Raw genomic sequence first — 113,643 nt, forward strand, 5'->3', positions numbered from 1 at the left:
GTCGCCATGCTAAAATCTATTCGGATTGTTTTAGCGATTGCTGCCTATTTCGATTTGAGATATGGCAAATGGATGTCAAAACAGCTTTCCTCAATGGAAATCTCGATGAGGATGTGTACATGACACAACCCAAGAGATTTGTTGATCCACAATCAGCTAAAAGGATATGCAAATTGCAGAAATCCATTTATGGGTTGAAGCAAGCATCTCGGAGTTGGAATATTCGTTTTGACGAAGTAGTCAAGGTGTTGGGCTTTGTCAAAAACGAAGAAGAGCCTTGTGTATACAAGAAGATTAGTGGAGCGCACTGGTGTTTATAATCCTATATGTAGATGACATATTATAGATTGGGAATGATATTCCTATGCATGAATCTGTTAAGACATCGTTGAAAAATAGTTTTTCAATGAACGACTTAGGGGAAGCAGCATATATTCTGGGCATAAGGATCTATAGAGATAGATCAAAGAGACTAATTGGATTAAGCCAGAGTACATACATTGACAAGGTGTTGAAGAGGTTCAACATGCAATATTCTAAGAAAGGTTTCTTACCAATGTTACATGGCATTAATCTTGGTAAGAATCAGTGTCCTCAAACGACTGATGAGGGAAACAAGATGAGTGCGATTCCATATGCCTCAGCAATCGGATCCATTATATATGCTATGCTATGTACACGTCCAGATGTTTCATATGCACTTAGTGCAACAAACTGATACCAATCAGATCCAGGTGAGAGTCACTGGATAGCTTTAAAGAATATCCTTAAGTACTTGAGAAGAACTAAGGATATTTTCCTAGTCTATGGAGGACAGGAAGAGCTCGTTGTAAATGGTTACACTTACGCAACCTTCCAAACCGACAAAGATGATTTTAGATCGCAGTCTGGATTTGTGTTCTGCCTGAATGGAGGCGCTGTAAGTTGGAAGAGTTCCAAGCAAGATACAGTGGCTGATTCTACAACAGAAGCCGAATACATTGCCACTTCTGAAGCAGCAAAGGAGGCTGTTTGGATAATGAAATTCGTTTCTCAACTAGGTGTGATGACTAGTGTTTCTAGCCCTATGGACCTCTATTGCGATAATAGTGGTGCCATTGCGCAAGCCAAGGAGCCTAGATCGCATCAAAAATCTAAATACATTTTACGGCGGTATCACCTCATTCGCGAGATAGTGGGTAGAGGAGATGTGAAGATATGCAAAATACATACGGATTTGAATGTTGCAGATCCATTGACAAAGCCACTCCCTCAGCCTAAGCATGAGGCACACACTAGGGCAATGGGTATAAGATACGTTCATGATTGACTCTAGTGCAAGTGGGAGACTGTTAGTGATATGCCCTAGAGGCAATCATAGAGATGATTGTATCACATACTATGTTTACATATTTATTCGACTTTGTTCCTTGAAATAGATAAACTCATTATTGGTTAATGAATATGTGATTCTTTCATGAGACTCTTTATGTTATGTGTTGCTATTTCTAAAGGATCCCTAATCAAATATCATATGTGGAACAAATATGTTTAGATGATCAGCACATGTATTAATTGATGATCATGTCTCATGGATCATGGTATAGAGATACCAAATTAATAATGTGGACACATGTTAGTGAACATGTTGTTGGATAGACCCAACATGAGACACTGCAAGAGCCATATGTGTTGTGTCATCAGTTATCTCATTTAGTGTTGGTGTTGAATCCTTAGACCTGAGATTATCATGGTTCCCAACATGTGTTGTAGCTTACTTAGGGACTGCTAAACGCTACTCCGTAATTGGGTTGTTATAAAAGTAGTTTTCGGGTATGCTATGAAACATGTATTGGATATGAATAATCAAGATGGGATTTGCCCCTCCTATGGAGAGATATCTCTGAGCCCCTCGATGTTGTAGATTATGGAAGTTCATGGCCATGGCAAAGGTGATTGAGGAGTCAATCACAAGTTATATAATCTATCAACAGGTTCGAGTGAATGATTGAGCTATTAGAGGATGACACATATCTAGCCTTGAGCTTAATCGATATCATGAGGCAAAGGGGTTCATACAAGTATACACTAGAGGTTCAGCCGATATGATCTTTATGTATGCCCGGTGTGTCAATACGTTCTACTAGGGGCCGCTATTGACGCGTGGACCGAAAAAGAGTTTTCGGGTTACAGCCAAGTATACATGAACCTACAGGGTCGGACGCTTAATGGGCCGGAATAAGGGGATTGGATGGAGATCCAATATGAGCTTAATTCGGATAGGGATCCGAATAGGAGTCCTACGGGCGTTGGAGGCCCGAGTGATGGATCCTATATATTCGTGAGGGGTGTGGCCGGCGGAGGCATTGCATCATGCGAGAAACCCTAGCCGTCACTTCCCTCCCCCGAGCAAAACCCTAGCCGTGCGCGGGTGCTAGCACATCTGCGCGTGGCGTTCCGTCCCTGTACGTGTGGATACCGGTAGAGGCACTGCTGGTTTGCGGTGCTGATCGGCATGGGAGTACGGCGAGGAGAACGCACGAGGAGGAGAAGGTCGAGCCGGTGTGCTTCTTCGCGAGAGTTCCTTCGACTTCTCAGCGTCTTCTTTCGCTGCGCAGCGCGTCGAGTGGTAACGATCTATAATCTAATACTTGCATGGTTCCTGGTTTACGCGATAGAAAATTTTGATTTATACTATCGTAGCCTACGCGTATGCCAACATCTTCTGCTTACTACCTTTTTGCGTGGGCTACAAATACCTTTTTGCGTGGGCTACAAATCTATAGTATTTTCAACCACTTGTGTTTAGGCTATTTGCTCATGCATGCATACACTTGGTGCAGTATCTTCTCTTCTTATCTTTTCTCTTTTATACTTTATTAGCGATCTTTAAATCACTTTTTATTCTAAATTACTTATCGAATATGCTATCCAAGTGCACCCTTAAATTCGTTATAATTAAATCTTTACAATAAGATCGGACTCGGTTATATTTCGGATAAAAAATATATTGAAACATTTTTATTAGATACATGAATCATCAAGTTGTAACCATTGAAACATCACACAATATTTACTTAAACACTCAAATAATACCATGTGCAATCGTTATAAATGAGCTTGTGAAACATTTCTAAATACTTTAAGCTTATCCAAAAACAACGCATGCATTATTTGCATTTGAAACAAGTGAAACAGCAAAAAGTACTTCTTGAAACATCCAAATAACACCATCACTACTACAAAGGTCATTTTCGCTGATGGCCAAAATGGATTTACATCGACGAATGACAGCAAAAAAAAAAACTATTTTCACTGGCGGCAAGATAAAGACAACCACAAGTGAAAATATTTTTTGGATTAAAAAAATGGAAAACAGTATCCAGATTTTGAAAAAAAAATGAAAATCGAGCTACATGACACCATAGTCAGCGGTAGGGAGGACGGAGGTCGACGACGAGGTGGGTCACCAACTCCAGATCTTCTCTCCTGCTGGTTACGCTAGGCTGTCGCTATCAAGCCCGGCCACCACAGGTCTGAGGAGCCAAGCCGCCACCACCATTTTTACACCCAAATTTGGCATCTAGAGATAAAATAGGGAAAATTGCCAAAATTTAGAAGTCTGCTGGTTTTTCTTTGTGAGGGCCGGTTCTGACCACCGTGTGTTGGCCGGTCAGACCGTCGACAGTGGGCTAGTCAGATCGGCGGTGTGTGGCCGGTCTGACCGGCAGAGCCCGAGCCCGAGTCTGTTTCATCGGGTTTCGAGTTTCCTTGCTAGGGAAGGCTATGTTTCGTGTTTCCTTTGGTTTCTATCCCGAGTTGGACGTGGAGAAGGGCCTGTAGAGGGCAAGACCAACCCCTATTTAAGAGATAAGGACGGTTCATTGTAAAGCCCCGAATATAATCTACTTGAATCGTTCCTTTACCATGTTTTCTACTTTACCCTAGTTTTAGTCTATCTTTGTCGATTTGTGTTGTAAATCGTCCGCTGCCGCTGCGAGAGTGCGACACCTCTTTGTAGGTTTGTCCTTCCGTTTTGCCCACGAGACGCGTAGTTATCCTCATATCGATCTAAATTGGCCTAGAGGCTGATTTTGATCTCTAAATCGGCTCCGCTAGCCGGTTTAGCCGTTTTTCTACAAAACCCATCTTGATTCGGCCATTTGGCTAGATCGAGGTGGTTGGCGACTCCATATCACTGCAAGACGTTTAGATGCTGCGATCGTACTTATCGACTTATCAAAAAAGTTGCCAATACGATTTTTGAGCACTCCCTGGGGAATCGATCAATTCGGTCATATTACAGCCGAATTTGGTTTACTCTAGTCATCTCGTCAAATCAGTTTGTTTCCGCCAAACGGCCGAAATTAATCTACACCTTAATTGTTATAGCCGCTGCACTGTTCTTATCGCTAAATCTATTCGGCGGCAAAGCTATTTGGTAGTCATCAAATTCATATAGCACTTGCCGTGTGTACCGAAGATAATTATCAGGAAGCAGCAGCCGGCTTAGCAACGTTTCCTTTTTGTTTCACACGGCAACAAAGAAAAGATCAGGCTACTAGAGTCGATCTACCGATCAACAGCAGCAGGTATTGCTGTACACGGCAGGAAAATTTGAATCTTACTCAATTCGGTTTGCTGAGTATACGAGTTCTAAAAAAAAAAGAGAGATCAGGCTATCAAAAGCCGATTTTTTTCTGCCCACATACCGAAAACAAAAAAAAAAAAACATAGCAGCCGATCGAATCTAATAGATCGGTTGATTTTTCGGTATATTTGCTACAGTACCGAGTACCCTGTATCAATCAACAAAGGCTAGTTTTTGATAAAATTGGCTAAACACAGTGACATATCAAGAAATCAAATTTATTCGATCAAAGATTTCGGCTATGAGCTATATGGCCGAAATTAATGAAGGAATTTCTTCATCAACTATGACGAGCGGAAACGGGTTCAACAATATTACTACACAATACATTAGGACCGATCAAGGCGTCGTGAAAAAGAACGTCCCGCTACCTCAAGTTGTAGTTTCACCAAAGGTAACCTCCGATTCGCCCAACTCGTCCTTTGCTATTCAAAAGGTTAATAATCGTTGTGTAGATGCATATGCTACTTCTAGTTTTGCTCCTATACAATATGCTTATAATGCTATGGGGGTCAATGGATGTTTATACATCCGATTACGCAGGAATCGGCTATATGCAGAACCTAGCTAACGACATGACCGGTCGTGACACCGGTCTAACCGCATCCTATGCCAGTCAGACCGTACCCACCATGGCCGGTCAGACCGTGTACTACGCCGGTCAGACCGTGCCCTATCCTGACCAGATAGCGCCTCCTGTGGCCGGTCTGACCGCACCACTGACCACCGGTCAGACTGGGCCATGGGCCGGTCAGACCGGGTGCTTGGCCTGTCAGACCGGGCTATCTATAGCCGGTCAGACCGGTTCCCTGGAAATTTCTCCAGGTTTTCATTCCACGACTAGCAGTACTGATTTTAATTATTATAAACCTATTAATACCGTTAGTCATACTACTCCACACATCCCTAATCCCTAATGCTTACAATGATCCTAATGGAGGATATTCTCATGACACTGGGTATGGCCAGTATAATAATATTGTGCCGCAACAACCACCCCTTAGGCCACCAAACCCACCACTAGATTCACCGAGGCCTGAAACTGTGGAGGATTGGCTTAGAAATATTATCAGGGAAAATTTCGCAGTTGAGCCAAGGAATCGTGCTAGAGAGTACCAAAAGCCATATCCTGATTATTATGATATTCTCCCATATCCTCGTGATTATAGAATTTCTGAATTTACCAAGTTTAGTGGTGAGGATAGTAGGACCACATGCGAGCATGTAGGTCAATTTTTAGCGCAATGTGGTAGGGCTAGTAATATGGATACATGTAAATTGCGTTTGTTTTTTTATCTTTGTCCGGTACTGCTTTTACATGGTTAACTTCTTTACCGGCAAATTCTATTCATACTTGGGCTCAATTAGAACAAAAATTTCATGATTATTTTCACACTAGTGAAACTGAGCTTAGGTTATCTGATTTATCATCGATTAGGCATAAATACAATGAATCTGTTGCTGATTATATTGAAAGGTTTAGAGATATTAAAAGCCGATGTGTTAGTTTGAAAATATTTGACAAAGATTTGGCCGACATTGCATATGATGGATTGCTTGATTTTATTAAAGAGAGATTGAATGGCCAGATATTTCTTGATGTTGATCATGTGTTGCATGAAGCTCTGGCTCAGGAAAGCCGAGTGGATGACAATAGCTTAAATGCTAGTTTAGATAATAGTGCAATTTCATGTATTGCCGAACCAAGCGATGGTTCGGATTGTGCTAATAATTTGTGCAATAGTGCCATAATAAGTATAGCCGAAACAAATGTTGGTTCGGATTGTATTACTAACTTGGATAACAATGCAATAACCAATATAGCTGAACCAAGCGATGATTATGATTATGTTACTAGTTTAGACAATGATGGAATAGCCGAACCAAGTGATGGTTCGGATTGTGTTGCTAGTTTAGACAATGACACCATTGAGAGTATAACTAAACTAAATGACGGTTCGAATTGTTTCACAAGCGAAACTGAAATAGCATTGTTACCTAAGACCGAATCACAAATCGGTCATGTGAATGTTGGAAAAGATGATGACAATGTCTTGCGGTATAGCAGTGAAATAGAATCGTAAGTAGCTATGCATACATACCAAAGGCCATATCCTAAACATGTAGATTCGGTCCCATACCCGCAAGGATTTGAGGTGCCCAACTTCACGAAATTAACAGGTCAGAATGCTATGACTACAATGGAGCATATTGGCCAATTTACTGATCAATGTGGTAAGGTTGGTAGTAATGATTTGCTTAAGTTAAAGTTGTTTCCTCTTTCTTTGTCAAACTTTGCATCTACATGGTATAGTTTACTTGCTCCTAGTTCAATCTCTACATGGTCACAAATGGAGTATGAGTTTCATGATTATTTTAAAGATGTAAGCTTGATGGAGCAAAGGTTGATTGATGATTCATCGGTCACTTGTGGAACTATTTCGGTTACACCTATGCCTAAGACCGGAATTATTAGTGATCCTCTCTCTATTAGTCCTATTGATGTTGACAAAAAGAAATGGAAAAGTGTTATTATTAGGGATCCTCGGCCCAAGACAATTAGGATCAATAATTCAAAGGCCGAAGATCATAAAGTTGCAAAGGATGAGTCATCTAGTTCCCAAAAAACTAAAAAGTTGAAGCTCACTTTTGAGATGCTTATGGCTAAGTACAAGAAAGGATTAGCTGGTCAACGATTTCATAACCAAACTAGTGATTCAAAAAGATCAAGATCATCTCGTAGGAAGAGATTTGGACAAACACCAAAGCAATCGCAGCCATCAACTATACCAACTCCATACAAACCTCCGGTTGTGATGCCAAGGTATCCATATCCAATGTCACCGTTTGGTTATCCTTTCATGTATTACATGCCATGGATGCCTCAATTCTCTACGCCGTTTCATCAAGGATGGAAGGAATCACCTAGGTCAGTACCAAGTCATTCATCTAATTCAAGACAAGACCGTTTCTCGTAAAATAATCGGTCCGGTGGATCAAAGGTGAAAAAGGTAAAGAAGGTGTGGGTGAGAAAAGAAGCCAAAGCTCTGGCGGTCGTTATTATCAAGGAGGAGTCTCAAGATGTTCAAGTACTTACTGTAGATGCGGTGGAAATCATACAAGCAAAGGAGATCGAAGCCGACACCGTGATTGTCAAAAGCGGAGGTCTGACTGAGGCGTCTGGCTGGTCTGACCGCCAGACTACGGCCGGTCTGATCGGGCCCAGAGGCCGGTCTGACCGGGCGGCATTAGAGAAGAGTGAGAAAATTGAGAGTAACACAGGAGCTTCTACTTTAACCAAAGATATCAAGAATCATTGCTTGGCTCCTGAAAAACAACCACAGCCGTAGTGGATACCTTCTGGCTTATCTCGCTCTCAAAAGAGGAGGCTACAACGTCTTCGGGCCATAGATAAAAAAGAAAAGGAGGCCGAAGATGTGGAGAACAAAACATGTAATAATTTAGAGCCTCGAACAGCATCTAAGCAAATGTGGAGACCTAAAGAAGTAAAAGTTAAGAGACTAGTGATTTCCCAAAGTAGTGATAGATTTAATTTGGTGAGAGAAGAATCATCGGTCATTAGAGAAAAGTTGCCTTCACATGATGCTATGGTTGTTAGTGCGGTATACATCTTGCCTTCGAAATCGTGCAATCAAGAAAATCGATTTTACTCGGGGGGCAAGACATTAATATGCTCATGAAGAAATCAAGAGAAGATGAACGGTGATGGATATAACATTTCATCTTTGAGCCGCCGTTTGTTGGATGCTAAGGCAAGGTATGGGTTTATTGTGTTCATCATTATATTATATGCCTATGCCATGTTAGAACATTGCTTGCTATCTAGCACATGTGTTTGCTTATCAAATTCACATTACACATACATGTTGCAAATGCCAGTTCTAAGTAGTAGAATCGGTAAGTTGGCATATAATTTGATTGAGGTATGATTTGGCTCATGAGTCTTTGATATTTATTAAAAGCCAAATCATGTTTTTTTTATGGATCACCACAGAGGATATAGATTTCATAATTATTGCACCATGAAAGTTTTGCTTATTAGTAATTTGGCTAATGTCAATGGTCAATGTGATGATTTGCTCTAGAGTGGTTTTCTTTAGGAACGTTGGCATTGTTAATATTTTGCATACATGCTCAAGCCGATTACTTACATTTGTAGTTTATTGGAATCTATGCATGTGACACATATGACTTTGGTGATTCATTATTGATCATACTTCAAGTGGCTAAGTGTTTTTGATGCCTTGATGTTTATTGTTTCAAAAGCCACTTGAGTTAGTATTCATCTAGACATATTAGTTGGATGTTATAATTTTTCGTATGTCTAAAAATAAGAAATTTTGGTCCAATAATTTGATACACCAAGCATCTGGCTATAATATGAAGAAAGGAGTATTTTTTATACTAGAAAAGTCGGTGCTTGATTTTTAATCTTCGGGTGACCAGGGGCAGTCTGACCGGCATTGCACGGCCGGTCTGACCAGTGGTGGACCTACGGTCTGACCGGCTCTGCATGGCCGGTCTAACCGTGCAGACAAGGCAGTCTAACCGGCATTGCGTGGCCGGTCTGACCGATCTTGGGTAGAGAGCTAGGGGGCACGTTACAATTGATTCAAAGGCCGAATTAATTATTAATTCGGATATTTGTGCCCAAGAGTCAAAAGAAAACTAGAGAATCCCTTTGAATAGAATATTTGAAAGATCCTAGTCTTAGGGTTGATCGGAAAATTCGGCGGCAAGTGTTCAAATATACTTTGCTTGATAGAGAGTTATATCGCCGAAAAATAGATGGAGTAATTTTGAAGTTCTTAGATAATGATCAATCTAAGGTTGCTATGGGAGAAGTACATGAAGGGATTTGTGGAACTCATAAATCGGCCCGTAAGATGGATTAGTTGCTTAGGAGAGTTGGATTCTATTGGCCAAAAGTGATTGATGATTGTTTCAAGTACTATAGAGGATGTGAAGTTTGTCAACGGATCGGCAATGTTCAATTAGCGCTTACCGCTGTGTTGAATCCTATCATTAAACCATGGCTGTTCCGAGGTTGGGCTTTGGATTTTATTGGTCAAATTTATCCTTCGTCATCAAAGGGGCACCGGTTCGTGCTAATTGCGATGAATTACTTCACCAAGTGGGCCGAAGCCGTGCCGTTCATGAATTTTATTTACACGGAGGTAATTGACTTTGTTTTGAAGCATATTGTTCATAGATTCGGTACTCCTTAAACTTTGATCAAGGAGCTTCTTTTATGTCCAAGGAGGTGAGAAGTTTTGCCGAATCTTATGATATTAAGTTGTGGAGTTCTTCTTCTTACTATGCTCAGGCCAATGGATAAGCCGAGTCGAGTAATAAATCATTGTTAAATTTAGTCAAAGAGAAGATTAAAGAACGTCAAAAGAAGTGGCATGAAGTGCTTTCGGAAGCATTATAGGCTCATAGGATATCTAAGCATGGTGCTACCGAAGTCACTCCTTTTGAGTTGGTTTCTGGACAAAAGCCATTTTGCCAGTTGAGGTAAGTCTTGGCTCTCTTCGGTATTTCAAGTAAGACGACTTGTCGGTTGAAGATTAAAGACCATGATGGGAGGTAATTTTGAAGACGTCATCGGTAAGTGTTTGAACACTTTGAAAGAGATGGAGGCACTTTAAGATGGTGTTTTCAGAGAGCAATTAATAGGAAATACTTGAAGAAATACTTAGCGTTTGGCAAGATGCTTAGGAAGTTCCATGGCAGGTAATTGGATTATCGCCCTAAGACAACATGTTCTATGCTTTTAGGTTCTCGATATTCATCAAAAAGGGAGGGGGGGAGATGTGTTTACACCCAAATTTGGCACCTAGGGATAAAATAGGGAAAATTTTCAAAGTTTGGAAGTCTGCTGGTTTTTCTCTATGAGGGCCTGTCTGACCGCCGTGTGTTGGCCGGTCAGACCTCCGACAGTGGGCCGGTCAGACTGGCGGTGTGTGGCCGGTCTGACCGGCAGAGTCCGAGCCCGAGTTTGCTCGAGAAGGCTATGTTTCATGTTTCCTTTTATTTCTATCCCGAGTTGGATGTGAAGAAGGGCCTGTAGAGGGCAAGACCAACCCCTATTTAAGGGTCAAGGCCGGTTCATTGTAAAATCCCGAATATAATCTACTTGAATCGTTCCTTTACCATGTTTTCTACTTTACCCTAGTTTTAGTCTATCTTTGTCGATATGCGCTGTAAATCGTCCGCTACCGCTGCGAGAGTGCGACACCTCTTTGTAGGTTTGTCCTGAAAACCTTCCGTTTTTCCCACAAGACAGGAAATTATCCTAGAAAAATCGGCCTAGAGGCTGATTTTGATCTCTAAATCGGCTCCGCTAGCCGGCTTAGCCGTTTTTCTAGAAAACCCATCTTGATTTGGTCTTTTGGCTAGATTAAGGAGGTTGGCGACTCTATATCACCGCAAGGTATTTATGTGCTGCGATCGTGCTTATCGACTTGTCACAAAAAGTTGCCAACACACCACTCCTCATCTTCGTTGACGAGCCGCCCCTCCTCCTCATCGCCATGCCACCGCCACTCCTCCTCCTTGTCACCGAGCTGCCGCCACCGCTCGTCTTCCTTGTCGGCGAGCCGCCCACTACCGCCCTTGGGAGTCGACGCCGCCTAACTCGGCACCGGATCCCCTACACACGAAAGTCGCCACTACCATCGCGTGACTCACCGCCGCAGGATCTGCCATCGGCGCACCTTGTTGCTGCTAGACTCGCCGCCGCCGGATCAGCCTCCAGCGTGAGTTGCCGCCGCCGGATCCACCCTCTACGCACCTCGTTGCCGCCGGACCCGCCGCCTCGCGAGTTGCTATCGGATCGGCTGCCTCACGAGTCACCGCCGCCGGCCCTCCTCGCGATTCGTTGCCGCCGAACCCCCTGCACGTGCGGAAGGAGGAAGGAAGAGGAGGAGGGATAAGGAGACTTGGAGGGGTCACTGGAGACATCTAGAGGGGGGAGGGCGTGGAGAGTTTTAATAGGGCTGTAGTTTTTCACGACGATGCTCTTCAGTGGCTACTAGCGAAAATCGATTTTCATTGGCGGTCACTTAAGAGGTCTGTAAAAACAGTGTTATTTTTAATGGCAGATCTCTTAAGACGACCGCTTGCAAAAATAGATTTTCAATGGCGGTCACTAACTAGGAACCTCATGTTGTATTTTCACTGGGGTTTTCTATTTTACCCGCCAACAAATTAAAACATGTGGTGCCAGGAAAAACCATTTTTGTAGTAGTGCATGTGCAACACTTAAAAAAACCATTAAAAAAGTGCAACAAAGTGGAATTCTAGTTGAAACACTTGCTTGTTTACATGTGAAACATCAAATTTTAATGATTGAAACAAATATTTTTTTGTCAAAATATAAGCTTGTGAGATCTTATGGTAAAGATTTAATTACGATGAATAAGATGAATCAGATAAATAGTGTAGGAAAAAATAATTTAAAAAGGTGCTAAAAAGAGCTATTTCATGGGAAGAGGAATGGGTAGTCAATTTGAATTGGGAACATTGAAATTTTTGTTAGGGATTGGACGTCCCATACTAGTGTTTTCCAAAGTTCTAGTATCTCTATAGCTATGCACTTTTCACTAATTGCTATGGTTTGCACATAAGGTATGCGGTGTGTTTCGGTGCAGGGCATTGCGTTAGCACTGGCATTTGTTTAAAGGTTTGTTCTTCAATGTATCGTACTAGTTGATTTAGGGTGGATAAAAAAGAAGATGCTTTAAATACTTCTCCTGAGAAACTTGGCTGATATGGAATATATCCGCTTCCTCCAGTGATGAATGTTTTAAGGTTAAGACTTCGGCAAAATTTTAAAAATGACCATCACTAACTTCTCAATGCATAGTTTTAAAATATATATACATACTATAGATTTGAGGACTGCTAGAGCACTGACTCCCGTTCCAACGGGATAATTTAATGAGCATGACTATTTGACCAACTAACCTCTCTTATTATTTTATCAACTTCACCCCACGTGAGGGTTCATGTGTCAGCCCACGTCTCTTCGTGTCCTCACAAGGGATAACACGTCAGTGCACGTCTTCTCACTAGAGACACAACACACCCGTTTCGATTGTTATGATGCTAACACCAGGGCCATTTTGAGTACCAGATTGGTCTAGGTACCAGGTACTCGATACCTAGTATCAGGTCTGATACATATGTGTATTATACTGATCAAAGTACCAAGTACTTGATACCTAGGTACCCGATACCCAGTGCCAGGTCTGGTACCTACAGGTATCAGACTGATCTAGATACCAAGTACTTGATACCTAGGTACCCAATACCCGTACTAGGTCTGATACCTATGGGTGTCAGATCAATCTAGGTATCTGGTACCTACATGTATCAAATTGATCTAGATACCAAGTACTTGATACCTAGGTACCCGATATCAGTACTAGGTTTGGTACCTATGGGTGTCAGACCCTAGGTACCTGGTACCCTGATACCTGAGGTATCAGGCTTGCTACTTATGGTACTAATCCGGATAATCTGGGTACCAGTTACTCGATACCTAGGTATCAGGAACTTGATACCCAGGCATCAAATACTCTGTGAGTACTATGTATTCACACTGATGAGAGCCATGAAGAGAAAGGAAAGAAGGCAAAGGCAAGCGCGAAAATGAGATGGTTACTTCCTTAGAGGTGGAGGGATGCCATTCATTCTTGTTGTCATCCTCGATCCAGAGCATCGTTGCCCAGATCCTCGACACCCACACAAGTGTGATGGTTGCAGACATCATCTGCGACACACCTCAACTCATCTCCCACCTTGAACTTGTTGCATCTCTTCCCCGACCCTGGCATGCGAGAGCCCCATGGCCACCGTCGGTGATGCGACATTAGCACAGCAAGCGCTGGACTATTCCGATCTTGTTAAAGGGCTTGCCATGGAATCATGTCCCAACCTCTGCTAGGAACGAAAAGAGAAGTTACAGAGGGAGAGTGGGGCGAAGGATGACGACGAAGCGAGGATCGGCGAGAGAGAGAGAGAGAGACAGAAAGAGAACTGATAAGAATGGATGGTTATCCACTTATCCCGTCACCACGGGATGCCGTTAGGTAGTTTTTCTGAATAGGTTAGCTATGTTTTTCCCTCTTTATTCTTTCTCACACTATGAATTTAATGCATATTTTTTGGAACATTGATAGAATTAGCTCTTGCACGAGAGCTAAGACTTTCTATTTTTCTTTCTCTCTTTCTTTCACATAAGCTTATAGCTAATGGTATTTCTTACGTTCACAGTTAAATTCACAAGCACACGAATATCATTATAGCACTTCGCCCATGAGTATTTCTAAGGGTATCTTATTTATATTTTTGCAGAGAAGGCGGTAGTGTAAAGACATAGTTTATACATCATTAGTCAACCTATAATTAATTAACTTACCATAGTCTAAATAAGGGTTAGGATAAATATGATTAAGGGGTAGTGCGATGCACACATACATGCTCACAAGGCTAGAACTTAGTTCTTGGTATTCAAATACTACTAAAAAATCACTCCATGCTAGTCTGCCAGCTTGGTTATGTCATTTATGCACTCTTACGTCATACCCAATCGTGGAGAAATACAGAGGATTGTCACCACGTGTTGCCTCCCTCACTTTCCGTGGGGCACACCCACACCCAATGGCATTTATCTAACCTAAGCACCATATTTATGGTAGTAAATAATAAAACTAACTCCCTCGGGACTTTCACCTTTCGGATGGACAAGTTAGAGCTAGAGCAACCCATCAAGGTCGTTGGACCGTTACCTCAATATAGATCGACTGGCCTACCTAGTCAAGTGAAACATATAAATGAATTACATCCTATTCATAAAGAACATAACTACTAAAGCAGTATATAAATTATGAAAATAAGAATATATAAATAATAATTCTATTAATTCAACTATAGTCTTACAAGAAAAGTAAAGTGCTAAAGGCATACTGGGATCTCAAGAAAACTATAGGACCGAAGATAATTTTAACCTATTTCCACAAATATTATAAAGATACAATATGAAATAGAGAGAATAGCTCCTTAAGGAGTGTGTTATAAGTAAGAGAGTGACATCCTTTTATAGCTGCTAATGACGGTTGGGGATGTCAGTAAATCCCATAATCGTAATTGAGGAGTCACCGGGAACCGCCAAGTTAACAATAGCTTATTTGTAGCTTACTATTATCCTCGCTTTAAGGCGCAAAAAACACCAGTAGGGAGCAGAGGTGGACTTAGCTACATATATATATTGATTTGGTGGCCGCAACGATGGATCAGACTTGTGCGTGGCTTGCATCGGATGTGACTCTAGAACATGCAAATTTAGTAATTAATTAATTAATTAATTACTAATGTTCTTTTTTTTTCATGAGAACTAGTAATGTTCAGGTCGGTGTTAGGTGCTCATATCGTGGCATTTTTATATTAGAATATAAAATACTATAAGTTTTATGATATTGTGATAGTAGTTTTCAAGGCAAAATCTATAGAGAGCTGCTACAAAACAGGATTCCGTTGTAATGGCTGTCACGACCGGAATTAACCCAACGGGCGTTCCTTTCGTGCGTGTATTATTCCTTGTCCCAGGAGGCAAGGTACACCAAGAGTTGATACAATTCAGAGTTTAACAAGCGGAAGCATAAATAGATAATTTATTACATGGGCGACGAAGGCCCAGCACACACAAAGACAAACGAGAAACAGCGGAAGACTAGGGCGACGACCACAGGCGCTTGACGGCAGGCACGAGCTAGACACCAAAGCCTTCATCAACGAGGGGCTCCTCTTCTGGGTTGGGAAAAATTGAGCAAGACTGAGTACAACCACCGTACTCAACAAGACACACCCACAAGTGCATAATAAATGCAAGGGATTACAAGGGAGTTATAATATAAAGGGTTAGGGTTGCAGTAAACAGCATTTAAAGATGCTTAGTTGCTCAAAGCTATTTTGTAAACACGATTTTAGAACTATGCAATATTATTTATCAAGGCCGTGAACCCACACGAACCTGCCTTAACCCAAGGCCTACGATGATTCAGACCGAACCGGCAACCCGACCCTGGGTCCCAGCTCGTCCCAAGCCAACCCAGGCCAACCATTCCACATTTTAGTTGTTAAGCAGGTTTTAAAAATTAAAACACTAACTTGGGTACATTGCTCGGCTTGCCCATAACCGAGGGCGCGGCTATTCGAATAGATTATACTCTGATCAGAGGTGTACATCTTTACCCACAAGACACATCTTCCTCACGTGTAACCACGTGCCACATACCACCATGGTATATGGACGGAAGACATGACATAGTTTCCAACCCATCCTAGCCATAGACAAGAGTACCGACCCAATCCCACCTACGGCCGGAACCCCCGGGACAGGCAGGCAGGACTGAGCCCCTAGCAGCAGGACACCGGCCCTGTGCCACGACATCTCGACTACCGGGCCGCAGCTCGTGTAGCCTTCATTTGCCCTAGAGATGTCCATCGACCCCCGACTTCGTCCATCTCCATTCGTGTACTTTTGTTTATAACCAGACTGAGCCACAAACTAAGCCTTACCCACTAGACATGTGGAAGTACGGTAGTACTTTGCAACAGAGGCCCGAAGACCGGTCCTTATATGGCCGAGGTGCTACTATCAAAACCATGCACCCCGAGCCCAGCCTAAAACCATTTTGGGAATTTTGAATAGAGGGGCGGTGTGAATCCAATTCCACAATACTCCAACAATTCCAAAGTGTCCAGGTGATATGAATATCCCAAAGTATAGAGTTGTAAAACCGCCTAATGTTACCTAATTAAATAGCGAAGCATCTACCTAACATCATACAAGTGGTACCATGAGTAGAGTGTCCACTAGTTGGGGTTTTGTTTAATCTAGGGTGAACAAGGAAATAATAACAATAACAATAATAAGGTCATAACAAAGGTAAATAGGCTTTTACTCTAATAAACTCCATATAACAAGCAAAAACAAAGCACAAAAATGGGTTCTTGACTTCTTAAGGAAAAATTAGAGACTTGAACGGTCCAATTCTGAGTTCAAATGGCCAAGTTATGGCCATTTGAAGGTTATATGCTCTTTAAATGAATATTTGCGAATTTCTTCATTTAAATTTTAATTTAAAATTTGGATTTATTGCGTCAGCCGAGGGGAGGGGCGCGCGGACCGGGTCCACGGGAGTGGGGCCCACGCGGCAGCCTCACGGTCCACGGTGGACCGGGTGCTCCCGGCTCACACCGGCCGGCGCCGTGGGTCCCACGCATCAGCCGCACCCGAGGGCGCGGGCGGCTGACGGCCGGGCCCCACATGGCAGCCGCGGGGCGCGCCCGAAGGCGGCCACGCCGGCACAGCCGACGGGAGGCGGCGCACCCGCGCCCCGATGGTCGCGGCCGGCGACCACCGGCGCGGCGGAGCGGCGCCCGAGAGAGGGGAGGGAAGGGGGAAACGAATCGGCGGTCCACAGCTCACCCCGGGTCGACGGCGACGACGGGAACGGCGACCGGAGCGGAGGAAGGCGGCGGCGCGGCTCGGGTAGACGGGGACGGCGGCGTTCCGGCGGTCGGCGGGCGAAACGGAGGGGTGGACGAGGTCGGCGAGGTTGCGGCGAAACCAAAGGAGGCGGCGCCGAAGCGGGAGAAGGTCCGGGGCGACGACGGCGGCAAACCGGAGCTCGGTGGTGACGGCGGAGAGAGAGAGCGACGGCGCGAGCTCGATTCCGGCGGAGAGAGAGAGCGGCGAGTGGCGGAAACGGTGGAGGGAGGCACGGGGAGTGTTTATATAGGGTTGGGAGTGAGAGAGGGCGGCCGGATGAGGGGGAAACGGGCGCGGAAGATCCGGCCGCCATTGATGCGCCGGCGAGGTTTAGGGGGAAAGATTCCGAACGAATCCGAGGAAGAGAGGGAGGGAAAAATGGGGGGAAAGAGGGAGGGAATCACGGGGAATATTTCCCCCCTCTTGATTGCACGCGGGGCGGACGGGAGCGGCGGGATTTGCGGCGGCGGCGGCGCTAGGGCACGGGCGAGACGGCGGGAGCGGCGGGAGGAAGGGGATGACGGGTGGGCCCCACCCGTCAGCGAGGGTGGCGGGCGGGCCCGCCCGTCAGCGGCGCGCGCGCGGGGAGGAGGCCGAATGGGCCGCGGGGAGGAGGAGAGAGAGGGAAGGAGATGGGCCGAGCCGGCCCAAGAGGGGGAGGGGGGAAAAGACTTTTTAGGATTTTTCTTTTTATAAAATCATTTTAACTTTGTTTATTTCTTAATAATTATTATTTGTGCTCTGAAAATTCCACTAAAATTTATTTACGCATTTTAGGCTTTTAGGAAATATACAAAAATCCTCCAAGCCTTATTTGACTTTTAACTTTGCACATTTTACTTGTGGGAGGCTTTCACAAGGATTTTAATTATTCTAGGCATAATTTCGAGGATGTATTTTAGAGTCATTTTGGGACGCGACAATGGCATAGACATATTAACTATTATCTTGCACAAGTATCACAGATATTAGATCCTAGGTATCACAAGTACCGAGTAATAGGTATCACAGGTATCGAGTACTATGCAGCTGGTACCATAACAGAGGTATCAGGTACTGTCTCATAAAAGGGTATCCCGTTCCAATAGGATACCGTTGTCTGTTTTCTGATTATATATATAAGCTATAGTATAGGCTTATAATTAGTAGTGAGCTCTAATATTTAACTTGCTCTTGTGAGCACACATCCATTAATTAGCTCAAAATAGCTAGATACTGTACTTCATGCCTGTGTCCGAGACTCTCGACAGAAAAAACACATTTTTGGTGGGTACTCAAATCTTCACATGGGAGTATGGGCTGACATGATCATAGGATTATATTTACAGCCGCATGCAGAAAGAAAAAAGAAAGGCAGCTAGCGAGCTCCCTCCTACCGACCACAGAGATGTGTATATATATATATATATACATATGTATATATATATATATGTATATATATATATATATCTTAAATCACAATTGCGGATTGCATGACATTTAGATTTTTAGATGTTGAACTAGCACTGGTGGAGAAAGCGTTTGTACTCCCGGTTCGTAAACCCCCTTTAGTCCCGGTTTCCAAACCGGGACTACCAATCCGGGACTAAAGATCGCTATCTTTAGTCCCGGGTGAAATAACCGGGACTAAAGATCGATCTTTAGTCCCGGTTGGTGGCTCAACCACGTGGCCGGCTGAGCCATCGTTAGTCCCGGTTGGTGTTACCAACCGGAACTAAAGATCGAGCTGACCTTTTTTTTTTACATGGCCCTGTTGCTGCAAGGTTTATATATATATATAAACCATGCATATATATGTTTCAATATATACACATATATATGTATATATATATATATTATATTATATTTATATATGTTTCAATACATATGTACATGCATAATATATATGTATTTATACATATATATATGTTATGCAAATGCATATGTATATATATATGACCAAAATATATATTTACATTATAGAAAATGTGTACACATGCATATAGAAACATAGTCATGTATTAATTACAATCCATTATATGTCCTAGCTAGCTACGATTTTGACGTAGTAGTAGTCGCTATCTCAGACGATAAGGACCTATGAATTGTATTTCCGTCGTAGTAGAATTCACCCTTGGGATCAAGGATTTGTTCGTTGATGAATCCCATGAGTTGTTCTTGAACCGCCGCGATAAATTCCTTGTGTGTGATCAGGTTATCCCTCATGCGAATAAACTATATGAATGTATGAAATTGATTAGTAATTAAACAACAAACCGATACGTAATGAAATTTTGAATTTATTTGTACGTACATCAAGCTCTCTTGTGGTGATGATTTGGTCTGCAAGGCAGTGGCAATACTCGAACATGTAGTAGCCGCACAAGTTAATTCCCTGCTTTTGCTTTGCGCACTATAAATAAATGACAAACAACGAGAGATCTAATTAATATATACTTGTATGTATTTGAAGCGGAGAAATATAAATGTAGAGCATGTGTACTCACAGGAAATTTGAACTTCCGCTAAGTCTTTCTCTCCATTTGCCGCGAATCAAATGACGGAACCAATACCAAGCCCCACATGGAGTTTAAAGCTATGATTCGTAGTAGAAATTAACTATAACAAGATTCTTAATTAACATAGGAACTTATGACAGTACCTATCTATAAGTTCGAAAACCTTGTCAAACGTAGACTCTTTTTTATCCATTGAGTCATATACGTTGACGGTGCAGGCCTCCAGGTCGAAGAGTAAAAGCACCCAGTGGAATCTGCAATGTGCGTGGGATGCATTACATATGAAACACTTAGCATGTTCGTACGGGAATGAAATTTGGTATAGGAAGACAGTAAAATTAAACTAACTCTGTGTTGTACGGCAACAGTATGAACATCTTGTAATGCTGCGCCTTCAGGAGATGGACGAGATTGTCCTCTGTGGCTTGCGGATATTGGTCGAGCATTGCAACGTTTACTTTCCGAGGGTCGATGAATCCAGTATCGAAAACCCCCCGCCGTCGGGCCCTTTGAATCTCCATTCTACAACGATAAAAGAGAGTATATATTTTATATAGTCTACTTATATACAAGGACCTAATTAATTAAAGGAAACGTTGTAAGAAATCTAACTGAACGATATACTTACAAAATCCAGCAACTCATAATAAAGACGTCGAGGGCGTCCAGCTGGTATAGTTCGTAGAATCCCTTGAAATTGATCCAGAGAATGTCATCTCCTTGCAAGAAGTCCGTGTCCCTGATCCTCGCTCCGATCATCTCTCTACCGGTGGCGCTCATCTCCATGTACAGCTAATGGTACTTGTACATTTGTGTGGGTAGGGACTACAGCAGCTCAAGCTTGACAAGCGGTTTACCGAGTTCGTACATGTATTTCACTTCCGCCTTTTCGATTGGTGCGTCTCGTAGCAATTGATCCGTAGTTAGTCCGGTGTCATTAATAAAGTCTTGTATTCCAAAATCTTCACCGGTCACCAACGGCTCGATCTCCTGGTTTAGTTGCTCTCCAAGCTGAGGGACTGGTTTGGACTTTCCAGAAGATGCTTTCTTGAGTGTTCGCTCATAGTCCGATAGCTTTATGGCCTCCTTGGCAGGTGCATACATACCCCTGAAGAAGTTCCTGACACTCGGGTCTATAGGAATCTTCTTTTCTGGACTTCGAGGCTTCAATTGTCTCCTGACTTCTAATGCCACGTAAGCGTCAAGCTCCTCTTGCGTGCAATCGTACCCTGGGTCCTTGTTCTTGGCGGTGTCAACTTTCGCCTTCTTCGTTGCCCTTGTGGGGGCAGGCGGTGGAGCTTGGGGGCCCTTGACTTGGAAGGTGCCGGAAGAGGAGCTTGAGGAGGAGTCGGTGTAGGAGCCTGAGGAGGAGTCGGTGCAGGAGCCTGAGGAGGAGATGGCGGAGCCGGAGGAGATGGTGCACGAGACGCCGCTTGTCACCCAGGGAGGATGATGTACCGCTTGTGCCATAGAATAATGGCGTGGCTTGTGTCTCGTAGATGCGTCTCACCGTCTCCTCCAGGGTAATCCAGCTCGAGGTCCTCGTACGCGCCTTCGACCAACTCAACTTTGACCTTGGAGTATCCTGCTGGAATCGGCCTACAGTGGTAAGTACCTGAAGGGTCCGTTGGGATGGCCATGCCCGACGCCACCTTCATGTGGTGAGAGGTTATTTATTAGTAATCAACATATATAAGCAGCAACTAGCGGAATGGCCAAATCTAACATCTATAAACTACGAGCTTACCTTTATTGATAAGTTCTTGAAGGGAATATGCAGCTCACATGGTGTCCGCTGAGTGATGTCATCACCGGGCAGGTGGTTTCGTCCTGGGTTTGCATGGCGTCCATGCTCTGTGATCCTACCTGCCCCGTTGAGGCGCAGCTGCTACGATTTCCTGACGGGCTCACCATTGCAGGAGAAATGGTCGGCTAGGGATCATGGGACCGATGTGCGTCCATGCGTTCATCAACCTTCCTTGCCACCTCCTCTTGCATGCTGAGCTCGTAGCTCGATACCCTGAACTCAAGATCTGCAATCTTCGCCTCGGTATCTCTCTTGCTCCTCATCCGACTCCTATACGTGTGGATGTCCTCCTTGAACCCAATCTTCCAAGGAATCACCCATTTCTCTCGTGTTCGTCCTGGATGCTCTGGAGTCTGCAGGGCGAGTGACAGCTCGTCCTTCTCTCTGTCCGGTCGGAACGTGCCCTAAGAAGAGGCTTCCACTGCGTCTGTTAGTCAACACGCAGCCTCGCATATCTGATCGCCGAAGACCAGGGAGCCATCAGCTGGGTTGAGCGTTCCACCGTGAGCATAGTACCAGAACTTCGATCGTTCCGGCCAATTAGCGGTGGCCGGTTCGATACCCCTCTCAAGCAAGCTAGCCTCCATCTCCTCCCACTTCGGCATCACGATGCTATAGCCGCCTGACCCCAAGTGGTGATGGTACTTCTTCTTGGCAGCATTTTCTTTGTTTCTTTCCATCATCGCCTGCCCTTTTTCACCTGTCTTATATGCAACGAACTCGTCCCAGTGATCCCTTAGCTTTGGGAATGTGTTGAAGTTCGGTGTCTGCCCCTTCAGGATATATTTCTGGTACAGATCTCCCTTGAAGCTCTGAAACTGTTCTGCCATTTTCTTCAGAGTCCACCTTTTCACTTTGTCCTCTGTACCCGCGGGAAGGGTGAATGTTTCGAGCATTGTGGTCCACATCATCTCTTTCTCCGAATCTGGGACAAAGCTCTCATGATCTCTGCGTGCCCTTGTTCTGCGCCAGTACACCGTACTGACAGGCACGTTATCCCGCACAACCCAACCGCTGTGACGTACATAGTTCTTGGCGGCTTCTGCCGGGGCACTAGGTCGGCCGTCTTCGTCCACTTCCGTTATGATGTGCCGACCCTCAAGCTTCTTTGCGGCACCTCGTTGCCCGCGTGCCCTCTTCTGTCCAGCGGAGGGTTGACTTCCACTAGCCTCCTCCTCCTGGTTCCCCTCCACATCCCTCTCCACGTGCTCCTCCTGGTTCCCCTCCGCATCCCTCTCCACGTTCCCTTCCTCGTTCAAATACTGGTTTGGATCCTCGTTCCCCTCTTCTTCGTTCCAGTACTGGCTGCTTCCCTCCGCGATTGTATCGTACAATATCTGTTCCTCATCGCGATCAGCCATATGTTCATACAGGAAACTGCTGCTAAGTCATGAGACATTTATGTTTTAACAATCTTATATGCTAACAATCATATATGCTAAGTCATACATACTATGTCTCATCGCGATCAGCCATATGTTCATACAGGAAACTGCTGCTAAGTCATGAGACATTTATGTTTTAACAATCTTATATGCTAACAATCATATATGCTAAGTCATACATACTACGTCTAACTGTCGTATATGCGAAGTCATATATGCTTAGTCTAACTATCGTATATGCTAAGTCTAACTCTCGTATATGCTAAGTCTAATTACAAATCTAATAATCGTATATTAAAACAATAATAATCTTATACGAAAACTCAAATAATCTTATACTAAAACTCAAATAGTGATTTATGCTAAGTCTAGGTGACGTATATTATAGGACCCTAGCTAGTCAATAATTATATACTAAGTCTAATTACAAATATAATAATCTTATATTAAAACTCAAATAATCTTCTACTAAAACTCAAATAGTCATATATGCTAAGTGTAACTGTCGTATATTAGAACCCTACACAATCTTATATGCTAAGTCCAATTACAAATCTAATAATCTTATACTAAAACTCAAATAGTGATATATGCTAAGTCTAGGTGACGTATATTATAGGACCCTAGCTAGTCAATAATTATATACTAAGTCTAATTACAAATATAATAATCTTATATTAAAACTCAAATAATCTTATACTAAAACTTAAATAGTCATATATGCGTAGTCTAACTGTCGTATATTAGAACCCTACTGTCGCGACCGGGAAAATTGCCTTTTCCCGAACGCTAGTGTATTAATCCCCGTCCCAGGAAAAGCCGGGGTACACCACATAAACATGATATAAAAGACACATCTTTATTATATCAATAATATTTACATTATTATAAAGGCACTTAAGACCTGACAAACAAAAATAAACAGCAGCGGACTAGCGGGCCTACGGCTCCATCTTCACAGGCGCTCAACTGGGGTATAAGCCAGGACTCCACCTAAGACTTCTTCTCCAAAGCTTCTCTTACTGAAGGGGGGGGAAGATTGAGCGAGAATGAGTACAACCACAGTACTCAGCAAGTCACACCGGCAGATGCATGATTAATGCAAGGGAGTACAAGGGGATAATAATATCGGGGTTAAGTTTTGCAGAAAACCGCATTTAAAAGTCACTTAGTTGCTCAAAGCCATTTATAAAGACGATCCTAGAGCTACACAATATTATTAATCAAGGCCGTGAACCCTCACGAACCTGCCTTAACCCAAGGCCTACGATGATTCAGACCGAACTGGCAACCCGACCCTGGGTCCCAGCTCGTCCCAAGCCAACCCAGGCCAACCATTCCACATTTTAGTTGTTAAGCAAATTTTAAGAATTAAAACACTGACTTGGGTACATTGCTCGGCTTGCCCATAACCGAGGGCGCGGCTATTCGAATAGATTATACTCTGATCAGAGGTGTACATCTTTACCCACAAGACACATCTTCCTCACGTGTAACCACGTGCCACATACCACCACGGTATACGGACGGAAGACGTGACATAGTTCCCAACCCATCCTAGCCATAAACAAGAGTACCGACCCAACCCTACCTACGGCCGGAACCCCCGGGACAGGCAGGCAGGATTGAGCCCCCTAGCAGCAGGACACCAGCCCTGTGCCATGACATCTCGACTACCGGGCCGCAGCTCGTGTAGCCTTCATTTGTCCTAGAGATGTCCATCGACCCCCGACTTCGTTCATCTCCATCCGTGTACTTTTGTTTATAACCAGAGTGAGCCACAAACTAAGCCTTACCCACTAGACATGTGGAAGTACGGTAGTGCTTTGCAACAGAGGCCCGAGCTTAATCCTTATAGTGGCCGGGGTGCTACTTCCCACAACTGGCATGCACCCAAACCCCACCGAAAAACAGGTTTTAGGGGCTTTGAAAGAGGAAGGGAGGGGTATGTCCAATTCCACCATAATCCAACAATTCCATAATGTCCAAATGATATGAGATTTCCCAGAGTCTAAAGTTATAAAACCACCTAATGTTGCCTAATTAACCAGCGAAGCATCTACCTAAGTTCACACTAGTGGAACCATAAATAGAGTACCCACTAGTTGGGGTTTTATTTTCCTAGGGTGAACAAGGTAATAATAACAATAGCAATAATAATGTCATAACAAAGGTAAATAGGCATGGCTAAATAAAACAGTGATAACGCGGGAATTTAAATAAAGCGATAATGCATTAATTTAAATTAAAATAATTTTATAAACTGGGATTCAATATGCTCAAGGATGATGTGACTTGCCTTGCTCGCTTTCCCAAACGTCGGCTTCAACTTCCACGAAGAGCGGATCTTCCGAAGCTGCAGCGTCTACACGTCCAACGGAAAAGAAACGGCTTTTACTCTAATAAACTCCATATAACAAGCAGAAACAAAGCACAAAAATGGGTTCTTGACTTCTTAAGGAAAAATTAGAGACTTGAACGGTCCAATTCCGAGTTCAAATGGCCAAGTTATGGCAATTTGAAGTTTATATGCTTTTTAAATGGATATTTGCGAATTTCTTCATTTAAATTTTAATTTAAAATAGATTTATTGCGTCAGCCGGGAGAGAGGAGCGCGCGGACCGGGTCCACGGGAGTGGGGCCCACGCGGCAGCCTCTCGGTCCACGGTGGACCGGGTGCACCCGGCTCACACCGGCCGGCGCCGTGGTCCCACGTGTCAGCCGCACCCGAGGGCGCGGGCGGCTGACGGCCGGGCCCCACATGGCAGCCGCGGGGCGCGCCCGAAGGCGGCCAGGCCGGCACAGCCGACGGGAGGCGGCGCACCCGCGCCCCGATGGTCGCTGCCGGTGACCACCGGCGCGGCGGAGCGGCGCCCGAGAGAGGGGAGGGAAGGGGGAAGCGAAACGGCGGTCCACGGCTCACCCCGGGTCGACGGCGGCGACGGGAACGGCGACCGAAGCGGAGGAAGGCGGCGACGCGGCTCGGGTCGACGAGGACGGCGGCGTTCCGGCGGTCGGCGGGCGAAACGGAGGGGTGGACGAGGTCGGCGAGGTTGCGGCGAACCCGAAGAAGGCGACGCCGAAACGGGAGGAGGTCCGGGGTGACGGCGGCGGCGGACCGGAGCTCGGCGGCGACGGCGGAGAGAGAGAGCGACGGCGCGAGCTCGATTCCGGCGGAGAGAGAGAACGGCGAGAGGCGGAACCGGACGGAGGGGGTGCGGGGAGGGTTTAAATAGAGCCGGGGCGAGAGAGGGTGGCCGGGGAAGGGAGGAAACCGGCGCGGGAGGTCGGCCGCCATCAATGGCGCCGGCGGGATTAGGGGAGCGGTTTCCAACCGAATCCGAGGGAGAGAGGGAGGGAAAAATGGGGGGAAAGAGAGAGGGAATCACGGGGAGTGATTTTCCCCTCTTTATTGCGCGCGGGGACGGCGGGAGGCGGCGGGATTCGCGGCGGCGGCGGCGCTAGGGCACGGGCGAGGCGGCGGGAGCGGCGGGAGGATAGGGATGACAGGTGGGCCCCACCCGTCAGCGAGGGTGGCGGGCGGGCCCGCCCGTCAGCGGCGCGCACGCGGGGAGAGGCCGAGTGGGCCGCGAGGAGGAGGAGAGAGAGGGAGGGAGATGGGCCGAGCCGGCCCAAGAGGGGAAGGGGGGAAAAAAGGACTTTTTAGGGTTTTTCTTTTTATAAAACCTTTTTAACTTTGTTTATTTCTTAATAATTATTATTTGTGCTCTGAAAATTCAAGTAAAATTTGAGGGCTCCTTTTAGACCAAGGAGAATTTAACAAAAATTCTCCGGGCCGCATTTGAATTTTTCTTGTACGTATTTTAGTGTTTGCCAATTTCTTTTCGAATTTTAATTAATTCTATTATTCCTTTTAGCGAATGATTTTTAATTCGGGATGAATTTATCAGGACGTGACAAATCCACCCCCCTTACAAGAATCTCGTCCCCGAGATTCGAGGAGGCTAGCAAGAAGATAGGTTGGGCGGTCTTCTCTTCTTGTCTGACTTCTTCCGCTCCGTCTTCTATAACAAACTTGCCTAACAAAACTTCTCCACTCTGGACTGCTTGGCTCGATCTCCTGTTGCAGATGGAATCTTCTCTTCACCCGACTTGTCCCTGGTTGAACCTTTAGCTGACTTCGACTGGGTTGCGGCACTTGAAGATGGTGCTTCAGTTCCAGAACTTCGCATAGTCCATATTTTTGGCGTCAACCTCATGGAAGTTACCACTTCATGTCATGCGTCAACACTAGCTTGTCATTACTAGGATACCATGTTTGTCATCATAAGAATATCATGCTTGTCATTCACTTCTAACTTGCCACCAGCTGCCTCATATTAGCTTTCCCGGTCTCCGGGTAATAGCTACTTCTGCTATTTGATGCAAGGGTCGATAACGTTGCCTTTGAATTATGCTTCCCAAGAGAACCAACTTATCCCACTTGACATACTTTGACGTCTTCCCAAATGGCTTTATTGCTGGATTTCTTATTGTTTGATCGTTATCCTGCCAAATCTGAAGCTTCGTTGTCTGACCTCTGTAGACTATCTTCGAACATATCACTTGGTTCATAACTGGGAATAGCTCCCACAAACAAGCAGCTCGGATTCACTTTCTTTACATTCAGTTTATTTCCCACTATTATCTTCAGGTTGTCCTTAGTTAGCATTCAACGTATTCCTTTACACCTTTAACCTTGATGTGCTCTTTCCCATTGGATCATCTCCCAAGACATGGCATTGCCTGGTAACCGGTGCTTGCACTTTTCACTCCGTGTAGCATCTGATACCGAGTTAAAGATTTCATTCCTTGCCTTCAAAGAAACACTTTTACCTAGGTCGTCTTGCTTACTTCATGATGCCTCAATGACCAGGTGACTGTTGCGGGGCAATTACTATCAGGGGTCTTCCTTGAGCGATGCAGAGCATGTTTCTGTTTATCCTTTATCAATCACCTTTCGGCCTACTTCTTTCCTGCTAGAGAACATCTTTGCCAATCTCTTTTATCAATCTTCTTTCGGCTTATCTCTAACAGGTGGTACTCTTTAATGTGGATTGCGGACGCTTCTGGGGACGATGAAGTCCTTTGGCTTGCTGCCTTTCAGTGAAACCTTGATGTGGTTCGTCAAAAAGCTGCACTGACTACCTTCAGGGAAATACATTGCTTGCTATCTGTATCTATGCCACTAGGGTTTAATTGCCGATGATCCTCTTTAGTGCTTCCTCGAGATGGGGAGCATCCAAATTGTTCTTCTGCCATATCACCTTTGACCCTTTTCTGATACCTGATAGACTAATTACCAACCATCGACTACTATGTTCTCAAATATTGATGTCCCCTGGATCTTCTTAACTGTTTGTAGGTATACCCGAACTTATCAATGTAGAGGCATGGCGGGTACCCTTATGGGTTTCATCCAACAATCCTTATCTTGATCTGTAAAAGGCGTATCCAAACTCCTATCCCCAACTACTGTCTCATTGGCTTTTTAACCCAACACAGTTTAATTGGTTTTCTTTTCCATCAACAGGTTGGTTATTAACTCGAGGTTAGAATATGATTCCTCTGAAATGAGACCCTAGGTCTCCTTTATCAGTAAACAATTATACACATGATCACATATCCGCATCTTCCAATAGAATCCTCTTAAAACTTGTCTGTATTACACATTTCTCCCTTATTACACGAATACAAGGCACTGCCTTAAACAAAAAGGGAAGGTGCTTATCATCGGTACATTGTATCCTCAACATGAATCATCCATAAACATAACAAACTCATTGTTTATAATCATGAATGTATTTATTTATTACATGATTGCTGCAAACTCCCGATTACACAATGATAAGTAGCGAACTAAAAACCACAAACGTGGCTGCTCATTTTGATTCTGGAGAGATATAGCTGGCATTGTTCTAGTGACTGCATCCTTGATTGGTTCTGTGATGATGTGTTAGGACTGCATATTGCTATCATTCACAGGAGAAGCTTCCTTCTGATTGCTATTTGAAGCAGAGAACGGTATTCTGCTTGGTATCGCCCTCCTGAGATTGATTGCCCTTTGCTCGGCCTGGAGTAGGTCGGGGAGAGACACAACTTCTTCCATCGACAACAATTCTTTGCTGAGGCTGTCGGTGCAGAGAATGGTTGGTGCTGAAGGTATTATTGCTATGATTTATTGCAGAGTCAGGTGGAGCAGGAGGAGCATTGGTGTTGTGGATGATATTGTCGATGTTGCTATTGGAGCTGACTAGCTGATGAGACAACCGTAGGGTTGTTCGTTGGATTTCTGCGGTCTTGGTCAACAACACACTGAGTTGGCAATCCTTGGGCACATGGTTTGTACCTTCGCACAGAAAACATGTCACCTTGCGGGTGGGACATTCACCTGGTGGATGGTCTTCCTCACAATGAGGGCAGAGTGTGAGACACATGCTAGCAACGTGTCCAATTTCTCCACAACGGGTGCATGCCTTTGATTCCATTTCTTCCTCGCCGAGATGTCGGGGAGACTCATCTTCATCATCCGAGGAGACTTGATCTGACCCTTCACTATCAGATACTCTGCCACCATGGCTTAGGAGGTGCTGGGTCAACTGTCATGCACCTCGGAAGGTATTTCCTCTTTGACGTCTAGGAATAGTTATCCCTGCTGGAGGCCATTCGGTGCTGGTAATAGTCATCTTACGTACTTCTTCTTCAGTTCGCATCGGTGCTTTTCTCTTCTGATTCTTACTCTTCTTGCCTTTGGCTTGCTTAGTACGTGACCCCACGTGGTACGAAAGGCTAGGAGGAAAGCAATTCTCGGGATTCAATGGATTCTCTCCATTGGGCTCTCTACTTTGCACACTAGGCTGCAAGCTTGACTTGGTGCGAGGAGGCTGGTTTAGCGATGCCTGCCCTGCTAAACCAAAGGAAGGAGCTTCTTTGGCATATACCCATGGACAATTCAGGGCATAGTGTCCTTGCTCTCTACAATCGTGACAAAAGGGGACATCCTCTTCTGGCATTGGAAGCTCATCGACCTGGGTGGCAAATGCTCGATCAAACACATACTGATTTTGGTCTTGACTTCCAACCAATGGTAGCTGTGAACCAAGCAGCATGCTCGGAATGGACCAAGGGTGTGCCCTGGTTAACTCTCTTGAGGCCAGTGGTGGATTGAGTTGAAAACTTGAGTTACTTGAGGCATACCCGCTGACATTCTTTCCTTTTTCTCTGTTAAACATCTGTTACAGGGATTGAGGTGAGAGAGGAAACAAGCCAGGAAAGAATAGACCAGAACTAGAGATAGGACCTTAAAGGAACTAACTCTTCTTGTTGATGTGTTGTTTGTTTCACTTATTCTGCAAGTTGATTAAGCAAACAACCTAGCATGGTTACATCACAACCCACCGATGCAAACCACGCGCTACACACACAAGCAAAGGAGCACACGACTAACGACTCTACCCTAGAGGGTGGCTTAGGTTCTGCGACGGGTTCTCCAAGATCTTCACTCCGGCTTCACAGCTGGCTTCACTGCTTCCCTCACTTCACTAGCGGATCCTGCAGCCTTCTGGAGCTTCGGCAGACAATTGACGACATCTTCTTCTTTGCAAAACTAACCATCTAGTACTAGTGGAAAATCCGAAGGAGGAAGAAAAGAGAATAAACATTTTGCAAATAGCACAGGGGAAAGGAGGAAAAAGGGACTTTCGCAAATAGTTTCATTTATAAAATATGTCCTTAGGTTTTATCCATTTGGCTTATCCTACAGTCGAGATGGCTCTGATACCAGCTTGTCGCGACCGGGAAAATTGCCTTTTCCCGAACGCTAGTGTATTAATCCCCGTCCCAGGAAAAGCCGGGGTACACCACACAAACATGATATAAAAGACACATCTTTATTATATCAATAATATTTACATTATTACAAAGGCACATAAGACCTGACAAACAAAAATAAACAGCAGCGGACTAGCGGGCCTACGGCTCCATCTTCACAGGCGCTCAACTGGGGTATAAGCCAGGACTCCACCTAAGACTTCTTCTCCAAAGCTTCTCTAACTGAAGGGGGGGAAAGATTGAGCAAGAATGAGTACAACCACAGTACTCAGCAAGTCACACCGGCAGATGCATGATTAATGCAAGGGAGTACAAGGGGATAATAATATCGGGGTTAAGTTTTGCAGAAAACCGCATTTAAAAGTCACTTAGTTGCTCAAAGCCATTTATAAAGACGATCCTAGAGCTACACAATATTATTAATCAAGGCCGTGAACCCTCACGAACCTGCCTTAACCCAAGGCCTACGATGATTCAGACCGAACTGGCAACCCGACCCTGGGTCCCAGCTCGTCCCAAGCCAACCCAGGCCAACCATTCCACATTTTAGTTGTTAAGCAAATTTTAAGAATTAAAACACTGACTTGGGTACATTGCTCGGCTTGCCCATAACCGAGGGCGCGGCTATTCGAATAGATTATACTCTGATCAGAGGTGTACATCTTTACCCACAAGACACATCTTCCTCACGTGTAACCACGTGCCACATACCACCACGGTATACGGACGGAAGACGTGACATAGTTCCCAACCCATCCTAGCCATAAACAAGAGTACCGACCCAACCCTACCTACGGCCGGAACCCCCGGGACAGGCAGGCAGGATTGAGCCCCCTAGCAGCAGGACACCAGCCCTGTGCCATGACATCTCGACTACCGGGCCGCAGCTCGTGTAGCCTTCATTTGTCCTAGAGATGTCCATCGACCCCCGACTTCGTCCATCTCCATCCGTGTACTTTTGTTTATAACCAGAGTGAGCCACAAACTAAGCCTTACCCACTAGACATGTGGAAGTACGATAGTGCTTTGCAACAGAGGCCCGAGCTTAATCCTTATAGTGGCCGGGGTGCTACTTCCCACAACTGGCATGCACCCAAACCCCACCGAAAAACAGGTTTTAGGGGCTTTGAAAGAGGAAGGGAGGGGTATGTCCAATTCCACCATAATCCAACAATTCCATAATGTCCAAATGATATGAGATTTCCCAGAGTCTAAAGTTATAAAACCACCTAATGTTGCCTAATTAACCAGCGAAACATCTACCTAAGTTCACACTAGTGGAACCATAAATAGAGTACCCACTAGTTGGGGTTTTATTTTCCTAGGGTGAACAAGGTAATAATAACAATAGCAATAATAATGTCATAACAAAGGTAAATAGGCATGGCTAAATAAAACAGTGATAACGCGGGAATTTAAATAAAGCGATAATGCATTAATTTAAATTAAAATAATTTTATAAACTGGGATTCAATATGCTCAAGGATGATGTGACTTGCCTTGCTCGCTTTCCCAAACGTCGGCTTCAACTTCCACGAAGAGCGGATCTTCCGAAGCTGCAGCGTCTACACGACCAACGGAAAAGAAACGGCTTTTACTCTAATAAACTCCATATAACAAGCAGAAACAAAGCACAAAAATGGGTTCTTGACTTCTTAAGGAAAAATTAGAGACTTGAACGGTCCAATTCCGAGTTCAAATGGCCAAGTTATGGCCATTTGAAGTTTATATGCTCTTTAAATGGATATTTGCGAATTTCTTCATTTAAATTTTAATTTAAAATAGATTTATTGCGTCAGCCGGGAGAGAGGAGCGCGCGGACCGGGTCCACGGGAGTGGGGCCCACGCGGCAGCCTCTCGGTCCACGGTGGACCGGGTGCACCCGGCTCACACCGGCCGGCGCCGTGGGTCCCACGCGTCAGCCGCACCCGAGGGCGCGGGCGGCTGACGGCCGGGCCCCACATGGCAGCCGCGGGGCGCGCCCGAAGGCGGCCACGCCGGCACAGCCGACGGGAGGCGGCGCACCCGCGCCCCGATGGTCGCCGCCGGTGACCACCGGCGCGGCGGAGCGGCGCCCGAGAGAGGGGAGGGAAGGGGGAAGCGAAACGGCGGTCCACGGCTCACCCCGGGTCGACGGCGGCGACGGGAACGGCGACCGGAGCGGAGGAAGGCGGCGGCGCGGCTTGGGTCGACGAGGACGGCGGCGTTCCGGCGGTCGGCGGGCGAAACGGAGGGGTGGACGAGGTCGGCGAGGTTGCGGCGAACCCGAAGAAGGCGACGCCGAAACGGGAGGAGGTCCGGGGCGACGACGGCGGCGGACCGGAGCTCGGCGGCGACGGCGGAGAGAGAGAGCGACGGCGCGAGCTCGATTCCGGCGGAGAGAGAGAGCGGCGAGAGGCGGAACCGGACGGAGGGGGTGCGGGGAGGGTTTAAATAGAGCCGGGGCGAGAGAGGGTGGCCGGGGAAGGGAGGAAACCGGCGCGGGAGGTCGGCCGCCATCAATGGCGCCGGCGGGATTAGGGGAGCGGTTTCCAACCGAATCCGAGGGAGAGAGGGAGGGAAAAATGGGGGGAAAGAGAGAGGGAATCATGGGGAGTGATTTCCCCCTCTTTATTGCGCGCGGGGACGGCGGGAGGCGGCGGGATTCGCGGCGGCGGCGGCGCTAGGGCACGGGCGAGGCGGCGGGAGCGGCGGGAGGATAGGGATGACAGGTGGGCCCCACCCGTCAGCGAGGGTGGCGGGCGGGCCCGCCCGTCAGCGGCGCGCGCGCGGGGAGAGGCCGAGTGGGCCGCGGGGAGGAGGAGAGAGAGGGAGGGAGATGGGCCGAGCCGGCCCAAGAGGGGAAGGGGGGAAAAAGGACTTTTTAGGGTTTTTCTTTTTATAAAACCTTTTTAACTTTGTTTATTTCTTAATAATTATTATTTGTGCTCTGAAAATTCAAGTAAAATTTGAGGGCTCCTTTTAGACCAAGGAGAATTTAACAAAAATTCTCCGGGCCGCATTTGAATTTTTCTTGTACGTATTTTAGTGTTTGCCAATTTCTTTTCGAATTTTAATTAATTCTATTATTCCTTTTAGCGAATGATTTTTAATTCGGGATGAATTTATCAGGACGTGACACCTACACAATCTTACATGCTAAGTCTAGTTACAAATCTAATAATCTTATATTAAAACTATAATAATCTTATATTAAAACTAAGTCTAAGTGTCGTATATTAAATCTAATAGTCTTAATTGCATTACAAATATAACAATCATATATATAATTACGTCACTTGCCTGCGCGAATTCCTTCGAGGGCTAGCTACCACTCCGGCTTGAGGGACGACGACGACAACGTCTTTTCTGCAACATACAAAAAGATGTATTGGGATAAACGCGAAGTAACATATATTATATTTGACGTTCACGTTTCGTTCACGATCGTTCACGTTCGCGTTCTCGTTAAGGTCACGTTTCATTCACCTACGTTCGTTCGTTCACGTTCACTCACCTACATATATTGCATTTCACGTTCACGTTCGTTCATGTTCACGTTCACGTTCGTTGACGTTCGTTCACGCTCGTTCGTTCACGTTCGTTCGTTCTTTCACATTCAATTCTCGTTCACGTTCGTTCGCTCGTTCATGTTCTCGTTCATGTTCGTTCGCTCGTTCTCGTTCACGTTCGTTCGCTCGTTCACGTTCTCGTTCGTTCGCTCGTTCACGTTCGTTCACGTTCACGTTCACGTTAATTCGTTCGATCACGTGGCGGCAGCGGAGCGGCGGTGGGGCGGCGCGGCGGTGGCATGGCGGCGGCGTGCGGCGCGCGGCACGCGGCCCGGCGGCGGCGTTGTGCGGTGGCGGTGTGGCGGCGCGGCGGTGCCGTGCCACGGCGGCGTCGTGGCGTCCCGGCGTGTCGTGCCGCCGCAGCGTCCTGGCGTGGCGTCGTGTCGTGACGACGTCGGCGTCGGCGTCGGCAACGAGGCGGCCGGCGGCAACCGAGAGGGAGAGAGAGATCGAGATCGGAGAGAGAGAGCTGAGAGGGAGGCGGCGGCGTGGCTCTCACCCCAGAGATGCGGCGGCGGCGGAGGAGGCGGAGGCGGCGACGACGACGAGCGCGAGACGACGGCGAGATACGACGGCAGCGTCGGCGTGGGGATGCCCTAGGCAGTGGCGGCGAAGGAGAAGCCGAGAGAGATCGATCGGGCAAAAACTTCTAAGTGTTGGTGGAGAAGACGAGGTCACGCATCGGGAATATATATACCCCTAGATCTTTAGTCCCCCGGTTGATGAGAACAACCAGGAGTAAAGATATCTTTACTCCCGGTTGTTCTCATCAATCGGGACTAAAGATATTTTCCCGCTATTTCGAAATTCTTTTTAAACCCGGTTAGGGTTAAGAACTGGGACTACTAATAAGCGCACTGAATATTAATTTCCATTACATATGTGTTTCTAAAATAGAAAATAATGCATTAAAATTATTTAATGTAGAAAAATTAATGATAATTACTTCGAAAAATTATTGTTGTATGTAATAAATTAAGTGGATAAAACGTAATAAACAAATATAAGATTTAAAATTAATAAAAATTCTAATAATCATATATACTTAGCATATGAATGATATTAAATTGTTAAAAACTCTAATTAACATATGTATATACATACGCCATGCATGATTTAAAATTAATAAAAATTGTAATAATCATATATAATTAGCATATGAATGATATTAAATTAATTGTTAAAAACTCTAATTAACATATGTAAATGCCACATGCATGATTTAAAATTTTTAAAAATTCGAATAGTCATATATAATTAGCATATGAATGATAGTAATTAATTGTTAAAAACTCTAATTAACATATGAAAATGCCACCTGCGTGATTTAAAACTTTTAAAAATTGTAATTATCGCATATAACTAGCAGCATATACATGATTTAAAATTGTTAAAACCTCTAATAATCGTGCGTAATTAACATATGCCATACAACAATTGATTTATATGGATAATCAATACATCCAAAATAGTTTACATCGTGTACACAATAATTACGGCAATACATCGGCGGTGACGGTTGACCGCACGTACTTTCTCCTCACTATTGTTCCCTCCTTGTGATCGCTACGTGAGTAAGGGGTATCTTCATTTGATAGGAGGATGCTAGGGTCAATCGTCACCGTGAAAGGGGGTTGCCCATCCAACTGATCGTAATCCTCTCAGTCTTGTCCTCAACTCCGACGATTTTTCTTTTGCCTGGGAGAACCACGTGACGCTTAGGCTCGTCAGGCCCTCTGCCCTTCTTTCCTTTGCTAGACATGTCCTTCACGTGAAAGACTTGCGTTACATCATTAGCAAGGACAAAAGGTTCGTCTGAGTATCCAACCTTGTTAAGGTCAACCGTTGTCATCCCACTGTCATCAATCATTACGCCTTCACCAGTCAACCTAACCCATTGGCACCGGAACAGAGGGACCTTGAGAGGACCATAGTCAAGTTCCCATATGTCCTCGATGGCACCGTAATACGTGCCAGTTGTTCCATCGTGTCCCATGGCATCGACACGAACAGCGCTATTTTGGTTCGTGCTCTTTATGTCTTGGGCTCTCGTGTAGAATGTGTACCCATTGATCTCATATCCCTGGAATGTCGCGATCGACCCAGACGATCCCCTCGCCAGGAAGGCAAGTTGTTGGTTGATCGACTCGTTACCCATGAGATGTTGTCGTAGCCACACGGGAAAAGTATCAATGTGATGCCGTATAATCCATGCATCGGACTTACCGATGTTCCTGGCGGGAACTAGAGCAAGTGCTTCTCAATGTAAGGAGCTACCAATGAAGATTGTTGCAGAACCGTGAAATGGGCTTTACGGAATAAATTGTTGTCTACCGTCATTATTGCTTTCCTTCCGAGAGTTCCCTTTCCCCGTAGTCTCCCTTCATGGCGTGATTCAGGTACCCCGATTGGGCGAAGGTCTTCAATAAATTCTACGCAAAATTCGATGACCTCCTCTGTTTGTCCTCGTCCCACACGGGGACACCTTCCTTCTTCCACAACAGTTTAACATCTTCGACCAGTGGTCTTAGGTACACATCGATGTCGTTACCAGGTTGCTTGGGGCCTTGAATAATAATCGGCATCATTATGTACTTCCTCTTCATGCATAGCCAGGGGGGAGGTTGTAGATACACATCGTAACGGACCAAGTGCTATGGCCGCTGCTCATCTCTCCAAAAGGATTCATGCCATCCGTACTCAAACCAAACCGTATGTTTCGTGTGTCCTTTCCAAAGTCTTTAAATTTTCTGTCGATGTTTCGCCACTGCGAACCATCGGCAGGGTGTCTCAGCATTCCGTCCTGTTGACGCTCTTCAGCGTGCCATCGCATCATTCTAGCATTCCCCTTGTTCTTGAACAAATGCCTTAGCCGTGGTATTATAGGGAAATACCACATCACCTTAGCAGGAATTCTCTTCTTTGTTAGCTGCCCGTCAACTTCTCCTAGATTGTCTCGTCTAATCTTGTATTGTAGTGCTTTGCAAACAGGGCAAGCTTCTAGTTTCTCGTACTCCTCACTGCGATATAGGATACAATCATTCGGACATGCGTGAATCTTCTGAACTTCCAGTCCTAGAGGGCAGACTATCTTCTTAGCCTCGTACGTTGTCTCGGGCAATTTGTTTCCCTCCGGAAGAATGTTCTTGACGAGTTTCAATAAATCGCCAAATGCCTTTTCACTAACCCCATTTTTTGCCTTCCATTGCAAGAACTCCAGAGTGGTATCCAACTTTTTGTGCCCCTACTCGCAACCTGGGTACAACGACGTTCTGTGGTCCTCTAACATCTTGTCCAATTTATGGGCCCCCTTTTCACTTTCGCAGTCCTCCTTGGCGTCCTGCAACATCTGACCAAGATTATCCGCAACGTTATTACCATCAGCATCCCTTTCCTCCTCGCCCGTTTGATTTCCTTCAAATCCAACGTATTGAGCAAAGTCCGGAATATTGTCATCTTCCACTTCATCTTCTTCCATTTCAACACCTTACTCTCCGTGGGATGTCTAACAATTATAGCTTGGCATGAACCCCGACTCAAACAAGTGGAAATGAATAGTCCTGGATGCAGAATACTCCTTCTGATTCTTACACTTATTGCATGGACAACAAATAAAACCCTTTTGCCTGTTAGCTTCGGCCACTCTCAAAAAATAATGCACGCCGTCAATAAACTCTTTGGACCGCCGGTCAGCGTACATCCATTGCCGATCCATCTACATGACATGAAAAAAAATCGTACACAAATAATTATTCTTACAATAATGACAGTCATACAATAATTATAAGATAATTACAAACTCTTTCAAGAGTCATACAATAATGACATATCTTTATTTATACAAAAATCATAAAATATTACACCAAATAATTCTTATTTACTATTTCTAAAGTTTTAAACTAATATTAATGTGTTTTACTTCTTTTAATTTTCATTTTAGTTTGTTTTCTATTATTTAAGATTAACTTTCACTATATTTTCCTTCTCAACTATTTTATAAAACCTTCTTTAGCAAATCAACTAAATTTCTATATATTCTTTCTTCCCCACACAAATTTTCTCTCTCATCAACTGACAACTAAATTTTGGAGACAAAAAAGTGTGCAAAACATAGCTCCAAATGTAATATGACAAAAAAAACATTGGAGGATGAAGTTGCAAACCTTTTAGGCACCTCCGATTTGTATGTAATCACCAAAATAAATTCACTATAAATTTTGGCATGACCTCCCCTCTTTTTTGAAGAAATTTTGAAGCTTGCTCAGGCAGCTGGAGGAGGAAGAAGACATATATGTAGCAGTGGGACTTTAGTCCCGGTTGGTGTTACCAACCGGGGCTAAAGATCCCCGAGATCTTAGTCCTGGTTGGTGTTACCAACCGGGACTAAAGATCCCGGGGGGGCCTGACAGACCCTGACAGCATTTGAACCGGGACTAAAGATCAAATATGCCCGTTACCCTTTTTAACCGGGACTAAAGATCATCCTTAGCCCCGGTTTTTATTGCATCCGGGACTATTGTGGAATTTGGCCGACCGACGAAAGATAGTTTCTCCACCAGTGTAGGCGCTTTTTCCCATCGATAAAGCTGGATTAATTAGGAGATCTCGAATATCTTTTTGTTAGTATATAAAAATGCATGTGATGTGGGGTTGGTGCAAGATAAAAGTGAAAGTAACTTATCGACGTGTTATATCTTAATTTTCAATCAAAGCCGGATATGATGTGGAGTGGTGGGAACTTGGAACAGTGACGCCCAGTGTTATATATTTATAAAAAGTATATGTGAATGAGGCTAGCTGCTGCTTGTTAATTACTCCCTTCGTTTCAAAATATTTGACACCGTTGACTTTTTAGCGTATGTTTGATCATTCGTCTTATTAAAAAAATTTGTGAAATGTGTAAACTATATGTGTACATGAAAGTATATTTAACAATGAATCAAATGATATGAAAAGAATAAATAATTGCTTAAATTTTTTGAATAAGACGAATGGTCAAACATGTACTAAAAAGTCAATGGTGTCAAACATTTTGAAATGGAGGGAGTAACATATATAGATGATTGATCGATGAAACAATCGCATTGGGGGCTCCATGCATGAAACAATCGATCGATTTGGGGCCCGGACATCAACTTTTGGTGCCCTTTCCTGAGCGAATCCATGCATCCATACCTACACTACAACAAATATACCTTATAGAGACATTTTCCTAATGCTATAGAGATATTTTTAAAATGCCTTTATAGTGTTATAGAGACATTTTGAAGAGTGTCTCATAAGTGCCTTTTGGTGATTTGTCTCTACAAACTAAGAGGCATTTTATAAGATGTCTCTATGCAAATAGAGGCATTTTGTAGAGGCATTAATTAATATGTTGCGGCAACTGTAGCAAATCAATATGAAAAAAAAAAGACATTTTGAAGAGTGTCTCATAAGTGCCTTTTGACGATTTGTCTCTACGAACTAAGAGGCGTTTTATAAGATGTCTTTATGCAAATAGAGGCATTTTGTAGAGGCATTAATTAATATGTTGCGGCAACTATAGCAAATCAATATGAAAAAAAAAAGAAAAATAGTATCCCTTACCAATCCTTGAACTCATGAACTCTTGAGTAGACCATTTTTATCTTCAATGCAGTAACCATCTCAACCTCATATAATTACATGTAAATATGTGATTTGTGTTACTTATATCTAGTTACTTGATATATATTAATATTTGGAAAAATGCCTTTACATCGTTTTAAATGCCTTAAGAAATGCCTTTACATATGAGGCAAATTTTAAACTGCCGAAAAGATGTCTCTACAAGATAAATTTAACAAAGTATGCTAAAAATGTCTCTAAAGTGTCTCTAGAGTCAAAATATTTTAGGCAATTTTGAAAGTGCCTCTAAAAAGTGTCTTTAGACTATAGAACTTTAAAACTTAGAGGTATTTTAAAAATTGTCTCTACAAAAGAGCCCCTACATAAGGTTTTTGTTGCAGTGCTAACGAAGACCAAACGATTGAACACCATGACGACAACGATGGTTGATGAATGATGACGTTTTTGAGATGATGAATAATGACTAGTCTGGAGATGCACTTGATAGTGTAGTGACAAAAGATACACTACTGGAGAAGTGATCTTTAGAGGGTCAGGCGATTTCCACATTAGTCCCAGTTCCAAAAAGAACCGGGACTAAAGTGGTTTATTAGTCCCGGTTCTTAACTTCAACGGGACAAAGGGATCTTTAGTCCCGGTTGGTAATACCCGGTTCAGCCCCTAACAGGGCATGTCAGTCCCCTGTCGGGGGGCTGGGGAACTTTAGTCCCAGTTGGTATTACCAACCGGGACTAAAGATCGTCTCTTTAGTCCCGGTTAGGGATACCAACCGGGACTAAAGTTGCACGACTTTATATACCCCTTCTTCCATCTCCAGCCCGAGCCATTGCTTCAAAATTAAGCTTTGAGGAGGGAGGTGCTACCAAAATTTTAATCGAATTTTTTTGGTGTTAATATAAAAATCTGAGGTCTCCAAAAGGTTAGCAACTTCATCCTCCTATATTTTTTGCTTAGCATTTACATTGAGACCCTTTTTTTTACACATTTTTCCCTCTAGGAAATTTGATAGAAGTTGATGAGAGAGAAAGTGTGTGTAGGGAATAAAAAATATATGCCATATGTTTATTTAGACTTTTATAAATAGTGGTTTGAATAATTACATATATTTTTGTATGAATGGTTAATTATGAAACTAAGTTAATTTAAAATTAAAATAATAACAACATATTGAATATTTGTTTACAATGTAATTAAAACATAAATAATATGTATAATGGATTTAATAAAAATGATTGTATCAATAATTATATTCAGTTATTGTATGATTATTTATTTAGTTCGTCAATCTTGGATTTTTTATATTTACGATTTATATGCATTTCATGTAGATGGATCGGCAATGGATGTACGTGGACTGGCGGTCGAAAGAATTTATTGACGGCGTGCATTATTTTTTGGGTGTGGCCAATGATAACAAGCGTAACAGTTTTATAAGCTGTCCATGCAACAAGTGCAAAAACCAGAAGGAGTATTCCACCGCACGAACTATTCATGCCCACCTGTTTCAGTGGGGGTTCATGTGTAGCGACAATTGTTGGACCTCGCACGGAGAAGTTGGGGTTGCAATGGAAGAAGATGAAGTAGAAGATGATAACATTCCGGACTGGGCTTGGTATGGCAGATTTGAAGAAAACACAATGGGCGAGGAGGAGCTGGATGTTGAAGGTAATGAAGGTGCTGATGAACTTGGTCAAATATTGCGGGACGTACAGGAGGACTGCGAAAGTGAAAAGGAGGTGCAGAAACTGGAGCACATGTTAGCGGACCACATAACAGCGTTGTACCCAGGTTGCGAGCAGGGCCACAAAAAGTTGGGTACCATCCTAGAATTCTAGCAATGGAAGACTAAAAATGGTGTGAGTGACAAGGCATACGGCGAGTTATTGAAACTCGTAAAGAACATTCTTCCGGAGGGGAATGAATTGCCCGAAAGTATGTACGAATCTAAGAAGGCGGTCTGCCCTCTAGATTTGGAAGTACAGAAGATACACGCGTGTCCGAACGATTGTATCCTGTATCGCGGTGAGGAGTGCGAAAACCTGGAAGCATGCCCTGTTTGCAAAGCACTACAATACAAGATAAGACGAGATGATCCAGGTAAAGTTGACGGATAGCCTTTGAAGAAGAGAATTCCTGCTAAGGTGATGTGGTATTTCCCTATATAATACCAAGGCTGAAGCGGTATTTCAGGAACAAATCACATGCTAGAATGATGTGGTGGCACGCAGAAGAACGTAAACAAGACGGGATGCTAAGACACCCCGCTGACGGGTCGCAGTGGCGAAATATCGACAGAACATTTAAAGACTTCGGCGAGGATGCACAAAACGTGAGGTTCGGTTTAAGCATGGATGGAATGAATCCGTTTGGAGAGATGAGTAGTGGCCATAGCGCCTGGCAGGTCACCATGTGCATCTACAATCTGCCCCCTTGGCTATGCTTGAAGCGGAAGTAAATCATGATGCCGATTATTATTCTAGGCCCGAAGCAACCTGGTAACGCCATTGATGTGTACCTAAGACCATTGGTAGAAGATCTAAAAGTGTTGTGGAGGAAAGATGGCGTCCCCGTGTAGGATGAGGACAAGCAGAAGCAATTTAACCTACGAGCGTTGCTGTTCGTTACTATTAACGATTGGCCTGCACTTAGTAACCTATCCGGATAGTCAAACAAGGGGTACAAGCTTGCACTCACTGTATGGATGAAACTGAAAGTACGTATCTGAAGCATTGCAGGAAGGTTGTTTACATGGGCCATCGTCGATTCCTTGCTGCAAACCACCCTGTACGGAAAAATAGCAAGCACTTCGAACAGAAGGCAAACCATCGTACTAAGCCTAAACATCGCAACGGGAAAGCAGTGTTCGAAATGGTGAAGGATCTAAAAGTAGTATTTGGAAAGGGGCCTGGCAGCCAACCCATAGAGAGTGAAGATGGTCACGTGGCGATGTGGAAGAACTCTTTTTTTTGGGAGCTACTGTATTGGGAGGTCTTGGACGTCCGCCACGCAATTGACGTGATGCACCTCACTAAGAACCTTTGCGTAAACCTGCTGGGCTTCTAGGGTGTATATGGTAAGTCCAAAGATACACTTGAAGCACGCAATGATCTGAAGCATATGGAACAACGCGAGGGCCTTCATCCGGAACCGAATGAGAAAGGAAGCCATTACTTGAGCCCGGCGAGCTACACCCTGAGCAAGGAAGAGAAGGAGAGTATGTTTCAATGCCTAGAGAGCATCAAGGTACCATCCGGATACTCCTCGAATGTAAAGAGAATAATAAGCACGAAGGATAAGAAGTTCACAAATCTAAAGTCTCATGACTGTCACGTGCTTATGACACAGCTGCTTCCTGTTATAATTCGTGGTATCCTTCCTGATAATGTCCGGGTAACAATAAAGAAGCTTTATGCTTTCATGAACACAATTTCACAGAAAGTCATCGATCCTGAAAGTTTAGCCACCCTTCAGTAGTACGTGGTGCAATGCCTTGTCAGCTTTGAGTTGATCTTTCCACCGTCATTCTTCAATATAATGACGCATCTTCTATGCCACCTTGTGAAAGAGATCGGTATTCTCGGTCCTGTGTACCTACATAACATGTTTCCTTTCGAGAGGTACATGGGTGTTCTAAAGAAGTACGTTCGTAACCGTTCTCGTCCGGAAGCAAGTATCGCGAAGGGGTATGGAACATAGAATGTCATTGAGTTCTGCGTAGATTTTATTGAAGACCTCCAGCCAATCGGGGTACCCGAATCAATCCATGAGGGGAGACAACGGGGAAAGGGCACACTAGGAAGGAGAGCAATTATGACTGTAGACAACGATTTATTCCATAAAGCACATTTCACGGTTTTGTAACAATCTTCGTTGGTTTCTCCTTACATCGAGGAGCACCTGGCGATTGTTCTCTCAGAAAACATTGGCAAGTCCGATGCCTGGATTGCACGCCATCATATTGATACTTTACCCGCTTGGCTGCGAGAACACCTCATGGTAACGACACGATTGACCGACAACTAGCCTTCTTGGCTAGGGAACCCTCTGGCTCGGTAACTACATTCTAAGGTTATGAAATCAATGGATCCACATTTTACACAAGAGCCTAAGACAAAAAGAGCACGAACCAGAACAGTGGTGTTCGTATCGATGCCATAGGACACGATGGTCCAACTAACACGTATAACGGTGTCATCGACAACATATGGGAACTAGAGTATGGACCCCTGAAGGTCCCTCTGTTTCGGTGCCAATGGGTTAGGCTGACTGGTGGAGGCGTAACGATTGATGACAGCGGGATGACAACGGTTGACCTAAACAAGGTTGGATACTCAGATGAACCATTCGTTCTAGCCAATGATGTAACGCAAGTTTTTTACGTGAAGGACATGGCTAGCAAACCAAAGAAGGGGAAAGGGCCCGATGAGCCAAGACGCCACGTTGTTCTCCTAGGCAAGAGAAAAATCGTTGGAGTCGAGGACAAGACTGGCGAAAATTACGATCTGTTTGAGGGGCAACCTCCGTTCGCAGTGACGGTTGACCCGAGCATCGTACTATCAAAGGAGGACACGTCGTACTCACGCAACGATCATAACGAAGGAACAATAGTGAGGAGAAAGTACGTGAGGAAGACAGTGACATAGGTTGTTTGATGGAAGATGTAAATTATTTGTATTGCATTGAAGGTCGAACAATTTGGATCAATTTGTAATATATTATTCTCGACTGCTTAATTTTTAATGTATTATGATTTTTCAACCATTTAAATAGTTCATATGATATTTATAAATAATTACTTCTATTTATTTACAATTTGAATACAATTAAATAGGCCATAGCTTAATTATAAATGATTACTTCTATTTATTTACACTTTGAATACAATTAATTAGGCCATAGCTTAATTATAAATGATTACTTCTATTTATTTACACTTTGAATACATATAATTAGGCCATAGCTTAAGTATAAATGATAATTTCTATTTATTTACACTTTCAATAGAATTAAATTGGCCTTATGTTAATTATAAATGATTTTTTCTATTTATTTATACTTTGAAAGCATTTAAATAGGCCTTATGTTAAATACATACGATTATTGGTATTTATTTGGACTTTGAAAACATTTAATTCGGCCATATGTTAATTATATTGGATTTATTGGTATTTATTTGAACTTGTAAACAATTTAAATAAGCCATAACTTGATTTTGTGTAAACATCTTTAGTCCAGGTTATTAATAGTAGCTGTGACCAATATAAATTTGGTAATAGCTGGAAAATATCTTTAGTCCCGGTTCGTGGCTCCAACCGGGACTAAAGATATATCTTTAGTCCCGGTTGGAGCCACGAACCGGGACTAAAGATCCCCGGCTATAAATAGCCACTGCATCGGCTTCCCCGCGCCACACTTAGACACTTCTCTCCCACAATATTCTTCCTCGTGCGCCATCACCGCCCGAGACGCCGCCGGCCGCTGCCACCGCCGTCGTCGTCGTCTTGCTCGCCGCGCTCAGCCGCCCTCGCCAACGCCACTGGCAGCGTCGCCTCCCTCAAGGTGAATCTTGCACCTCCGATCTCTCCATCTCTCTCTTCACGTCAATCTCTCTCTCTCTCTCTCGATCTTGATGACGCTGGCCGACCGGACTTCGCCGCCATCGCCATCGCCGCCACCACCGCTGCCACCTCCGCCGCCGCCTCGCACCGCACCCGCCGCCGCGCGCCAACTCCACCGCCGCCACCTCGCTGACGCCAACGCCACCGCCGCCACCTCGCCGCGCGCCGACTCCACCGCCACCGCCTCGCGCTGACTCCACCGACCTGCACAACACCGCCGCCGCACAAACGAACGAGAACGACGATGTTTTAGCGAGAACATTTGAACGAAAACATAAACGGTCGAACGTTTGAACAAGAACGTTTTAGCTAGCAAACGAGAACGTTTTAGCGAACGAGAACTATTAACAAACGAGAATGACGACTTAGCAACTTTCACGAACGACTTAGCGACTTTCACGAACGACGACTTAGCGACTTAGCGAGAACGACGACTTAGCGACTTAGCGACTTTCACCAATGACGACTTAGCGACTTAGCGACTTTCACGAACGACGAAATGAGATCAACGACTTAGCGACTTAACGAGCACGATGACTTAGCGAATTATACATGTATATTTGTAGGGTTTAGACATATGACCTTTATATGTCGATTGTATTCCAATTTCGATGTACATGACCTCACTATCTTTTTTTCTTTGCACACACAGATGGCAGACCGCGATGACGAACAAATCCTGTTAGACGCGATCGTAGAGGGCAGCAATCAGTACTGGGTGGATGAGGAGGGGAACGAGGATCCCAACCAATACCTGAATAAGGAGGGCCACGAAGAGGGTAACCAGGAGGCTAACCAGAAGGGGACTGATAGCCAACCGTCGGCCGGACAGAACAGCCCACGCGGGAAAAGAGGTCCCGCGAAGAAGCTGGAGGGAAGGCACATTATTACTGAGATTGCCCCAGACAGCGAACCAGTAGCCCCGGCAGGTATAGGCCGAAAGTTTGTGAATCATAGCGATTGGGTCGTGAGAGACAACGTCCCCATCAGCATAATGTACTGGCGTCGAACAAGGTCCCGCGGGGATGAAGATAGTTTTCTCCCTGACACAGAGAAAGATATGCTGTGGACAACCATGCTAGAGACATTCACGATCCATGAGGCAAATCGTCCAAGATGCAAAGAATGGACCCTCAAGAAAATGTCAGAACTGTTCCAAAGCTACAAATCTGATTTGTACAAGAGATACATCGTCAAGGGCTTGACACCTGATTTCAAACAGCATAAGAAGCTAAGGGATCACTGGGATGTGTTTGTGGCCTATAAGACTGGAGCGCAAGGGCAAGCACAAATAGAAAAGAACAAAGCCAATGCAGCTAGGACGAAATACCATCACCGGCTAGGGTCAGGCAGATATGGAAAGGCAATCCCCAAGTGGGACAAATTGGAAGCCGACTTGATACCACGGGGTACCGAGCCGGCAATGGCTAAATGGCCTGAGCGATCAAGGAACTGGTTCTATGCACATGGTGGATCTCTCAATCCAGTTGATGGCTTCCTCATATTCGGCGATGAGATCCGAGAAGTAGCCCACCAACTTCAGGATGCAGTTGAAGCCTCTATGCAAGGGACTTTCAGGCCAGACAGAGAGAGAAGGACGAGCTCACCCATGCACTACAGAATCCTGAGCAGCCAGGACGAACGCGGGGCAAAGGCATCGTTCCTTGGAAATATGGATTCAAAGTGGACATCCACACGTATAGGAGTCGGATTAGGAGCAATAGGGATACCGAGGCTAAGATCGTTGATCTTGAGTACAGGGTGTCCACCTACGAGGCAAGGATGCAAGAGGAGGTTACGAGACAGGTGGACCAACGCTTGGCCAAGTAGAGCGAAATGGAAACACAGGCGCCCGTCATGGTGAGCCCCTCAGGCAACCGCAGCAGCTGCGCATCAACGGGCCATGTTGGATCTGAGGGCATTGAGGCCGTGGCAGCTAACGAAGCAACCCACTTCCCCGTTGATGAGATCACACAGTGGACACCCTGCAATATGCATACTCCCTTCAGGAATTGTCTATCAAGGTATGCGAGATATATATTTATAAACTGCGAAAATTTTTACATGTAAATGTTGATTACTAATTAATGAACTCGATGTCTTAGGTGGCGTCGGGCATGGCCATACCCACGGACCCTTCGGGTACATACCATTGCAGGCCCATTCCACCTGGATACGCGAAGGTAGAGATAGAGCTGGTGGAATGAACATACAAGGATCTCGAGCTTGACATCCCCGGAGGTGACGGGGAGACGAAACTTGGAGACACAGCCCAAGCCATCATACTCTGGCGGAAGAAGTACATCGTGTTTCCCGGGCAAGAAGGTTCGTCCGCTCCTCCTTCCCCACCGCAAGCACCGTCTCCTCCACCTCCTCAGTCTCCTTTGGCTCCTTCGGCTACACCGTCACCTCCCGCTCCTCCGCCTTCACCACCTCCTCCATGTGTACCTGCTGCCAAGTCTGCACCGTCGGGTCCGCGGGAAACGACTCCTCGGCCTGCACTAGCTACCAAGTCTACACCGTCAAGGTCCCGCCCGTATGAGCCCATGCTGTCAAGACCGAAGAAGAAAGCCAAATCTGACGAGCCAAGGCTCCCCGCTCTCAAGAAAAGGGCGTATGACTTGACTCCGAAGGAGCTCGATGAAGCCGTTAGAGCGGAAGTTAGGGAGCAGTTGAAGCCACAGAGTCCGGAAAAGAAGATCCCTATACCCCCGGCGGTTCAAGATCACTTTATTAAGATGGCCGAACCGAGCAAACAGGTCGTAGTTTCTGACTACGATCGAACATTGAGGAAGGCTCTTAAAGCCAAGCCAGTAGCAGTGAAGTGTAGAAAGGAAGTCCCTCAGCTGGGGTAGCAACCACAACAAGAGGTTGAACCGTTCGTAAATCCAGAACAACTTGAGATACGCAAGTTCTTGAGAGAAACTAGACTAAGGATGGAGCAGTTGCTAAAGGACACACCTATCGAAATGGCTCCAGTGAAGTACATGTTTAAACTCGGTGAACCGCTAGTCACGGCTGATAAGATAAGAGAGCTACCTACACAGATGTACCGGTTTCATCAATGGTACTTGGACAAATCAGGGATGGGTAGAGAGATGTTCGGAGCGAGGGTGCGAAACTCAATTTATTACCAAGGAGATGATGTTCTTTGGATCCATTACAAAGATGTCTTTGACTTATATATACCACCGAGACGCCCTCGACGTCTCTCTTCTCAGCACGTGGACTTTGTAAGTATTGTTTATTGCTTCATCCTTTGAATGTAGCTCATACAAATTCCTTTTATGCTTTTGTAGAATGGAGATTCAGTTGTGCCATTAGCACAACAAATTCAATACAGGATTCATGGACCCCCACAAAGTGAACACGCTGATGCTGCAAAACTACGAGAAACAAACCGAGGACAATATCCTCCATTTCCTAGTGCAGCAGCATTATAAGACGTTCATACTACTTCCCTACAACACATCGTGAGTTCCTACAATCATAACTTCAATTATGTTCCTTCCTATAAATATATATCATCTAATGCAAATTGCAGATTCCACTGGGTCCTTCTTCTTTTCGACCTTGAGAGATCCAAAATCCATGTCTACGATTCAATGGATAAACCAGAGAAAACTTTCGCACATATTTTCGAAGTGATAGATAGGTATTATCATATATTGCACTGTCATTATGAATAATTCTACAAGTACTATACGGATCTCGGATAATAAATTAATCCTTCCTAACATGTAAATAGGGCATGGATTCGGTTCCGTACATTGGTCCGCGGGATTTGGAATGAAAAACTCACCCGGATGTTCAATTTTCCGGTTAGTACATGCTCCAATATTATATTGAATACTTCTTTGTTCTAAATCAGATATGCATATTTAATCTCTCGTTGTTTCTCTTTTAGTGTGCAAAGCAAGAACAAGGGACTAACTTGTGCGGCTACTACGTCTACCATTACATGCACTGTTTAGCACACCAAATCAGGACTGGCCAGGACCTCGAAGTACGTAAAATTATTCATCCGTCAATGATTATTTACTGGTTTCATATATATAATCCTATTTTTTTCCAAATGACAGATGATTTACATGATAGATAGCCTCACCCACGATGATTTCATAAGGGCTGTTCAAGAACAGATGATGGGATTCATCAATGAGCAGATTATCGATCCCACAGGAGAATTCTATTACGATGGAAAGCCTATTCATCAAACCGGTCCTTCTTCTTCCGATGCCACGAAGTCGTAGTAACAGAAACAAAGATTACAAAGTCCGAAGGAATTGTACTGCATGTATATATTTATATATGCACACATGCATTTACTTTTGTGTACTTGTTTTGGTAATATATGTGTATATTTACTTACTTGCAAACTCATATTTTGTTAATATTTGCATATGGCCTCTAATTACTTAAGTGCATAATATTTGTATATACATATGTATTTCTACATATGTATATATTGACATTTCATATATATGTGTACATATGTATTTCATATATATACACACACACATACACACACACTGATATATATATATATATATATTACACATAAGCATAAGATTAGACCGCCGTTGTTGCCCACATCCACCTGGACAGCCACCCTCGTCCACGTCTGTTGCGGCTGCCATGCATAATCTCCCGCATCCGCCAGGCCGCTGCCCTTCCCCGTCACTTGCGTCCTCCAGGCCACTGACCATGCAGCTGCCGCCTTCGCTTGTTGCAACCGCCCTCACACACACCTGCCAAATCATCGCCCTCGCCTCATGCATCTGTCACCGTCCGCGTCTGCCAGGCCACCACCTTCGACCCTTGCATCCACCACGTCTGTCGTTGTCGTCTATCACGTTGGCATCGAATAAAATAAGAGATGGTAATGAAAAGAAGGAAGAAAGAGAAGAGATGGGATGCAGAAAGAGAATAGATGGGAGAAGATGGTGGGGCCTATGAAGGTAATAGAATATTTGTGTTACAGTAAACATAAGATATGTTTGTTATACATATTGGCAATAATGTTTCATGTAGATGACATGGTCATCCATTGCAATTAGTAGTGGGCTCTCTTATTTATCTTGCTCTATTCAAATGGTTCATAAGTAAGGTAACAACCGAAAAGATACATATGGGTCAAGTATTGATTTAGATATTGGGTAGAAAGTTAGATTTATAGGTAATTTGTCCTTGGGTTTTGCCGGCAGCATTTTCACAGGCCGTCGTAGGCAGCCACCAGTGATAATACATATTATTGGTTGTGGTTGTTTAACGCTAACCAGCTACGAAAATGATGTCATTATCATAAGCAGATGTCCTAACTAGCCCCTACGGGAGCATTTTCACATGTGGCTACATAATACCGAGCTTGTTATAATGTCACCCACAATTTATTCCTGCCCGAGCCAGCTCATTTCCATCCCGAGTTCTCTCTATTGTAAAAGTAAAAAAATAGGGGGGATTTTTAACTTGAATTCTTTGGTGGATCTTGGCTATGTAAAGTTAGATTCTTCATATCCTACAATGTTTTCAAAGTTTGCTTTCAAATTTATGCATTCAATGCGGATAATTTTGTTGAATTATCTATGCTATCTAAGCTTCTTTAGTTAGAGCTAGAATTTTTAATTTGCATATTGGAGCTCAAATTGGACCAAATTTTCAAGGCAATCTTTGTGCAATGTTACGGTATCACATACACCTAGGTGGGCTGGTGCTCCTTTTTAACTCAATCGGAAACGCCCCAAAATGTTTGGAAACTAGCCGTGCCCCCCGCGCGATGCGCCGACATCATCCAAGATAATCTTAATCATAAAAGAAAAATCATAATAATAAAAAATAAGCATGATTGAAAACAACATAGCACATAACAGAGCTACACAATAATAATAATAATAACTCGATCAGAAAGAAAATATCACGATGTTCTCAATTTTGAGTGATTTAATTGGACCATAATATTTTTTATATAATCAATGTTACACGAACAACGGGTATCTCGGTGCATAATACAATTACATCAACAAAAATAAAATAAACAACATTAGTATTTCAATACCTAGCAGAGTAGCAGTTCCCAGGAAGACCAATCAGTGGGCGATGATTAATTTGGAAGGATAGTCAAACAAAACTATGTCCACAGCACATCACAGTTGTGCCCCCTGCGCATTGCGCGGGCATATGAGGCAACCTATAATAACTCAAGATCAGAATTGGGCATATCACAAGATAACATGCAACACTGTTCCACAGTAATAGCGCAATATCAAAAAGGGCATATAATCTAACAATGTTCTCAGTTTTGAAGTGATGTAATCAAACCAAAAGTTTTTTTAAGAGCAATCTTACACTAACAAACATGGATCTCGGTACATAGTAGACAACATTCTTAATTCGATACCAGCAGATCCTAGGAAAAACGAATCCTTGGGCGATGATTAATTTGGAAGGACAACGGACATCACATCATAGATATGGCAGTGGCAACTCATATTGTATATGTTTTACAATCTATACAAATTGGCCATTAGCAATAACAAATAGAAATTAAGGTTTACTGCTCCATGACCCAGAACCAGTGATTTTATAGCCAATTCTGGAGATATGAGAGTTCAGTATTCTCGCCAGCTTGTCATTAATTAGCATCGATCTATTTTAGCCACCAATAAGAAAAGGAAAATACATCCACATTTTAACCTTGATGAAGAGCATGCATATCCCACACTGTACAAACAACAAAGCATAATTTCAACAGAATAAAACAGTTTCTAATTTCCTAAAGCATGCTGAGTAATATAGCATCAGTATATAATAGCATGAGAAAGTTGAAATTACCCGGACTGGCGGTCACAAAAGCATCAGTGGAAGCCTGTAGGAAGCCATAAACCCATGAGCTATATAAAATACGCAACAAACCACTAAAATGCCATCACAATATTCAGTTATCGTGTTAGCTAAGGTCCAATGTTTGCCTCATATTGTGGTCTCTGCCATGCGCCCATGCCTGAAAACGAAAATGGATGAAAGTGGTCACTGAGATGCTGCCAAATATAAATATTGACCCATGCAAAAATATATGCTACAGTTTAGCCGAATACCGGTTTATATGATAAAAAATAGAGTAGGGAAGGTCGTTTATCAAAACAACTAATTAAATAATGATCATGCATAGGGATATAACAATTGGACAACAAATAAGACTTCCCAAGGAACTACCCAAAAAACTGAAATAATACCAGGCAATAACAGGTAGAGAAACCCTAAAGAGCAATTGCCAAGTAGCTGGAAGCCTTGAACTTGAAATATGAAAAGCATAGGAATTAGCAAACGAAGCCACTCAAAGAAGCAAGTACACTATTAGAAAATAAAAAAAGATAAATGAAACGAAATATGCCCATGTGTTGTTGTGGATGATTGAAAAATTGTATAGATATATTTGAGATAGGATGATGGCACATAAATATGTAGCTAGGTATTTAAACAAAAGGAGAGGGAAACTGTGTTGCATATATCTGTTTTAGTAGTAACTGAGCTACTCATCATATAGTATTGGGATCACATGTACCAAAACAAAATAAAGTTACATACCTGAGGCAAGGAAAATAGAATATGCATTTAAGCGTATGGCAGGATGATATGAAAAATAGCTTTTAAGCAATACTACACTACAACAGGAAGCAAGTGGATTTGACAAACTTTGGTAGAGATAGGACAGTACTCTTCATCAACTTTACATTGAAATCATCCATGCATTTCTTGGGCATAGAACAATGGCCATGTAAATTATCAATGGTAGAGTAAAGGATGGTGAAATAAATTAATTGGACAACATAATGATAAAAGGGGATCAGGGAGCTGACGAACCACTGTCCTGGATTAAAATGAAGATATGCAAGGAAAATAAATAAAATATTCATTAGATATTGATGCCAGACATTAATATTGTTTTGGCAGTGAGAAGTGGCCAAACGGCAACAATCGGAGGACTTCTTTTTATTGAAAAATCGTATGACTTCTGGCTGGATGGGCCTAGCCCAAACCTGAATCAAGATTAGGGCCTAATCCAGATAGAAAATAATGGGGAGATCATACCTCACTGTCCCAAGGAAGGTGACGGCAGCACAATGGCTAGAAGAACACTTGCTCCACTCCATAGCTTGTACCCAAACCCTAACTGACTCACAAGATATGTCATCCAAATTGACGCTGCAAAGGATAGAAGCAAGGATGCTGAAGATGGAGAAGCAGATTGAGTTAGGGCTTGGCTTGCTCTGCTCTACTCCATACCCATACCCTAACTACAGATAGATTCATCACAAAATAAGTCATCCAAATTGATCACTGCAAAGGATAAAAGCAAGGTTGCTGAAGATAAGAAGCAGATCAGGCTAGGGCTTGGCTTACCAGACTGCACATGTTGTCAACACCGTGCAAAGAGGTGGACGAAGGCAACTATGGCAGCGGGCGTGCACCCTTCGTCCACCTTGAGAAATTGGCCGGTCGAGCAAGCGAATCAAGCGGAACGGTGGCGGCGCTTGCAGGTGGCTCGCAAGAAGGCGACGACCCCGGCCGCTAGCTCCGCAAGAAGGTGGCGGCGGCGGGCTTCGCGACTCGCGAGGGGAAGATGAAGATTTGAGTATTTTGGGAAGGGAGGCGCAGAGGATGTCGAGGATCGAGGGGATTGGGGAAGCTATGCCGGGCGCAGCGATGTGCATGTGAGGCGTGGACGGTTGGATCAAATCAACGCGTGGACATCGGACGGTGCATGCTGGGTGATGAACTGTAGTACTGTAGCATCTTTTCCTGGGCTGATGCTGATCAAATCACTGCTAGTAGTGGGTTGTAAAAACTAAGGATTTAATATGATGTCCATGCATGTTTACGACCTTACCTGCAAAACATGCTAAACCCACAAAACTCATGCAAATTTATTAGTCTAAACTAAAATGGTGTAAATGAACTAGGAAATCACTAGTTTATTCACATATGTTTGGTAGTCGAAATGGTATTTAACAACAGCCAACACATGTCATAGGGGAGAATAATATGAAAGGCTAATATATGTACTGTTTAATTGTACTTTCCATGTGCACTTGATCTGCAATGTGAGTGAGATTTGGGTGAATATGATATTTATATGAAGTAGTTATCAATTTACCCCTTATTGTCTCAAAATTAATCACTAACATGTGAGCACAATGATCACGGGAAGAACTCACGTGGAGATATGAAGGAAAAATAATTAAAACCAACTCTTTTAGAAACAAAATACTCACTTAATTAGATATGTGTCGAGCGGCTATTCCTGATTATAAACCTTGACCTCCGCTTGCTACACTCACGACTCTAGTTGACCCGATCTTTCGGTGAGTTCATGATAACTACGTTTTGGGAAAAACATTGACGATTCAACTACAACTGTATAAAACGTTGTTGTGTTGCGTCTTAGCGATCGATAAACCTCTTCATGTGCTGTTGATCTTGTCAGTTCAGATCAACCTTATTCCTACAAGCAAATTGAAGAAATAAGCAAGAAAAAGATAAAAGCAATCTATTATTGCAAATAGCAATCAAATAAAAATGGTAAGCTAAGGTTCTGAAGAAGAGTAATTAGGTGGTCTGGCCAACACACGTAACTACAAGGTAAAGTAGCAATGGCTAAAACTTTAATCTAACAAAACTCGAGAAACCCTGAAGGGGTACATAGTTATTTAAAGAGGTGGGAGGATGACCAAGGGGTCCCAAGGATTGTGCTCCACCAGGTTGGAGCGCATCCCACATGGGCCCCACTTGGGTTGGGTCCCAAATGAAGGTATAAGCCCAAATGCCCAAGACAGGTGGCACAACACCTTGTTTCTTCAATTGCGGATGACTGAGATGGAATTTGGCAATGAGGCTGGATCTGTTGGAAAGAGGATTCCGAGCTAGAGCTTTTCATCAGGTACTGATGGCTCACAACGGAGCTTGTATGCACATTTGGCTACCGTTTGAAGTCAGCACTATAACAGATTGCCGGATTGGATTCCAGCACTTGGGCAGCTTGATCTTGATATCTTCTTTTTTATGCATGATGTGAACAATGGTTGTATTTGTGGTAGTCATGGTCACATCATCCTCCCCTTCTTCATGTTAAACCGTCTTCGGTTTTTCCATATGGTGCTTGTCGCGTAGTGCATGATCTTTCCCATAGAAATGTCTACATGAAACATACGCAACAAACTTTCATTATGTATTATCATCAGTTCTTTAGCAAACAAATTTAATATCCAATGAAACAAATGTACCTGATATGGATGCACAACAGATAACATGGATAGCACATTTGAATGTTTCACTTGCTGCTCATTTTGCTCTCCCCTTCTTCAAAAGCCAAGTAATGACATGATACTTTTTCAATGGCATAAGTTCAACCCACATCTACAGGAGGATTTTGATTAGTTGCAGCACCATTTAATTTTCCTTTGATGATTTCTTCAGATGATGGAAGTGCATCGAATTTGAGTATGAACAATGGAATGGCGGCTCATTCATGTCTCTCTCCTCCTTTTCATGATTATACACTTCCTGCAAATGGTTAGTAATAGGAGGCAAAAATATAGCATGTTTCTTTTTTATGTCCTTCTCTATTTTACTTTCAATATTGCAAGTAGGGTGTAACAAATGAGAAAGAGATCTATATCTTTGAGAAGAAAGCATGTCCTAAATTTCTTTGTTAAGCCCGAATAAAAAACCTCAGTTCTGTCGCTTATTCGCATTCATATAAACCACAGCGTAATAAACAAGCATTCATTTCATGATAGTATGAAACAACAGATATGTTATCTTGTTTTAAGTATTGCAGTTTGTTGAGCAGAATGACAGTATAATATATGAGAACATAGACATCTCTCAAATATCGTTCAAAGTCTTTCCAAGATTGTGGTTTTTTTTATGGCTACAAAGATATTTCCAATCAGAATAAGCATTTTTAACTAAAACACTATAGGCACACATAACCATATGTTTCTCAGACAAGTTATGCTTTTGAAATTCTCTATCAACCGCTAATTCCCTCAGGGCCTTAAGCTATAGAGGATATCGAAAGATGACATTAGATGGGTCACCAGACAAGCAAGAAATCAAATCACCGGACATCTACATTTGAAGGAGCTGACCTGCGGGCCATAGACGTGGTTGGAGGCGATGAACTTGTCGACATTAGTGTCGTACCACTTTTTTTTGGGGGGGAGGGGGGGTTGTCCCGGGCGTACACCTTCTTGAAGTAACCGAAGTTGTGCGCCTTCACGCCCTCAAAGTGCTCACCAATCCCCATCGCTGTTGTCGTTGTCGCCGCCGCATTTGGATCGTTTCGACGGTGAGGTGTGGTGGTATCATGTGGCGTTCGGTTTCGCTTCTACTTGGACAAATTGAAATTGAAATTACCTCAAAGCAATTCTCTTTTTTTGGGAGATTTAATTATAATTAAATGTTAACTACTGAAGTAAACATCAACTGAACTAGTCTGCCATTGCGAACGCTCACGAGTGCAATCGAATCCCAGGTTTCGCTTCTACTTGGACAAGGATGAGGAAGAGTAAGTGGGCAACAAGCCAACAGGATGAGCCCCGCCGCACGCAGAACCGGCCGTTGAAGATTCGCGGAAGCCCATACCAGACCACCGTCGGGGACCCGACGGGCCCTTTTCATCGAGACAGCAGCGGAGGCAAGTGAGGATGGAGGCACAAGGCGACAGGGCAGACGTGGGATGGAAGATGTCGTACTTTCACCGGTCGATGGGAGACAGCGGTTGCGTCGATTTGGCGAGGAGCCGCCTAGCGGCTGTCTATTTTTGGCCGAATGTCGCGAAAGAGAAGAAACGGAGAAACATGCTGCATATACACTTCCTCCCCCACCCACCCACCCACCCAAACAAGTGATAACTTACTAATACTAAACACATTTACAGTCACAACTCACAAGTCATAACTTGCATCTTACTAATACTACTACTTCATAAGTTCACGTTTGCAATTTTAAATGTGGATGGAGGTTCGTGGGCAAATAGAGAACATCTCACATTCCGTGGAGAAGGCAACCAATCGATCATTGGCCCAATCGAGAAAATCGTTACATAGTTACATCTGCCGGCCACTGTTATGTACATTCATTCCGTTAAGAATCACCTAATGTTGTGCGGACTCTCCCTAGCAAATGAATATGATGCAGCCCCTCGTATTGACAACCTGCGGTATAGAGATCAACCCGTGCATAATAACTAGTCCTACAAATCACAGATTAAAAATTATATATATAGCTACAAATGGAGCAAATCTAGATAGAGCCGCATAATTCCATGTGTGCAGTGTTGCTATTTATATTTGAAGATCATCCAGCGTCAGTTCATCGACTGACATCATCTTCAGTTTCTGCAGGCAGTAGCAATATCTTGAAAAGCTATGCAGTCGAGCTTTCAGGATGAGATTAGAAACAATATAAAGTACTTACCGTGATGAACTGGGGAGGATCATCCAGACTAGATGAACCAAGTATGACTTCCCGCTTTAGCTTGGATGTAAGCTTGTGCACAGCACGTAACTGCAGATATATATTACCGGTTAAACCTTGCTTTTTTTTTTAACGAGGTTAAACCTTCCAAATTGGAAATTCTTGTAACAAATGATGAATATCCAAATTACGAAAGCAAAATAAATCTCAAAGCTACAACTTAAAAGAGGAGAGGCATGCAATTAATAATATACCTCCGACCGAGTGGCGCCACCAATGACAAACACAAATATACGCTGACCAAGCTTTTTGAAGTCACTCGACGAATGCTTCAGCACTGAATCACTGCAAATTTTCCATATACTAGTTATATGCCCGTGAAGGAAGACAAACAGTGGTTATGTACACAAATGCAAACGGTGTGGAATAGCTTCTCTTGTTCCAAAAAAACGTGATTTTGTTATGGAGATTAGTACGGTATCACTGACATTACATTGTACCACATCAAGATGATTAGGAGAGTTTACCTTCCTAACGTAAATAATATGTATTGCCTAAATATTATTTAGTGTCCTAAAATAGAGATAAGTTATTTGATATCATACCTAATACCTCCATCCCACAGGCTTAATTTCAAGCTATGAACTTGGACAAATACTTATCCAAGCGCATAGCTAGAAATGAAGTCCTTTTAGCACAGAGGTAGTAGTGGTTAGAAAGTTATCGATAGTTAGGGATTAGAGATCAGGTTTGCTAGGAAGTAGAGATTGTATTCTTTCGGGACAAGTTGTTCATGTGGATAGTATCCGTGGTACTATAGCATGATTGCACGAGGACCCTCACTATATAAGGGACACATGTACTGATGTACCCCATTATAATCAAGCAATACAAAATAAAAATGTTAGGTCTAGCTTGATCTGAATCTCCTAGCAATCAGGACAAGCTTGGCGTCAATAAGAGTGATGTCGTCTTTATCCCGATCTCCAGACCCTTACCCTATCCATGAATCGACATGCGTAACACGTTTTCCCTTATCGATAACGACTATCTCGGGAACACAAAACACAGACAACGAAGAGTCTCTACCACTGACCTTGAATACCCATCATCAGAGCCACGTGGCCGAGCCCATGTACCACCTGTCCGTCTGGATCTCATAGAATGAGCTGGTTGGTGAGCTGGGCTAGTTCTGACTGAGCTGCTCATTGGCAGACCGTGGAAACTTGGGCTAGGGTCGTTCATGCAATAGTATTCGTCTTTTGGTAATTCTCCCTTGCTAAGCTTCTCAATCAAGTCCTGTATAAAAGGTACAAGTTAACTATCGTATATTTTAGTCAAATGAAGGCAAAACAAAATATATGCATTAGTACATCCTCGCTTTGGAGACTATGCCAATATCCAAGATGCCTATTATTTGTGACTTAATGCATCTTGTTAGGGGCATCATTAAGTATCATCGACAGAGACCAGATGATTTCCCTAGTTGTCAAAGTTATATTTCAGAGACTATGGCAATATCCAGGGTAAATATATGGTGGAAACCCCAACTTAGGTGAAAACCCATGTAAACCTCAACCAAAAGGTCATCTGAATTCAACAAAAAAGAACCACACATGTAGATGAGATGATACTACACAACCATGTAAAAAATCTTGTCCAAACGAAGTCAAGTTTGGACAAGATATTTTACATGGTTGTGTAGAATTCTCATCTACATGTGTGATTCTTTTGGTAGATTTAGATGACATTTTGGTCAATGTTTACACCCAGAAAGTTAATAATGAGATCATCATTTCAGGAAATGATACGGAACTACATAGTGATATTGATCCGGAAGAAGCTCAACAGGCACTTGAAATAGCCGAAGCTAACATGAGTAGAACTGAGGGTACGAAAGAATTGGTTGAAGCGAAGCTAGCTCCCAGACGAACTAGGATACGAGTCAAGGCTGTTAATTGGATTCCCCCATCTAATTGAAGACAACCCAACGGTTTAGTTGATACAAAGAAAAAGGGAAGAGGGTAGCGAAGCGAAGTAGGTCCAAAGCTATCTAGTAATTTTTCTACCTACCTACCTACCTACCTACTATTGGATTTGAATCAATGACTCAATTCAAGCAATACTTCAACCACTGAGTTAAGCACGCAAGAGTTTTCACCTAAGTAGAGTTTCCACCACATATTTACCCCAATATCCAAGACTTCTTATTTGTGACTACAGGTATCTTGTCAGGCGCATCCTTTCTGAAAAGTACTAATCAGACATGATCATTCCTACAAGTAATATCAAAGCCATTCTCCTTATATGTATGTCTAGCTTCCCTGGTGCAATCACTGCAATCCTGGTCGTGCCTTCAGGATGCACCACCAGGGTCACAGGGAACGACAGCCCATACAGAAATTCTATCCACACCAAAATTTATACGGAGAGGAAAATATCGATGAAAACTATTCAAAAAAAATTGCAGATATCACTATAATATTGCTCTAATATATTTATACCTCTAGAACAGGATAAAATCGGGAAAGTGCCCATGTAGATTCTTCCCCAGTTCGCTCCTTTCTAAGTCCATGCTTCTTCTGTTATCAGTAGGAATCAATTAATACATCATGAGATCAGGTTGGTAGCAGATAAATGTTCAGAAAGAACCAAAAAGAAAGCAATATTTCGTTTACCTTGTGAACATCAAATTTAAACGTAAAACCTCCTCCCGAGGACTTTTTGGTGTCAGGGCCACATAAGCAACGCATATTACTCACAGCAATCATGTCATCAGTGGATAATCCTGCCAACTGTTAGCAAGCGAAATTTCTTACTGATTCCTGGCCAAGCATATACTCAAATCCAAATAATGTCCAAAATGGGCTCCTATCAACAATTCTGCACAGTTGCTTTACGAATTACTCCCTCCATTCGAAATTGATCTACATATAATTTTTTTGAGGTTATTCCTAAATGATCTACATATTTGTGTTCATTTATTAAGTCTATTCGTTATTTGTGCATTGGAGTAAATGGACATTGATGCATGAATCCATGCACACAAGTATTTATAACCCACATGCAATATCTTGATTTGCTATTGGCTAGGAAATAGTGGGGATGGTGCATGCATTGAGTTTGTTGCTAGAGTAAATATAGTATGAGAGAGTTATTAGCTTTTCTTGGTCTTGGTGTACCTATGAAATATGTAGATCAATTTGGAATGGAGGGAGTAAAACACTATGTCATATTGTTCACCTGTGTTACACCAGATATTTAATGCCAGCATAGAAGTCACGCTTATCCAATATGAAAAGAAACTGCATGTTTCATTCATGCACGTTTCATGTATTCAATTATTATCGCATTGATGATAGAGAGTAAAGGGTAGACATACTTGGTGATATTTCATGAAAAGAAAATTTACAATAAAGCAAAAGGGAAACAGTGGAAGGTGAAAAACAACAACTTATCTAGCCAAAAAGTTGCACAGAAAAGTATACAGATTAAGCATAAAACATCTTGGGTTTGTTGAGTACGAATAGAAAAACAGAAAATTTTACCTGCATCAATTTTTCACCCTTGTCACTTTCGAACTTGTCTGGGTTGATTGCTGCATAGATCATCAGCAAACGCAACTTGTTTTCACGACTTACACCCTGCATTAAGTAGAGTAAACAATGTCATTATTAAGTCAGTAATATCAAAACACAATGTTGAAGAACAACCAATGTCATTCTAAAAAGTAATTCAAATATTAAATACCAATTGTGTCCTCAAAAAATTGATTAATTCTTTAGTTCCAGCATCACCAAATACAAGATCTTGCTCTAGCTGTCCAACATCTCGAAGACCTTGCTCCCTTATTATGCTATTGAGTTTACCTGCAATCTGTACAAAACTGAGTAATACAAATAGAATGTCCAACTATTTGATTTATGCTTCACATAGTAAACAAAAATAGAATACTCATGATATGTGAGGCAATTAATAATTAAAAAAAATAGCTCAAAAGCAATTCAGTCAATCACAGAATAAACACAGCAGCTTATTTAAAGTTTTTAATAGCTTGGAGCAAGCAAAAATATATAGGTACCATCCTTCTGGCCATGCCATTGTGGCTCACATTGCAAGCACCACAGATAATACTGCTGTGCCAGAACTGTTGCACCAGCAACAGTTGTTTGCACGCCAGCCACAGTCAACCCATTGCAATGGTATGCCTGTGGATGTGTCCCGCGAGATAATATGGTAAATATGGTAACAGCTTGCGTTTAGTAACAGTCATGCCATCACAGTTGTTACTGTGTACTACATCCTAAATAATGTGTTTCGCAAGGGGCCTCATCTTTTCGCTTATGCTCATCAGCTAAAATTTGAATTTTCAACCTTAAATTTGAAGCTGATTTTGAGGTTTTTTCGTCGAAGTTTATTTTTCAGCCTCTCGCTAAGAACACGTATATAAAATTTTTATTCACAAATTACTTTTCGTTTGCAAATATGCCGTGAAACAATGGCTCCGAAGATGTTTTACAGCACAGAAATAGTCGTGTTACAGATTCATAACAGCATTGCATTGCCTCTACACATGGTAGAGGGGTGAGAAAACCTAGGGAATCAGCACATAGGATGACCTAAGGTGGATTGTGAAGAGTTTACTTTAACTGAGGTGGGTCCATGGGAGGTGGGTTAGGGCACACTCGGGAGGGAGGTGGGGTGTAGTGCTTTTCTTTTCTTTTCTTTTTCTTTTTTGGGTGATCATATTAATAATTTTATTGTCTAAAACCAATTTGAAAACCTTATAAAACAAATAGACACTTAAGGCAGGGAAATTAAAAAATACCATAAAAAACTATCTGATGTATGACCCTCTTTATTTTGTTATTTAATCATTTTGACTCATGCAAATATCTACCTTCCAGTAAATCTTTTAAACTTTTAGGAAGACATCTCTAATCTACACCCCTCCTATAGAATAACTATTCTACACCCCCCACCCCCTCCCCTTCCCACTCAGCCCGCACCTCCCTTCCGTTCTCCCGCGCGCCCACACTTCCTCCACGCTCCACCCCCCCCCCCCCTTCCCCCTCTCGCTCCCTCCTCCCGACGGCCCCCTCCTCACCCTCCGGTTTTTCTCCTCCCTCCCTCCTCCCGGCGCCCCCCGCCCCTCTGCCTCCCTCCGATTTTTTCTCCTCCCTCCTCCCGAAGCCTCCTCCTCCGCCTCCCTCTGTTTTTTTCTCCTCCCTCCTGGTTTTTCACTTATGCGCCTCCCTCCTCCCGGCACCCCCTCCTCTCTCCTCCTCTGCCTCCCTCCGGTTTTTTCTCCTCCCTCCTGGTTTTTCACTTCTGCGCGCCCCCTCCTTTCTCTCCCTCCGGTTTTTCTCTTCTTTTCCCGATCTCTCTAATCTCCCTCTGGTTTTTTCCTCTCAAGAAATCTCCTCCCTCCCTTCTATGCAAAAATGAAAAATAATATTGTTGAGAACAAGATTTGAACTCATGACCTCATAATCCCTACGTTGTTGCCCTAACCAATAGGACTTGTAAGATTTTGTGATTGAGTAATACTTTCTATTTGTTTTGTACCTTCTTTCAAATCAAGAATTAGGAACCCAACCCTAATCATTTTCATTACCACAATAGGGGTTGTAGTAAGAAATCAACTATGTTACTGCAAAAGTTATTGATCGTTACTATGTTCCCGTAGTAACATCATTATGGAATTGTAGTAACAAGACATGTTACTACGAAACTTATAGGTTGTTAGTAGACTTTTTGCGGTAACATCGGGATAGAATGGCAGTTACACTGAACAATGTGGCAACAATATTTCTGTAGTACTGCTTTGTTTAGAGAAAAAAACTTTAAAAGTTTCAATCTTTAGAGAGCAATATTACTCGCATCATATCTTGTTTTTCTAATCCGTTTGCACCATGATGTTCATAAAAAAGTGCTTAACGAACCTAGATCCATCATGACTATATTTTAACGTCGTTACTATAGAAAGCAGCCATGATACTACACATTGACCATCACGTTACTACAATGTTCCTGCGACACAAACCAAAAAGGGGTGGGTGTGGGGGGAGGTCTCTCATGGGCCAACCCACCTCCCCCTCCCTAGGGCCCAAAACCCACCTCCCACTTCGGTCAAAGAACGGTCAAAGCCCCCTCCCACCGGTCAAACCCGCCTGCTACCTCCCCCCACGCCCACCTCTTTTCAATTCTCGTCTCTCAAGAATGGCGTAGTAACGCGATGGTCAATGTGTAGTAAGTTGAGTGCTTTCCGCAGTAACAATGTCAAAAAATAGTCATGATGGATTGGTGCAAACAGATTAGAAAAACTAGATATGATGTGAGAGATATTGCTCTCTAAAAGATTGAGATTTACCTCTTTTCAGTTCTCGTCTCGCTGGAACGGCGTAGTAACACGCTTGTCAAATGTGTGGTAACACGATTGCTTTCCGCAATAACGATGTTAAAAGTTAGTCATGATGGATGTAGTTTCGTTAAGCACTTTTTTACGAACGTCATGATGCAAACGGATTAGAAAAACAAGATATGATGTGAGAGATATTGCTCTCTAAAGATGAGATCTAAAAGGTTTTAGCTCTACAAAAGCACTAGTACTATAGCTCCATAGTTACTATTACATGTTCTCTGTTCCTGTAATTTTCATCATGATGTTACCGCCAAGAGTGCAGTAACCCATAAATTTTGCAGTAAATTATCATGTTACTACCCTTCTATGATAATGTTACTACCGAATCATAGTAACAAGGTATGGTTCCTACAGTAACATAACTGATTTTGTTCACACAATTTGAACAGACATTCAACGCAAGCAAACAATGATCTCTAATCACATAGCTCATAGGGTGAATCGTTTATGAGAGCTTGCCACGAACCATGAGATCAAATTTATTTTTAATTTTTCTAGGTTAAGCCAGTTTCCTTGAGAGAAAAAATCGGATGAGGGAGGGAGGAGCGCTGATACAGGAGAAGAGAAAAAAAAAGAGAAAAATAAGGAGGCAGAGGAGGGCGATATGGGAGGAGAAAAAAAGAGAGAAAAATAAGGAGGGAGAAGAGGGCGCCGATAGAGGGGGATGGAGGAGGGAGATCAGGAGGGGGGAGCGAAAAAAGAGGAAGAGAGAGAAACGCACGGAGGGAGGAGGGAGGGCAGGGTGCACGAGTTCAAGGGAGGGAGCGCGGGGGTGGGGAAGAGGAGCGGGCTGGTATGAAGAGGAGGGAGTGGGCCAGGATAAGCGAGGGTGTAGATTAGTGTGTGTGACAATTGGTATATATACCAGTTGTTTTATTCATGAACCAAGGTGTGGACATCCTAATCAGTGGAAAATCCAAAAACCAGTCCAAATTATGAAATATGTATGTTAAAGAAGGGCCACTTTCATCAATTTTTTGTGCTGCTATTAGAATGCAAATTTTTAAAGAAGATGAGGTGTTTAGAAAAATTAATAAATTATGTGCTTGATTAATCTGGAACCTTAAGAATGCCTTATTCTAATCAAATATGCATTGAATAGCATGTGCCCTTTTTTACTGGTGAAGAAAAAGTTGACATTCCATGGTTTGACACTAACAAAATTAGATGAAATTTGCAAAGTATAAGGCAGAGATTTTAACTTCACCATTTTGGAATAACATGAGCAGACAAACAATTCTTGAGAAGGAAAATAGTGAAAAAGTAGGGAATTTTTTAAGCTAAACAAAGAAAATATAACCAACCTCAACATGAAGAGAAAGCTTCTCAATTTGATCGCTGTACTGTGGAAGAGCTTGAACCATTTTTTGCAAATCTCTATTGGATATCTCTCCCCCAGTTCTGGTAATTTAAACATGAAGCAATGACCATTAAAATAATAAGTCAAGAACATTACAAACAAAATGGACTCATGCAACTCAACATACATGTCCAAATAAATATATAGAAAACTTTATGAATTTTTTTCTGGCATTCACTTTCCTAAAGAAACCACTCATCCATTAACATATTTGTGTTTCAGGGTTAACTCAAAAATTGTGCAGCTATACACAGCTATGCAGATCATGTTGTATCTACAGTAGTTCTCCCTCCATTCCCAATTGATAGCTGCATCAGGTTTGTGCAGCGATACCAAGGGAGAAATAAATCAAGCAGTAATTAGCAGCGATACTGGTTCGGTGGCCCACACATGGCGCATGACCATTCAACTTTTGATGGTAGATTTAACTAATCTTGAGATAATCACTCAGCATGCATGCATGTGATAAAAAAAGGAGGGGATTTAACTAATTTCCAGAAAATCTCTTCACATTAAATCCACGCATACATGCACCAGATAAACAAGGAAATCCACTGGCTCCCAATGTTGTGCGACAATCAAACCAGATTTTTTTTCGTTTCAGTAATATGATGATCAATTAGGAATGGAGGGAGCATTTAAGAAACAGCACAGTCAACTCAGAAGGGTTGCGTTACAACTAACTTTTGTACATATATAAATCAGTAATCAACCTAACACATTTTGGACCTTTTAGTTTCATTAGCTTACAGTGTGTACTGGTGTAAGATTATGATTTCTCAAAATGACATACCCACCAATTTTATGATATTTTCTTCTAAGCTCCATTGTGATGCATGAGTATTTTGCTAATTGTTTATAACAACGAATGGTCAAAAATCACAACAGAGCAATTTCCCTACTTGGTTGAAACAATGCACAGACCTTGCTTGCTGCAGTTGAGCAGCTTTATTCTTGGACACAAAATTGCTCATCTTGTCATGCAGTCTTTCGCTTGCCTGAAAGTATGATGGTTAATTATAAAGCTATCAAACACATGAATCGCAAAGAAAGGTACTGAGGAGTAATCTCACATCTGCTATGTGGGCATGCCGGAGCTCAACCCATATTGGATCATGATCCTCCAATAGGACATCCTTCTTTTCAGTTGATGAACCATTTTTACTCGGAACCTTTTCTTTCAGTCACACATAAGAATGGAATAACCATCAAATGAAACAACAGGGAAGAATGTTACATAAAAATATATAAAAAAAGAAACTCTCTCACCTCATGGACATACTTGTTGCCATCCATACATAGAAGATCATGGCACATCGCGTCATATGTCCATTCATGAATGATTGGTGCAATCTATGGTGCCAAAGAAATTATGAAGCAGCAGCATATATAGACCATGCTCAATGTAGCACTAGGATAGATGTCAAAACTGCGTATACAGGTATGTTTACAATGTACCTGGTCTACTGAACGATCAACTATAAGTAGCTCACATGTCTCAGTTTGAGGATAATCCGGTATTGATGTTTTCAATTTTGAAAGGCAATTCCAAACAGCAGCAGCAAGTTTTGTAGGCACTAAATCTCGTAGTGTTGTCGTTACAGAAGCATCAATTGTCTTGGCGACACGGTAGTGCACTCTAGGGAATTCCTGTAATTTGTTGAACAATACATAAAAAAAGTGAATTGTTACCTAATAGTTACTCTAGAACGACATGTGCACATCAAGCACCAAAAGTTATTCATTGTATGTCCATGGAAAGTAAATGTATTATGTATACAGAAATAACCCAATATGTGGAGCAGAACATCAGTTGAGCATCAAAATCTTTTGGTATTGCCCACCTTCTTTTCCAGTACTCACTAGGGATACAAACAGGTCAGGTCAAGGGCCAACCAAATTGAGGCATTGACCTTTGCTAGTTCTTTTTCTTCAGAAACAGCTCAAGGGCATCTATGGGGGCACATTTAGGACTATCGTACTGCATACTAAGGTAAAAAAAACCCAATTAAGTGGTAAGTGAGCCATCAATAAGTATGGGCTAATGGGCCAGACCACTGGCATCCCTAATTTTTTCACTTGCAACTGCATCATTTATCATCTGAAAAAAATGCTGTCTGATTATACCAGGAGTTCACTTCCTACAGAGATAGTTCCTTTTTGTCATACAAATCACCTACTTTAGTGTTGATGAATGTAGGCCAGGTCAGGTCAAGATGATGACCTACCGGAACTGCATAGCATAGTGCCAACTGTCAACTGTCAACCACAGTGCATCTCCGACATTGGATCTGCAGGCAATTTATATAACAATCTAGGAGGGATGTGTTGAGCTCTGCCTCTGCATTCTTATTGCAGTCTTTGCTCCTCACGCTCTCCTCTTCTTCATTGTCCCACATAATAATTAAATATTCCCTCCATCCCAAAATATAGGAAAGTAGCTATATTTTGGGACAGAGGGAGTACATAGAACCACCTTTTTTTTTGGGGGGGGGGGGGGGAGGGGGGGGTTTACGTCTTGTGACATGGATACTACTGGTTTATTGTTTTGACAAGAATTATGTGTGCTTGTGTAATAAAATAGTAAGTACCCACAAACCAAATGCTTATTGTTTTAGGCCACTAAATAGGCTGAGATTACACCATGACTATGAACAAAAGGAAGTTAGCAGAAATTACATAACAGAGGTTTCAGGTGCTGGCTGAAGAGTCCAGGATGTGGGTATAGCGGACAGCATATGAGAAGTGGGATCAAACCAACAGGGGGAAACACAGGAGGAATTCAAGAGATCTTCGCTCCCTGTGATATGGGCCTTACAGATAGAGGGTCTAGAGGCCGTATTATGTATTATAGTTAAGAAGGTTATTAGTTAGCTAGGAAGTTGGACATAGTTTGTTAGGAAGGGTCAGGGTATTTCCAATGCAATAATAAAACTAACAATCTTGTTTCTGTAAGCTGCCACATCATTGTTTTTGCTTAGGAGAGGGAGAGGAGATAGAAACAAGAAACAATTAGATAGAAATGAACATTACTGAGAAGTCGTATCTATCGTCAATTAGGAATTCCATGCAGCAATTAATGCTTGTGGGGCCTTGTGAACATACCATGCATTCTAAGGGCTATTACTACTGTTGTTTACATATGTCATTTCTGTATTTGGAATGTCCTTAAGTTAATCCTATCGATAAAAGGACACCACATACCCCATTATGAAACAAGCAATCAATCTATATGGTTAGTCCAGTAAGCCTAAGAGTCACTATCACAACAAGTGAAGCCCTGCCAGCACTAGTAGAGGGAAAGGCCTTATCCCATCAGTCTTTGGACCAGTTTCACATTTCGTGGGACAAACCAAAGGGCAATCCTGCCCCACATATATCCCTAACTTCATGCGATCATCATAAAGCACTTTGTTTAGAACTTTAGATCTAAAGCACCCTATTTTTCAGACCTAAAACACTTTGGTTTGCATTAAATCAGGATATATTAACAGGAAACACAAAAAAAATGTGCAACAGCATCTTTCACAAATAAGAAATGTATTCATACCCTCATTGATGCAAACACTGTAGATATGCGAGTAGCCATTGTGTTCAAACAAGCATTGTACTTGTGTGAATCCAAAGCATTTTCACTAAAAAGCTCCTCCAATGCTCTTTCATGGTCAGTGGTGAAACCCTGCATGCAATCACTAGCAATATAACGTACCAGAGAAAAGGGATTACCATGTAATGGTTGGTACTTTGACTAGCATCTATGTCCTCTCTATAAGATAATAAATATGGTATCATCATTCAAGTAGCACGATAAAATTTACCGTTTACACTAACTTGTAACAGTATTAGATATAATTAGAAAATAGGTTACCAGTTGACAGGCAAAATTTCTAAAGTTGGTTATTTATCATTGCAACTACCAGCAACCAACCAAAATGACCAGAATCAAATCTTAGAGAATTTCCAATAATCCTAGCTGTGTATCATGGAAGTATTGAAATTTACATTAAAGGCAATTCAAACCATTCTTGTCACTGCCAATGATTGGGTTTTTCCCACGTTGCTCATATCATTCGCTCATAAGGCGTATCTATTGGGTCCCTTTTTCTCCTGACCAAGCCAGCTGGCTTCTTTCAAACAAAAAAGGATCCAGCTGATTTGCAGAAATAGGAAATGAACTCCTAAAATCATGCACTTGTTTAGGGAGGTCCACGATTTAAGATAGCCTATTGTAAATGTGCTTCCAAGAAATTCAGAAATATGCTTTAAAATTTAATATGTACAGTTAGGGCTTATGTAAAAGTCAAACAGCAAAAAAAAATTAATATATGTTCTGTATAGAAATTATTTTTGAGAAATTTTTTTGGTGGCAGTTCAAAACCAGCTTAACAGAGCTGGCAAAATGACTAAACCAGAGGCAAAAGGACCCTAGATGTGGGATCCACAAGCAAGAATGATCGAATATAAGCAAAGTGGCAAAATCAGTTCAGATATCTTTGGAGTGAAATCAATGCCATTACATTCTTGGGAGTGGCATTTTTTCAAAATGGCAAATTTCAAGTGGTATGAACCCGAAAAGCCCAAAATGGGAACAAAAACTCAGAAAAATATTTAGTTATCATGGATCTGTTTACAGTATAACATTGTTTTCAAGTTCTTTAAACCGAAAAATATATTAGGTCAAAAGGAAAATGACGATGTGTTTGTGAGCTATCCTATATTATTAACCAAATAACACCAAATGCTTCTCCTTTTTTAATTGCATGAGAACTTCTCAAGTTGTAGAGCAAAGTATCAGGGCTCAATTGCTCAAATACTCAATCCTATGCGTAAATCATGGATGAACAAAACAATTCCTATAAAAAATTGCATGAAATTATTTATGCTTCAAGAATATATGTAACAGATACAAACTATAAATGAAACACTGAAATTTCCGCAAGAAAAAAAAACAGATGTGCCATGATACCTGGGAATCAATAGCAAAGTACTCCAAATTCATCTGGAATACAACGAAAAATAAAATGTGAATAAATAGTTAGCATAACAGTCTTTTATATTTAAAACATTCTGGAATAAAATATAAGAGGATAGCATAATCCAAGTAACCTCACTAAGTGCACCAATACGGGGTAGTACACTTGAATCTTTTTTTATTTGAGTAACTAATTCTTTCTGTATGGGAGAACTGAAAAACACATACGCCCTACAACATGATCAACAATCTATCAGTGAAAGAAACAGAATAGAGATTGTACATAAGAGGAGATTCAAGTGGCGGTTTATGTTAATTCAGACATACTTCTTGTATAACGGATTTCTTCCGGACATGTCATTCAGGAACATCCCAATGCTGCAACATGATGATTAAAAATCAAACAAGTGTAATGTGTGAAAAAGTTGGAAAACGAACTACAAGCACTACTGACAAGTAAATAGATTATGGCTGTGTTCGGCAATGGCAGTCAGGAACTAATCCCTTGTGCATGCAAAACGGAGTGAATTATTAGCGTATGATTAATTATGTATTAGCTAATTATTTAAAAAAAATGGATTAATTTGATTTTTTTAAAGCAACTTTCCTATAGAAAACTTTTGCAAAAAAATGCATTGTTTAGCAGTTTGAAAAGCGTGCGAATAGAAAAAGAGAGAGATGAGTTGGGAAAGAAGGTGGAAGAACACAGCTTATATGTGGATGATGAGTGCTGATGATGAGAGATGAGCAGGGCTAATAGCACTTATGAGTGCTGATAGTGACAGGAACTGAACTTCTTTCTATAGGAAAGGAAAAACCTAGTTGATCTCCACAAATTGTAGTTAATGTTAATTCTCTTTTCTCTCATGAAGCCATACCACCTCAACTGTTTCTACCCTTTGGATCATTTATCTATGGTTCAAATTATCCATCTTCTCTCATGAAGTCACGCACATGCAAATCATCTCAATTATTTATAGCTTTTTTCCACCACAATCACCTCAAATTATTTTTAGCATTTGATCGCTGATGCATTTAGGGAGAAGAAATATATCAATGCGATGATAGTAAAACAAAGTTGGCAGTCACCAAATTGTGACTTAGGGAAAGGGAACTAATATGAGAGATTATATCGATGATTAGGAGACTGAACCAATACGATACTCCCTCCCGTCCCAAATATAACAATTTCTAGCATTCAAGATTTGTCCCAAAATATAACAACTTCTCCAACATTCTCTACCCAACCAATCACAACCCTCCACCTACCTCTACTTCTAAACCAATCACAACCTTCCCCCATTTTATTCTACCTACCTTCCCCATATACCCGTGTCCAACCCTAAAACTGCTTATATTATGGGATGTAGTACATTATATCGATGAGATGATCGGTGCAATTTTATTTTGCACTTAATGTTTTCTTATTATCATACGATGATGCGACTTTCCCGCAGCAATGTACGTAGTTTCATCTAGTAGAAGAAACAGATCTACAAATTAAGAGAGTAACACATCATCTGAACCTTTAGTAAGCAAAGAAAAGGGAAAGTTATACATTAGCTACAAATTGTTATACAATGATAAGAATGGTCATTGTCATGTAAAACATAAATGTGATAAAACCTCACCCCACAATAGAATCCAATGACTTTAAGGGCCTGTTTGGCCTTGGGCATCAGGTGTGAGCTCTCTTATTAGTCTTTGGGGCTGTTGTTGCTTTCTTCAGAGAAGCTAACTTCCTAATAGAATCCCAAAAATTGATCGGCTGGGTAAGCCCAAAGGCTAGCTTATTTTGGAATTACTGGGAAAATCAGGGATGAAGTGGTAGGGGATAGAAGGAAGCAGCTTTTTGGCTTATTTCTTTGAAATAGCTTTAACCATCTCCAAAAGCTAAGTGGTGATAGCTCTAATCTAGCTTCAATTGGCAGCCAGTCGGGGCAGAAAAGGCCCTAGACATGTTCAGTACAAACTAATTAAGTGATTACTTCCCTAACTTATTGCAATGTGCTTAACAACCCCTGTCTGGCATTGCATGGTAAATTGATCAAATATAATCGTGCAAGCCCATCATCGTGCACACCCACAAGCAGATCTTTTGTGTGATTGCACTCCATGAGCTCATGCTACAATCATATAAGTGTGTGCACAGATATCTGGAACTCCAAGAATTTTTGGCAGAGGTAACTCCAAGAATTTTCAATTGCTATGTTTACATTTCATATTTCGAGTAATTTCAGAAAGCCATATGTATTACGGATTGTGGCACATGACCCCCAGGTTTATGGTCTAAAGGTTATATAAAACCCCATCTTTATTTAAATCTCAGCTAATTTTCGTATATTTGAAACAATACTGTTCAAAGTAATAAGGAGTTACATCTTAATACAGAAATCATATAGACACTTTATGACATGAAAACTTAAGTAAATGTGTCCCCAACATGTTTTATAGAAAGTGAAAATAGAGAGTGGCTGTGTGCCATGTTCTTGAGTGCATGCCTATCTCTATGCCTAATAAGTGTCACCATCTTGATGAATCCTTTGCTTCCTGGACCCCAACACAATGTTCACCAAATAAGTGAAATTACTCAGACGCATCAAGTTTAAAACAAGCTATGGGAATATTTGGATTTTGAACTACAACTTACTATGATTTATCCCAAAAATCATGAGAATTTTGTAGGTCCTACTTTTGATTGAAGGACTTGGGTAGCGTTTGGGTCTTCTGGTATTTCAAAACCTTCAGCAATGGTAGAAAGGCAAATGTATACGAGAAGCATCAGCATCGACATAGGCATCAGATCAATACATCTAACTAGCATACCACTAACCCCCACGTTCCTGCAAGTTCAATGGCATATAGCAGAATGCCAATTCTCCAACTATTTTCATATTGGCACACAGCTGTTTTTTTCCCAAAAAGAAAAGGATATGATCTAGTTTTACAGTAACACATAAACGGATTGCACAACAGAATCATTGCAAACAGAAGTTGTATAGATTTGCTTACTTTTCTTTAGTTGGTTGAATGAAATATATAGCATCTAGTGAAGGCAACGGTTGTCTCCGTTTGTACAAATCTTCAACCACTGCAAAAGAACTAGCATAGGTGAGACTTTACAGACGATGCATCTACTGGAAGGCTTTAAAATATACAGTGAACAAATATTTCAACAAATAACAATTTAGGAATTCGAAGGTTCCAGAGTGCGAAGCTAGAAAAAGGATACAAAATGGCATGTAAAAATCAGGATAACCATATAAGCATAAGGTGATATACACAGAAGCATATTTGAATCAGTTGAAAGAGATGATACTGTAGAAACAAGACTTTGGTGGTGTCAGCTGAAACACATAAGCAGGACCACAACTCATGCACCAAGCAGCCTAAAGAAAATACTCGGTCATAATATTTGACGCAGTTGACTTACCATGGAGCTTGACAATTCGTCTTATTCGTGGTCTTATTCAAAAAAAAAATCTGTAATTACCATTTATTTATTTTGAAGGTACTTAAAGCATGACTTAGCATTTTTAATAAGACGAATGGTCAAACTTCATGGTCAAAGTCAAACAAACTGATCAAATAATGTATTTCCTTATAAATAAAACAAAATCTGAGAAAGAACAAAATGTGTGTCACTACTTACATGAAACCCCTTCTTCTGTAATATCTGCCATCTTACATGAACATGATATTATCTTGACTGTAAGTTTATCCATAATAAGAACCTAGAAGAAATCATAACAATTTGTGTAAGATGCTGCACAAATTACATAAGGGAATTTGTTAGAGAAGGGCATAAACATATTGTAGAAATTTCGATGTTTTCATAAACAGATATATCTATAGACTCAAAACTTCTTCAAATAAATATAGCCTCCTCACGAACATATCTAAAATGATCATTAAATGCAACATGCGAACAATCATGTCAGCGTGTGAGCTCAGTGCCCGTGGGTGCCTAGACTGCCATTTCAAATATGATCACTAGATGTTTTTCATACTACAAATTAAGCAATAAGCATCATATTCCAACAAGCTCCCAGTTAATGGAATTTCTAGTAATCCCTTCAAAGTTTATGTTTTCCTAGCAAAGTGAGTTGAACCAGCAAATGCCTGTAAATAAATTTAGAATGCTGCATGTTATATTTCTGTAAGAGTAAGTTGCACCATACAACAAGATGTGAGGTGAGTGCAAGTAGGGAACTAGAGGATTGCTCATTTACACTAACAAACTTGTTTTGCTGGTACACAACAGGTCAATTTTACCCTTGATGGCATTTTCTATGCATATATGCTGTATGTGATGTATATAGGAAGGAAACGAGAGATACTTTATATGAGCTAAGTGGGATACCTAAAGGTAGTCTGGTAGTGTCACAATGGCCCAAAATTTATTTTAATGCAACAATGCGTGCAACACAAATTGCTCGCCCATGTATAGGTACCTCTGTTTCCCTTTTTCTTTTTCTATCTATGTCTCTCATTGGCTAGTAACATCACCAGGCCACCAGGCATTCTGAGACCTTTCCTATAAAATAAGATCCTAGCCCTAAACGAAATGGTGTTTAAATTACACTCTATTAAGCCATCACAACCACATCGGAGTATAGGGAGTCAACGAGGATGAAAATTGTCCTCTTGGGCTGGTGGGTATGAGCCAAACAAGATTGCTGACACAAACGAGCAAATCTCAAGTTCCACACTTGCACTCACCCTGCAAGTTGTTGTACATATGATGCAATGCAGACTATAAATCAAAAGAAATGTCATATTTACATGTTTTCCGACTTTATCATTATTCAATGTATACAGCAGGGACCTCAAGTAGTTTTTTTTCCTTAAAAAGATGCATACGTGTTTTCCGACTTTATCATTATTCAATGTATACAGCAGGGACCTCAAAAGAAACCATGTCAATCTGAAAGGTGCCCAGGATTCCTTACCTTCCATGTTGATTTTGAATGTTTCCTAGTTGACCTGAGCATTTCAAATAATAAACCTGCATGGTCACAGCAAAAAAAAAAAAGGTTAAATGGAGGTGCTTTCTATATGAAAGCAGATAAGCTTGTGCAAAAACAGACAATAACAGTGCTCCTTGAATGAATATGAATAGAGAATTGAAATGTGTGGTTTGGTTGGAAGTGTGATGAAGCAGAAATATACAACATGAAACTTGCCATGCAGAGAATTACACGGTTGATTAGTATACCACATAAGTCGACAAGACAACCAAGTCAAAATAAGGTAACTAGCGCTCCATGGAGCAGAAGAATAAATAGATGAAAAATAAAAAAGGTAAGCTTCTGTCAAGATTAGTTGGCCATAGAAACTACAATCATGAGCGAACCTTTTGCTCACAAGTCACAAGACAAACAAGACAACCAAAAATTAAATATCCTGCAGTTAAAACAATTATAAGAAAAACTGTGATTCAGCAATTATTTCTCACCAGTAAATTTTGACATCATTAACTGTACAGAACAGAAATGGTTTTGACTACCACTAAATAAGCAAGCATGGCCCAATTCATTTCATCGTCGGGCATCCTACCAGATATGGCTTCCATATATCAAAGAATAGTACATTCCAGAAATATGGAAATCAAGAGCACAAAGAAGCCATTGCTGCATAACAGACTCGTCCAACTAGACACCAGTAGTACAACGATGATGCAGCAGTGAAGGCATCTCAGGTAAAAACCAAATAATCCTGTACGATTTTCTACTCCGATAAGAGCTCTAAGCAAACAAATTCGCACAACCACACGGATTTTTCCTATCTCCACAAGCAATTGTCCCAGATCCATCCCCAACAGCAGCATCAGCAGCAGCAGCAAGCAAGCAAATCGGGAGCAGCAGGGATAGAGGAAGCACAGAGTGGTGGCCTTACGGTCTCGCGTGATTTGGCGGAAGCTCCGGTGGTCCCCGCCCTGGGAGGAGGTGTCCGAGTCCATCGACATGGCGCCGGAGATCTCCCCCGCCTACTTCCGGCGACGCCGCCTCGGGCTGCGCTAGTAGGGTGGAGAGAACCACTAGCCTTTGACCCGCCCCGCGTAGAGGAGGCGGTGATCGGCGGGCGGCGAGCAAGCAGAAGAAGGGGAAGTCGGAGAGAGATCAGAGGGAATGCTCCGTGTGGCCGCGTGCCGGAGAGAGGAAGAAGAGAATTGGGGGGAGGAAGCGCGTGCGCGTCTCCAAGAGGTCGTCGGACGGTGGCGGCCGAGGAGATTTTACCCGATTGCCCCCCCCCCCCCCCCCCCCCCCTCCTCTGTGCTTCGTTGGACTTTTTTTTTTCTTTTTGACGCTGTGCTTCGTTGGACTTGACCTGTACGACTTCCATGCTAAGAAAAGGGGCAGGCGGTGCGGTTGCTCTGCAACCTTTATTCGTATCTATGTGACATGTGGGGCCCACTTGGTACCCACCGGTCATTGGTTATAGTTGAGTGAAGCCGACGCCACTCGCTCTCAGGTCTCTCACAGTGCGGTGAGCTGGACCGGGACCTCGTCGCGCCACGTTGGATTTTTGCCGCCGTGTCACTTGGACCCGCACCTAAACTAGGTTCCTCGTCCCCTAGGTGAGCGACGCAAAACCTCGCGAAATCCAGGGCGCGCAGCGAGGAGAAGACCCGGGTCGCGCGCGCTGTGGGCGGCGTAGCCTCGCCCTCGCGTCGAAACCGTAGCGCGAAATCCCCGATTTGCCCTCCCAAAACCCACTCCCGCCGCACCGATTTCCCTCTCCCGCCACCAATTCCTCTGCTCCCACGCCGAGAATCCTCAAAATTAGCAAGCAAAATCAAGAACACAGATCGTCACGGCGATTACCAGAAGAATCACACAAGAGACACAAAATCATAGAAGAAAATCAAGAGTCACACAAAATCACACAAAAAAAATCAAGAACGCCGCCGCCAAGAACGCCAAGGAGGAGTGCGCCTTCCTCCCGGCCGCCGCCGAGCTCCGCCGCCACGCGCGTCATGACGCCAAGCTCCGCCTTGGCCAGGTCGACGCCGAGCCCGTCCACCACGCTCCAGGGCGGGGCTAGCGCCGCCACGCCCCTGGCCACGCCGACCCCTCCCTGCCTCTGCGCCGCCCTGGTGGGGGAGATGAGGAGGCGTCACGGGGGAGAAGCCGCGATGCGTCGGTGGAGCGGTGAAGTTGTCGAGGTCGTCCGGGAAGAAGCCGCGACGCGTCGGTGACGACGTCATCCATGGGGGGCCGGATGCGAGACTCGCCATGGCTTCCTGCGAGCTTCTTGAGCTCGCGGAGAAGGAGCGAAGGCGCGAGGGGAGGTGGGGGAGGAGCGCGAGGCGTCCCCGGCGTGCCGCCACGGCGTGGGAGGCAAGGAGGCGCGGCGGCGGACCGGGAGGAGGAGCGGCGTGGGAGGCGAGACGAAGGAGGCATGGCGGTAGAAGGAGAGAAGGAGGAGGAGCGGTGAGGAGAGAAGGGTAGGTGAGGAAATAAATTGCGTTCGGCTCCCGTGTCCCACGCGCGTAGGGTAACACCCATTGTGGGATTCTTTTCCTTCCATAGTATCTCCATTCAATTAGGTCACGTAAAATAGAATCCTTGCACTGTGGGAAAGAGTGTCTTTGGGTCTTTTTTTGGGGCTAAGACACGGGCTCCGGTGCTTGCACTGTGAGTGCCCTCAGATTAGACGGTTTCCACTGCACGCTTGAAAAATGAAATGGACCACCAACAATCTATACTAATATAAAAAGGAATAGTTATCTTCTTCCAATCCGATAGGTAAAATCAACAGGTGAAATCCCTACCGTTTATCCGCATCGCTCTAATCCCTATCGTCCACAGGATTTCACCCTCCCGCAATGACCGCGATTTCACTCCCCTATCCATCCACCGCGATTTTCACCCGCGCTCTCGCCACCACGCGAAGACTCCGCCTCCGCGCTATTCTCTCCTCCTCACGTCTCCCCACCACCACTCCACTCCACCACTGGCCCCGCCGGAGACGGAGCCGAGGTCTTCCGCCGCCACCGCCGCCGTCGCCACACTCCACCGCTGGCCCCGCTGGAGAATTCTGCAAAATTATCATCGTCCCCACCGTAGCGCTTGCTCTTCCCAGCCACCGCATCGCGCACCACGGCACAGCCATCGAGCAACAGCACCTCCTCCTCCCCGCTGCCTACTCCACCGAGGGAGACCTTGGCATCATCGTCGCTGCCCTCAAACCGGCGTCCAAATGGGATGGGGGAAGGGAGAGACAGTGGCGCATTTGGGAATGGGAAAGAGTTAAGAGGGGGAGACCGCGGTGGTAGTAGGGGACAATGGAGAAGGTGGCACCGTGTTAGGAACTCTTGTGGGCTGCAATGTGGGCCAGTTCAGTGGCCTTCTAAGCCTAGCCCAACCAAGACAAGGAGGAGAACTACAAAACAGCAAAGCTGCACTTTCAGGGGCTATCGCAAGATCAATTGGCAAACGGCGACGGCGGCGGCGACCTGGTGGCCGGTTGGCACCTTGTCGATTTCCTTCCTCCCTACCTTCCTTCTCCCTCTATCTTCTCCATCTTCCACCACTTGTATCCCCTTAGTTCATCCTCCTTCCACCTCTATTTATTGGAGTATGGTTGCTATTGTATTGGATGCTTGCATATTTGAGTGGAATTGAGATCAGAGGTTGGGGTTCCTAACAAATTGGTATCAGAGCTACTCGGTTCGTGGGATTTCTTGTCATTGAGGTCTTGGGAAGGCAGCAGTGCAAGGTGGAAGAAGAATTGGGCAAGGGAGGTGTTCAAGAATCTAGCGCACACAACCTGTTCGACAGACTGACAAGCCAACATAAGGTGTTCAAGGATGATGAAAGGATAGCAGAGCCTGTTCCCATCAAGTCCACCATGAACAAGGAGGGAATATCCATGGACGAAGCTTTAGATCGGATTCTTGAGAGGTTTGAGTTGATGGAGGCCAACCGTAGACAAGAGGAGAAGTTCAATCAAATACTACAAAAGCTGGAGGAGGTAGAGGCTCGTAGGAGCAAGGCTGCCGAGGAGACAATTGCATCCATCAGGGCAACCACCGCTGTCCTCAAGGCTACATCACCTATAGCACCCATGGCACCACCTACTCCAGCGTGTACCAAGTGTTTGACAGAATGCCCCAACAACAACCTCACTTGGGCGACGGTGAGCTCAAGTCACATTAGTGAGGATACTGCTCCAACAGTTGCCTGGGAGCTAGGAGACAACAAGGACAAGGGCCACGCCCCCTGCGTCGTCACAAAGGACTCACTCGAGGTCACGCCCACCATGTGTTCGACGAAATGCTCCGGTCCTACCGTTGAGCCTGATCTCACTGTGGCTGTAGTGGTTACGTCCGCCACCACTGCCGCGGCCTCTATGGAGTTGGTAGCTACTGGGAACACAATCGGTGCCACTTACATCAACAATCTTGACCACCCCAAGGTGACGCACGCCAAGTGTTTGATGTTGGACCTTGGCTCCAATAGTGGCGACAACCAAACCATGGTCACGTTCCAGACCTTAGTGGACATGACTAAAGGCGTTTTTGCACCTGATGCAACAATTGAAGTCAGCTCACCAAGGAAGATCGCTGAAATGGACTTGGTCATAGTGATGCCTACAGGGTGTTCAATGCTATTCTTTGACAAAGGTGCCAGTGAGTTGCTGCCTGTAAGGAGACATGTTATGTGGCAATTGTTATTGGAGCAGTGCAAGTGAAACCCTTGGTCGCCTCCTAACTCAGTTTATCAAGTTAATGGAATATGGGAGTTGTGGCATGTGCCCTGGATAGACTTCAACTATTTTAGAACAAGATTATGTTTGATGCCACCTTAGCCACCATCGACTCAAATTGGAACCATAATGCTTTGGCTGGTGGCAAACTCATGGTTGAGAATAGTAGAGCTGAAACCGTGGCCTGACCCACAATCAAGTCAATGTAGCATAGGCGGGAGGTGGACTGAACTGAAAGTTCCATGGTCAGCACTTGATTGTGAATGTTCTATGGGAGATGATCTTTGCAGTGCAAATTGCATAAGAAACGAAGCACTTTCTGTTACATTATCTTGTGCACCTAAAGGAGATTTAAATCATAAAAAAATTGATGGATCTCAGAAGGATACCTTGGTGGCATTACTTATTGTAATGACCCTAAAATTTTAATTTGCTTCGCCGCGCTGTTGGCAACCTAGTTGAGCTCACTGTGTTGAGCTGAACGACTAGTTGTGTCACACGATTGGCTTGGATTTTTTTTTTTGCGTTAGAGGATCGATTCATATGCATATATCACAGTTGAAACACAAATTAGACACATAAGTAAATTCTTTATTTCTTCACATATACATTATACAGTGTTGTTGCATACATCAAATGCATCTCATACATTATTCGTCTAAAATAGAAATAGTGAAAATTAAATAAAAATGTTGGTGTGATCTGTGACCACACCTAATTGCTTTAGGAGATTTCAAATATAAGATTTAGGCAAAAGAGAAAATTTAGAGTTGCTTGATGTCACATATTTTGCAACCAAACCATTTTGGGGCACAAAATTTGTAACATTAGCCATCTCTTAGTACTTTCCAAAACTATTTATTTCTTAGGTAAACTCTGAGTTTTTGGGCAATTGAAAATCAGTCCCTAAATTCAAAGTAATCTCCATATTTTTAAAGTCTATGGTACTATAATGCAAAAGTTACAAATATCATACTTTTCACTAGATTTTTATTTAATTGCAAATCTGTGAAAAATTATGCTGAGCCTCCACCGAATAAACCATGCTTAGGTGTCAAACAGGGAGACCACTAGTAAAACCTTAGTAGGTGAGTCACCTAGTAGTCAACCATGTCCATGTGACAAAAACCATATCAGTGTGAACCCCATCCTGACCGAGCCTCGTTTTCCTCGTAGAGACCAAAACCAGTTAGCAAGAAGAACCACCATAACCAGAGAGTGGAGAAGAAAAGAAAAATACAAGAGGGCAAACTCACCCAACATTAGGTGGAGCAGGGGCTCCAGCTCCATTAGGAGCAGGTACCCCAGCTCAAGGAGGAGACGCTGATTCAGTAGAATCAACCAACCAATAGAAGCTGCAGTAGAAAAAGAGGAGTTCAACCATATATTTTCACAACCACTGAATAAGCCACAAAGAGGTAAACTAGATTAAGAGCATCATCCATGGCATATAATCATGATTAGAAGTCAGATTATTTTACAAATCAAGAATCTAGAGACCATATTATTTGCATTACAAGGTTACAGTGGCACACATCTAACTAATTTTTCTATTGTGGGACATTATGAGAAATAGAACAGAAAAATAGAAGGGGGAAAAGGGATATGGAGTTACTGGTGAGGGTTGTGGCCGGCAGAGTTGCCATTTGAGGCATTGGCCGTCTCCACGGCGACCATCACAGGAGTTGAGTACCAATAGCCATGGAGGACAACAATGCTCAGATTCCTTGAGAGAGGAGAGGTGGTAGTAGAGGATGGAGGTAAAGCAGGATATGAGTTTGTGGGAACTAGGGGGATCAAATCACTGCAGGGGCAGCTGCTAGGGAGATCGCCGGAGTGGGGCGTGGCAGCCGGCCTGAGGGAGAGCGTCGGTGTTGGCGGCGCTGTTTGGGGATGGCGGCACAGGAGAGAAGGCGTGAAGGAGAGAAGGAGATAGCGAGAGAAGAAGATGAGAAGAAAGAAAGTGGGCTGGTTGGGCTTTGGTTTTGTGGGCTAGACTAAATTAATTATATATAGTCTCTAGGAAATTAGTTTTAGATTTAGAATAGAATGTGAGCAAGTTTATATAGCATACAAATTGATGATTCTAAATTTTTGACATTAGTGCTAAAATAAAATCTGAGCAGAGCAAAATAAATTTATATAACAGTACCTGATCATTATATTTGCCATTCATAATACATCATTCATATGCATTGCATGCGGTAAATTTATGCGTTCGGAATATGTCCTTATTCGGACTTCCGTATTTTTTTCAGAAGTTCGAGTTCCCGAGGAATCATTCATTTCGACTGAATCTGAGGGTATTTGTGGTGTTTTCTATCCAGGCAAGTCCATCTCTTGATCATATTGCTTAGTTATTTCAAATATTTGCAACCTATATAACTCTCACCATTGCATAGAAAACCAGAAATTTATTTCTGAATGTTAATATTGTACATGTGGATCTGTGGATCAGTTCTTTGGTGATCTTAATAATTGGCAGTCTGAACTTGGTTGTTGTGTAGTTCAGCTGTATATGCTTAACATCATAAGGTTAATTAACAACTGCTGTAGGTATGCAAGCGCCGTAGCGATCGTGTCGACCATATGACCTGGAATGGGATAGGCTGGCTTAGTAGTTCTTTCTTAATGGCTTTATCCTGCGGGCTTAAGGACTTCCGCGAATCCCGTGAGCGTGGGCTAGCGATGAGGGTTGCCGTTGTTGCGGAATCCGATTAGATGATGTGGATCGCCATTTTTGCGGGATCCGATGATTCGCCGTTGTTGCGGGAATCACCCGCAGAGATAATTGACAGATGGGATTGATGAAAAGCTTGTGACCTTAGCCTTGCTGGCATACACCATGAAGTGTGCTTTAAGCGCCGACGGGCATGGGCGTTAAAAGGTTTAAGGCGTCTATGGGTATAGCGACACACCTCTGCAGAGTGTATGAATTGTGATATGTCACTCCCTGTTTCGGGTAGAAACTGCGAACGCGGTAGGAAAGGGATCTATCGGAGATTCTACCCTGTGGTACTTTATATGCAGTAGTGTTTTATAATTAAAATTTGAATTTTTGCAACAAATATTTGTCAAAAACATTATGAATTCTTTGAAGAATCTTGAATTCTAGAGATAGTTGCATTCACACATTTTCTTGCTATTGATGGGCTTGTTGAGTACCATTTGTACTCATCCCCTATGTTAATTCCTTGTATATAGATGTTGAATCATTAGAATCTGTTGAACAAGAATATATGGCTGGAAGTGAAGGAACTCACGTTATGGATGACAACCAGGAAGGACTCTACGATGATGCTGAGATTGACTATGATAATTAGTATATAATATGCATGGTTCATATAGTTGCTGTAGTGGTGATGGTAGTAGCTGTGGCAGCGGTAGTATTTGTAGTAGTAGCAGTAACATTAATATGAGTAGTAGTAATATCTGTAGCAGCACTTGTGAATTTTCTTGTGTGCTATATATGTGCTGAGTTTTTGGGGTTTGTATATTATTTTGCTGTTATCGCTCGAGGCTTGTCTTGAGCTGTATCTATGGTACTGTAATAACCGGAACCAATGCGATGTTTCTGCTATGCTACTCTGATGTGCATATCTCTGAGTAAACGGTGTTTATGAAGATATATGCTATAGACTTATATTCTACTCTTGTTGTGGAATATGTGGGTCGTTTCACTTATCTTGGAACATTTCCATTATGTGGGTGATGAAGAAAAAGTTACACAGGGAATGCTAAATGGTCTAATTGCAGTGGGCTGCAACTACTTGATCCTGATCATGTGTGCTGCTATAATCACAACAACATTTCATCTTGCTATGATTACAACTCAAGGCAACAACGTATATGGGACAAATCAATTGCATGAGAAGCTCATTGCCAGATTGATTCCTTTGACCACGAGAGGATTGCCCCTGCCAATTCATGGTAATGGCTCAAATGTCAGAAACTATTTGTATTGTGATGATGTTGCTGAAGCTTTTGAGGTGGTTCTTCACAAGGGTCAGGTCAGCCATGTGTATCATATCGGTACTGCGAAGGAAAGAAGGGTGATTGATGAGGCTAAGGACATATCGGTATGAGATTCTATCCTTTGGCCAAAACTGAAGCATGTTGATGTACAGGAGGATGGAAACAACAGGTGGACTAGAGATTTTTCAAGTAGAAGCATTGTATTGAAAGGGCGAAAAGATTGTGGACTTTGTTGGTGTGCACTGGATGTTATCAGGGACGTGAAAGTTGATCGGGTCCTGCAACTTTTGAAGCAATATGGTTCAGCAAAATTGGTGATCATTAATTCCTTGAGTATACCATGGGATCCAGGCGGCTCTCGTGTGACATTGGCTGGGCGTTCTTCTTGTCACATTGGCTACATTACAAGAGAAGTATTAACAGAGGAAATCAAGTATAAATCATTGCATCAAACATATCCGTTGGTGAAGTTTCCACAATTAAGGTCATCGGCTTGGGGACAAGCCGAATTTTAAGAAATGGGGATTGTTAGGAACTCTTGTGGGCTGCAATGTGGGTCAGTTCAGTGGCCTTCTAAGCCTAGCCCAACCAAGACAAGGAGGAGAACTACAAAACAGCAAAGCTACACTTTCAGGGGCTATCGCAAGATCAATTGGCGAACGGCGACGGCGGCGGCGACCTGGTGGCCAGTTGGCACCTTGTCGATTTCCTTCCAACCTACCTTCCTTCTCCCTCTATCTTCTCCATCTTCCACCACTTGTATCCCTTAGTTCATCCTCCTTCCACCTCTATTTACTGGAGTATGGTTGCTATTGTATTGGATGCTTGCATATTTGAGTGGAATTGAGATCAGAGGTTGGAGTTCCTAACACACCGCCAATGTTCGGCCCTGCGACATGAAAGGTAGGTTTCCTCCAAGACCAGCAGCAACGGTGTATAGGCTACACAGGTGATGTCACAACCATGCCACTTGCCTGCTGCTGGTGCCTCCATCTCCCTAACTCACGGAGCATTTCTTCAGATCTACAGCCATGCCATGCTGAGTCAGGTCCGATCTACAGCCATGCCATGCGGAATCAGGTCTGATCCAATTCCCTACTTGCTCCTCTCCTTTTATCCTGGTTTACTCTTTCGCTCTCCGATATTTGATTTATGGCTTGTTCGTGATTCGTTTGGTTAATCACGCATTAGTTTGTTGTTTGCACATTTAATCCTCTAAGCATTATAATTGGTTTATTTCAAATTTTGTAATATAGAAAGATTCTGCTGACTTGAAAAAAAAAGATCTGTAATAAGATGGCTGAAGTCTTCATTTCTGTCAGCAACGCGTAACTAGGCTGCACATGCTCCTTTTTCTTCCAATTCTAAATGTGAAGTTAAGATATGTGATTCACTTCCATCTTAGTTTTGAGATGCAGCGGTTCGTAGCTTCCCTTGAAAATCTCATTTGTTTTTTAATCCAATTGCAGGGTGCCGTTGCTCTCCTGGTTTGGAGGTTGGACCATTTTCTAAGTCATCTTTAGATTTCATAAAAATAATATTAAAGTGATTAGAAGAAATTAAGTTATCCTAATTCGTGTCTCAAAGTTGGTAATCGACAACACACTTCGTTAGAACATAATATGTTTTTTTTCATCAAAATCAACAGCTCTCGAGTCCAAACATCATTGGAAGCTTTTTGGCTCCATGGCAGATTATTTTTTCTTTTATCCCATAGTTATTTTTCTGTGTCGCACTGCTCTACCTCTGGAATTTTCATAATTCCATAATTCAAGCAAAAGTGTTTCAATATTTTTTTATACTATTTTTGGTAATAGCATCGATTTCATGCCAGTGGCAAGCCTATCAAGTATTTTAATCAAAGAATGGAACGCTTTTTGTAGATGTACAGGGAAAATGGAAATGGTACAGGTATTTCATATTGTCCTACGAGGTAATATTTCTTCACTCGGTAATCTGTTCAGTCAATGAAAAGTTGTGCAATCTCCTGACTCTTTCAGGACATCGACATAACTACTACATGGACAGGGAAGAGTTATGAGGTATTAAAGGCCTGAGATTCATGGAAAAACATATCCTCGGGCAACATGTTCATTAATGTACCAATGTGCTTGATAGAATCCCACTGCAAGGAAATTTGTATTGTTCTGATCAAGGCACAAGTACAGGAGAAAATTGACGTATTTTTGGATATGCAAGCACTGGGCATTCAAATAAGATCTTTTTGTCATGCTTTCTATTTTCTATTTAACTACTGGAGTATAACGTCTATTTTCCCCTGAGCCAAAATACAGATGAATTGTTCTGCAGAGTGTAAAATTGGGCACAAAAATGCTGAGTAATTGCACCATAAATCAATAAATCACTACGTACTTATACAGATTGGAGCTGTTTATTTTCCTTCCACTCAGGCTTCTTGCTGTTGGTGCAAATGGACTTGCAATCAAATCAAATGCCCTGTCATGAGAAGGAAGAGGTGGCCTGGCCAGCCGAGGTCGCGACCGATGTGCTTGCAATCAGCGGCAAAGTGGAAGCTAGAGCAGCCGGATGTCAGCGAGAGCATGCACTGCCTCAATCATGAGCTTGCATCGCCGAGCTTAATTCGGAGTCTGCCATCAACATAGGTCATCTTTCCTAACCAACCTCAATTTGTTTACTTGGTCCACATCTTTGGCTTCGTACCTCAAGTTTGATGTAATTCCTTCATTTATGCGCCGGTTAAGTTATTGCTTGGTTTGCTCTTGTTATTAATGAATTCTTACTATTTATATGAGCATCTTACATGACAAATGCAGATTGCTACTTACTTTGTCTAGGTATATTCACAAGGTCATTTTTCTTAAAAGTTGAATTGTTCCCTCTAAATGAAGGCTTATTCAACCTATAGGAATAAGTTTTTAAAAGTTGAATTGTTCCCTAGCCTGAAGCAAATCTCTTTCCTGTTTGAACTCTACAGGAATGAGCAGTAATGAGGCTTGAAGGTGATACAGTTATCGACTTGAAATTGTAGTCGGATAAAGTATTTGATTATTTGCCTCCACATTTGATTCGTATATATTAGTTTAACAAATACATAATTGAAAGTGAAGGATCTGACCTATAACTGACGCCTAATGGTAGGCATTTAAAGGAATCTGAAATTGTAACTAACTTTCTTTTGTACGAAAGAATTCAAATACATAAATGTGCAGATGCAGCGAGGCTTTTTCAGAAACAAATATGATTCTTACTGTTAAAATATCCTCTACCTGGCAGACATCTAAGGAAGTGTACTCATTTGAATTCTGATTTTGCTTTTTCTCAGGGTTGTTTCATGTTCTAAAGAGTGTCATCTGCAATGCGATAGCTTTAGAGAGATGAAAGTCCAATTATGCTAGATTATCAGTTTTTTTGCAAGGATGCTAGAATATCACTTTGACTTGTTTGGTACTGTCCAATGCCAATAGTGGCAATGAAGACAACTCTTTATACATCATCAGAGGAAATGCTGACTCCATTATTTGTGATAGAAAATGTTAAACATGGTGGAAGCAGGGGAGTAGAATGTGGAGCAAATATAAATATATTTTGAAGCTAGGCAGGACATGAGGGTGCTCATACAAAGTGATTTCTGAGAGCTCAGATTAATTTTCTATCTATAAATAACCATCTCCATAAATGGGGTATATATATGTTTTTTTAATAGAAGTTTTGCATACATTTTTTTGTGCAGTTTCTATACTCTAGCTAGCGCTGGAATGGTCCTACTTCTTTCATTTACAACATATCAGCTTGGTTTCCCATTTGGACTTAAAACTGTAAATATGGCAAGCATGTAGATAAAGTTGATCCTACATGCATGCCACAACTTATCAGACATACCGTCTGCATACTCTGATTGTACATTCATGTCCATACAGGGGAGTAAGTTCGGTAAATTCATCTTAGTGAACAGAACATTTGTGCATTTCATTCAATTTTTTGTTTTGTGGTGATGAGAAGACTATGTCATTTGTTATTCTTCTATAAGAAAATAATTTGTTATTCTTGTGTAAGAAAATTGTTTGTTATTCTTCTATCTATACTAATATAAAAAGCATGAGTTTACCCTGCAATCCAACTGGTGAAATCACCTATACCGTGTCTAATCCATCACCCACGCAATCCTTGCCGCTCCATCCTCCTGGCGCAAACAATGCCACCAGCCACCACGCCCTCCTCCCTGAATGAGCCTCATTACTCCAGTATATGCTCCTCCCTATTAGCGCCACTCCATCGCTATTCGTTGCGTTGGTCGATCATCGTTGCCACTCGCTAAGCGTCTCGACCGCTGGTTATTGTTGTGGCGCACCGACAGCTTTCACCATGACCCCCGGCCACTGGTCCTCGCTGCACGCTGCTGCATGATGGCCATGGTGGCTCTCGAGTGTGGAGACGACAGGGCGAAGGGTGGAGTGATGTCGAGGCTAGCGGAATCAAGCAGATCTAGAGGCCACGTCGCCGGCCGGCCTGTCCGTCGCCACCTAGGCGCTCGCCTCTCAGCCCTCCCGCCTTTAGCTGCTGCCGCGTCGACTGCCACCTTAGGATTTGAAGGTGGTGCTCTACAACAGGGACGGCGCCACTGTGCCACCATGGTCATGATGGCCCTGGTCCCTGGAGGTCAGGAGGGCAGGGAGGAGACCTCGCTCCGTGACCCCGACGCCGCCGCCGCCGCCGCCGGTTCCTGCACCATCGTGGGCTCGCGGCAATGTCGCCCCCTTACATCTTCTGTGCCGCGCCATCCATCACCATTCACCACGGTCACTCTGTTTCCATATCTATGTCCACGGTTCATTTGGGTTCTGGTAAGGGAGTTCCTACTCATCCGAGTCCACATTTCGGTTCTTCAGTTTTGTTCCGGTAAGGCAATTTCTAATTTTCGTTGACTGCCCCGCTTGCTGATTTCCCTTCCTACTTTTCGTGGACATCAGGAAGAGGAGGTCCACTGCCATGTGTGTGAGAGCGACTTGATCTAATTTTTCATGCTTGTGGTGTACATTGAAATTTTCTTCACGATTATCGTCCTTGCTATGAAATGCTTATGCTAATGATTTGATTGGTAATCTTTCGATATGGATTGATCACTGAATACTGATGCATTGGATCCTTGGAGTGACCGTACAATGCTTTGCATTTCTAATCGTTGTCCCCTACTTTATACTTCATTCAGTTCATGGTATATCTCATTAATCGAGAAGAAATTGATATGGTACCAAACGAGATAAGACAAACAAGTTCTTGGACTGTATGTGGTTACTTTTAAAAGTTAGCATTCTAACAAGTATGTTTGTATAACTTTTTTTCGGTTATAATTTCCTTTTTTATTTGAGTGAATGCTCAGGTTATAATTTTAATAGTATATTGTTATCTAAATAAATGCGGCGCGAAGGTCATGAGGTAGTTCTGAAATTTCAGAGAAATCTTCGAAGATTTATATTTGGAAAATTCATAAACAGAGATAATGGCAAATCCCTGGTTTTTGACCATGGAACTGGAGAGTACATTTATCACCAATGTTGCATTAGAGTTTGTTTTCAATATCTGGAAATTTTCTTATTAATTATTGGCACCGTGTACATGAAGCTTTTATTGTTGAAGTCTCAATTAACTTCTTACTCCATTTTGTGTTCCATGGAATATTCTTCTCCTTTTCATCCCTGAAGCTAATTTTTGTGTCTTCTTTTTATCAGGCGAGTGAATGAATTTTCTTTTAATTAGAAAGGTTACCCCCTCCCATTTCTACTAAATTAAACTGATATGTTTACAGCACAAGAGTCATCCAGGCTAACAACAAGAAAACGAAGAACTGATTTTACTTCTTCATAAACAGGTGCAGAAATTAGATAGAAAGATAACACAATATTAAGATTGCTAGAAAAGAGTTCTAGTTTGCATGGAGCAATAACCCTTCCAGTCCGTCAGTTCCATATTACTGAATGTAAATTATCGGTAATAAGAAATATCTCATAGTTTCTTATTACCGAATGCTAATCCATTGATTTAATTTCAGTTCTGGGCTTTTGTCATCATGTATAAACAAATAATACCTTCGAGGATTTTATTGCCTTCTTAGTTCAATTTTGGTAATATATTTCTCCCATGATGGGAATCATGTCCCTTTTTACAGCTTACATCAAGATTCTTAAACTAGACTGTTCATTTTACTTCTGCAGATTATTTCACTACTTTCTTGGTTTTATTTCCTGTCATCAGATTTTACATTCACATGTACAAATGAAGTAATGGTTACCATTATTTTTGCTTGCTCTATATGTATGCACCCATATGGCTTTTTACTAACCAAGCCGTAGTATACTGGTATCTGATCCGGCTAGCTTGATCCTCATATCCTTCCATACATTATGGCATTTCCGTTTGCCAGCCAATGGAGTGCGCTCCTTTTTGCTCTATCCTTTTTTTATATAAAGTTTTATTGTGCTCCCCTGTATTTTCCAATATTGTGATTCCTTCAACAGATCCACACATTGCTTACGATACATGACTTTAGTTTTTTTGTCTAAAACTTGATGTGCGCTTTTCTTTTGCAGTATTTTTGTTGAAGTCAAATTTCAATGGCAAATCAATTTAAACCATCTTATACTTAAATGGCTGGGAAGTTAGCTATAAGCAGGTGATGGAGATAATTTTGTTGTAGACATAGGATTGAGCTCACTTCTGTTGACATCAATATAAGCACACAAGGTTCAAGAAAGTTTCAGTAAGAAAATTGTTTTTTAGTTCACAATAACGATGTGTTGATCTCTTTTGAGATTGTTGTTGCAACTCCAGTCCCGTACATCACACGTAGTTAATAGCTCAGTTATTTCTGAATTTTGATACTACTTTTAGAGCTACTGACCTAAAAATTCCTAAATTTATAATATGATTATGAATTTCCCATGATATATTTTATGGAAAATGTGCATTGCATGTGCACGCTTACTAGTATTGAACAAAATTATTTTGTGGTTTACTTAGTAACCATGATTCATTGATTCCATCCAAGTTCCCGTTAAAATTTTCTCCTTTGTGCGCTTACATAGAAATTGTGTTGAGAAATATAAAAAAATGTATGCCCTTTATTATCATTTGTACTCCAGGTTAATGGTGTAGATCCTCTGGTCAACCATTTCCACCATCACCCTCTGGATCAAGCAGTTGTCATCCTCAAGATTGCCCCACAACTATTGAGGTTGAGTTCGCATGTCGCCACTACCCTCGAGTTCCCCCGCTAGCTACTATTTCTAAACGGGTGAGAATCCTATATCATAATGTCGCTACCATTACAGTCATTGGTACACGGGTCTCAACTTATTATTGCCCCACACGTCAGTTTCTATAATGATAGTGTTATTATAGTAGAGGATGTGAACCCATCCTAAATAGTGACATTGATACATCTTCATCGCTGTCACTGTCTCCAAATCCGACAAATGATATACTAGCAGCAGCGTAATGGAACTAGAGATGGCAATGGTTCCCTAGTCCTTGGATTCCCCGCGGTGAATCCTCCCATTAGGAGGAGGGGGTGGTATAAAATATGTCTCCACGGAACATTAAATGGAGTAAAAACACTCTCCATCGGGTCTGGCGGGGGCGGGTTTGGTTCACCATCCCTCGTCCCCGCTCTCCGTGGAGGTCCGACGTAACAATGTATGTGTAATATTATCATGTATATTTGGCCCATCTAGCCCATAGAAACTAGGCCCAAAACGTAGAGTATATAAAGTATCTACAAAACCCTAGCCATTCCAATCCCTTCTCCCTTTCGTCCCCATTCCCCACGCCGTCGCAGGCTCGTAGCCTAGCTAGCGGCGTGCCGGTGCCGACTCCCGATCTCAATCTCGTAGGGCCGCCGCGCGCCTGCCGCGTCAGCACCCTCGCAGGGTCGCCGGCTTGTCGTGCTCGCGTCCGCGCAGGGCCGCTGCGCCTCCAGGTCTCGGCACTGCCGCACCAGGTCCCAGCGCCACAGTCGTCTCGGTCTCTCGGCAGCACTGAGGACGCCAAGGACTTGGCACCGGCCACCAGACGTTGGGCTCATCCTCCACTGTCCATCCATCCATTCTGAATTTCTGATCCGTCATCTGGGCTTATTTGTTTTACTGATGGTGGATGCAGGTGAAGGCTACGGTGGCAAGAAAGACCTACTCCGAACTATGTTTTTGTGTATGCCTGGACAACATGTGTAGCGGTGATAACTAATGAGTGATCGACTGGTGATTGATTAATGATCATGTGTTATTGTGTTGTTGCTTAATATGAGAATTTGATGGATAGTGTTGCTGAGGGGAAATTCTTGGGTACAAATTTGTTGTACTGCTTGTTGCTGCAATGCTGTTGCAACTGAATAAGTAATAAACTGATGATGTGCATTTGTGAATTTGTGAACTTGTGATATGAATTTGTGAACTTGTTTTCTTGTATAATTATGTTGTTGTCATGTGCTGAAATTGCATGGCCAGAATTGCTATTTTGAGTGATAATCTTTTTATCAAAATTATTGTTTGATATGTGAAATATATACATGAGACTCGCGGGGATGGAGGCTCCACGGAGGCGATGATGGTGAAAGATGTTACCCCGTTGCATTTCACGGTGATGGTGATAGGGGAAATTCTCCTCCACCGAGGCGGGTCTGGTGGTGTAACCTCCGACGGAGAATTCCCCGTTGCCATCTCTAAATGGAACAAGCATGCTCGGCCCGATGGATCTGTACGTGCTCAACGCCAAGCGCACCAAAGGTCTTAGGCTCGATTGATATTGATCACTTACCCAATTAAATATTAAATCACTTATTCCTTTTATGTATGTAAGCAAGCATCAGATAGAGCCCTGGTACACGTGAAAACGCATGCAGTGGCAGAGGATTCAGGGGGATGACGAAGAAAGTGGATGGGGAGTTGCGATTGCCAAGATCATTGATGCCGTTCTCAATGTGGGAAAACACATAATAGATATAGGGTGTGTTTAGTTCACGTTAAAATTGAAAGTTTGATTGAAATTGGAATGATGTGATGGAAAAATTGAAAGTTTGTGTGTGTAGGAAAGTTTTGATGTGATGTAAAAGTTGAAGGTTTGAAGAAAAAGTTAGGAACTAAACTAGGCCATATATGTAGGTGTTGATGAACTTGACTGCATGTATTGGCCTGTTCAAGTTCACTGTCATTGGTGCATGGAGCATATAAATACACGCGAAAACTTTTCATTATATCAGATCGTGAATATTTGGACACATGTATGGAGTATTAAATATAGATAAAAAAAACTAATTACACAGATTACGTGTAAATTGCGAGACGAATCTTTTAAGCCTAATTGCTACATAATTTGATAAAGTAGTGCTAAAGTAAACATTTACTAATGACGGATTAATTATGTTTAATAAATTCGTCTCGCAGTTTACAGGCGAAATTTATAATTTATTTTGAGTATACGTTTAATACTTCTAATGTGTTCCCGTATATCCAATATGGCACGCTAAAACTTTTCACCCGTGAATCTCCTAGCCTAACTTAAACACTCTCAAACAGACATGTAATTACAGATGCACACATGCTGTCACACATGCAAGATTAGATCGATATAATCAACTTTATCCAATTTTAATTGCTCCATCACTAGCTAGCCATTGTTTACACGTTCCCTCCAATAAATCGCCATCGACTTCACTGCTGCCACTTCCGTCGCCACCGACTCAGCTGCCGTTGCCACCGCCGTCGTCGCCACAACTGTCATCTTTGGTGCCGCCACTATACGATGTCCCAGACAAGACAGTGAGTTTAAGTTCAACTAGCAATAATCACGCGCTACGCTGCGTGTGGATTTGAAGGTAACATCATACTCAAAGCAGCCCAAAATGGTTACAGTTGTCAAGTTTGCGCCAAGAGCATACTTGCATTTACACTTTATTAATATTTTCAAGATCAAATGTGAATTGTTCTGATCGGTTCGTTCAGAGAACAATTTGTACAACCAATGCACAGTAGTGTAAAAGCCTTTCCAGTGTGATGTAGATTACAGAAAAAGATCAATGTTGAGTCGGTAATCATTAGAAGGCAAGGCGCATACCTGAAAATTTTTCATATAGAAATCTTCATCACGAAACAATGAGATCTTTTCACATAGCACCTGCATTGTGAAGGATATTTTAGTGTTTCGGCGCAATAAAAACAACAGTATATAACCAAATGTATGTGCAGCAATTTAGATGACTGCTGCTTACTTGGAAAGTGCCAGTGACTACTGAGCTATGTCCAATAGGCCAACATTATGTCCAAGAGTTCGGTTTTACATGCATGAAGTGGAAACAAAATGTTGCAATTTCGATTGATTAAGCGCAAAAATAACTAATGAAATCATAATGTCAAGTCAACCTATGATGCAAACTTCATAGAAGTATATGTAAAAACAGAGATTCAATTTGAAAGATGATGGGTCAGTAGCAAATTCCAGAAATATCGCTGTAAGGAAAAAAAAGAAAGAAAGACCCCATGTGCACCTATTGAAGCATATTTTTTTTATATCCATCATTTAGAGACTTATTTAGTATATCTGACAATTGTAGTTGCTATGATTAATCGAATTTACGGAGACTACCTAGATGAGATGGCCAAGAGACTTTTAGCATGATATGATATACTTACCTTAATCGTGGCCAAAAGACTTGAAACATGATATGATATAGTTGCTCTGAGGTATGGAGGTATGGCTATTTAAAGTTATTTGCATGATCCAAATATAGGGGTAAAAGGTGGGGGGGGGGGGGGGGGCAGCAAATCAGCAGAAAAATTATCATAGATGGGAAACATACCAGATGGAGCATGTGGTTGCTGATTTACATTCCATGCCAAGGAATAAAAGGGAACATATAATTTATAAGTTTGTATTGTCCACTTGCTATTTAAATTCAGAATATGTAGATTATTTTAAAGTAATGATATTATCTGAATATCCTTTTTCCAGAATATGCAGACACATTTCAGGTTTATAAGCTTGAAAAAAAAGGCACTAACGAACATTCCATCGTTGGTCAAAGAATCCCATCATAGATCAACTGGCCTAAAAAAGAAGAAAAATAAGTGTTTCATGCATAGAAAGTGGTTTCAATTTTATATCCATCTGTTGGATATTAAGACAAAACTTGAAGGAGAATAACTATTCCACATTGGTTCCAGATAATTAATTACATCCTTTTCATGAGAAAGCAACAATTAACAATTACTTTTGTTCCCCATAACACATTGGGCCAGCTGTACTTCCCAACTATCATGAACAATTTGTTTAAACAAAAATTAGCAATAAAGCACATGGGACATTATTCAAATACCAGTATGTCCACTATCATTGTCAGTAAGTTCCAAACACTGTCAATGGATTGTAGTTCCTACACTATAAGAACTACCTCATCCAATATCCTACTATCCCCAACTGGTTGTCAATAACTGTAAGCCTACCTGACCATTTGAAATAAAATATTTGATAGTTTTGGAACACAGGTAGCTGCTTAAATAGTATATAGTCTTCAATATGAAATGTCACATTTTAGCAATATGACTATGCATGTAGCATGTTAAGCATATTTCTCTTATCAATAACTATTTCAATTCTAAACAAAAACTACAACATGAGTATATGTTTTTCTTTATTGCCTAAATTCACACACCTCAGATGAGATACCATACTTCCCAAAAATGCATTAGTGCTCGTACAGAGAGAACCTAGCTAGTATTTCTTAGTATACCTCTAGCTAAGAAGAGGAACCAAATTAGGCGACAAAGACTAATGCACCTCGTGCAAGCTGGTGTATAATAAAAAAAAGTCCCATGGCTACAGCATAGGACAATCTTTGTTAAAATTCCAGTTCTAAATAGGTTACAATGACTTCGTATGATGTTCAAAAAAAGTAATTGATTCGTATTGAGGCAAAACAAAACTTACATAGATATGTTCCACTTCATATGCACTGGGAGGGATACCTGCATCTAGAGAAGCTTATAAGCACTGATAAATAAAGAACAGTAGGGCATTTAGGGCATTTATAGTATGGTCTGAAAGGCTTTGAGTTGGATCTGCACTATTATGTTTCTTGTGTACATAATATGAACTGAATCAGCCCAAGAAGAACTTTACCTTGGCAACCAAAGAGAATCATTACATACATGTCAAAGGTATCCTAAGCTTGATATAATGAACGAAAGCCCCAAATCGCATAAATATGCCCTGCATCACAAATGGGAACAAATAAACCTATCAACAATATCGTTTTGCCCTCCAAAGTTGTATATGCAATTCCTAACTGAAACAATTAATCACAGCATAGAGAATTTTGAGTAGCAGCGTGTGTTGTTTCAAGCTAAACAGTTTGATCACACATGACAGTGTTGAAGTACATGCAGAGGGAAATTTCTCCACACAACCTACACACTATAACTGAATAATGCCATACACATTAAAAGCAAATCAAGACTGGCACTGTAACTAAATCAAGGCTTACACATTAGAAGCAAATCACGGTTGTAATCATCAACAACTAAGGTCCAACCACTTCCTTCTCATGGCCCTATGACACTGAGCTAGAACGAAAAGGAAAAAAGAGAACAGGAACGACCAGGCAGCTATTGTCGCGGAGCCGCAGCTGTCTTCATCGCGGTCCTGGTCAAGCCGACACTCTCCCTTCCCTTCTCATGGCACTGAGCGAGGCTCTCATGGAGAGGGAGAGGAGAAGATGGCAGTGGCGGCGGCCGGAGAGGGACAGGAGAAGAGGGCAGCGGCGGCACCCTATTGACTCCATCCGGGCGACCGATTCAACTGGAGGGGAGGCCAAGATTGATGAATCAGACGGTCCCCGAGCCATATTTGACACCGCAGAGAGGGAGCGGCGGTGGCAGCACGGTAGAGGAGAAGGGAGCTGCGGCGGCGACGGCGCTTGCGAGCGGAGGAGGTGGGCGTCTGGGCGCCGGATCCGCCGGCGAGGAGACCGGGGTCACCGGATCCGGCGGTCCCGGCCTCCTCACTAGGAGATCCGGCGGGTCATTGGGAGGGAGCGGCGGCGGCAGCACAGTAGAGGAGAGGGAGCTGCGGCGACGACGGCGCACGCGAGCGCAAGAGGCGGGCGAGGTTGCGGTGCGAGCTGAGGAGGTGGGCGACGGCGCACGCGAGCGCAGGAGGCGGGCGAGGTTGCAGAGCGAGCGGAGGAGGTTGCGGCGCGCGTGTAGGGAGAGGAGAGGACGGGCGGCTAGGGTTTGTACCGGTTGGCGAAATCCAGGCCGTCCGTCCATAATCCGACGATCGCACGGGTAAGGAAGGGCCAGCACAGCGGGACACGTGGACGGCCAGATTGACCCTACGGTGAGATCGGACGGTGGAAAGAAGCGAGGACCGGCGCATAATTATCCGAAAGTGCAGGGGTTTTTTCGCCAAAATTGATGATGTGGCACTCTACTCTTCCCGCGTTCCCACGGCTTTTAAGTAAACCTATATATTAACTATTTAGTATTCGGTTAACCTTATCTTGAGAGGTAGCTACAAAATTATGGTGCAATACATCTGTTCAATACTAATTTAGTACTTCATCCGTTTCACTTTATAAAACATCTATTTCCTTGTCTAAATGCAACATCTATATGAAATTATGTGTCCAAATTCATATCGAACCATACATGAATCTTTTTAAAATCCAAAAATTCTTATAATATAAATAATTAATTATCACACTCCGATTAACGACAACTTGCTTTCATTAGGCCCCCTCCAATATGAGCCAATCATGTATTTTCACCACGCTTTAGGACTTTGGCATAGCATATGTGCTGGCCACATGGAAGTGATGCAACAGTTAACAACGCTTTGCTAAGATTAGAATAAGGCAACATTGAAGTGATTAATGGGGTTGTTCTCAGTACTAACTCTGTTTTCTTAGGTTTCGTTCATGGACGGTAGATATGTTCAAAGTTCGTTTCTAATTTTCTATGTTGCTTAATACTTGTTTCTAAATCAGCTCCAAACTCTTAGTATATAGCATAGAATAATGTGAAATACCATGATGTATACAAGTAATTCAAGAAGCTATTTCTGTGATATGAATGCAGTCCGGCCATCGAAAAAAGCAAGAAGTTCCAAATGTATGGATAATATGCACACCTTTATTGTATTTCAATCTATTTAAATATGCCAACCACTTACACTTAATTTATTTGGATAATTATTTTTTTCACATGTAAAATTATGAAAAAATTGATGTGAGTTGGCATGGAACTGAATCTCAATTTAATTTAGACATATATACAAATTAGGCAAATTTTGCTATAGGACATCACGACTTCGTGGTTTTAGCCGTAGGACACCGCACAAACTCACTTTTAGGGGAAAAAACACTCTTTAAACGTGCTTATTTGCCACTGGACACCACGTCCATTAAAATATTAATTTTCGGTTGAATAGAAGAGATAAATAGTATGAAAGGTCAAAAATACCCCTGACCCCACTTGTCATATTCTTCCTCTTCCTCCTGGTTGTGCAGCTTCTCCCCGGACTGTTGCCGGTCCAAGTGCGTCGGCTGGAACACGCTCATGGATTCCCTGCCTGCTATGTCCTGCTCGTAGTATAGGTCCTTGATCCTCTCGGAGTAGGCGCCATGTAGCGACACGACGAGCACCGGCTTGCGCCTCCCCGGCCGCGCCGCCCGGCTGCTCTCCGGCAGTGGTAAAGTTGAGCTCCTGCTGCACACGGGGCAGGATGTTCTCTCCATGCGCGCACAACATGATCTGGCCGTAGAGCTCGTCGGTGGAGATGCGCGCCAAGTAGAAGGAGCACACCTGGATGCCGACACGCTACTCAGTGTAGGCCATGTACGAGGCATGGTACCACGTTCCTCGGGTGGAGCAGGTAGCGGCCGAGGAGGTGGAACGCAGCATCGTGGCACGGGAACATCCGCGGCAGCACGCGCTCGATGCGCGAGACCAGGAACAGTCCGAGCACGAAGTAGTTGTCGGAGAGGAGCACCATCCAGTCGACGCGCCACAATGCGTCCAGCCCGTCGTCGCAGAAGAAGCGCGGCTCATTGCCGTTGCGGTTGAAGTACGTCGTGCTGCAGGTGCATGTACATCCATGGCGGTAGTGGGTCTCGGGCAGCGCGTTGCCGCGCCGCAGCGCGTTGCCGAGGCTCTCGCGGGTGCACGCGTTGAAGCCCCGGATGCCGGAAAACGGGAAGTCCCCCTCCGGTAGTGTCCACGTTGAGCCCGGGAATTGCTCGCAGATGAGATAAGGAAGAAGAGAGGATGGGGAAGAGAAAGGAGGGGTAATTTGGTTACTCTGCATAAAAATATGGGCCCGTGTCGCCTTGTCAGCACGAATACGTTATTTTAATAGGGGCAGTATCCGCTGGCAAATAACCACATTTAGAGAGTGTTTTCTCCTAAAAGTGAGTTCGTGCGGTGTCCTACAACTAAAATCACGAAATCGCGATGTCCTGTAACAAAATTTGCCTACAAATTAACGCCGATGGCACAACAGAAAAAAGTAAATCACTATTTTTATTTTATACTCCCCCGTCTAAAAAAACAGACCTAGAACTGTATGTGATACATTCTAATACAACAAATCTGGATAGAGTTATGTCCCAGATTTGTAATAATAGGATGTGTCATATCCAGTGCTAGATTGGATTTTTATGGAACGGATGGAGTAACTATGATATATGTTTGTGCTCGTGATTTTGCTTTTATAATTGTAGTCGATCATCTACGGAACTATTTATGTGTGTATATGTAGCCATTCTATATCTATATATTAGACACTACCACTCCCCTCTCTCTCTACGTTATCTCTTTTCTCAGCCTTCCCGGCTTACCACCTTTTCCCCACCTTCTTCCCTGCTTCCCCTCCTCTCCACCGTCAACAGCGGGCGTCGGTGGCGGCCCCGTGGGTGCGCCTCCACGCCACCCGCAGCACCCAGGATGAGGAGGTCAAGGTCGACGCCACCATGTTCGACGGCGCCGCCGTCCCGCCCCCAGACGCGCCCCTCTTCCGCCGCGTCGAGTCGCTCGACCACGTCCCGCGCCTCCACCTCGGCCTCATCATCGAGGCCTCTACCGCGACATGTTGCACCAGCACCAGAAATCATGTTGTACGGAAGCTTTTGTGATTTTGCTCTCTGGTTTATGTGGTTTGTGAAGTTCCACTTCTGTAAATGATTCGCAGCAAGCTGGAGGCTAGGGAGAGGGAGTACGTGAGGAAATTCTTGCAGGAGAGGGCGGCGGCGGCAGCGGCGGCCGGGCGAGGCGGCGCTCCCACGGGAGATTCACGACGAGATCGGCCTAGAGTTCCTCGGCAACGTCACCGGCAAGCCATACACGCTCCACGCCAACATCTTCGCCAACGGCGTCGGCAGCCGCGAGCAGCAGTCGTCGCATCTCCTCCTGGTCGTGGTCCTCATCGTGCACATCGTCGCTCGGCTCCCTTGACGACGATGCCGTCGTTGCGTGCGTCGTCAAGGCGGCGGCGAGCGGGCGAGCGGGCGGCGGCCATTTTCACTTTTTTTTTGTTTTTTTTCCGTGCGAGCGGTATAATATGACCGCATCGGGATAATCGATTATCCCGTGCGGTCCATTATCCCATACGGTTGGGCCGTCCGTACGCGAAAATATTGATTTTTTCAGACATTTGGGTATAGACGGGCAAATCCTCCGCACAGAAAAATCATTTTGACCGCAAGGAAAAATGGTTTTCGCAGTAACGAGAGACCGAAGAAGATTGTACAATTATTAATTGGGTAATTTGTAACCATGCCATTATAATTTTTTAAAGTTTAAGATATGCCATCGGTATCTCAATGACACGTAGGACCCACATGAATCAATGACATGTGGGTCAGGATGGCATATCTCAAATTTTACAAAATTATAATGGCATGGTTACAATTTTCCCTTATTAATTTATGTTCGCATCGCGTGCGGTTTGATAAGTGATTTAACTAGGTTCCTTGTTTTGTCTAAAGCACCACCACCAGAATCATCAGTATATTTTACTGTGGATTTTGGAGTACAATTAAAAATTCTATTACACTGACTTAAAATTTGAATGACTTTTACCTTTTTAAACTCTATGGATGAACCCTAAAAAAATAATTGCCGAACAAAATATTATTTCAAACTGGGAGATGATGTGGCAGTTTTTTTTAATTTTATACAGTGGATTTTTGGAGTACAATTATTTTACCATTGGCAAGATGAGCATATATTATTTTTTTAAAACTTTAATTTGTTGGATGGATAGTATGAGTACATTTTATACAATCTATATGTTCTTTTATACAGGCTCTGTGTACAGCTCAGATGATGCACTTTTCCTGTGTGAAACTCTGAAGTATGATTCATGTCAGGCACGTTTTTTTAGGATAATGTCACGTGCCTCTTTTATTTTTTGCCACGTGTTTGAAAATTATTTTATTTTAGGATTTTTATTCATATTAAAATGGATTGTCCATTTTATTTTTTTTATATGTATGACTATAGTGTACTTTGAGATATGTATGAATATGTGTAGCCATTCTATGAAGCTTTTTATTCGGTCATTCTATATCTATATAATGATTAATTTATGATGATTAATTTATGTGTGCATGCGTACAGTTTGATAAGTGATTTTGGTATTCGGGCCTTGGCCGTATTTAGTTCCTCCAAAATTTTTTTGACACCACAGACACACATTTAAAGTATTAAACATAGACTAATAAAACAAATTACAGATTCCACCTATAAACTGCGAGACGAATTTATTAAGCCTAATTAATCTATCATTAGCAAATATTTACTGTAGCACCACATTGTCAAATTATAGCGTAATTAGGCTCAAAAGATTCGTCTCGCAATTTACATGCAAACAATGCAATTGATTTTTTTTTCATCCACATTTAATGCTTCATGCATGTGTCCAAACATTTGATGTGACGGAATTTTTGGAAGTTTGAAGGGAACTAAACACAACCCTTATTTAGATCCCAAAAAATTTTGGCCAAAAACGTCACATCAAATGTTTGGACAAATGCATGGGGCATTAAATGTGGAAAAAAAATCAATTGCATAGTTTGCATGTAAATTGCGAGACGAATCTTTTGAGCCTAATTATGCCATGATTTGACAATGTGATGCTACAGTAAATATTTGCTAATGACGAATTAATTAGACTTAATAAATTCATCTCGCAGTTATAGGCGGAATCTGTAATTTGTTTTGTTATTAGTCTACGTTTAATAATTTAAATGTGTGTCCGTATACTTCAAAAACTTTGCACCCAAACAACTAAACACACCCTCAGGCAATATAACTTGGTTCTTTTTTTCTCTAATGCAGCACCACCATAGTCAACTGTAGAGTTATCCCTTGGTATGTGAAGTGATGATCAGAGCCAATGTACCTCTCAAACCGACTCACAAATGGATATCATCATTGTTGAAAGAAGGGTTTCATCGGGGTTTTAACCGATGAGGTATGTAGATGTTGCATCGGCTTACAAAGATTGCATATAAGTTGGATTTAGCCATTCGCAACAAAGGTTTCACTGTTTATCTAATCTTGTGGATTTTATGACATGGGACCTCCAGCCAATATATGCTTTAACCATCGGAATATTTATTTTATCATATCATTGTTAGCCGATTAGTTTCTACTGGATTATATTATTGTTATTTATCATCATCGGCTGATGGCCTTTATGTCATTTATTTACTCAAGTATCAGACTTTGCATTGGACATATAGCCGATTGCTCAAAACCCTATCAACATCTGCTGGTATCGGCATCAGTTGGAATTACTCCGTCTGCTTGTCAGCCAATCGGCTCATTGATCTACTATTTGCATATCTTATCAGTTGCAGGATCAAACTGACTGACACTTCTGCATCTCATCAACCTTTTGACCTGCACTGGAGCTAAGTAGATCTCCCATGCCGTTGGGTTTGTTGACTTAATTTTGCGCCAACACAGTTCTGGCACCATCGGCCGAGCGCGGTTTTTTCGTCAACAGGGGGTAAAATGAAAAAAAAAGGAGATGCTAAGGTGCCTATTTTTTCCTCTCAGGGTGGGATGAGGATTTGTGGAAGGATTCCTTAGAAAAGAAGTTTCTTGAAGGGTATTGAAAATATTTCGCAAACTGAGGAAATAACGGCTAGAAGCATCGGAACGAAGAATTGAACGGCTAAAGTTCCCTTAATGACGTGGTGTTGTATTTTGCAAGGAAAGGTTTCACTTTTCACTTATTTAGATATAACACACATGCATGTATTTTCGTGCAACTAGTGACTTGCAACACATGATCCCTGCTAGATGCCTGTTGGCAGTCATTAAACCCTAAAATCACCACCAATATTATAATAAAAATATCACATAAAGCATGTTACCTAGGTCGATTTTGCCTTATTTCAATGAGTTACACGATTTCTGTTGGATTTCACTACGCGTATAATAATTCACGATTTTGACCTATTTTTTTTCCAATGAAAATCTGGCATTTTAAGCCAAAGGGCTGACCAGCCGACCAACATACCTCATGGGTCAACCGGCCTAAAGACTTGGCCGACTAGCCAACTCAGGGCTCGGCCAGCTATTTGGAAACGTGTCCTGATTGGCCACCCTCCTCACTGAGCCGGCTGGCCTGCGCAGCACGATGTGAGGCTAATGATTGATTGGTGGACCCCATTCTGGGAGTGATGTCTTCTCGGATGAGTAACATGTAGACTTACTTTTCCCTCTTAATATTTTATTCATACATTATGCTTATTGCCATACTTTTTTTCCTAGTTCTCTTCTAAGTTTATTTTTTATGCTTGCTTGAGTGGATGCCTCATTTATAATTAAGCTGGGAACATGTATAGTTCTATGTGTGGGTGTGGTGCTTAGGAATAGTTTTATCTAGGAAGGCTGGTTGGGGAAACAGAGGACGTAGTTGGCCGGGTGCCGACAGCCTCGGTTGTCCTTTGAAGCCAGCCACGTTAACCCTAATTACGCTGACGCAAATAGGTAGACCAATGCTTAATGTGGAAAGCAGTCCTGTTTCCAAAGCAAGCAAGGATAAGTGTAGCTAAATGGATTTCCTAGAATGAAAGCAGTCTTGTGATGTGGGGAATAACCCGGGGACTTGAATCCTGACTAATTCGATGATTTCACAACCATATCATCACATTCACACAACAAATACATATATATAGACAATAATGTTCACATTTCTAAGTGTTAACAAAAGACACACATCACATTGGACTAACTGGTCAAATAAAAGAGAGTCAAACATAGCGCAATAAGAGAACAAAAAAATATATACATTCTTTAGTATGCCATCTAACTAACTAGGAATTACTACCCATGTCGAAACGCGGATGACCGCACCGAGAAGGCAAATTCTTCTTTGCCAATCGAAGAGCACAAACAAGAATGAGATAGAATACAACCAAAATTACAGATGAATGATTAAGCTCACAAGTTGGGGTCTTACAAACCGATCTAGCGGCGAAACTATTCTCGACAGAATATTCTAAGCAAAACCCGACTCTAAACGATGACGGCTACTTAATTAATATGATTAGGGACGTCCTAGGGTTGCCCTAGGGCGCACACCCTCATGGGCTAAGCCCACGACACAATTATAAGGCCCAAAACCCAAATCAGATTTGGATTGGATGAGATACATAACTTGTTTTGTAGATTCCCGACAGCTCGGTAGGAATTTTGACGTAGGACCAAAACCATCTAAAAGTAGACTCCATAAGCTTTCCAACAAGTACTCATAGGCCCCGAAATTCCTTCTAGATCAACATCTAGGTTCGTTTGAAGTTGATGCTGTCAGGAGGCCCGAATCCGAATCCAAAACGTGTAGAACTTGATCTCTTGTCTTCTATGGACCAAAAGTGACGTGGTGAGGTAGAAGTAGACTTGGAGAAGGTCTTGGTTTGGTCCCCAATCAACTTCTTTGATCATCCATGCATTCGTTACGCTCGGTCTCTTTTCCTTCGCCCAAGCAAGTACCTCTACAAACAAAAACACATCATTGTGTAGCAACGTTTGTTCAAATATATAACAAGTAAATCTAATGTAGAACATATGTACCTTTGTTTGATTAATATATAAGGTATCCATGGTTATATCCAAACTAGTAGTGTCCTCATCACCTAGCTAGAAGTATCATGACGCTAATGGTGGTGGATAGAAAATGGCAAAGGAAGGGAGATAGTGCTGTTTCCAAAGGCAGAGATGAAGTAAAATAGGGTTCAATGTAAAACAAAAGGGAGAGAGAGAGAGAGCTCAAAGTGAAAAGAATGTGTAAAGGAGGGCAAAAGTGAAACTTTTGTAGTAAAGAGGTCCACATTGCAAACCATCTCTATGTTTTAAGTTTTGATGCATGTAAAAATAATGTGACTGTGACATCCCGGCCCAATTTGGATTAGGCCTGTGTGGCCCATGTGAGTTGTGTGCGTATGTTTAGTACGACCTTATTAGTTTAGCATGAGTGGAACTAACTTATAAGGCCTCTTCCCTCCAACCATACCCTTTTACACGAAGCGAGGACGAAAGTGTAAGTGGAGTGATGTGTGTAAGTGGGCCCGCTACGTGGTTCTGGAGGGAGGGCTGTAACAAATGGTATCGGAGCCGACCCTTGCGATTGCGCGTACGGGTCAGTGTGCGGGCATATGGCGCTGGCACTGGACGTACGGATGTGCGCTTCGCGGTTGCGCGTACAGGTCAGTGTGCGGGCATATGGCGCATGGCGCATGTGGGCTCTGTGTGAGGCACATGGCATGGCATATGGCGCTAGCACTGGACGTACGGATGTGCGCTGAGAGGGGGTGTGTTCCTGGACAGTTGCCTATATGCCTGTGTGGCTACATGGGTAAGTTGGGCCGACAGGGATGTCGGGTCCTTTGAGGGGGGGGGGGGTTGTGACATCCCAGCCCAATTTGGATTAGGCCTGTGTGGCCCCACTCCCGGGTTAACCCTTTTATACGAAGCGATGACGGAAGTGTAAGTGGAGTGGTATGTGTAAGTGGGCCCGCCCGTCGGATGGGCTGGCTACACGGTTCTGTAGGGAGGGCTGTGACAGTGACGTGGTCATCACTTCCAACTTAAATGCTAAAAATATTGTTCTCAATTTGTAACCTCCATTGAGAGTATTATCATGTTCTTAGTAATTGCTTATTGATATTTTTATGGAAAAAGAGGTGTAGGCAATCTTCTTCACATTATTCATTACAGTAAGATCGTTACACATTTAGTTTACTTCTCGTTGATCTGCCACTCAGCATACTGTTGCGGCCCACGCCTCGGAGCAAAGACAGCCATCTCATCGCCGCGGTTGAACTTTACATGCCTAGAGTCCTCCCTTGAAAGCCTATAAGCATTGGCGACCACGTCAACGGGTAGAGCACGAAGAATGGAGGCCTTCCCTGCGATCTGACTGTCGACAGCATTGTGATTGGTCTTGAAGGATACCCATGCAAATCCTTCACGTCGAGCCTTCACCACCACTGCAAAGTTCTGTGGGATCAACAAGATCTGCTGTTGGTGAAGCTCACCATCAAAGACACTCCTACCACGGTGATCCACCACCTGGATGTGCCCTTGGCCAGCGGTCACGTACATCACCGTGTGTGCGTTTACCGTCCAATGAGGAGTAAGCAAGGCATTCTACAAAAATGGAAGTGAATCAACATGACAAATACTTGGCATAAACTACATACATTATGCTTACAAACTATAGTAATTTTCTCTTTGTTTATACTCACATTTTGGAGAACGATTCTGGTGGCACTCATCTGGATGATATTGAGTATTGGGAAATTCTGGCTATTGGCCCTTGTGATCCTTCCACCATGGGGGTTAAATATGTCACTGGATTGTGGGTTGTCTATGTTCTTCCTCAACTTAAATGCACACATAATTTCATCTAGGACATTTTGCTGGCCGCAAGCTCCACCACTTCGCAACCAGGTGGGCTGTAGCTGCTTGGTTGGCAAGTAAGCTTGGGTTTGTTCCTCTTTCACTGGCTCAACTTGGAGAGAGGGCTGCAGTGCCTGGAGCCCATTTTCAACTCTAATGATGGCACCTCTTGGGTCACTCAGGCCTTGGAGCCTCAACACAGTTTGCTTGCTCACACTCAGGGCTTCAGAAAGTAAATCTGGGCTGAACCCAGCAAAGATGTTCTGATTTCTGCTCAGTTGTTCTGTCTGGTATGAGTACGATTGCTGCTGCCAGCTACTTCTAGGCTTTCCAGCCAAGAAAAACTCCTAACCCATTTATCATTTCATAGTATACAATACACATTAGCATTTTGTTATCATTGAAATCAAAATAGTGATATGGAATATTCATTATGCTTGTGTGGAGCATATGTACGCATACCCTTCTTTTAGGATCGAGCTGGTTGGCATTGTTGCTGGTGTCGATGACAGTGAAAGCAACCACAGGAGAATCACCATTGTTATATAGCCAGTGGGCTACTCCAGCTGGCACTGCGATTACATCACCTTGGTGGAATTGGTGAAGTTGCTGGTGCTCGTCTCTCATTTTTTGGATTGATGATTGAGCCTCACCAGCTGTTGCCACCTCTTGCTCAAAGGGAGACCTAACTGACTGGAACGTCTCTGGACAACCAGGCAGTGCCATCCCAAACACTCCCCGACCTGCAATATATCCACTCAATTAAAAAAACCCCACATATTATCAATTAAAAATAAAAGAAAATAGCTACCATTTACAATTGTTCACAATATATTGGAGCTTGCTCAAACAATATACAGACCTTGGACGATGTAGACAAGCTTGTGAGCATTAGCATACATTGGTAAAACTAAGCCCTTGCTCTCGACGACTAAGCGCCTCACGCTCACTCCGGCACAACGGAACTCATTTCTTGCCTCAATGTTGTAGTACTCAGTGAATCCAGCTTCAGATCTCTGCTGGTGTGTTGCCTCAAGGGCGGTGAGGTGCTCAAAACGACATTGATGACGACTATCTTGGTCTCCCCTAAATCCACGTGGGCTCTGAAGTGGGCTTCCCCCAAATGAAAATTGTGCCATGGACACTTGGAAGAAGAGAAGGAGGCCAAGGCACAATGGAAGAATGGTAGACATGGAAGCCATAGTTATTCACTTAGTTTCCCACTGCTCTTGGTGATGGATGGACGAGTTGGAGGAGAGGGGCTTATATACACGGAGTAGACGAGAATATATGCAAAAAGGGATAACAAACTTACCTAATCTCTTTATCATGCTGATGTGTTTATAGCCTAAAGGAATATCTAGTTTGTCTGTTGCAAACAAGATGATGCAAAAAGGGCATAGGTAAAAACTTGTAAGTCATTATATGCTTGATTGATCATTAAACACATAGATACCATTGTTTTAAAGTTGGAAAAGTGTTTTTTTTGTTAGAGTGAAGCAAGAGTTATGCCATGTTTTCTTGCTATCGCACATAGGAATGCTGAAAAAGATTTTGTATTAGTGCCACCCAAGAAAATAAAGACATGCTTTTAAAGGTGAGAGTTAGGGATTTGCCTTGTGATTACGTGGTATGACTAGAGGACAATAGGTTATTGGTAGTGTAGCTACAAAAAGAGAAAACAAACTACACTAAATTCACAATCAGGCTAGCATAAGATTGCACTCTAGAAACGTACATGTACATTGCTTGTGAGATCATGACAAAAACATAACAACAAAATTCACTTTTTGTTAGAGTGCCGTGAGAGAGTGTCTGACCATAATAGACACATTTAGGTTAAGTGTTCAAAACTAATTTGGGGTTAAGCTAGTGCACACTAGGGAAATAAAATAGACTAACAAAAACATAGGTGAATATTAAATTATAGCCCAAAATAAATGAGTTACGAGTAACTATTAAACTTTAATAGACCAGCAGAAATATTGGTGAATATTTCATTATAGCCCAAATTAAACGACATTTTAGACATGCAATCAGCAGCAAGGTAAGCTAGACACTATAAAACTCCTCTTCAGCTATGGACAAACTTCTCTTCTTCAACCTCTCTCAAAAAAAGAACTTCTCTTCTTCAATATATTTGAGATGTATATCACAAGGGTAAGTACTTGAAGTACTCAACAACTTATGTACATGGATCCAATTATATAAATGGATGTCTACCCTACCAAGTTTGAGTTTTTTCCGCACAAAGCCACATTTGCTCAAAGGGGTAGTGTTAAGCAAAGATAATTTACAAAAAGGATTTGGAATGGTAGTTCAAAAGTGTTGCTTTTGTATGCATGATGAAACTATCCAACACATTTTCTTTGAGTGCCATGTTTGCTAAATTTCTATGGAGAGTAGTCTTTATCTCATTTGGGTTACAAAGGCCACATAGTTTTGTTCATATATTTGGAAATTGGCTAGTTGACATGGACTCCCAGACAAAGAAACATATTCTAACAGGCAGGGGCTGATGCAAGATAAAAAATGACTGGTGGCATGCATCTATAACTCATAACAAGTTAGAAAGCTAAGTGAAACTCACCTCATTGCAGCTTATAAAAACTTTGAGATATTACATTATCTTAAATAGTAATATATAGATATGCCTTCCAAATAATGTTATTGCCTGTAAAGACAACATAAAGTTAGCACAAGCCATATAAATATTACTAAATGGTAAATATAGATAGGGCATACAGTGCATCCTTTCCACGGTGATACTTAGTGATTGTGTCCGACATATCCTTTTCTACAAAGCAAATGAGGCTATGGCTGAGATACTTGTCATCCATCTTGTTGCACAAAGCATTCTTCACAACCTTCATTGTTGAGAAACACCTATCCGCAGTTGCAGAGGCAATAGGAGAGCAAGAGATAATTTTAAAAGATGATAAACCAATGGATAGGAGAGATGATTCCTTGTATCTACCTGTTGGTATTTGATACGGTCACAGATAAATCCGCAAGCGCACGGATACCGCTGTAGCACTTCACCTTAGAGTATTCCAAGGGTATCTAATCGCAGGGAACGTGTATGTATATGTAGGAATATAATTATATCCAAGCACAACTACTGGTAGGTTCAGTCTAGAGATGATTCCTATGGGTTAATTTACTAACTTATGTTAAATGTAAAGCCTCATGGATTGCTTCGAGCACCGGCTCTCCCCTAGTCTGCCAAGCTAAGTCTAGCCTGTAGCTCTATGATATACCCGAACATGGAGGGATACAAAGGACGGACGGGACTGTCACCACCTTCCTCCTACCTCACTTTCCATGGAGCACACTACATATGAAGATAACCGCTGACCTAGACACCACGCTTATGTTATTGATTACTACTCTAGCCTCGTGAATAAACTTTCTTATTTATCCAGAGTCCTAGTGCTAGAGCGCTTAATAATAATACTAAGTGACAAACCTGCAACGATGGGAATATATCTGACTTAAGCAAGTAAATTAAATACCAAAAATAAATCTTGAACACTTACTTTATTAAAGAAGCATCCACCGAGGTACAAGAGAGGAAAGAGTGTCTACAGCTCCTGCACTCCTTCGGACCTACCCCTCACTCTCTACCTATTTTCTCCACTAACTAAAGTGATGCCTAAAATATGAAAGTGAGTTGTACTCCACTTTGTTGTATGTTTGAGAGTGACTTGAGCTCCTCCTTTTATCTGGACATATGATGGTTGTGGAGGTCGGTTCACCCACAACCGCCATCAACATCTAATGAGAGGCCGCCAACCTTGGTTCGGCCGAACCAGGCAAACCGCCTCTGGCCACCAACCTTCTCTAGTGCATGATAGGTGAGCCCCTATGACGGTTAGTGCTGGATTAGCTCAATTTTAGTCAGTTTTGACTGACATTTGGCCCCCCAATCCTTGTGCTCATGTATGATTGGTCGGAGGTTCATCGTCGCTTGGCGGGTTTGTTTTCATCTATATATCACCGGCATACATATATTTACCAATACTAGTGGAAATGGTTAGTAATAATCCCCTACCACTAAGTTTGGTAGTATATTCTGTATTCTACCATGAACTTTTCAAGTGTCTATCATGTCATCTTGGGTGATTGAAGAATGGAACGGCCTTTATTCCGATCGCCTTTACCTCCCTCTAATGAATTATCTTAGTTTTTTCTTTTTATCATAAAACATAACTTTTTTACTTTACTCCTAAATTGAGTCTCTCATACCGTCATTGTGTTTAATTCTCGTCAAGGCATTTGATGTTGCCTTTTCTTATCCTACCTTTCTAATAAGGATTATGTAGAGCTCAGGGTAGGGAATAAGAATAACATACTTGCATCAAATATTTTGTAAAGTCAAAAGGTAGATCCAAGGAGACTAATAGACATACAATTATGATCAAGATGTGCATGTGTGTGGAAAGGGATGTGTATGTGGAAAGGTGGAAAATGGGATGATATCATTTTCTATATGATCCTCCTCCTTATACTTTATTTGGAGAACATGGCTATGTTCTATATCTTTTTTTTCATCATGCTAGAGAATATTTTTTCTTCTCTTGTGAGCATTTTGATTTTCTAACATCATCATTTTTTTAGCTCATCTCATTTGGCATGGATAGTAGGATGGAGAATCATAATCATGTTGGGTTTTTATTTGGTGAATGAATGATGGTTGATGCTGATTTCCAGAGAAGATGTATATCATGTGATGGTGGATGGAATATTTTGCTGAACCTCCAGTGTAGAGGGAGAGCAATATATGGTGGATATGTGCACATGGTGATGATCATGAAAGTACGAAAAGAATCTAAAAAGAGACTCAACCATTTGACCAAACTGAAAATGATAACAAGCAGCATATGTTTTAAGGTTTATCAATAAGATCGATATATGGCTTTGGTAGGAACAAAACATCGATGAGGAGTACATAAATTTATACTGTTTTCATTTTATAATATTCCCAAGGACTCAATAGAAGAAAACAAGGGTCATATTAGCAAATAATCTCTCATTCATCAGTCACTTAGATGACATGTGTTTCTAATGATATGTTCATCAGTCACTTAGCAAATAATCTCTCATTCATATGTTCACAAGCACACGGTAATATGCAAGGAACATAGAGTATGCAAGACATTTTTAGTTAAGTCATAAACTCTAGCTAAATTATTCGGGCACATTTTAAAAGTTGAGTTTAATTTTCAGATATGTTTCATGGTACGGATTATCAAACTCAAAATTTAGAGAGATGAGAGGATAAACATGCAAAACATCGTGTAGTGAGTGTGGCGACGAGCAACACTATGTCTAAAGATTTCCATGCACGAAGAGTTTCACCCAAGAGTTGAAGAGCAATACTATGTCTCCTGCCTCAAATTCCTTCACCATGACTCGCCTATCATGCCATCTTTTTGTTCTTTCCTTATACATTTTGGCATCGTGATAGGCTTTATCCCTCAATTCCTCCATCTATAATAGCTACAACTATCTATGATGTCTGGCTTCTCCTAGGTCAATATTCCATGTCCGGGTGGCCCAGTGTGCTCTGTGCTCCAGCTCGACCGGTAAATGATATGTTTTTCCATATACGAGCTGGTAAGGTGACATGCCTTTAGGTGTCTTGTATGCGGTCCTATATGCCCAAAATGCATAGTGTAGTTTGTTCTTCCATGCCTTCCCCATCTCATGTATGGTATTCTGCGAAATGTTCTTGATCTATTTGTTGAATGTTTCTGCTTGACCACTTGTCTGGGGATGGTATGGGGTTGCAATGTTGTGCTACGCCCCAAGCTCATGTAAAAAGTTTTGGAATGTCTTATTAATGAAGTGAGACCCTTTTTCACTTATTACCATCCGCGGTGTTCCAAACCGAGGAAGGATGACCTCGTGGAACATCTTGCTAGCGTGCTTGGCGTCGGTGGAGCAGCATGACATTGCTTACACACACTTGGACACATAATAGCCACTAGGATGTACTCGCAATAATGGACTTAGGGAATGGTCCCATGTAAACGATGATCCATGCATCAAATAGTTCCACTTGAATATTGTATGTTAAGGGCATCACATCGTGAATAGTGATACCTCCGTGCTTCTAGCATCCTGCACATCTTTAAATGAATTCTTTTATATCTTCATACATGGTGGGCCTGAAGAATGCACTCCGCCAGATCTCTGCTTGCACGCGAAATGCACCACAATGGCCTTCATATGGTGATGCATGGAATTTTTCAATGATCTGG

General features: G+C 42.7%; 5 protein-coding genes, 4 long non-coding RNA genes and 1 pseudogene across 25 annotated transcripts; 5 read left to right on the top strand and 5 right to left on the bottom strand.

The window, feature by feature from the left end:
• The first annotated feature begins 42,038 nt into the window (after positions 1–42,038).
• LOC136355233 (uncharacterized) lies at positions 42,039–48,054 on the top strand (annotated as a pseudogene).
• A 3,378-nt stretch (positions 48,055–51,432) lies between these two features.
• LOC107280109 (uncharacterized) lies at positions 51,433–54,159 on the bottom strand. The gene is made up of 4 exons (XR_010739708.1): positions 53,913–54,159; positions 53,601–53,806; positions 52,344–52,512; positions 51,433–51,699 (listed from the first exon to the last, which is right to left on the bottom strand). It is a non-coding gene; the product is annotated as an uncharacterized lncRNA (long non-coding RNA).
• Positions 54,160–57,537: 3,378 nt separating this feature from the next.
• On the bottom strand, positions 57,538–76,922 carry LOC4329266 (probable protein transport Sec1a). The gene is made up of 21 exons (XM_015770890.3): positions 76,647–76,922; positions 75,701–75,756; positions 74,401–74,482; positions 73,761–73,839; positions 71,076–71,126; positions 70,883–70,979; positions 70,743–70,775; positions 69,327–69,455; positions 67,235–67,426; positions 67,046–67,129; positions 66,850–66,948; positions 66,701–66,774; positions 65,721–65,817; positions 61,743–61,868; positions 61,541–61,636; positions 60,671–60,787; positions 60,497–60,574; positions 59,089–59,291; positions 58,247–58,337; positions 57,993–58,082; positions 57,538–57,913 (listed from the first exon to the last, which is right to left on the bottom strand). The coding sequence occupies exons 1-21, from the start codon at positions 76,714–76,716 to the stop codon at positions 57,860–57,862; spliced, it is 1,998 nt and encodes a 665-aa protein (XP_015626376.1). The 5' UTR covers positions 76,717–76,922; the 3' UTR covers positions 57,538–57,859.
• A 4,780-nt stretch (positions 76,923–81,702) lies between these two features.
• LOC136355336 (uncharacterized) lies at positions 81,703–84,047 on the top strand. The gene is made up of 3 exons (XR_010739521.1): positions 81,703–81,880; positions 82,721–82,789; positions 83,667–84,047. It is a non-coding gene; the product is annotated as an uncharacterized lncRNA (long non-coding RNA).
• Positions 84,048–85,076: 1,029 nt separating this feature from the next.
• On the top strand, positions 85,077–88,476 carry LOC9271190 (uncharacterized). 16 transcript variants are annotated; one of them, XR_010739513.1, is made up of 7 exons: positions 85,077–85,386; positions 85,459–85,517; positions 85,907–85,932; positions 86,321–86,370; positions 86,849–87,061; positions 87,742–88,040; positions 88,150–88,476. XR_010739513.1 is itself a non-coding variant. In XM_066307788.1 (7 exons), the coding sequence occupies exons 2-6, from the start codon at positions 85,506–85,508 to the stop codon at positions 87,059–87,061; spliced, it is 321 nt and encodes a 106-aa protein (XP_066163885.1). In that variant the 5' UTR covers positions 85,077–85,386; positions 85,459–85,505; the 3' UTR covers positions 87,742–88,119. The 16 variants fall into 16 exon arrangements, 6 of the variants coding, with proteins under 6 accessions (XP_066163885.1, XP_066163884.1, XP_066163883.1 ...); XM_066307788.1 differs by lacking the exon at positions 88,150–88,476 and adding an exon at positions 86,438–86,479 and having other exon boundaries at positions 86,321–86,348; positions 87,742–88,119; XM_066307787.1 differs by lacking the exon at positions 88,150–88,476 and adding an exon at positions 86,438–86,479 and having other exon boundaries at positions 85,077–85,340; positions 86,321–86,348; positions 87,742–88,119.
• A 201-nt stretch (positions 88,477–88,677) lies between these two features.
• On the top strand, positions 88,678–92,881 carry LOC136355334 (uncharacterized). Of its 2 annotated transcripts, XM_066307783.1 has the most exons (5): positions 88,678–90,145; positions 90,223–90,285; positions 91,004–91,086; positions 91,556–91,707; positions 92,574–92,881. In XM_066307783.1, the coding sequence occupies exon 1, from the start codon at positions 88,820–88,822 to the stop codon at positions 89,339–89,341; it is 522 nt and encodes a 173-aa protein (XP_066163880.1). In that variant the 5' UTR covers positions 88,678–88,819; the 3' UTR covers positions 89,342–90,145; positions 90,223–90,285; positions 91,004–91,086; positions 91,556–91,707; positions 92,574–92,881. The 2 variants fall into 2 exon arrangements, with proteins under 2 accessions (XP_066163880.1, XP_066163878.1); XM_066307781.1 differs by having other exon boundaries at positions 88,678–90,285.
• A 1,112-nt stretch (positions 92,882–93,993) lies between these two features.
• Positions 93,994–95,579, bottom strand: LOC4329273 (uncharacterized). Its single transcript, XR_001543854.3, has 3 exons — positions 94,678–95,579; positions 94,524–94,583; positions 93,994–94,204 (listed from the first exon to the last, which is right to left on the bottom strand). It is a non-coding gene; the product is annotated as an uncharacterized lncRNA (long non-coding RNA).
• A 3,337-nt stretch (positions 95,580–98,916) lies between these two features.
• Positions 98,917–99,770, bottom strand: LOC107276619 (fucosyltransferase 6). The gene is made up of 2 exons (XM_015768928.1): positions 99,318–99,770; positions 98,917–99,195 (listed from the first exon to the last, which is right to left on the bottom strand). Exons 1-2 carry the CDS (start codon positions 99,768–99,770, stop codon positions 98,917–98,919), a joined length of 732 nt encoding a protein of 243 aa, XP_015624414.1.
• Positions 99,771–100,269: 499 nt separating this feature from the next.
• LOC112937880 (uncharacterized) lies at positions 100,270–101,267 on the top strand. Its single transcript, XR_003240722.2, has 2 exons — positions 100,270–100,578; positions 100,653–101,267. It is a non-coding gene; the product is annotated as an uncharacterized lncRNA (long non-coding RNA).
• A 5,393-nt stretch (positions 101,268–106,660) lies between these two features.
• On the bottom strand, positions 106,661–108,641 carry LOC4329275 (cocosin 1). Its single transcript, XM_015771965.3, has 4 exons — positions 108,240–108,641; positions 107,840–108,120; positions 107,224–107,724; positions 106,661–107,125 (listed from the first exon to the last, which is right to left on the bottom strand). Exons 1-4 carry the CDS (start codon positions 108,577–108,579, stop codon positions 106,715–106,717), a joined length of 1,533 nt encoding a protein of 510 aa, XP_015627451.1. The 5' UTR covers positions 108,580–108,641; the 3' UTR covers positions 106,661–106,714.
• Between the last annotated feature and the right edge of the window lie 5,002 nt (positions 108,642–113,643).

The sequence above is a fragment of the Oryza sativa genome, chromosome 2, assembly GCF_034140825.1.
Source record: "Oryza sativa Japonica Group chromosome 2, ASM3414082v1".
Lineage (NCBI taxonomy): Eukaryota > Viridiplantae > Streptophyta > Magnoliopsida > Poales > Poaceae > Oryza > Oryza sativa.

What these genes read in the sequence shown, in the direction of transcription:
- LOC4329266 (XM_015770890.3), bottom strand. Translation starts at nt 76,716, where the DNA reads ATGTCGATGGACTCGGACACCTCCTCCCAGGGCGGGGACCACCGGAGC. An exon ending in CAGTGTTTGCATCAATGAGG is followed by an intron (nt 67,427 to 69,326) that starts GTATGAATACAT and finishes AACAAATTACAG; the next exon opens with GAATTCCCTAGAGTGCACTA. An exon ending in GCTCAACTGCAGCAAGCAAG is followed by an intron (nt 65,818 to 66,700) that starts GTCTGTGCATTG and finishes TTAAATTACCAG; the next exon opens with AACTGGGGGAGAGATATCCA.
- LOC9271190 (XM_066307786.1), top strand. Translation starts at nt 85,401, where the DNA reads ATGCCACTTGCCTGCTGCTGGTGCCTCCATCTCCCTAACTCACGGAGC. An exon ending in GCCATGCCATGCGGAATCAG is followed by an intron (nt 85,518 to 85,906) that starts GTCTGATCCAAT and finishes ATCCAATTGCAG; the next exon opens with GGTGCCGTTGCTCTCCTGGT. An exon ending in GGAAAATGGAAATGGTACAG is followed by an intron (nt 86,349 to 86,437) that starts GTATTTCATATT and finishes TGACTCTTTCAG; the next exon opens with GACATCGACATAACTACTAC.
- LOC136355334 (XM_066307781.1), top strand. Translation starts at nt 88,820, where the DNA reads ATGATGGCCATGGTGGCTCTCGAGTGTGGAGACGACAGGGCGAAGGGT.
- LOC107276619 (XM_015768928.1), bottom strand. Translation starts at nt 99,770, where the DNA reads ATGCAGAGTAACCAAATTACCCCTCCTTTCTCTTCCCCATCCTCTCTT. An exon ending in TGCTCCACCCGAGGAACGTG is followed by an intron (nt 99,196 to 99,317) that starts GTACCATGCCTC and finishes GCGCGCATGGAG; the next exon opens with AGAACATCCTGCCCCGTGTG.
- LOC4329275 (XM_015771965.3), bottom strand. Translation starts at nt 108,579, where the DNA reads ATGGCTTCCATGTCTACCATTCTTCCATTGTGCCTTGGCCTCCTTCTC. An exon ending in GCTTGTCTACATCGTCCAAG is followed by an intron (nt 108,121 to 108,239) that starts GTCTGTATATTG and finishes GATATATTGCAG; the next exon opens with GTCGGGGAGTGTTTGGGATG. An exon ending in AGCTCGATCCTAAAAGAAGG is followed by an intron (nt 107,725 to 107,839) that starts GTATGCGTACAT and finishes TAAATGGGTTAG; the next exon opens with GAGTTTTTCTTGGCTGGAAA.